Genomic DNA, 144,179 nt, shown 5'->3' with positions numbered 1-144,179 from the left:
CAGAGCGGAACACGGAAACAAGGACAGGGAAACAGGCACAGGGAGAGAGGCAGGGACAGAGGGAGAGGAGAGGGAAGAGGGAGAGGAAAGAGGGAGAGAAAAGAGGGAGAGGAAAGAGGGAGAGGAAAGAGGCAGAGGGAGAGAGGGAGAGGGAGAGGGAAGAGGGAGAGGGAGAGAGGAAGAGGGAGAGGGAGAGAGGGAGAGGAAAGAGAGGGAGGGAGGGAGAGAGGGAGAGACAGATGGAGAGAGAGAGAGGGAGAGGGAAAGAGGTAGAGGGAGAGCGGAACAGGGAAAGAGGGACAGGGAGAGAGGGAGGGAGAGAGGGAGGAGAGGAAGCAGGGAGAAAAGAGAAAGAGCACACCATCTACATTTCTGTCAAATGACACCGGGGATCCTTACACAACCAGGAGAAAATAGCACAGGGAGGCTCTTTCTCAGCTGGAACTGGAACTGCAGACGGGGCCAAACACCACCAGGCTGGCCACACTTGTCCAGCCGCCGCTCCAGCCCCGTCAGCCGTGATTCCAGTCACCAGGGCTCTGAGTGTCTGCTCCAGGGAGCTGGGGTTCACCCTCTCACCCGGGAGGCCGGGCCAAGACAGCAGGGCCCTGGGCTGGACACATAGGGGGAAAAGCATCCCCACAGGACAGCTTGTGCGAGCAGATTCAGCTGCCAGATTCTAGAGGCCCGGGACCACCCTGTGGCCCTTGAAACCCAGGAGCCACGAGGGTCTTGCATCGTGATTCCTGTCCGTTGGACTGTCAAGTTTATGTAGGGAATCTTGGAAACAGTGGTAACAAGGCTGAACTGGAATGAGATTTAGGCTATTATGGACCACTCTGAAGTGTGTGGGTTGCTAAAAACCCTCCCGGCTTCGCTCTTGTTGAATGTGAAGATCCCCGAGATGCAGCCGATGCTGTCCGAGAACTACATGGGAGAACCCTATGTGGCCGCCGAGTAAGAGTGGACCTGTCGAATGGGGAGAATGGGGAAAAGAGAAGTCGAAATCGTGACCGCCTCCTTCTTGGGGTCGTCGCCCTCGAGATGATTATCGGAGGAGGAGTCCTCCACCTCGCCACACATCTCCAAGATGGAGAGCCTTCTCCGTCAGCCAGAGCAGGTCCCTGTCTAGATATAGAAGAGAGAGATCACTGTACCAGGAGAGAAATCACAAGCCGTCCCGATCTTTCTCTAGGTCTCCTAGCCAATCTAGGTCAAATAAATGAAAGGAAATAGAAGACCACTTTGCAAGAGGAGTGGTGTACAGGCAATAACTTCATTTGGCAGGAGTATGTACAGAAAATTCAAGTTTTGTTTGAGACTTCCGAAGCTTGGTGCCCTTTTTAAATGTTTTAGTTGTTCACATTTGTTTGTCTCTTGGGACAGTGACACATAAAGGTGTCAATCTCTCTGGTTTGAAATGGGTCGTATGAGGCATGTAATATGAAGAATTGTTACCTTACAATGTTCCCTTAAGCAAAATTGAATTTGCTTTGAATTTTTGGTCTTGCCTAGACTGATAATAAAACTCTAACTCCTGCCCACCTAAAGTGTGATGTTTACTATTATGGAAACAACACTGGCAAACATTGAAAAGACTTTCTGTAGCTGGGATATGGTATGCAGCTGTAGTTAAGCAAGCAGTCTTTAAAAGGTGCTGTGAATACAAGCCAGCAGGTAAAAATGAAAGCCGCACCCTTACCCTAGATTAGAGGTTTAAAAATTCCACTAGTCTTCACACTGGACAAGAGGTTGTCCAGGGAGTTTAGAATCTAAGAAGTTTCAAGGAAGTTAGTTTACCTTTGAGTTAGGTCATAAGTCCCCTCTGTGATTGCTGTACATGAATACATAGCTCTTTGTAATATTTTTTGGAAATTTGAGATTATCAAGATACCAATGTCCTGCCAGATTAAGAGTATATTGTAGAGCTGAACTTTGAGTTACTGTGCAATTTTTTTTTTCATGCTGTCATTTGTAATATGTTTTGTGAGAATCCTTGGGATTAAAGTTTTGGTTGCAAAAGAAAAAAAGAAAAGAAAAGAATCCGCCTGCCAATGCAGGGGACACAGGTTCAAGCCCTGGTCCGGGAAGATCCCAGGTGCCGCAGATCAGCTAAGCCCGTGGGCCACAACTCCTGAGCCTGCGCTCTAGATCCTGGGAGCCAGAACTACTGAGCCCCCGTGCCACAACTACAGAAGCCCGCACGCAACGAAGACCCAATGCAGAAAAAAAAAACAAAAAGACGATACTGACCAGGTGATCAAGGGTAAAATCGTTTGTCATAAGTCCCGTTGATGGTGTGTATCCTTGATGTGACCTGAGGAGAATGGCATTTTTATCTCTGTCTGGATCTTCCCCATAACTCCAGACCAACCATAAGAAAAACATCAGAAAACAAACAGACAAACAAATTGAGGGACAAAATACCTGACCAGTCCTCCTCAAAACTTTCAAGGTATCAAAACCCAGGGACGTCTGAGAAATGTCACAGCCCAGAGGAGACTGGGACAGAAAAAGGATGTTAGGGGAAAACTAGGGAAATTGTAATCAAGTGTGGACTTTAGTTAATAACAATGTCTCCATCTTGGTTCCTTAGTTGGATAAACATGTCGTACTAACGTACTAACGTGTTGGAAATAGGGGTACTGGGTCAGGGTCCATGGCACTCTGTACACTCTGTACAGATCTTTGCAACTTTTTTGTAACTCTAAGCTATTCTAAAATTAAGCGAGTACTGAACAGAGATAAGAATGTTATTTCCCTGATTTGAACATGCCTGAGTTTCTTTTCACGGTCACATTTTTGCTATCTGGATGTGTCTTGGAATCAGTAGCAAAGGAGAGTTGCCAGCCCCTGGGAAGATGTGGGTGGTTTGCAGGTGGCTTGCTCTGGAGCTGAAGACCACGGTGGGAAGTCTGCAGCCTCGGGCTGCACTTAGAACCATGGGAGGGGATGGGCCAGCTCAGTTAGGGATGGAACCTATAAATAAAACTTTTTTCTTTTCCATTATGGCTTATCACAGGATATTGAATATAGTTCCCTGTGCTAGACAGTAGGACGTTGTAGTTTATCCATCCTATATTTAATAGTTTGCATCTGCTAACCCCAAACTCCCAATCCAACCCTCCCTCACTCTTTCTCCCCCTTGGCAACCACAAGTCTGTTCTCTATGTCTGCGAGTCTGTTTTTGTTTCGTAGACAAGTTCATTTGTGTCGTATTTTAGATTTCACATATAAGTGAGATCATATGATATTTGTCTTTCTCTTCTGACTTTCTTCACTTAGTATGATCATCTCTAGGTCCATCCACATTGCTGCAAATAGCATTATTTCATTCTTTTTATGGCTGAATAATATTCCATTGTATATATGTACCACATCTTCTTTATCCATTCATCCATCAGTGGACATTTAGGTAGCTTCCATGTCTTGGCTATTGTAAATAGTGCTGCAATGAACATTGGGGTGCATGTATCTTTTCTTTCTTTCTTTCTTCTTTCTTTCTTTCTTCCTTTCTTCCTTTCTTTCTCTCTCTTTCTTTCTTTCTCTCTCTCTCTTTCTCTCTTTCTTTCTTTTTTCTTTCTTTCTTCTTTTATTGTCACACGGCATGTGAGATCTTAGTTCCCTGACCAGAGATGGAACCCATGCCCCCTGCACTGGAAGCATGGAGTCTTAACCACTGGACCACCAGGGAAATCCCAGGGGTGTATGTATAGTTTTGAATTAGAGTTTTCTCCGGATCTATGCCCAGGAGTGGAATTGCGGGACCCTATGGCAGCTGTATCTGTTCCTGCACGTCTCACATCAACCACCTGCACTCCAATCCTTGCTCTCAACGTCACCTTCGGGGAACCCAACCTGCGACAGGGACCTTGACAAGAAGAAATGGCTCAGGGAAAAGCTACCTGCACAGGGAGGAGATAGAGGCCATCGCCCCTGGGGTGCAGCGGGGGGAGTGGGCACAGAGATTTGTCATTTCACCCCCAATACTCATCTCAGCCCTCCTGGCTGCCCCACTCTAGGTCACCTCGGGATACAGAGGTGACCCGGTTAGAGCCCCTGCCTGTGCAGGAAGCTGGGGGCACCAGCGGGTCTGAATCACATTAGTGCAGGGCCTCCCCCTCGGCACTGGGGTTATTCGGGGCGGGTCATCCTCTGCTGAGGGCCCCTCCTGGGCACTGTGTGGGGTTTAGCAGCATCCCTGGCCACACCCATTTGATTCCAGGGGCCCCTCCCCCCCAGTTGTGACAACCACAGATTTTCCCCACACATCACAGAAGAACTGGGTGAGGCGGGGGCAGGATGGCCCTGGGCGAGGACAGCTGTGTTGAAGCAACCAGCCTGGCCCAGGGCAAGGTCTGCCCAAATCCCGTCAGCGCCTGCATTTAGAACTGCCCCTTTCCTCTCCCACCTCCCCTGCCCTGCAGTGGTCTCCGAGACATCATCCCCATGTAATAAATCACACCTTCTCAGTTTACTGTTTGCTGCCCTCGTTAGAACGTGAGCTCTTTGAGGACAGGGATGCTGTTATGTCCCCAGCACCTAGAAGAGTGTCTGCTGTGTAGTAGATGCTTCATAAATACTTGCTGAATAAAGGAGTTGAATAAAGGGATGAGTGGATGAATGAATGAAGGTTACAATGGAAGGAGGGGGGAGATTCCCTTTCTAGCTCTCGTGGGGTTGGGAGATCAAGTGAAAGATCCATCCTAAATAGGCTGACCAGCCTTCTGGGGTTCCCCTGAACTGAGGGTTTCCCCAGAGTTCCAGCGCTCAAACCTGAGCGGTCCTGGGCAAACTGGGGGCGGGTGTTGGTCACCCTATCTAAACACAGTAACAATTCCAGCTGAAATAGCAATGGCCAATGACCTCTACGGTCTTATTGACCATGCACAGTTCTTTACCTGGCGGGGAAGGGTGGGCCGGGATTGGAATTCTGGTGATCCAGGGCGGGTGAGGGTACACCCTGGGCTTGTGTAGGGGAGTCCAGGAAGGTTCTGGAGGAAGTGACAGTGACACAGGAGGGAGGGAGGAGTCTAAGGAAGAACGTCCCACATGACAACGTGTGCCAATGGCCCTGGGCCCAAGGTCACACCTGACCAGGGCTTGCTTTTTTTTTTTTCTAATTTACTTTTTCCCACATGGATATGCAATTGTCCTAATGCCATTTATTGAAAACTCCTTAATTTCCCCCACTTTCTGTCATATCAAGTTCTCATATATCTGTTTCCGGACCTTTATTCTATACCATAGAGCTATACGTCCCATCCTTGCACCACTAGGGCTGTTTCATCACTATAACTTTATTTTTTATTCATTTATTTTTTTTGGCCGTGCCGTGCGGCATGTGGGATCTTATTTCCCTGACCAGGGATCGAACCCGCGCCCCCTGCAGTGGAAGCTCAGAGTCTTAATCACTGGACCTCCAGGGAAGTCCCCAGGGCTTGCTTTGACATCCATCGAATGGTGGCAGGTGGGCACGGGGAGCAGCTGTCTGTGAGCCATCCTGTGTAGAAATGCAGGGTGGAGGGGAGGACAGATGGAGCGGGAGGGGAAGAAGCGGAGGAGGGAGGGAGGGAGGGAGGGAGGGAGGGAGGGCGGGCGAGAGACAGAGAGTTTCCGGAGACAGTAGCTCTGGCCGTGTCCTAGGGCATGAAAGCTGAAAATAGCTCCTAGTGCCGGGAGCCTTGGAGCCGGAGCCTGGGAGCCAGGGTGACTGGCTCTCCTCCCTGGTGTGTGTGTGTTGCGGGGGGGGGGGGGGGGTGGCTCTGGGCTTCTCAGGCTGGGAGTGGGGTGCACAGAGCAGGGACGGAGCAGGGACCCTTCTCTCTGGGACCTCGTGGGCCATCCTCAGCTCACAAAGCTGAGCCACTCCTGGCCCTACGAGTGGGGGGCTTCTCCTCCCTGTCCCCTGGATCACACCCCCTCACACACAACTTCCCCGTGTGTGTTCCCAGCAACCAAGAGAATCTGTTTTTAAAAGATTTGGGGGAGGGGGGTAAACATACAAACAAGAGCAGAATGGATACTTTTTCAGAATGTGAATGGCTCTGTGTAAGCCCACCCCCAGGGTAACCACAGTCCTGACCTCTAACACCCTTGACGAGTCAGACTTGGTCTGGGCTTGCGGACCCACGGAAGCTTCCTCATCCCCTCCTTCAGATCCCGTCTCTCCCTCGGCGTCTTTGTGAGAAGCACCTGGGGAAGTGGGACTGCTAGGCTGTACTGCTGCTAGAACTCCACCTGGGCTCCACCAGGCTCCAGCCCCCTGCCCTGTGCACCTCTCTGACCCTGAGGCACCTCAACTGGTAGGAGCCGCATCACCTTCCCTCCTGGGACTTGTGACACTTAAGGCAGACACCGAAAGGACAAGCCTTTGGCTCCCTGGCTGGCAAAGAGCAGGTACTCAATTGTCATAAGTGTCCGTATCAGTGAGGGTTCTCCAGACGAACAGAATCCATAGGGTGTGTGTGTGTATATACACACACATGTACATATGTACACGCATACAAAAATATACAGCTGTGTATATATGCAGTATGCATACACACATATACACATATAGTATATACAATACACACATACATATATACACACATATAAAATGCATAGTTTGTATATATACAGTATGTATACACACATATACACATAATATATACAATACACACAGACATATACACTATACATACACACATATAAAATGCATAGTTTGTATATATACAGTATGTACACATACGTATAACACATGCAATATACACACCTAGGTACATATATATCATACATATATACACACATACAAAGATATTTAGGTGTGTATATAGACAGTATACATACATACACATATAATATATGCAATACATACACATACATACATATAGACACACATATACACCTACATATAAAAGCATATAGCATAAAATTACATATGTACTGTATACATAAATTCATCATATATATACATACATATATCATATATATAAGATATAGACACATACATATATACAATGTAGACACACACATACACACCTATATGTAAATATGCACATGTACATACACATATAAATACATACGCAAGTGTGTATATAATAGTATATACATATATACATATAATACCTAGAAACATATACACATACAGGTATACAACATATATACACACCTATATATAAATATACACTGTATACATACATACATACAGTGTACATATACTGTATATATACACACACCCATATATCCATATATGGGTGTGTGTATATATACAGCATGTTCACATTTATAATATGTATACTATATATATACACATACATACATGTATACAATATATACACACAAATATATAGGCTTGTATGTATACTGTATATAGTACTTACACATATACTACAAACGCACGCACATATAAACATATGTGTATACATATATATAACATGTATACACACATATACAAATTAATAGGCTTGTATATATTCAGTATTTTTACATATATAGTTTTGTTTTAAGGAGTTGACTCATGTGACCGTGAGGCAGGCAAGTCAGGGCAGGACTCTGGGCTGGAGACACAGGGAAGAGCTGATGTCCCAAGGCCATTGGAGGAACAGTTCCCTCTTTCTACGGAACCTCATTTTTCTCTCCAGTCCTTCAACTGATGGACGAGGCCCACCCACGCCGCGGCATTGACAATCCCCTTTACGCAAAGTGGACCAATTTCAGTGTTCATCTCTTCTGAAAAATACCTTCCTGGCCATATCTGGAATAGTGTTTGTGGTTGCCGGGGCCCCACGCAGTGCGCACATGAGGTTAACCATCCCCGTGGCGATGATGACACTTTATTTTCTCCCTTGACCATTGTCACTACTATTCCAATTAAAATGGCAGCGCCATGAGGGCAGGGCATTTCCTTTTTTGCCAGTACTGAGCGTCCAGGGTCTGGTGCCTAGCATAGGCTAAATACACGGCATTTTTGTGAACAGAAGCCGGGATTCCGGCTGTCATATTTAATGAGGAATTATAGTCTTATTATTGGGGCGGGGTGTGTCACGGTACGTCAAGGGCGGGAGTCGAACCCGCCACCCCAGGCCCCGAGGGGGTCTCCCCGGGTCCCCACTTCGGGCCGGTGGGGGTGGCCGGGGGCAGCCGAAGACGTGCGTGCGTGCGTGAGGGGGCGAGTCCCCGGGGCGGGCGGCGCTCGCGCCGCGAGTGAGTGGTTCAGCCCTGCCCCGGCTCACTGTGCTCGCCTCACACCGGCCCGAGTTGGCGGCAGCGCTGGAGGCCCCGGGCCGGTGACCACAAAGAGGGAGCCGGGGGCCGGACGGGAGCGCGGCGGCGGCGGCTGAGGCCGAGGCCCAGGCCAGGCCCCCTCCCCTCAGCCTCCCTCCCGCCTGCCCGCCTGCCCCGCCCGCCTGCCCCGCCCCCGCCGGCGGCGCCCCGCCTCTCCCCCAACCGCCAGACTAGCCTGGTGCGGGGGCTTTGCGCGAAGACATGGGGGAGAAGTTGGAGCTGAGGCTGGAGTCGCCCGTGGGGGCCGAGCCCGCCGTCTACCCGTGGCCGCTGCCAGTCTACGTGAGTGCCGCCCGTCCCCTCTTCCTGGACCCCCGCCCCTCTTCCCCCACGGCGCGCGCTGAGCCCACTGAGAAACGGAGCGACTCGAGTCGCCAGACCCTCTTTGGAGCCCCCCTTCCCGCCCCGCCGTGGTTCTCCGCGGCCGTTTCCAGCCCCCGCGCGCAGGGTGGGCAGAGGGGAGCCGGGGCCGGCCGGGGGCGCAGACTCGGCCGCGGGGACCCCGCGCTTCCGAGGGGCGCCCGAGCCGGGCTGCCGTTGGCTCTGTAGGGCTGGGGACCCGGGTCCCCCCGGGCCTGGACTGCCGGCGGGCTTGCCCTTCCGTACTTTATGATCTGACACGTCGGGTTTCTTTTTCCTGACCCGCTTTACCAGACTTTACCTGACCAGCTTTACCAGCGTCCCCTGATAATGTGTTAGATATTCAAGTTTTAGGGCCCGGTCCCAGCCCTATGGAATCAGCAACTCTGGTGGGGCTCAGTGATCTCTGTTATAACAGGCTCTCCAGATGATTTTTTTTTATATATATATTTTTTATTTTTATTATTTATTTATTTATTTATTTATGGCTGTGTTGGGTCTTCATTTCTGTGCGAGGGCTTTCTCTAGTTGCGGCAAGTGGGGGCCACTCTTCATCGCGGTGCGCGGGCCTCTCACTCTCGCAGCCTCTCTTGTTGCGGAGCACAGGCTCCAGATAAGCAGGCTCAGCAATTGTGGCTCACGGGCCCAGTTGCTCCGCGGCATGTGGGATCTTCCCAGACCAGGGCTCGAACCCGTGTCCCCTGCATTGGCAGGCAGATTCTCAACCATTGCGCCACCAGGGAAGCCCTCCAGATGATTTTTATTCACCTTAAAGTTTGAAAATATCTGCATTGTCAGCTGGCCAAAGCGTCCACCAGCAGGTGAAGGGGAGTGGCGCCTGGAAAAGATAGGGACTGGCCAAGGCAAGTACAGCAGCATTTGCCGTGGTAGTAATGGAGAATGCCTTTTCTCCACTGGTTGGCACAGACTAGTATCTGGGAGCAGTGACAGGGTTATTTAGGATGCTTTACATTTCAATGTAGAGTGACCGCTGTCCTGGTTTGCCAGGGACTTCCCCTGTGTGAGCACTTAAAATCGCATCCTGGCAAACCCCTTAGCCCTGGGTTTGAAAAACTTAGGGAATAACATGAAATTTAGGGGAAACATGATCTAGGTTTTGGGCAAGTCACAAGTGCTAATTAAAGCTAAGCAAGTATGGACAACATCTAGCCTTCTTTACCCCTTTGCGGGGAGGTAAATCTGATTGGGTGAAAGGACTTACTGTTAAGAGATCTTTGTAGAAACATCCCCTTCTGCTTAGTCCGCTGGTTCTCAGTTCTGGCTAGACATTGGCATCGTCTGAGGAGATTTAAAATGATTTTATTGGTCTAGGATGACCAGCCGTCGGTGTGAGGGTTTTTAAAAAGTGCTTCAGATGATTCTAATGTGCAGCCAAATTTAGGTGCCACTGCTTAAGCTTTTGAACCGCTGCTACATATTTTCACCTCATCTTCCTATGAGAATATCCAACTGTAGTTGAGGTTTGTTTTTTTTCTTTTTCTTTTTTTCACTGTCTTATTATAAGATTTACTGTCTTAAATAAGATTGAATGTACAGAAAATCCTGCTAGTCCATCTGGTGTAGCTGGATACCCAGAATAATATCGTTAAGATATGTACCATTTAAGTATTGTGACTGGCCTTTTTTAAATTAACATATGCATTAAATTAGTATTGATAGTATAGATCTCTTTCGAAGTTGTCATGTTGGGGAGCTATACCTCTAATCTGCTGCCATTGCTAAATATCTGGACACCTCTTATTAGGAATTGCTTTTAAAAATCTTTAGGGATTAAAACCAAGATTGCTGTATTATTTGTACTGGGACCACAAAGACCTCACAAAGTTCCCCCGCTGTACCTTCTACCCCCATCTCTAACCCTTGGCAACTTCTAATCTGTTCTCCATCTCCACGGTTTTGTTATTTTAAGAATAATATGTAAACATAATCATGAATTACTTGATCTTCGGAGATTGGCTTTTTAAAATTTTTCCCTCGGCATCATTCCCTTGAAGTTCATTTCAATTTTTGCATATGTTACTAATTTGTTCCTTTTTGTTGCTCCGTAGTATTCTGTCATAAGATTTTATCACAATTTGTTGCAACATTCACCCATTGAAAGACATTTGGGTAGTTGCCAGTTTTTGGCTATTATAAATAAAACTGCTATGAACATTTATGTGTAAGTTTCTGTGGGAACTTCATTAAGTTTTTGTTTCTTTTGGATAAATGCTCAAGAGTACAATTACTGCATTGTAGGGTGAATCTACTTTTAGGATTAAAAGAGACTGTCAGGCTGTTTCTCAGAGTGGCTAAACCATTTTATTTTCCCACCAGTGATGTGATATAATTTTTCTACGTACTCGCCAGCATTTGATGTTGTCACTATACTTTAATTTTAGTTATTCTCTGATATCTCATTATGGTCTTAATTTGCATTTCCCTAATGGCTAAAGATGTTGAACATCTTTTCATGTGCTTCTTTGCCATGTGTATATTCTCTTCCATGAAATGTCTGTTCCTGTCTTCTGCCTATTTTCTAGTTGGATTTTTTTAAGTTGTTTGGAGAGTTCTTTGTATATTATAGATACAAGTCATTTGTCTCATATGGGATTTTCAAATATGTTTTCCCACTGTGTAATTTGAGTTTTCATCCACTTAAAAGGATCTTCTATGAAGCATATTTAACTCATTTTGATGAGATCCAGTTTATCAGTTTTTGCTTTTGTTGATCGTACTTTCGGTGTCAAGTCTAAGAATTATTCACCCAGTTCTAGATGCCAAAGATTTTCTATTTTTTTTTCTAAAAATGTCCTGCTTTTACATTTAAGATTATGATCCACTTTGATTTAATTTTTGTGTAAGGTGTGTAAGGTTTAGGTTAAGGTTCGTTTTTTGTTTGTTTGTTTTTGTCGAGGGATGTCCAACTGTTTCAGTACCATTTTTTGAAAAGTCTATTCTTCCTTGATAGCTTTTGCACTGCTGTCAAAAACAAGTTAAATGTATTTATGTCAGTCTATTTCTGGGTTCTCTGTTCCATTCCATTGATCTATGTATCTACCCTCCATCATTACTGCAAAATCTTGAAATTGGGTAGATTAATTCCTCCCATTTTAATCTTCCTTTACAAATTGTTTTAGCTATTCTTCAGCCTCTTCTTACCATATAAATCTTAGAAGAAGCTTGTCTATATCCGCAAAAACCTTGAGGGCATTTTAAGAGTAATTGTGTTAAGCCTCTTAACTTGGGGAGAATTGACATGTTTATTATGTTGTGTTTTCTAATCCATGAACAAGGTATGTCTCCCTATTTGTTTGGGACTTTAAAAATTTTCTTCATCAGCATTTTGTAATTTTCAGTATAGAGGTCCTATAAATGTCTTATTGGGCTTATATTTAAGTATTTATTTAGGTCAGTTGTAAATGGCGTCACATTTTTATTTAAGCTTCTACACTTTGTTATATATAATTTGATAAAATTGTGTTGGTCTTGTACTCTAAGACATTTACAAACTAATATTATTTCTCAAGCTTTTTGTGGATTCCTTGGTATTTTCTCCATTTAGATTATCATCTCATCTTCAGATGTAGACAGTTTTACTTTTCCTTATTCAATATAATAGGATATATTACTATTCAACATTCAGTAGGATATATTCCTTCCTATTCAACATAGTAGGAATAGTCCTTTTATCTTTTAAATAAACTTTTTAAAAACTTAACTTTTAAATTTATGTATTTATTTATTTTTGCTTTATTTTCTTACTAGAACTTCCAGTAATACATTTAATAAAAGTGGTGAGAGTAGATATCGGTGCCTTGTTTCTGATCTTACAGAGAAAGCATTCAGTCTTTCACAGTTAAATATAATGTCGGTATAGGTTGTTTGTAGATCATCTTTATGAGTTTCAGTATGTTCCTTTTCTATTCCTAGTTTGCTTGGAGTTTTCTTTCTTCTTTTTTTAAAATCATGAATGGGATTGGATTTTGTGAAATGCTTTCTCTGCATTAATGGATAGGATCACATGACTTTTCCCCCTTAATCTATTGGATATGGTGGATTACATTGTTTGATTTTCAAATATTTAACCAACTTTGCATAACTGGAATAAATACCACTTGGTCATGGTATATTATTCTTTTTATATATTTCTGGATTTAATTTGCTAATATTTGGCTGAGGATTTTTACAGCCAATTTCATAAAAAATATTGGTCTGTAGTTTTCTTCTTTCTATACTATCCCTGTCTGGTTTTGGTATCAAGGTAATACTGGCTTCATAAAATTAATCAGGAACTGTTCCCTCTACTTCTGTTTCTTATCAAGTCATGTAAAATTGGTGTTAATTCTTTAAGTCTTGGGTAAAAGTGAAACATCTAAGCCTGAGTATTTCTTTTGGGAGTTTTCAAATGAAAAATCAGTGTTTCTAGTGGTTACAGGAAAATTGAGATTATCTATTTCATCTTGGCTGAGTTTTGGTAGTTTTGGGTGTGAAAGTATTGGTCCATTTCATCTACATTTTTGAATTTATAGTGTAGACTTGTTCATAATAACTTGTCCCTTATTAACCTGCAGGATATGTCATGGTATCCCTGGTTGCATTTCTGATATCTGTGATTTGTGCCATCTCTCTTTTGATCTTTATCAGTCTTGCTACATCTTTATTGATTAGATTGTTTATTTCAAAGAACCAGCCTTTTGTTTCATTGATTTTCCCCCCCTATTTTCCTGTTTTCAGTTTCATGGATTTTTGTTTCATCTTTATTATTTCCTTCTTTCTGCTTGTTTAGTGTTTTTTCCTCTTCCGTTTTTACTATTATAATATAGAAAATTAGATTATTGCTTTGAAATATTTTCTTTCCCAATTTAGTGCTATAAACTTCCCTTTCAGCATTGCTTTCACTTCATTCCACAAACTTTGATCTGTTATATCTCCATTTTCTTTTATTCTATGCATTTAAAATTTTTTCCTTGACTTTTTACCCATGAGTTATTTGGAATTGTGATGTTTAGTTTTCATGTGATTGAAGATTTTCCTGTTGTCTTTCTGTTATTGATTTCTAGTCTGATTCCATTATGGCTAGAGAACATACTCTCTCTGATTTTAATTCTTTTAAATCTGCTAATGTTTTTTTATCACCCAGTATATGGTATATGAGTGAATGTTCCATGGACACTTGAATATGTATTCTGCTTTTATTGAGTGTGTTCTTTAAATGTCAGTTATATCCTGTTGATTGATGATGTTTTCAGTTCTTCCATATCCTTGCTGATTTTTCTCTCTGGTAGTTCTATAAATTGCTGTGTTGAAGTCTCAAATAATAATTGTGGATTTAAAATTTTCTCCTTTTCCCTTTTTCAGTGTTGGCTTCATGTGTTTTGAAGTTCTGTTGTTTGGTGCACACACATTTAGTATCACTAGGTCATCTAGGTGGATTATTCCTGTTATCTTTATGTAATGATCCTCTTTGCCCCTAATAATTTCCTTTGCTCTGAAATCTACTTTATCTTATATTAAGATAGCCATTCCTGCTTTTTCTGATTAATGTTCATATGATATCTCTTTTTCATCCTTTTACTTTGAACTACCTATATCATGATGTTTAAAGTAAGCTTCTTATAGACAGTATATAGTTGGATCATGCTTGTGATTTTTTCATCTACTCTTCCAATCTCTGTCTTTGACTTGGTTATTTAGATCATTTACAGTTAATGTAATTATTGCTATGTTAAAGATTAGGTCTACCATTTTATTTTTTGTTTAGTCTTTTACCTTAGTTTCTCAATCCTGTGTTTCTCTTATTTTGCCTTCTTGTGGGTTACTTAAACATTTTTTAATAAGTCCATTTTAATCTAATTTACTTATAATCATTTGTGTATACTGTTTGTATAGTTTTCTTAGTGGTTGCTTTTGGCATTACACTATACATATGTAACTTATCATAGCCTACTGGAATCAGTGTTTTATTACGTCAAGTGACGTTTCAAAATTTTACTTCCATTTAGGTCTCTTAATACTCCCCAGTTTTAAAGTATGATTTTCTGTAGTATTTCCTTTATATACATTGAGAACCACATCAGATGGTGTCATAATTTTTGCTTTGACCATCATATAGAATTTAAGAAACTCATGAGGCTAATGATAGTCTCTTATATTTACCCCATTTGTTTTCACCCATTCCATTGTTCCCCTTTTCTTTCTGAAGTTCCCAGTCTTCTGTTATTGTTTTTTAATGTTTTCATAACAGTAGGTGATATCTGGGCTTTCCAGTGCCATTGGATATGAGTTTCAGGAAACACTGAGCCTGGCTCACTTAATGCTACTGAGTTGGAGGGTTTGTATATGTTGGGCCTGTTGGCACAGCAGATGCTAGCAGATTAGACTAATGTTGATGGGACTAGTGCCACAGGAGGATGCATTCCCATTCAGGCTATGCTGCTGCTACAGTAGATCCAATCCCCCTCTACCCCGAGTGTGGGGCAGTGACCTGCTGCTGTCACTGCTTCTTTATTAGGCTGCTTTTGCCTCAGGTGTGTGGTGGGATCCCTTGGAAGCTGCTGCTGCTGTCAATCACAAGGTTAAATTCATTTTAGAAATACTTCAATATAAATATATAGCCTGGCTCTTTAGGACCCCCGTATTTGTTTTTTATTGCTTTCATACGAATTACCACAAATTTAGTGACTCAAAACAATGTAAATTTATTACCTTACAAGCCTGACATTGGTCTCAATTGAGTAAAGTAAAAGTGTTGGCAGGATCGACAGATAAATGGATAAAGATGTGGCACATATATACAATGGAATATTACTCAGCCATAAAAAGAAATGAAACTGAATTACTTGTAGTGAGGTGGATTGACCTAGGGACTGTCATACAGAGTGAAGTAAGTCAGAAAGAGAAAAACAAATACCGTATGCTAACACATATATATGGAATCTAAAAAAAAAGAAAAAATGGTTATGAAGAACCTAGGGGCAGGACAGGAATAAAGACTCAGCCATAGAGAATGGACTTGAGGACACAGGGAGGGGGAAGGGTAATCTGGGATGAAGTGAGAGAGTGGCATGGACATATATACACTACCAAATGTAAAATAGATAGCTAGTGGGAAGCAGCCACAAAGCACAGGGAGATCAACTCTGTGCTTTGTGTCCGCCTAGAGGGGTGGGATAGGGAAGGGAGGGTGGTAGGGAGATGCAAGAGGGAGGAGATATGGGGATATAGGCATATGTATAGCTGATTCACTTTGTTATGAAGCAGAAACTAACACACCATTGTAAAGCAATTATACTCCAATAAAGATGGTTAAAAAAAAAAAAAGTGTTGGCAGAGCTACATTCTTTTCTGGAGGCTCTTAGGGGTGTTTCTGTTCCCTGGACTTTATCAGCTTCCAGCGGTCACTTGTAGTCCTTGACTCAGAGTCCCCTTTCTCCACCTACAAAACCCAAAATGTTGCATCTCTCTGATTCTGCTTCTATTAGGACATCTCTCTCTTTCTCTTTCTACAGTTGGGAATGGTTTTCTGCTTTTACGGACTCATGCAATTAGATTTGTTCCATGAGGTAATCCAGGATAATCTTTCTCTCTCAAGGTCTATAACTTCAGTCATATCTGCAAAGTCCTCTTTACCATGTAAGGTAACATATTAATAGGTTCTAGGGATTAGGGTGAGGGCATTTTTAGGAGCCATTATGCTGCCTACCACACCCTTAACAAGTGACCTTGAGAAAATTACTGAGATTTTTAAAGCCTTACTTTCCTCAAACAAAATGGAAAGAAAGATATCTAGTTAATATCATGAAAGTGAAACAGTATATATGAAATCAACTAATTCAAAAAGTAAGATTTCTTCTTTTTCTTTATGATTTACATGATTCTCAGAGTTCAGGTACTTGAAGAGTTACTTTTTTTTAAACAGAACTAAGGCATTTCAGGGTTCAGGTGCTGTAAGATTGTCTGAATTATCTGAGTAACAATTAGCTAAGCACAGGTGTAAAGCATTTGATTTACTCCCTGGTGTTCTTTATCTTCTCATCCCACTAAATCCATATCCCTTGTCTAGCTCCAGCCAGTAGAGTCAGAGCTTGTTTTACTGTTTAACTAAGGTTCAATTTAAATTCTCTCTACATCTCCAGATTCTCAGCCCTGGTTGCATATTACAATCACCTGGGAAGATTTCAAAAACTACTGATGCCATATTTCCACCTATCATGGATATTTGAGGAGGGACCTGGAATGAAATGCTCTAGCTTATGGTTTGTGGAGCCAAATCATAGTCTACACTGAGCCAAATCATTTGCGATATCACCTCTAAAAAGGAGTTTATCTGTGGTGACTAATGCTCTTCCTTTGTCAGTATGCTTGATTTGTCCCTCTTTGGGGGAAAAAAAGAGGGGGAAAAAACCCCCAGCAGTTTGGCTCCCTGAATTACAACCTGATGCTGTGGAATTAGTGTTGGCTCAGAGCGCACATCTTCGAATACCCATTCTCTCTCCTGCTCCCTTGCATGAACTTATATCCTTGGGCAGTTTTTCATCCACCACCCTCTTTTGCTTCTAATCTTAGCAAGTAAAGTCTCCCCTTAATGAAACAGCATTTCATGAGACTTGCTGGGAGCATAGGTCTGTTCCAGACCTATCATATGTTAGCTAAAGCAGATATAAGTGATGTGTTTTTGGCATTCATCCTTGTGGGTTGGAGAGAGAAGACAGAGTTTTATCCTTTTAGGTGTCATCTGACTGGGCAAATGGGCTCTTTCCCTCTGCTGCCTACCATGTAAAAAACTGAGGGTGTTACCTCTAGAAGGTATCTTCTAGGTATCAAAATAGTTCAGATAAGTCAAATTTCTCAGTAAAAGATGACAAAACTATGGCTTAGGTGGTTAATTTTACATGTCAATTTGTCTGGGCCACCATGCCCAGTTACTTGGTCAAATATTATTCTGGATATTTCTGTGATGGTGTTTTTGTGTTTTTTTAAATTTTGATTTTTATTTATTTACTTATTTATGTTTTTGGCTGCGTTGGGTCTTTGTTGCTGCACGTGGGCTTTCTCTATTTGCAGCAAGCGAGGGCTACTCTTTGTTGCGGTGCGCAGGCTTTTCATTGCAGTGGCTTCTCTTGTTGCGGAGCATGGGCTCTAGGTGCATGGGCTCAGTAGCTGTGGTGCACGGCCTTAGTTGCTCCACGGCATGTGGGATCTTCCCAGACCAGGGCTCGAACCCATGTCCCCTGTATTAGCAGGCAGACTCTCAACCACTGCGCTACCAGGGAAGCCCAGGTTACTTTTGAACTGCAATCCCCACACTTGTAAAATGACATTAAAAACCACTCTTTCTGTGGGTTCTTAGAATTAATTAAGCAGGTTATGTGTGTAAAGTATCCTGGCACTTGAATGAGTTGTCAGAACCAAGGGCTGCTGGAGACGATGCTTATGCCCTAGGTAATCTCCCCTTCTACTGGGCGGCAAGTAAACACAAGCACAGTAGTCAGTGCTCTGGAAGAAGTGAGTTCTGGTGCTGCAGAGCACAGAATCTTTTTTTTTTTAATTTAATTTTTATTTTATATTGGAGTATACTTGATTTACAATATTGTGTTAGTTTTAGGTGTACAGCAAAGTTATTTAGTTATACATATATCCATTCTTTTTCAGATTCTTTTCCCGTGCAGGTTATTGCAGGATATGGAGTAGAGTTCCCTGTGCTATGCATTAGGTCCTTGTTGATTACCTATTTTATATATAGTCGTGTGTATATGTTAATCCCAAACTCCTAATTTATCCCTCCCCCCCCCTTCCCCTTTGCAGAGCACAGAATCTTGGAAGGGAGAGTTCAGGCTTCTTGGAGGAGGTGCCATCCTTTCTAAGGATATGTAGAAGCTCCTGGGGTAGCAGGAGGGAACAGTGTGTGTCAAAGTTTGAGAAATGTAAGAAAATGTGGCAAAACTAAGGTACACGAGTGGAACTCAGGTTTTGGGAAAGAAATGAGAGTTGATACTGGGAACCTACTGGGGCCAAACAGAAAAGGGCCTTCTTTGTCCTGTCAGAAGTTTGGATGTTTATCCTGAAGGCTGTGGGAAACGCTAAACAACAGTGAGATGGACTTCTGGTTTAGAGACTCACTCGGACCTCCATGTGGAAAGCACTTGATTGGGTGCAGGGTGAATTGTAATCTAAGGGTCCCACTTAAGTTGTAAAAGGTTGGACTGGATTTTGGAGATCCGAGAGGGAATGGGTGGGGCCTGGTGACCAGTTAGAAAAGGGAGGGCAGCAAGCGTGGGTGACAGTTTACAGCTGCATCTTTTTGTGAGATACAGAGCACAGTAGGAAGGGATTGGGGCTGGGGAGAGGATCTTACTTCATCTTCAGTGCTTTCGAGGGACCTGGTAGACAGGTCTGGGCCCAAGGTACAGATCTGGGCTTTTTGGGAGGACAGGTGTTTGAAGGCACGGGAGAGAGACTTAGGTTACCCACAAGAAGATCCAAAGAATCATAGGTCTGAGAGCTTCTTAAGTGGGTATATTGAGGATGCTTATAAGCTGAAAGAAAGTAGCCAGCAGAGGAAGGGTGTGAAGATCTAGGAGAGGAAATGATTGTTCATTTGTTTTCAAAAAGCTGACTACTTATTGTGTGCCTGGCCCTTTTCTAGGATCTGGGGTTCACACCATGTGTTATCTCTTCTGCAAGGACAGTTCAACTCATCCCCTGGTGAAGAGAAGTCAGATTATTCTTTGCATCCCATTCAGGTGTAGGAACTGTTCTGTCCCTCTGAAGGGACTTTACTTAACCAGAGTAATAAGTTAGAAATCAAAAGAAATTAGAGTTGGAAGGGACCTTAAAGGCCACTGTACTTAATGTTGCCTAATATTTTACCTTGATTGTAAGAAAAATTTATTGCAGAGCCCATTCTCTTCAGAGTTCCTTCACTGAACTTTCTTTATGTTTTTCATCCAGTGGGTCTAGCTTGTAGATTTTGGCCTCCTCCTAAATTTGCTTCTTCATCCACATTACATTTTGCCCGGACTATGGCAGAAGCTCCTGGGTGGTTTCGCGGCCCCTGGACTCAGTTCCTCTAAGTTCATCTGCCTACTCGGGTTGAGTGATCTTCTAACATGAAAAGATACGCCTAAAATAATGCTGCTAATGACTTGCCCACACAGAGTTAGTGCATACTAGCCGCCCAGCGTGTGCTCTGCCCAGAGGCCTGTAGTCTGAACTGTGCTCGGCCAAGCCTCCTGGGGCTCTTTGGCCCTGAGGAAGGGGAGCTTTTTGGGATCACTCCCTTTATCTAATCGGTCCTTCAGCAGCGGGGCGCCTTTTTCTAACCAGCGGAGGCACCCTTACTTAGCCAGTGGTAGCCCCAGTCCTCATCACCTGTGGGATACAAGCCATGCTGTCTCCCAGGCTTGCTTCCGCCAACATCTCTATTTTTTGTCCCTTCTCACACTTGGACCCCTGGCCTTTAGTCATCCCCACCTGCAGTATTTACAGTGCCCAGCAGGTGTCAGGCTTGAGTGTCTTTGCACAGGTGCTCCCTGTGCAGTTACTGCACCTCCTACTCCACCTCTGCAGAGCCTCATCTTTCTCGATTGTACTTCAGGGTTATCATGAAGCCGTCACTTAGATATAACTTTTTGCCTCCATAGGAACCTCTGTGCATAAAGGGTATGGTTCTTTATCTCATGTGATTGAAATTTTGAGTTTATACATGTCCCTCCTTAATGAGGCTTTAAGGGCAGGAGTCGTTTCTAATCCTTAGCACAGAGCAGATGCTTTTTTTTCTTTTTAGATGCTTTTTAATGATGATAAAATGTACGGTTTAAATCACTCATTTTACAATAATTTTGCTTTAGGTTGTGACAGAAATAAAGTTTCCAGAAGTTGTGTTCCTGCAAAAAGAAATAAAGATGTGACCTTCCAGTTGTGTAAAGCTCATGAATGCTGTGTAAGTGCGTCGGGTGCAGTAAGGAACCTGGAGCTAAATGGGCTAGTTCTGAGAGAGAGAGACTTAACTATGTTAACAAAGGTAAGCCTTCATTGTGTCCTGCCAACATTTGATAGTTGCTTTTGGGGCAAACTAAACAGGTAAAATTTTAAACTGTTCCTCCCCATTAAAGGGATTGAATAAATAGGCCACTTTGGTGCACCGGTGTCTTGCGAATTGTCCAATTGGAGATGGAGGTTTAGAAAGTGAGTTTCAGTCTCATTTAAGTCTCTTCCCATCAGACTGGTCTCGTGATTTCCTACACACCATGTTACTTCCTGTCTACCTTTTCTTGGTGTTGTTCATGCCTGGATTGTCTCCTGTACCTGCTCAAACCTTGGTCCATTCTCATTTGTACCATGGAAGTTTGTCATGCTGGATGCTGTCAGAACTAATTTTACTTAAGTTTGTGTTAAGCCGCAAAGCACACATTTTGTATATTTTCTGTTTTTTGTGTTTGTTTATATTTTTATGGTTTCTCTTCAAGAAATATTATGAGAAGGGAAATAGGAAGATGTAAAGAGCAAAAAAGTCATCATTCTCTTTAAATTGTTAGAACATGTATCTGCAATCATAATTATAATGCACTGTGGTATGTGTTAAAATAGGAAATATATGTAATGTCCCGTAGGAGCAGCAAAGTCAGTGGTGTTAGTGGGGGTGTGTCATGGAAGTAATCACAAAGCAGGTGACTGTTGGTTGGGGTCCTGAAACATTAGTGTGTGTTCCCTGTGTCCAGTAGTGGTCTGGAGGGGTCAGGAAGCCTGCCTTTCAATTTGAGGGAACAGAGGCTTTGAGGTCCTCTCTTTTATTGCTCCAGTATACTGCATAGCAGCTAATAAAATACTGGGTTTATAGTTGACATTTAAATCGCTGATTGATCATCAAGATTGGGATGTATCATTGGAGATGAAAATAGGAAGAGTCTTATGCTTTTTAGGTTTTTCTTTTTTTTCCTATGTCTCAGAAGGCTCTTTGACGGGAGACTTTTTATTCTCCCATACAATTCCATGAATACTTTTACCCTGGCACTTATTTTAATGGCATTCTCAATTTATAAATGTCTTTGAAACACATATTGTAAACTATTTGAGGGTAATGACCATGGCCATTGGTGGCACATCTTAAATGTGCATCGTGTTAATTTTTGAGTGTCATGTGGTCTACCATCAGTGCTTCCCTCTTTCACCCAGTTTTCTTCCTCATTTCCTTCTCCAAATTTGTCTCATTTTTCTACTTTCCCTTTTGCTTCTCTGTTCTTGCTTTCTCTTTCCCATTGCATCTGTCATTCTTCTTCTCCTTCTCCTTCTGACTTCATTATGGCCAACCGAAGCCTTTTCTAGTATGTTCTCTATCTTCCTTGCCTCTTTATTGCCATCCACAAACTCTTACAGAATATTCTTGGTTGACTCCCTTACTTCCTAGCATACCCATGTACTTCATGATCACTTTAGAACATTGAAAAGGGTTGGAATTTTTAAAAATAGGTAATTATAATCAGTCTTCTTTCACCTCTAGTATAAGACTCTTCTTCCTCAATCTGACCATTCTCAAATCTAGAAGTACTCCAGCTCATTGGTCCTCCTTACCCCCATGTTTAGGCCAAAGAACTTGTGAAACCTTAGCCCTGTTTAATACTTGAATTTATCAAAACATAAGAGAGCTAATTCTGCCTAAGGGCACCAAAGAAGAATAAAGATGCCACAGATAAACGTTTAGTCCAGATTTATAATGGACTCTAAGTGCCTGGTTGAGTGCTAACCATTAACTCACTTGAACAACAGGGAGCTCATGACAGAAACTAACATGTTAGTTGTATAGACACTTCACCATTCCTCAATGTAGCCGATAAACTGCATCCAGTTAGCTTAAATAACATGAATGATGAATTTCCCTGTGTATATAAATTGGGAGTTTGTAAAGTTATCTTTTTCCCTTTGTACAACTACTGACTACCACCTCGCTTGGTCACGGCAATAGAAAATGATGACTAAGAAACACATTGTCTCTGGGCTTCCCTGGTGGCGCAGTGGTTGAGAATCTGCCTGCTAATGCAGGGGACACGGGTTCAAGCCCTGGTCTGGGAAGATCCCACATGCCGCGGAGCAACTGGGCCCGTGAGCCACAACTACTGAGCCTGCGCGTCTGGAGCCTGTGCTCCACAACAAGAGAGGCCGCGATAGTGAGAGGCCCGCGCACCGCGATGAAGAGTGGCCCCCACTTGCCACAACTAGAGAAAGCCCTCGCACAGAAACGAAGACCCAACGCAGCCAAAAATAAATAAATTAATTAATTAAAAAAAAACAAAAAAACCCCACATTGTCTCAATATCAGTGGACATAATGTCCTAGTATTCTACAAAAATCTCTAAATTCTTAATCTAAGAGATATATCTGCAAATATCTTATATCCTTATCCTTTGTTAATATAAATATCCAATCTATGAACGTCTCAGTTTCCTTACTTAGAATATGAGGTGGATAGATTTGCTAATATCTAGGGACCTTTCCAATTTTAATATTCCCTGGTTATAAGGGCTGAGCCAAATACAGTGGCTCCTTAATCATTAACCTCGCTCATGATGAAAGTTATCAGCAAGATCTACATGTAAGAGATCAAATATTCATATCCATATATATTGTAGCACATTGACTTTTACAAAACTCAAAGTAACACAACATAGTTACATTCATAGACTTAAGGTCACTGTGGTATACTTTACAATTTTTCTTTTCCCTAGGAAGGAAATGTAGATCCCTGGGAAGGGATTTCTTTCTCTGCCTTTTAGTAATGTAAGCCTTTTATTATCTCTTGGATCCTAAAAATGGGTAGGGTTTTGGCAGGTGGAGCTTAGGAGAGACCCATCAGGTGGCAGGGACAACATGAGAAAGGGCAGAAGGAAGAATGGATTTTGAGAAGGACCTGATATCTTACATGATGAGAGCAGCGTTTCACAATCTCTGTCCTGCAGAACACTGGTTTTAGATGATGTTGATGTAGTTACAAGACAGAAGCATTTGGGAAGAGCCGTACTCTACATCCCGACATGAAATTCAAGTTTCACTTTGTTACATTACATACTCTGAAAAGTTTTGGAGGAAGGAATTGATTTCATTTTTTTAATTCAGTCTTACTCACAGTTACTTGAGAAACCTATATTCAGCTGATGGGACTGTATTTTGTGAAAGGCTAATCGGAGAAATGCTGAGATGGAGCTTAAGATATTTCTGTGTTGGGACAGGCATGTGATTATTTTTCTTATAATTCTTTACTGTTTGTCCTAACAATTGTTACTTTGCAGGATTTTTTTTTTTTTTTTACATCTTTATTGGAGTATAATTGCTTTACAGTGTTGTGTTAGTTTCTGCTGTATAACAAAGTGAATCAGCTATATGTATACATATATCCCCAGGTTTCAGTTTTAAGCCTTCTGTTTTTACCTGAGTCATTGGGCCTCTTAGAAAGCTCAACAATTCTGGGGTCTTCATCTCTTATGTAGTTTCCAGAAGCTCCTGGCACTTACCACTATTTCCTCTTGATTCTTTTCCTCCGACTTCAAACTTCTTACGATTATGAGCTGATTGTTTTCTCAGCCTCTAGTGTCAAAACCAGCTACCTCGCTCATCTTCATTGTCTCAGTTACAAGGTGCAATATTTCGCACGTTTATATGTGTCAAAATATAAGTCAGGGATTGATACATAGCATATGCTTAATAACAATTGTATTTCCTTTTTTTCTTTGTTCAAAGGTATCCAAACACTGGCCAAGTTCTTAAATTGAAAGTAGAGGGATCTAATTTATTCAGCTCATCCAACCATCAATATTGAATATTTGTCTTTTTTCTTACACATATTTCTTGTATTCCAGTCGTGACATTCTAGAGCACAGTGAGCACATGTATAACTTATTACTGCATTACTACCTTGGCTATTCCTTGACCAAAATTTACTTCTTACAACTGACAGCCTAATTAACCTACTAGAGTCTTTTTTTAATGTACGCATACAAACAATAAACACCAGTTGCATTGCTAATAACTGAATTTTTACATCTCTATGCACCCATGTATCCAACACCAGGTCAAGATATTATAAAATATTTCTAACACCCTACAAGGTTCTCTGTTACTTCTTTCTGTTCCATACTCCCCCAGGGCAACACCCAAGCTGACCTCTATCACCATATATGACATACATGGAATCACACAGTGTGTATTCTTTGGTATCTGGCCTTTGGTTACATATCATTATATCAGTAGTTTATTCTTTTATTATGTTTTCCTGATTTTTTAAACCTAGACATTCATACAGTGTCAAAGTACCACTGATTTCTTAATATTATTATGCTGACCTCCATCTTCAGAGGCTTTCCACAGTCTTCCATCTGTCTTTCCACCTACTTTCTCTTCCGTCTAATTATGTTTCATTTAACCAACCTCATTCAGCCTTTCCCCCATATTCCCCAACACGTAGCACTCCTGTGTTCAGCCAGTTTTGTTCGCTATTCCATAAGCCCTCTGTGCCATTGCTGACACTGTGCCTGTTCCCTGCCCGGAAGGCCTGTTCCCTACCCTCTATATACTTGTTCAAGACTTAGTTTAAATGCTGCCTGTTCTAAGAAGTCTTCTCACAAGAAGCCAGTGCTTTTTGGAATCCTTCTTTAATGAAATCCCATAGCAAGTGTCATCTGTCCTCCCTGATCTGGTAATTAATTATCCATTGTTCCTATCATATAGTGTTTGTTTTTCTTATGTGCTGTTATTATTTATTGAAGCAGATTATAGTGACTTGAACCAGGAACTGGGTCATTTTCCTCTTCATTTTAGTGCAAGTTTCTGTGATATGAAGTTAAACTCCTTTTCCCTCACTTCCCATTCACCCTCAGCACTTGTTAAACATAAAGTACAAGTGAAACTTATTGGTTAACAGGTTTTTGTGGTCCTTGGTTCTGGTCCCTAGGTCTAAGCTGCACTTCTGTAGTGCTAATTTGACTGATTTCTTATTGTCACATAACTCAGGAATTAACTAAATCATTACAAATTTAGATACATATAAGATATTATAAGAAAACCAGTGGATGTCACAAGTTGAGGCCTGGGGGAGAGTGTTGTATGAGTCCTAGTTTGGTGGGGCTCACACTGCATGATCGCGCCCTCCAGTATTCCATTGTCAGTAAGAAAGAGGTATGCAAATATATGCTTAATATTTAACAGTGTTGATAAAAAAGAGAGGAGAGAAAGGGATGACAGGTACTTTGAGGGCTTTTTGGAATTCATGAACAATTATGATTGGATGGGGAAAAAGAAAAACCGAGGGCTAACCTCCCTCAAGTGAGCTCAGGAAAGAGAGAAGGGCTCATCTGGTATGCAGGCAGAGAGGTTTGACCTACAGAATCTTAGAAAACCTCAACAATCTGAGCAGTGATGGCAAGAGGCAAACTAAAGGGATAACAAAAGTCTGCAAAAGTCTCACACAAAGAGCTTTGGCATTGTGTTCATCATCTAGCTAATCCTAACATGCAGACATTTATGAGAGTAAAGTCAGGTCTTTGCCAGAGTGGGTTCCTTATTTGGACAACTGGGTCAAATGAAGAAAGGCAAATGTAGGCTGCCAGAGTAAATAAGGAGAGGAAAAACAAAACGAACGAGACCTATCATTCATCAGTGGTTTCCCCCCAATATTCTTAGCCTCCACCTTATCTCCATCTTACTGGTAACACAGGAACTCGACTGAACAATCAGGTAAAAGGTCTCTACAGAAACTGAGGTAATATAGAAAGTAAGAAAATAAAACATAAAATTGTAAATTTTCTTCCTAGGGGTAATTGAGATGATAGTTGAATAATAACATAAGATCAGGTGAAGTCTAAAGACATTTTAGAAAAGCTGGATAAAGTAAGAAAACGTCTGTTCACTGGCATCTGAATGTTAGAGAGACACCAAGACATGTGGGTCAAGTTCTGGAGAGAAGGGAAACACAGACGCAAGCCTGACTTTGGTGCAGCTTTTCTCCTTGGGGCATTTGCTGATTCAAATCTTACAGCCTAGGAGCTGAAAAGCCAAGGAGTTCAAAAGACTCTAACCACAGAAGCCAAACGGCAAGAGCTCAAGCTAAAGGCAACAACTAATGGAATGACAAGCTAAGTGTATCTTTAGTCTCACAGGGCTGTGGAAACCATTACATTTTTTTTTTCTACCACGAACATTTATTTCTGTTAAAGCAGATTATACATTCTCATCAGTACAAATATATATAACTTACATTTGATTGTAAGGCCAACGTTCAAAAGTAAAAATGAGATGGGATCTCATGTTGTTACCAGAGGTCAAGTGGCTGCAACTGGCAAATGGAATGTTCTGCTCACCGCGAGGGAGAGGGATGGACACACACACGCACACGCAGTGCTAATAAAACTAGAACCTCCATCCCCACAAAACTCGTGGGAACAAAACTTACTTAAAGGACAAAGCAAAACCCACCAAGACCTACATGACAAACCAACACAGTAACCTGTGTTCCTGTCTATGGATATTATGTCATTGTCACCTTAGTGTTAAAACAAAGTAAAGGATTAACGTAAGGAAACTGCAGCAATATATAGAAGAAAATACATATTCTCTATTTAGATTGATTCCATTAAAATAATGACATTAGAATTTCTTTATAGGTTTAAAACCAGGACAATACTGCTCGCTCTTTATTTAAAACTACAACCTAGTTGACTATATTGGTCATAAGCATGATTGTTGTTGCAATGTGCTACTTACAGTAAATGATACCAAGTAAGCTAGGGATCCCGTCTGCAACTTCCAGCCCTTCCTCTTTTTACTTCAATAGGCATAATGATAAATCAATCTTATGTACAATTTCTTACAGCTAACCCTTTACCTTTGGCAAGATTACTTACAACTCATACAACTTTTTAATAGTGAGAACTATTTAAAATATTCTAAATGCATAAAAATAAAGATTTTGGCTTTTTGGTATATATTTATAATATTTATTCTTACTCAAAATGGAAGCTCAACTTTACCCCTAAAATATAGCTCTGCTGGGCGGCTCCTGATGTGCCCTCCTGGGAATTCTGGCAGCACAGCCTGCCTCTTGTCCCCAGCCCAAGCACAGGCCACCCTGTTTTTGATCTTTAAGACAGGCCAGTACTGAGAGAGGAGGCAGGTGAATGGCCTGAAAAACAAAGGGAGATCGTTTTGCTTCCCGTTGTGTTTTATATTCCAGTAAATGTGCTTTGAATACAGGTTCCTGTTCAGATACTTCTGCCTCTCTGTTGCCAGAGATTTGTGAGGGGCTGAGGGAGGAAGAGGGGGGCAGAGGGTAACATTTCCTTAACTTCTTTAGTCTAACTGCAAGACAGCTCTTCTCTAGGAATGGTTTTCTCCACTTTTTTCAATCAATCACCCCTTCAGCACTCTATGCCTGGACATGCTCCTGGGGACCCTTGGGATTAGTGAAAAGCGTACTGGTTGGGAACACAAAGTCCCCTTTGCTCCTTTGACCTCCACCCTCCGCCCTTGCCTAAGTACAGACAAAATACGTAAACCATAAGGACTGCTTAAAGTTCAATTTCAAAAGTCTTCTGTAAGTCACTGGAGAAAGGGTTGGTGGGGGAGGGGTTAGTACGCTGCTTGGACTTGCTTTCTAATGCGGCCCACTGGGCTTCGAAAGGATCCACTGGGCAGGTGCCTGCAGGAACCTCTGTGTGCTTGTCTCCTGAGGCCAACCTGCCATCGTCTACACCATTGAAAGCTGCAGAACCGTTGAGGTGCTGAGCAGGAGGCTTAAAGAAGGGGCTGGTAGTAGCACTGCTTGTCTCGTACTGAGGGAATGTCTGCTGCTTGACCAGGTTGGGAGACTGATGGGGTTGGGTAGCCTGAGGGTGGCCTGCAGTGCCAAACACATTGGCAGCCATCTGGGAGGGAGTGATGCCCACCACAGGCACATTAGGGGCTGGATAGGTCATCCCGTTAGCCACAGGATAGGACTGGGCAGGGACAAAGGCTGGCTGCAGGGGTGGGACCACACCCACTGGCACAGGCTGAGAGGTGAGGAATGCATTTCCTTGGAAAGGTGGCGCTGGCTGGGAGATGGCACTGGGTGGAGGAGGTTGGAGAACTGGCTGCAGAGGTGCAGCTGAGGCCTGGGGCTGCTGAGCCCGGACGCACTTGGACACCTCTTCCAACCAGCGGTCGGCCTCAGAGGGAGTGCGTCTGTGACCAGCCTGGAAGAGACCTGGAGAGACAGCACGAGAAGATTGACCCCACTCGGTCCCCGAATGTGTGGCTGCAATTCCCTTGTTAGCAGCATCAGGGGCATAGGCCCAAGGGTTGGTTTCCCGCACAGGCATTGCTACGGGTGCTAGAGCAGTATGGGCTGGCTTAGCAGCAAGCACATGGAAGGCTGAGTCAGTGCCATTAGCTTGAAAGGCAGGAGACTGGTGCCACCACTGCCACTGGTTTGGTCATTGGGGCGGATGAGAAGGGATCCTCGGAGGGTGTGCTGAAGGCATTGGTGACCTGTGAGCACAGGAGCTGATACTCTCCGCTTCCCCTTCTGCCTCTGGCACTGCATTTTTCATGGGGAAATCAGTCTTCCTCTGCAGAGTGGAAGGCAGCTCGTTGATGCGCAGGGATAGTTGGCGTTTAAAGGGTGACATCTTCTGGCTAAGACCAGGAAATCCTCGGAAAGAGCCTTGGCGAGCAAGTTGTTCAATTGGTGCGTGCCGGCGTGGGATGGCGTGAGGATTGTTCATCTCCAGAGAGGCAGTAGCATCTGAAGTGGGAGAGGTGGGAGAGGATGGGGATGGGGCAGTGTTGCCAGGGGCCGCTGATGAACCAACAACTGTCTTATCTGTTTCAGCTTTCTTAGCATCTTGGATTTGTTTCATAATCTCCTCTCTTTCTGCTAGCTCAGTGGCTGTCGTGACACGGAATGATCCTTCTCTTGTGAAAGTGGTCCGACTGGCATCGAAAGTAGCAGTCACTCCACATTCCTTCTCCCGCTTCTGCTTACATTCTAAACAGGCTGCAAAAGCACAGCCCACTGCGTGGCTCAGCCTTTCACCCGTGTCCTTGACAGCCATGAAGCAGTGACAGATCCAGCACCGAGCTGTGCCATCACGACATATGTAAGAGAAGGCCCTATCAAAGTTCCTATCTGGGGCACAGAAAGAAACTTTTTCTATTGTCTGGTCAACTATGAGGTCCTTAGTTTTTTCATCCACAACTCTGAGTCCATCTGCCGATACCCACAGGACTGCCGTAACTGCTTTCTTTCCAGTTTTTCCAAAGAAGCCTTTGAAGAACTTCCTTTCAGCTTTCAATCTTTTTACAGCATCTTCACAGATGTGCATTCCTCTTGATTCATCAACTTCTACATGCCCAAGGTACTTAACTGGGAAGCTACATTTTCCAGTACGAACTCCTTCTTCATCTGTCTGCCACTGATGTGGATGACTGGCCTCTGGAACATAAACATCTTTCTTTCTCCTAAAACTTTGCCGTAGTTTATTCATTTTAATTTTTACAAGCTGGCTCTGAATCTTGACTGTGCCCTTTACAAGCTGTGTGACTTTGGACAAGTTTCGTAACTTCACCAAGCCTCAGTTTCCTCATCCTCCGATTCAAATCCAGCGTCACAGGGTTCATTGGAGTCTTTTCTTCCTTATATCTAAAACTCCCTTCTCCAACAATGAAAAACCTGGCTCCCATTTTCCTCAATACACTCATTCATTTGTTGAGTCCTGTCCTCAGTGAGGTGTCTGAGGATGGCTGGCCCACCAATATTTCAATCTATGGATGTGAATCAAAATCTTGGGTTGCAACAGCAGCTGCACTGGCCTTCTTCCCTGGAAGTTGTTTAAGCCCCAAATCTGCCGCTGCCCCCGGCCAACTCCAGTGCCACTGCCTCTACCTCGGGCGCCAGTAGCCCACCATTACATTTAAAGCCTAACAAATACATGGGTAGTTGGGAATAGGGAGAATCCAAACGCTCATATGGTAATCCCAAAGGGCAACACCCGTAGAGGAAGGACAAGACAGAAATAGAGCAACCTTCACACAGACTGAAAAACAGCTTTGAATGAGCTCAAACTGAGAATGGACTAAGGTTTCCAGTCCCTATAGTAACTGTCTGCCATGGGCAAAAGGAAATCTTTTCAAGAGAACGATAACAACATCCAGAATGTGGAGGTATCTTTATAGTTTCCTAAAATAAGTTAAGCCCGATTTTAATATAAAAAATAATTGGACATACCAGGAAAAAGACTAAATGATCAAAAGCTCAAAAAATAAAAAAACAGAACAAGAAAGAAAGAAAGAAAGAAGACAATATAAATAGACACAGGAGGACAAGAGTTACCAGGCGTTGGTTAAAAAAAAACAAAACAACTATGATTAAAAGAAGAAAATATACACATGGCAAATAAGCATATGAAAAGATGCTACACATTCCATGTCATCAGGGAATTTTAAATTAGAACAATAATGAGATAGCACTACACACCTATTCAAATGGCTAAAATAAAAAAACTGAAATACCAAAGTTGGTGATGATGAGGAACAACTGGACTTCTCATTTGTTGCTAGCAGGATACTTGGCAGTTTCTTACAGAACTAAACATTTACCATACAGTGATCTAGTAATCATGCTCTTTGGTATTTACCCATAGGAACTGAAAAGTTATGTCCACATAAAAACCTGCACATGGATGTTTATAACAGTTTCTTTCATAATTGCCAAAACTTGAAATCAACCAAGATGTTTTTCAATAGGTGAATGGATAAACAAACTATGGTATATCCGTACAAAGGAATAGCATTCAGCACTAAAAAGAAAAGGCTATGAAGCCATGAAAAGACATGGAAGAAGCTTAAATGCATATTGCTAAGTGAAAAAAAGCCTGTCTGCAAAGGCTACGTGCATATTATATGATTGCTATATGAAATTTAGGAAAAGGCAAAAGTGTGGAGACAATCAAAAGATCAGTGGTTGCCAGAGGTTGTGGGGAGGGAGAAAAGGATGGGTGAAGCCCGGAATTTTAAAGGCAGACAAACTCCTGTGTATGGTTCTGTAATGGTGGATACAGGTTATTGCACATTTGTCAAAAATCATGTAATGTACAAAACAAAGAGTGAAGTGTAAAGTAAAGCATGGACATTAGTTAGTAATAATGTATCAATATTGGTTCATTAACTATAACAAATATGCTAATGTAAGATGTTAATAATAGGGGAAACTGGGTTGAGAGGTAAGGAAGTATGAGAACTCTGTCCTTTCTGCTTAATTTTTCTGTAAACCAGAAACAGCTCCAAAATAGTCTATTAATTTAAAAAACAAATCTAGACCTGCATACAAAACTTGCACTTAAATCCAACCACAACAGCATTATTCATAAGAGCCCCAAAGTGGAAATAACCCAAATGGCCATTTACTGTGAATGATCAATGAAACACAGTAATATCCACACCATGGAATATTATTCAGCCATAAAAAGAAATCAAGTACTGATACATGCTACAACATAGATGAACCTTGAAAACATGCTAAGTAATTGTATGATTCCATTTGTATGCAATGTCCAGACTAGGCAAATCTGTAGAGACAAAGTATATTAGTGGCTGCCTAGGGTTTGGAGAAGTGGGGGAGTGAGTGACTTATAGTAGATTATTTTTTTGGGGGGGGGGTGGATGAAAGTTTTACAATTGATTGTGGTGGTAGATGCATAACACATTAAATTGTACACTTTAAATAATATGGAAAGTAAATTATATCTCAATGAAACTATTATTTTAAATTATGATTTTACAGAAATTCAGTCCTTAACTCTATTATGTGTCTATTTATCTATCTATCTACCTATCTGTCTATCTATCTGTGTATCTCTCTCTCTATCTGTCTATCTATCTATCTATCTCTCTATCTCTCTGTCTGAATGTCTATCTATCTGTCTGTCTGTCTATCTATCTGTGTATCTATCTATCTCTCTATCTGTCTATCTATCTTATCTATGTATATCTCTCTCTCTGCCTATCTCTCTCTCTCTATCTCTCTATCTCTCTATCTGTCTATATCTATCTATCTATCTCTCTGTTTATCTATCTATGTATCTATCTGTCTATCTATCTCTCTATCTATCTATCATCTATCTATCTATGTATCTATCTATATCTACCTGTCTACCCATCTATCCTTATGTATAGAACAGTAACAATGGCTTATAAGTCACTTCCCTACATTATTTTATCCTTCCAAAACTCTTGAGAGGTCAATAGGCCATAGGAAAAGCACTGAGTTCACTGAAACACTTGAAGGTTGAATTAACTGTTTGTGATCACGCAATCAGTAAATGGTGATGCAGGGAATTCCACACACATCTTCTCTGTCCTCCTTTCCTCCTTCCCTCCCTCCTAGTTGCTGACTCTATTCCAGCCACATTATTTACTAATTCTTCCCTGAGGACACTGGTATCCTTCCTCTGGGCCTTGCAGAGGTTATTCCTATGATCTGGAATGCTTTTCCCTCAGATGTCTGACTCATCTGCCTCCCTCTAGACTGTTCAAATTCCACCTTCCCAGTAAGACTTATCCTGTCTACCGTTTAAGTTGAAAGCCTTGCTTCTCTCTTGCCCACAATCTCACCTCACCATATACTGCTTAATCTCCATAGCATTTATTCCTGGCGAACCTACCAGATAATGTACATGGGTTTCTGTTCTCCCCTCCAACTGGAAGATAGGCTGCACAGACTCAGGAATTTTGCCATTATTAAACCTAGTGGAGGCCCAGCAGAACTCTAGGGTCAGCCAGAACTGGGCACAATTATAACTCTTGTGATTTGATATTTTAGTGGGTTAGCTCAGAGCCAAGCCAGTTATTAAAGAGGATCTTTTCTGCTATTTTAAGCAGCATGGTACATTTGAGGTCAACTTAAATTTTCAATAATTACAGAGCAGGTATGAACTCTTCCTTTGTTTCTCCAGACACATGAACCTGGATGTCAAATCCATCCTCTCTGGGTGTAGTGGGAATGTATGAAGATGACTGGCCTAAGTCTCAATTGAATAAAAAGATGCCCCAAAAGACATTTCAACATTTTCGAAAAGTTCAATCATAAAGTGTGGTTCCTTATCACACATCAGGGATTATCTAGCCTCCAGTGTGGTTTTTTTTTTTTGCAGTAAAAATGTGTCATTTTATATTTTAAATTTGCATTATGAAAATAAGTCTGTACACGAAGTAATACATATTTAATGAATATGAATCATGTAAATTTGGTCATGCTATTTAAAGTTGTCTTTGGCTTTGAAGTATTTTTAAATTCATAGAAAATATTGAACTTCTAATAAAATAAATAAAACATTTTAATAATTGATATTAATAATCAACTTCAAAATTTCTTTGTCTGCATTTTCTGTTCAATTTTAAAAGAGAAGTCACTTTCAGTAGTGTTCCAAAGTGAGTGAGTGCACCTTCTATGATGTGAAAAAAGATCCGATTGCCATTAGCTGTTCTTAAGTGTTGAACATAACTGAGAGAAATTGTAACAAGACACTCTCTGTCACTGGCAGGAAATCCATCTCCGTCCTTTGCGGGGGCAGTCCCGAGCTCATGTTTTAACGGACGCGAATGCAAACCGTGGTTCTCACGTGACTTTCTGAAGAGCCCCCGCAGCAGGCCCAGGTACCTTGAGTGGACTAAGTCTCACTTTATGGCAATGGCATCAGATGGTGGCTACAGAAGGTTGCCGACGTCCCTGTGTGGTCTGACAGGCTCTGCAGACCGGGGGACGAAAGGACCAAGGAACTCTGACCGCCCTCAGGAATCCCAAGTGACCGGAGGGACACCGCGTCAGGGCCCCAGGCAGTGTCGCCCACTGTTCCGGAGGTGGGCGGAGGCTCCGCAGCTTCATTTCGTCCAGTCCCTTGCAGTATTTAAAATTGTTGTCAAGATGCTGCATTAACTCAGGCAAGTCTACAAAGGCGTCCCAAGCAGCAAACATGTCTGTGATGAAATAGTCAATGAAAGAGATTTGGGATTTGGGGATGCTGCAGGTATTTCTGTCAAAAACTGGCATCACCACAGGCAAGTCCTGTCGCTTCTCTTCATCAGTCTGAGAAAAACATTCTTCTGAGATACGTGCGGCCCACTCAATGCACTGCTCCAGGGGTCGGCAGGGATTGGACACATCAGCACACTTAATCAGTCAGGGTGAGTCACCCCAACTCTCCCTCCTGTAGACCTTAGTTCCTCCTGATTGTCACTCGTTACACTGAAAACAGATTTCAGGAGTCAGCACATGCAGCCATAATGTGTGCCTAATTCCACATCCCAGTCACTGGGACACAAAATTTTGGTGTCTTAAGTCTGGCTCCCACATCACCACTCACATAAGTCAGTTCTTCCTCTACAGCTGAGTCAGTGAGTAAAGACACATAAACAGAAGTAGATTAATACGAACAAGGTTTTACTGACATATATATATATGTACATAAAGCTGGGAAAGAGAAAGGCCCATTGAGGCAAATGCATAGGGGGAGAGGAAGCATCTGAAAACAGCAGTGGGCATCCTGCCAGTTCCAAGTCTAGGGAAAACTTGGGTCCGCCAAGTTAACAGTCAAGCCAGGGATGGCACAGTGGATGATACAGGCAGCTCTCTTCCATTCTCCTAACTGGAGCTTCTCAAGTCTGGTGTAGTTCTGAAGTGGGCTCATATGCTCCTCACCCTCCAGCACACACACACACACACACGTGCGTGCACACACACACACACTCTTGCACACCCCTGAGGTGTGGTCCTCCGGCTTGCTGTAGGAAGAGAGGAGGTTAAGTTTCACTTCAAGGGGCTGAGCCGCTTTCCAGTGAGGCAAAGTCCATTCATGGTGACACACAGTTTGCAGAATAAGATCTACTCTTCATTTGTTGAGTTTCTTCATAGAAGAAAGGAATTCGCTGGTGGCTCCTATGAAGCCCTGGGCAGGTTATGAGGCTGCCAGACTCCTATGAGCACAGGCACAGCTGCCCTGACCAGGAGCCTGCAAACACAATGCTGGCTCGTCTAAGTCAGAGGGGTGTCCTGACTTGGGGACCCCAATGTTCTTACTGAGAGTGGAGGTTCCTCTCTAAATGTGGATGGTGCTATCCCCCATGGCACCACCTGGGTTTTGACCAGGGGGGGCCTCAGGTGCTTTGTATGAATGTGGCACCAGAAGTGTATCCAGTCACAGCAGGTGTGATGCTGTCCCCCATGCCCTCCCCCCCCCCCGTTCTCTGCACAGATGGGTTCCAAGTCTGATGGCAGTTATTGACACAGGGCCTCCCAGCACCGGTGAGATGTTGTGCCCTCCATCCGCACCACCTGTGTGTTGGCCAGGTGGGTCCCAGTTGTAAGCGGGAATACCAGGTCCTCCAATCATGGGCATGATGTTGTTCCCTCCTAGACGAGCACCACCTAGATTGTGGGCAGGTGGGCCCCTTGTGCTTGGAAATAAGGTAGAACTAGAAGTGTGTTGAAACCCACGGGTGATAACCACACTTGCAACTCCAACAGATGTGGTGTGCTTTGTTAGAAGGTAGAAACTGACATGTCCCTTGACACAGATTTCTTCTCCTTGGTGATGGAACTTTTAAATGTAGACTTTCTACGTCCAGATGGGCCCTGTGTGCAGTGACGGAAAGTGGAAACACTAGGGCCTCCCATCGTGGGGATGGTGTTGTCCCCTGCCATCACCGTACCACCTGTATTCAGCCCAGGTAGGCCCCAGGTATTTGGATTTAAGGTGGAATCAGGTATGTTCCCAAATGCTGGGATGGTGCCTGCCCCTCCTACTGCAGCAGCCTTGCCGTGGTCAGGTAGATGGCAGGTTGTCTGGCCCAAAGTAGGAACAGAAGCGGTGCTGGGTGCCCCACTTAGTCCTGCCCCAAAGTTAAGTGGTCTGGATGCCTCTGAGTGAGTGAGGCCTGGGGCTGACACACCGACTCCAAGGCTCCCACCGGCCGTAGGGGCTGCAGGTCCCATGAATAGTGGGCCCGGTGTGGTGTCGGCAAAGAGCGAGCTACTGTCCCCAGTACTGGGCATCCTGGTGGCAAGTCCAAAGCCAGTAGCAATGGACACAGCCCTGGGGAGAATGCCTGGCTTGTCGCCAAAGGCCGGCTGCGTGTTGCTGGTGGTGGCGAATAGGGAAGCTGGCAAAGCTGACTGCATGATGCTGACTCGCGGTGGCTAGGCTGCAGGGGCGACTAGGACTTTATCTTGTGCAGAAGCTGCTGGGTTTCCCAATAGAAAATTATCGTTAGGCCTCTGCCCATCGTTGGCCCCCAATGTGGCCTGAGATGGGAGACCTGGGTCCAAGGAAGCTTGAAGTGTTGGTCTATCTGTTGGCTGGTCTTGCAGGTAAATGAGTCGAGGCATGGGCTGAGGCATTGCTACCACTGGGTGGTGTGTTCCCAGAACTAGGAACAGCCCTGTGAAATGGCTGTTAGTTCTGCTTGGAGACAGGGGCAGACTGGAAAATGACAGCCTGGGAAGGAGGTGTGGTGTCCATAGGTACAGTGTCAGAGCTGCTGCCTGCTGAAGCATTGGTGACGGCCGAAGCCGTAAATGGGGGGCTGGGGAAAACAGGAGCCGAATGGAAAATGACAGCCTGGGAAGGAGATGTAGTGTCCATAGGTACAGTGTCAAAGAGCTGCTGCCTGCTGAAGCACCGATGACGGCCGAAGCCGTAAATGGGGGCTGGGGAAAACAGGACCTGAAGCCATAAATGGGGGTCTGGGGAAAACAGGAGCCGAAGCTGTAAATGGGGGTCTGGGGAAAACAGGACCTGAAGCCATAAATGGGGGGCTGGGGAAAACAGGAGCTGAAGCCGTAAATGGGCGGCTGGAGAAAACAGGAGCACCAGGGAGAGAGGCCCTCTGCTGCCCATCAGAGGTCCCAAATATGGGCTGAGGGTTGGTTTGGGGGCCAAAGGGATGGTTAAAAATTGGGGTTGTGCAGGGGACCATCGGCACAGGTGGGGTGATGGACACTGGTACCCCTGCAAGGTGCCTCTGCTCCACCCTGAAACCTGGGGGAGACCTAAAAATGACAGCTTGGGAAGGGGCAGCAGTGTCCATATAGACACTAGGCTGCAAGGTCAAACTTCCAGATGCCGTGACCATGCTGGTGGAAGGGACTGCCATAGAAGTCATGGGCTGCCCAGTTAAAATAGGGGGATCGATGGTAGGGGCTGGAAGAGGGGTAGGTAAGTATAAAGGAGGGGTAGAATCTACACAGATGGGTGTTGGGGGTTCTTTTTCATGGGACGGTGGCTGGACCTTCCTTATAGTCTTGGGGATCTTTTTCCAGCGACACTGAATGTTCTTCTCCAAGGTGCCTGGGTTTTTGGCAGCAGCTAAGCACGGAAGCTTAGGAGGGGGGGGCAGCTCACCTCGATCCCATGTCAGTGCCTCGTTCCCCGACGGGGGCGACCTCAGCCCTGGCAGTGGCAGAAAAAGCGGCAGGGGAATCTTCCGCTTGCAGGGCCTACTGCTGGTAGATAGCAGGGAAGAGGAGCTTCTTGTTGGGATGCGTGAAGACTTCACGCTGCAGCTCCTTCCCAGACATCAGTGAGCCTGGTGATTTGGGCTGGTGGTCTTCACCCAGCACTTCTTTTGTTGGCCTCTCCAGCAGCAGGGGGCAGCATGCGGTTGGGGCAGAGGACACCACGGCATGGGATGGGACCTTCACCTCCCTCTTCTCACCTCCTTCCCAGGCTGTCATTTTCCATTCTGCCCCTGTTTTCCCCAGCCCCCCTCTCCTCAGTGGGAGGTGACTGGATGGTACCGGCTTCCTGACGTTGACTCCCTGCTCAGGGCAGAAGGCAGGCGCTGGAGCAGCAGGGTGGTCCCGGTCAGATGTGGCAGCCTCCCAGGAGGGCAAAACCAGCGGGTGACAGCCCACCGGGGCCCCACGGCGGGGCCGGCGGGGCCGGCGGCGGTGGCGGAGCCAGGTACGAAATTTGCATAGTAAATTGCCCATGTAGGACCGGTGGTGCACCAAGCGATCCGAGAACAGAGTGTGAAACTGGGAGAGCTGCTCCTTAGCTTCACCTCTTCTCAAGGTCTAGCATGCACTGCACACTGGATGGCTCAGCCTGGCGCTTGTGACATGTCCATTTTACCTGTCACAGAGAAAGAGTGGGCGGGGCAGGGCGGGGGGCGCATGCAAGCCCAGCCCGTGGAGAAACCCCGGCCCAAGGGCAAAGGGCGGGGCCCCAGAGCCCGACCCCTTCTGGACTTTCTAGTGGCTGGGACTTCTCGCTGTGGGTGGCAGGTGTTTGGCACCGGATGGGCCACCATGCGGAGACTGTTGGGGACTGTGGAAGCCTTCTCCTCCAGAGCTCACCCTGCCTGGGCACCGGCTCTGCAGGCCCCTCAGCCCTGCGTATGTATCGGCCAGCCCTTCCCCCCCAAGGGGCCCAGGGGCCAGAGCCTGTTCAGAGCTGAGTGCAGGAGGCACCCAGAGCTTGCCAGGCTGTGGCCAGCCTCCTCCAGGGACCTCCTCAGCTTCTCTGCGAGGCCTGATGACGGGAGCACCTTCTCCAGGGCTGCCCAGCTGCCAGCATCACCATGAGCCAGGTGGCGAAGGTTTCTGAGCAGGGGATGCAGAGCCCTGACCCGACTGGATGCTGCACCCCACGATGTCCCTTCCTGGCAGATAGGTTCTTTCTTCACTTCTTTTTCGAAATTTGGTAAAACAACATTTAAACCTTCGACTGTTCTTCAGGTTATACAGATGGTAGTGGCTTAGCTAGGATTCGAAGCAAGCCTGTGTGATTCCAGAGCTCGTACTCTGGACTGTGGTGCCTCCTTATCATATATGCTTCATGTGTTGCTTTTTCTTTAAGTCCTTATGATACTTAGCCCTAAGTGCCATACCTGTCATGAACACATACACTGCCCTGTAGGAGGTCTTCTTTTGTTCAACGCATGAATTGGTCATCCACCACACTGGGTTCTAGTCTCAGAATATACAGGTCAGGGAGCACCAGTTGTCAGCATAGCAGCATCCCACATTTCTAATTGAGGCTTGCAGCCCAGATTTTCCCTTTGGTCTAGTTTGAAGGATCCAGATATGTAAAGATTATATTCTAGATAAATCATGGGCTATCCGGAAAGAAATTCACCAGTAAATTATTCCAGTTTCTCTGGCCTTCCTGGAGTATATCCAGTAAGGCATCTCATTCATGTCTGGAAAGCAAATATATCATTTATTGCAACTTCATCGTGGAGTGATGTATTGGTTTAAAGTACGGTCAACACAATTTGGTCATTGTGAGTATGCCAGCTGGGTCCACTGTTTACTACACATATGTAACTCTAGCGATTCTTATGCCCAAGAGAGGAGACATACTCTTGGGTGTCTAGGGCAAGGGAAACATGTGTTGTTATTCAGGAGCTGGAAGCTTCAGCATGACAGGAAAGAATTGAAAAATCTTGGTCTACACATCACTTTACCTTGTTTGAAACTTGTTTCTTTGGCTTGCTTCATTGGAGTGTTTTCTTTCTCCTGGGGCTGACATTGTGTGTTATGTATCACGCATGTGACATGTAGAAGTTTCAGAACCCAGAGTCATATAGATCAGTAAAAATTTATTTATATATTTTAGTTTAAAATCTATTGAAAATAACACTGGGCATAATTCATATATTCCAAAATTAGTTTGACCCTCTGCCCATGAGATTCTTTTTATGATATGTGACAGCTAATTTGGACTTCCATCCCCAATAAACTTTGAGGTTTGAGGACACAAAAGGTTTTGCTCAGACCTAAATTCTGTCTGAAAAAAAAGAGTAAATATTATAAGCCCTTTCTAACCTCTCCAGGAGCAGAAATGATTTACAGCTGTGGCATTGAACCATAATTCCTTGATCTCATTTGAGAAGAGTTCAGTAAGAAACAATGTCTTGATTTTTGTTTGTTTTGTTTGTTCCCTGTTTTCTTGTCTTGCTTACCAACAATCCATTGTAATTCATGAGTTAGGATGGCATCAGGCTGAGTGTTCCCTGGAGCTCATTCAATGAACTTTTTTTCCTAAAATGACGTTTGTCTCCTTGTTTTCAGCCCCTCTTCTTTCCTCTGCCCTTTATTATAACCAGAGCTCAGCAAAAGCTGACTGGCTTTGTGCAGACCCTACTTAGGGTAGTCTTTTCTTAATTATTTTATTCATGGCTCCTCCATTTCATTGTTTGCCTTCTCAAAATGTGTTGAAATGTTTCTGTGGTTGATGACTTCCACAGTGTCTTGGCTTTTATTGGTTGCTTAATTTTGGTATTTCTACAGTTTTATTTAAATATGGTTTCAGGAGGAACAGAAAGTAAATGTTTCCTAGACTGCCATCTTGAGCTGAAAATCCCTGTTGATTTTAGCATCCAGTGTTCCCATCGGAAAAAACCCAACCTTGGCATTAATAGATGTAACACTCAAGATTTCAGCTTTTCTTGAGCAATCACTAAGGATTTAATATGTGGTCATTTCTAATGGGAAAATACTAACGATCTCATGGAGTTGATTTGAGGATTAAATTAGATAATGAACATGAAAATGCTTTGTAAGGTTTAAAAATCTATAAAAATGTTTTGTTATTATTTGATTGTTTATGTTCTGTTCTGTTCATTCCACAGAATCATCTTGAGAACACATACTGATTTTTATGTACCTGGTATATATCTCAATTAGTTTGAAGAATTTCCCAGATACCTGTTAATATGTAGTTCTCCAATTCCAATCTTGCCACGTCCTGTACCAGTGACACAGCACATAGGAATTTTATTTCTCTTTCTTTCTCTGGGTTGTTCAGAACCCAACGAAAGAACAGTGGAATGGCATCAAAGAGATCAGGGTTCTTGACCCAGATTTACCATAAAATAACTGTGTCCTCCTGGGAAATTTATAGTTATTCTAGGCCCCTTTCCTTTTCTTTACTTTGACAGAGCTGCACTAGATGACCCCAAATAACACTGCACTCTTTCAGTCGCAGCTTAGATGTTATTGGTTTTCTGAAACAAATGAAGACAATGGCACATGAAGCTGTGCAACATCTCTGTAACTATGTTTTCTTAGAGTTGCCTCCATTTTACAGATGATAAGATGGCTGAGCACAGAAGTAGATGTTTTGACCAGAGGTTCCAGAGTAAATGGAACTAAACCACAAGTTTCCTTTTTTCCTGACACTCACTTAGCCAAAACATAGGCTTCTGAATATTAAGCTGTAAAGCATATTATCAGTATAGTTTAAAAGAAGCTGTTCTTCTAAGATTTCCAATTAATAGCAGGAGGTTTTGAAATTCTTAAAAGATCATCTAATTTTCTGAGATTTACAGCTCTATTTTCCTGTCAAGCAAGTTGTATTAGTGCCAGACAATCATCTGAGCTTCTAGATGCTTCTCTGAACCTCTTGAATTTTTCTTCTTGCTATCTGAAATTCATGCCAGATAAGCCTTTTTGTAGAGAGTATGTACAGACTTGTCTATTTTCATCTAAGAAAGCGATGCAGTGAGTCAGGATGGGGGTTAAGCCCTCATTCTCAGAGTGGTATTGAGCTCCTGGTGAAATATAATCATCATTTTCTCAGAATAGAAAAGCAGTTATCTCAAGTGTTTAATGCCATTAACTATTTATACATTTATGTATAATACATATATTTATTGTACCTACGAGGTGTGTTCTCTTTGGGAAGTACAAAGCTACTTGAGACATAGGTTGTTCATTTTTTTGTTTTCCCACAAATACTGTGAGCCTTTGAGCAGGAAGGTCTATATTTTACTAACATCTAGAACAAGCAGCTAACACGGTGTCTAAGATGTAGTCAATAAATATGAAATAGATAAATGAACACATTTTTAAGGAAGGGCCAGGACATGAACAAATAGAAAATTTTCATGTTCAGTCACAAAGCCACAACAGACATAAAAATGATACAGACAACAAGTGCTACGGTCATTCAAAGAAGGCATAGAATAGATACAACAAGGATCTCCTCTATGGCACAGGGAACTATACTCAGTATTTTGTAATAACTTATAAGGGAAAAGAATCTGAAAACGGAATCACTGTGCTGTACACCTGAAACTGACACGACATTGTAAATCAACTATACTTCAATTAAAAAACAAACAAACAGACAACAACAACAACAAAAAACCAAAGAGGTCGTAGAAGTTCTTATGAGATTCCATAAGAGAAGAGAAGCCAAATGAGGACAGGAGAGAAGGCTTTTGAATCAGTTCAGAGGAGAAGTCACAGAGGAACTAGTCTTTGACCTGAACTTGAGATTAAGATTAAGATGAATTAATCTTAATTAATTAAGATTGCAACACAGGGATATTACAGATGAAGGTAATCACATAAACTTACTATACTGAAACTTGCAGGTTATGAGTGTTGTTCAAGATCCCAACGCAAGTGCATTGTGGAATCAGAATTTTAAGTGAGGCCTAATGAACTAAAAACAAACACAAAAACAAGCCCTTCCTGTGATAACCACGTTGCCTTTGAAGTCGTTTTTTTGGTGGGTTGGTAGAAACTGGTTCCAGTGTTTTGCACAACTGTACAGTGTTTCTTGCAGGAATGACTAGTTCTGTCCCCCCGCGGCCCCCCACCCCCGAGTTGATCCTCCAAGTTTCCTTTAGAATGGACTTGCTAAAATGCAGACATGCAAGTATTCATGACGCCTGTGTCCAATCATTTCTCCTGCCATTGCCTACTTCACTTCTGGATTATATGAACAATTCACTGTCTTCATTTATGCTTTTCCCTCCTCCAAGAATTCCTTTCTCCCTATGGGGCACCTGGGAAACCCACTTCATTTTTCAAAACTCAATTTACATATTATGTCTTTTGTGCACTCTTCTTTTTAGTGTTGTGATCACACGCTCCTTTTTGCTACCCTTGCACTTCTGCATGCCTGATTGTTGCACTCGCTACACTGTATTGTGACTGTATTTTTTACATATCTCTGTGTTCTCCTGGGCAACATTCCTTGGGGCCAGGGACTACCTTTTTTCATCTATTGATGCTGCCTTAGCATGTTACTTGTTGTGAAGTAGTTTGTTATAAAAATGAGATTTGAATAAATTAAAAATTGTTATGTACATATTACTTATTATCATTTTACAGATATAACAGGAAAAAATATTAATGTTGGTGCTGAAAGTTCACTTCTAGTAAATGGTGGTGGTACTTGACTCTACTTATAATATTTTTCCCACTGTTTTATATCTTTCTACCTGATAGCTCTTCTTTATTTCCATCTATGTTTCTTTATTGCTAAACCAAGAAAAACAGGTATGAGGGTAGGGCTAGGCCATACTTGGCTGGAATAGTAAAGAAATTGTGTGGGGTTTTGGTGAGAAAATCCTGAAGCATACAGGTCTGCATCTTCCCTTTGAGGCATGTGGAGGGGTCTGCTTCTAAAGAGTTTTATTAGCAACTAATCAAGATGCTTTTGCACAAGGCTCCTGATTAGCTGTTGGTATACTAAGAGTGAATCAGAGTTAGCGTAGTTTCTGATTTCTTTTACATTGTCAATGTGGATGATCATTTTTTTACTGCTGGGGGTGGTGGTGGTGGGGAGTGAGGGAATGTTCCTTTCCTGCTCCTGGTGTTTCAGTGCCGTCAAGAGAGCTCTTGGGGTCATTTCAGCCCTGCTTCTTTACTGACTCTGCCCCAGGGTGATCAAGTGACTTATATAGAAAGCTTGAAAAGAATTAAGTGAGCATGCTTGCCTTGACTAATTCTGTTCTCTCCCTTGAGAGTGTGAGTGAGTGTCTTCTGTTTCTCTCATTCTGTGTATTAGGAGTTAGTAAATCTGCCCAATTCTGGGGTTCCGTTATGTGATCATTGCGTTCAAACTGGATTCTCAGGCCAGGGTTATCAACAGTAACAGGAATATTCGGCCCTCCATCTTTTCTCTTTTCTCTTATTTCCTAATTTATTCCAAACCAAATGGAATTAAGGCATTGTACTTGCTGGAAGGTAATTAAAAGACCCTAACATTTGGTGCATTACCTGGGAACACTGAGAAATAAAAAGAAAGGAGCAGACATTTTGGAGAGGAAAATGTCCATGTGGAAAATATTTTGGTACTGCCAAGGAAGGTAGTCTAGTGCCTTGGTCTTTAATGTATGGTGGGAAGTTGAGAGCGTTGACTGTTTGAAAATATTTAGGTTTGTGCAGTAAACTGCTGAAGCCTAGAAAAGGTTTAATGCATGCTGTATAAGTGTCCTCCGTGCTTGCTGGGAGACCAATAAACTTGGAGGCTTAACACAATAGAAATTTACTATCTCACAGTTGTAGAGGCCAGAAGTGTGATATCAAGGTGTCAGCAAGGCTGCTCTCCCTACAGATGCTCTAGGGGAGATTCTATCCCTGCCTCTTTCAGCTTCTGGTGGTTGCCAGCTTCCTTGGCTTGAGGCCACATCACTCAGTTTTTGTCTCTGTCTTCACATCACCCCCTTTCTGTGTCTGTATCTTCTCTTTTGTCTGTCTCAAATGTCCCTCTGCCCTTCTTGTATAATAAGGACAATTGTCATTCTATTTAGGACCAATCCAGATAATATAGGATGGAAATCCCATCTCAAGATCCTTAATGACATTTGCAAAACCTTTTTTTTCAAACGAGGTAACAGTCAAGGATTAGGACATGGATATATCCTTTTGGGGGCCACCATCCAACCCACTATACCAGCCGTAAGATACTTTGATTTTGGCTGATGGCTGCAGCTTATGGCGTGGGAGAGTGGCTGTTTCTTTAGAGCCACTTAAGTAAAAGTCTGACATAAAGAAAAGGGGCGTTAGGGAGTTGCAGGTGGCTGAGCAATACCTGGAGCAGGATGAATAAGGCACCTGGAGGGTCTTTAGTATACAGACACCTTTACCTGGCACTTGACTTGGGAGTGTGCAGGAGTTTACAGGGCAGGAAAGTCTCAGGCAGCCGTCCACCTTGCCTTACTCTTCAGGTACAGTTTTTCCCAAGCAGGCTTGACTGAGACAAAGACTCATTGTAAGGAAAACCTGTTTTGTAGAACTTGTCGGCATTGACACATATGGTCTACCGTAGGCTCAAGTGACTCCCTTTACATGTGGACCCAAGCTGACACTGGATTTGTCAGTTATGTTGGAGAAAGAAATGTTCTCTTAAAGGCAGCCGCCTTTGGTCTATGCAGTTCCATAGCAGGAGGCAGTGAAAATGGCCATGGCGGCATAGGACTGTCAAATCTACGCATCAGAACTGGAGGTGTAATGTCACTCGACAGAAGCCGTAATCAGTTCAGTACTGCAGTGTGAACCACAAGGTCATCAAGGAGGAAGGATAACTCAAGAGTCCAGTGTGACAGATGCTCAGGGCTGTGCGCTGCACATGGCAAATTCATAGTGACAAATCAACGTCAGGCTTCAAAGATTCCTCCTGGTTCGCAGTTCGCAGGTCAGAAATTTCAAATAAATGGCATAGACTAATGGACATCCTAGTGAGGCTAAAACGAAAGAGACTTTATCTTTCTCTCAAATGCCATTGAGTTTCTGCTATGTTCTTTGGTCAAATTCTGTACTGGATTCTGGGAACAAAAATGTGCCTAGTTTCACTCTTCTAGGAGTGGGGGATTGGCTTGCTTTTGAGATTGTTTTTAAGTTTTGGGGATAGTGCTGTAAAATCAAATTGTATCTTAGTAACTCTTTAGACTCTTTAAAAGCATGGTTCATGAGAGACTTGATAAACTGATAAAACAGCCAAGGCCCTAAGAGACCCATACCCGTGTCAGTGACAGAAGTCCAAGCTACAGATACTGAAGGAGCCCTCAGTCCCATTCAGGCAATTAAAGCCCTGTCACTGAGAATGAACCAAATGTACATTTGGGAGGATTGTTTATGGATATTTAGGACTTTGGATTTTTAACCCACAGTAACAAGGAAACTTGATTTCAAAATTGGGCTTTAATATTTTGGGACCTTAATTCATAAGAGCGTTTAATGTGTGCCCTTTTAATTTCTCTGTGAAGAATTTGATACTGGCAAAGGTGTACTTTCAAATTTGCAACATTTCTATGATTTCTGAATTGTATTACTGGATGCTTTTATGTATTTAACTTTAGTGTGTAATTTAACCTCATCAACTTTCTGTGGTTAGCTGTGCTGTGGATGGCTGGTAGAACAAAAAGTTGTTTCTGATCATTGGATATGAGTAGCCCTGGAGTTAATTTAAATTAATGCAATTTCTCACCCATATCAGAGACTTCTGGGATGAAACTCTAAGTCGTCCACCAGCAGTTCCCGGAGGCCACTCAAATGAGTAGCCCCATAAAAGTGTGAGCAGGACTGTCCTGATAAAGGTCTGTTCTTTTTCCTGAAGGGAGAGCGATAGTCTGTTAATTACAGGCTTAAAGGCATAGTTGAGTGGGTTAAGAGATTGAAAAAAACAGGGAAGCATTAGTGACAATTTCCCTTCTCGTTCCTAATGGTACCTCCATGTGAAGGGAATTTGATTAGTATAACTTTTAACCTCCCTGCTCTTATATTCACTGACACTGGCTGGGTGAGGTCACCTACTTGACTGGCAAAGTTAGGAAGAATAACTGGCCATGCTTTGCTAAGCTCTTCTTTCCTTCATCTTGGGAGTGAGTCTGGTGATAGACAAAAGTTCTCTGCTGCACTGTGGACATGCCCCTTTCACATGGGTTTGCCTGGAACCAACTTGCTGCAACAAAGTGTGTAAGTCTGGATAATTCTAGAATTCAGTTGACAGACTCACTTGGCTGTCTCATGAAGCCCCTTTTTCCAACATGGGCTCTAACAGTAAAAAGTGACATAATATGTGGGCTCCAGTGCAAAATGAAAATATAGTGCCTCTTGTTCAAACTGCAAAGAAAAAGTGTTGTTGAAAGTATTTGCACTGGGGTGCATAGTGTCCTCCCCAAATTCATGTTCACCTGGAACCTGTGAATGTGCCCAAGTAAATTCTTTTTTCAGATAGAATCGAGATAAGATGACATCATACTAGATTAGGGTGAGCCCTAAATGGGTTCTATGGGTTGTTCTCTCTTCTCTTTTTCATATATGTCATCTTTTTCAGCAGAAGTGTTTGGCTAATATTGGGAAGTAACACGAGTAAGAAAGGATATGATAAGATTCCTTGGACATTCTTGTTTCTTAAAAAACAACTGCTTTCTTTCTGTGTTAGAAGTAAGTTCAGATTCAAATGGAAAGCATGGCCTCCCGGAGCTGTTAACACCTTCATTTAGTCTTGGATGTGACCAGTAGCACAGAGTTCTGGTGGAACTCAGTAAGACTTCAAATGGGTACCAAATAAGCATGTCATGGAAAGCACAGCATAAGCAGGGTGAAAACTAGATGTGAATGGGGCAGCAGGAATGGTGGCAGACACACATATTGCACATGTCTCCTCTGCTCATGCGTATATTTTATTGTCCCATAAATTTTACTTACAAAACATAAGTTCAAAGATAAAATCATTAAGAATTTCAAGACAGCAATAGCAGAGCATGAAAGCAAGCAAGCGTGGGGCCCTTCTGAGCATGGTTCATGCGGGACTTGATCAACTGGTAAAAGAGCTAAGGCTCTGAGATACCCACACCATGTCAGTGACAGAAGTCCAAGCTAGAGATATTGAAGGAGCCCTCAGTGCCACTCAGGCACTGAAAGCCCTGTCACTGAGAATGAACCAAAATGTAAATTTAGGAGGATAATTTATGGACATTTAGGACTTTGGATTTTTAACCCACAATAACAAGAAAACTTCATTTCAAAAGAAAGTGTGAGGTCTTCAAGTTTGCTTTGGTTATTGAGGGTCCTTTGTGGTTACATGTCAATTTTGGAGTCGTTTCTTCTATTTCTGCAAAAATAGGGGATTTTGATAGGCATTGCATTAAATCTGTAGATAGCTTTGTGTAATATGGACATTTTAACAATAGTTCATGAACATGAGATGTCTTTCCATTTATTTATGTCTTCCTTAATTTCTTTCAGTAACACTGTAGTTTTCAGTGTACAAGTCTTTCATGTCTTTGGTTAAGCTTATTCCTAAGTATTTTATTCTTTTTGATGGTATTGTAAGTGGAATTGTTCTCCTAATTTCTTTTTCAGATTGTTCATTGTACATTGTACATTGTTCATCTGTACATTGTTAATGTACAGAAATGCAAGTGATGCGTGTATGTTGATGTCATATTCTGCAAACAAACTTTGCTAAGTTGGTTTATTCTAATAGATTTTTTGTTCTAATAAACGTTTTGTGAAATATTTAGCAGTTTCTACATCTTTTTCAATAGTTTCCCTTTCAGCCTAAGTGTATGCTTCAATCTAGGGGACATTTTGACCTCCATCTTAGGCTTTCATCTTATTTCTCAACTTATTCAGAATCTTAGTTGGTTAGTGTTCTCCTTATTGTTTGCCGCTTTGGAGAATCCAACAAAATGTTCTACTCAAGGTGAGACCTCTTTTCTCTTCCACCTCTGAACCTGAATATCACTTATTACTTACTTCATTCTCTTAGAACTTAGCATTCGAAGTTTCAATGGTGATCTTTCTTTTTTTTTTTTTTTAAATTTTATTTTATTTTTTTGGCTGTGTTGGGTCTTTGTTCCTGCGCGAGGGCTCTCTCTAGTTGCGGCAAGCAGGGGCCACTCTTCACTGCGGTGCGCGGGCCTCCCACTATCGCGGCCTCTCTTGTTGTGGAGCCCAGGCTCCAGACGTGCAGGCTCAGTAGTTGTGGCTCACGGGCTTAGCTGCTTCGCGGCATGTGGGATCTTCCCAGACCAGGGCTCGAACCCGTGTCCCCTGCATTGGCAGGCAGACTCTCAACCACTGCGCCACCAGGGAAGCCCCAATGGTGATCTTTCTTAAAGGAGGTCAATATGCTCACCGAATTCAAGACCTCTGGTGAGTTGTGTCAAGTGTGTAGGAATCATATTAACTTGTTGGCTGTTAGCACCCCTGGAAACATTTCTAAAGTGGCGTTTGAGCTTGATATTCAGGTTTATTGGACACCGCATTAAAGAGTTTAACAGAATAAGAGTAGGCTGGTCTTTCCTAAAGCAGAGTTTATCCAAGGGTGACCTTGTAGCCACCTGCATCAGGCTCATCCCCGTTGAGTCATTGAGTGCCCTCAACCCCCCTAAACTGTAAACTTCTTATAGACAAGAATTATGTTTTATAGCTCTTGTTCCCCTTCCCTATACCTAAACATGCCTGGAATAGAAGGTGCCTCTACGAACAGGTGTTGCTTTATTTTAAACTACATTAAGTACATCTATATGTTCATTTCCCTGTGGGAAAGGAGGCTACATTCCACAGGATTCAAATATCAAGCCTTTAAACTTCCTTGAACCCATAGATATATAAATAGTTGCATAACTATCCTCCCTCTATACAACTCTAAGATGATCATATCAAAGTATGGTCATTAATTGTTTTTCATTGCAAACAGATAATAAGCAAAGTGAAAGGAACTTCTTCCACCAAAGTAAAGGCCAAAGTTCAAAAAGTCAAATCAATATGGGATTTGTTACTATTCTAAATAGTAAAGAACACTGACAAGAAATATCGCAGTGCTGGTTGCTATTACCATCTTTTCATTTTCCATTACAGTTCTTTATATTATCTTCATGGGATTTCACTGAAGTTATCAAGGTTTTTTAATAGTCAAATTAAAAAACGAAATCCCTTGAAATGCCAATACAAAGAAAAATGAGTCAGAACATGAAAAAATGTTTTAGACAAGTTGACAACATATATTCTTTGCTCATTTCTCTTTTTGAGACAAGTTCCATCTTATTCACACCCACATGTACAATAGACTGAATAAAATACAACCCTATCACTCGATGGTGATAAAAAAAGGAAAGACAAGCTGGTTCCAGAAAATTCCTCTGTTCCTAGTGTCTTGTTGCATCTGGCAAAAAAGAGCACTTTGAAATATTCTCTAAAGTTTTGTATTTTATTTTATAATAATTTGCTTATTTATCTCAATGTAAATATTAAAAACGCATGAGAAATATTTTAACATTTGGCATTTGACTATTCCTATCTATTTCCTTAATGTTTCCTTTGCCTCGTATGATGATCTTTTGGGATAGACAGCACATACCACTCTCATACTCCCCAGACTCTACAGCCCCATATACGTGCAAAATAGCTTGTGGGGATGTGTTAATGTACACTTGGTTGAGGCAGGAAGGCTGTAGAATACATAGTTTTTACACCTCAACATTTTAAGCGTTTTTGGAAAGTAACCCTAGTTTGAGTGCAAGATCCATCAATTTATCAAATGCATTTCAGGTATACCTAGGTATGTCCAGTCAAATGGTAAGGCTATATTACTGGGAGACTATTTACATGAGCAAGTGAAAAGACATCAGTGAAAGAATATATTATAACCAAGAGTCAGATATAATACGTCAGTCAAATAGAATGTAGATCCCAGAAACATATCCACACATATAAGGACAATTGATTTTTCAACAGAGCTGCAAAGCCAATTTTGAGGAGAAAGGATAGTCTTCTTGACAAATGGTGCTGGAAGCATATAGCACACGGATATTGTGCATAGATAGCCATATGCAAAAGTATGACCTTTGATCCCTCCTTCACACCATATAAAGAATTAGCTAAATGTAGATCAAAACATAAATCTCTAAAACTTGGACAAAATCTTTTTGACCTTGGGTTAAGCAAAGATTTCCTAGAGATGACACCAAAAACAAGATCCATAAACAAAAAAATGTGATAAATTGGGTTTCATCTTTGGAAGCCATTATTAATAAAAGAAAAGCCACAGGTTGGAAGAAAATATTTACGAATTATATACCTGAAAAGACTTGTGTCTCTAACACGTATAGAACTCTCAAAACTCAGTAATTAGAAAAATTTTTTTTAATTAACAACATGGGTAAAAATATTTAAAAAGAGATCCTGCCAAGGAGGTGTACGGATGCAAATAAGCACATGAAGTTGCTCAATGTAATGAATCATTATCTAAATGAAAATGAAAGCCCCAGGAGATGCCACTACACACCTATTGAATGGCTAAAATTAGAAAAGTCCAAGCACACCAAGTATTGGTGAGGCAGTGTAGGAACTGGAAGTCTTTTACACTGCTAGTGGGAAGGAAAATGGTACAGTCACTTCAGTCAACAGTTTGGCTGTTTCTTTATAAGTTGAACATACACCTACCGTATGATCCAGCCTTTCTGCACCTAGATATTTATGCAAGAAAAATGAAAGCATATGTTCATACAAAGACTTGTACGTGGATCATCATAGCATGTTTATTTTTAATAGACAGAATTGTAACAACCTCGAGCACCCATCAACAGGCAAATGAATAAACATACCGTGGTATACTCATACAGTGAAACACTACTCAGCAAAACAGAGTGATAAACTATTGATACCCACAAAAATATGAGTTACTCTCAAAATAATTACATTGAGTGAAAGAAGCCAGATAAAAGAGTCCTCACTGTGTGAATCCATTTATATAAATTTCTAGAAAACTGCAAACACATCTCTAACAATAGAAAGCGTATCAGTGGTACTTGGGGATGTGGAGGGGTGGAATGTGAGGGAAAAAAAGGGGCTTTATGAATGAGGCATAAAAACACTTGCAAGTGATGGACATGTTCCTTTTCTTGATTGTGTTGGCAGTTCCACGGGTATATGCATATTTCAGAACTTAAATTGTGTTCTTTAAGTATGTGCAGTGTACAGTGTGTCCGTTCTATTTAACAGAGCCATTACAAAAAGGCTAAGAACAGACGTTTGTCTCAACAAATAAATGTAGCAAAGAACAGAAAAGTCAAGTACAGTATGATCTCTGTCAGTTGAATTTTCGTATAGTTTATTTCCCTCAAAAAATATATCCCAGTTCTTAAAAGAGATGGGACTCTTAATAAAAGGTAAAAAAAACCGGAAAAGCCATCAGCAGGGTGAGCTCCAGCTACTTTTCAATTGTGAGACACTAGGTGCACGGTGCAGACATGCTAGGATGTTTGTTCTTCCTGCCCAATATTTTAGAGAGGATATTAAACACCCCCGTTAAATGCCTGCAAGTGATGGCCAGAGTGGAGTTTGGAGAATGATGGCTGTCATCTTTAATATGGTTGTGCCTTTGTAAAGAGTCTCACTCAGAATTTCCAGGGTAATTTTGGAGTCAACTTTTTTTTGTTTTTTGGGTGATATATATGTCTAACTCACCTCAAGAATATATCCACGTAGACTTGAAGTTAGGGACCAGCTGGTGTAAATTTGTGTGGTTATCTCCTGACCTAACCTTTTAGCTTCTCTTTGTTCCTTGATTGTAGTTAAGCTTCATCTTGCCTCAGGGCCTTTGTATTTGCTGTTCCCATGTTTTGGAAATATTATTTCCAGAAAAATTGTCCATAAATGATTCCTTTCTATTCTTTGGCACTCATCTCTTAAAGATATTTTTTCCTTGATTGTCCTACTAGCCTAACTTAGTCCCAATTTATCAGATTACCTTACTTCTTTCACAGAATAATAATAAAAACAAATATTATCTTTGGTGTCTCTTTGTATTTAGGTGAACTTTTTCCCAAAGAACTCAAGCCCCACAGTGACAGAGGTTGTTACCTTTCTTTTCCCTTATTCTGTGTCTTAGAACTGTGTCTGGCATGTAGTAATCACTCGAGGCCTGTTGACTGTGTAAAGAATATGTGAGTAGATGAACAGATTTGGAGTTATTTGAGGTCGCTCTTAATGATGGCTGGTGTTGGTGATTAAATTAAAACTGTAGGTTTTAGAGTTGGAAGTGATCTTGCTGAGTCTCACAGCTACGGCAAAACTCTCCCTACTGTAGCATCCCTGACAGATGATCAAGTCTGAGCTTGAATAACTGTATATGAAAGACCCTACCCAGGGCAACCTCCTAGCTTTCTTCCAAGCAGGTCACAACCTTCCATGGGAGTTTGCTCCCTATTATTCAGCTGTAATTAGGAGAAAATGGTTCGATTTACCCAGAATCATCTTCTCTCAGTCTCCTTGTTCTAGTTCCTAGAGAATAGACAGGACAGAGTTTCCTCTAAATTACATCCTTTGGGTTTGCATTCCTGCTTGTAACAAAATAAGCACCGTGCTATGGCAAAATTCCCCTTGATTGTCTGCCACTTGTTGCTACCTTGCTTGTTAGTGTTTAGAAATAATTTGTCTTAATGTTCCACATTATAATTGATGGAGTACAGAAATAAAAGAGATCCCGGGGTTATGTCGGAAGCAATCAGACAGATATTTTAACTTACCCTTTTAATGTATTTAATGCTGACACTGTGAGGAATTGAGCAATATAGTCACCGCGTCATTGCCATTGCTGAAAAGATGTATTTATAGTGAAATTTATGGTAACTTTGAAAGCATTAGCTGATGGGGGAATTGTCAGCTACATCTTAGAGCTCTGAGCATTTCTCAAAAAGTTGTGATACAAAACACCTCTGCCTTTTCTTGTATTTCTGTTATGTTCAACTACTTCACAAAAAGCATTCTTCATATTCCTGAAATAATGATGGGCTTAGTTGAGATTCTTTTGGGTCCTAAGGGAACAACATATGTGCATAATAGTGTCGAGTTACACGGAGCCTGGATGTTTGGCTCCAGACTGAAAGCCCCATGGAGTCGTTTATTCACATCTGTTCACCAATGTGTATGAATGGGAGAAAACCAAAGTTCTGGTTTGTTCGATCAAGGGGAGCCACACTCCTTTTACTTTTGCTGTGACAAACAAGTAAAGAGGTGTAAAATATCTGAAAAGAGCCTCTTAGGGTTTGGTAGAACGCTTAAGTGGGATGTAGAGAATATACAACAAAAAGAAAAGCAAGTGAGTACTGCTGGCAAACTTTTTCAAGGACAGCTAACAAAATAATAATAGTAGTAACAACAATAGTAAGATTGATTTTAAAAGACTTAAGAGTGGCATGGATTCCTAAGCACTCTACCTGTATTAACTCCACGCCACAGCTCTGTAAAATGGGTGAGGTTATTAAGAGGGGGTTGTTTTTCAAAGAGGAAGTGAAACACAAAGAAGTAACACTCCTGAAGTCCCACCACTAATAAGTGGTGGAGCTGGGGAAAAAAGATCCAGGCAAATTAATTTCAGAGTTAGTGCTCTTAACCAGTAGGTTATGTCCCACAGGTAATATTTGCACATTTTGAAATCACTTTACAAATACTATTTTTACCCCTAAAGTACACAGGGAATACCCAGGGAAATTGGCATTATAATTATTTTTATATCTTTGCCAATAACCTGTTAACTTTTGGCAGTTCAGTATCCTTCCACAACTTCTTAAAAATTCAGCCTGGAATCCAAAACAATAAGGGCTAGTGAAAATAAATGTCTTGTAAATCCAGTTCAAGAGAGCAACTAAAAACTAAGGCCCCCCAAGGATGTAAAAGAGAAAGCAAAAGAAAAGAAGAGACAAGAAGCCCAAACCTTATGATAAAGCTGCATGTTGTTAGGTAAAGGGGCATTTAATTAATGCTTCTTTAATACCTTGTGCACAGAGGCATGGCTCTACAGAAGCCAAGGAGTCTCCCTTTCATCACTGATTCATGGTATGCTTCTGGCAGGGTCACTTCCTTCTTTGAGCCTCAAAGCTTTTCATCAAGACAGTGAGGGAATTGGAACAAGGTTAGCTCTCACAAGCCAGCTCTCATGTTCTCTCATGTTACCTGTGAGTCTAGGTAAGTGCCGAATGTCTTTAACATGACAGATTATATTTTTTCTTAACCATTTCTCTTCTCCTGATTTTTACGTAATTTCTAATACATAGTAGAATAGTAGAAAAGAAAAAATACCACACTGAAAAGTAACTGATACACTAACTTTCCATTCTCATTTCACTGCCAATTCAGCCAAAAGCCTTCTGTAGAATTCTGATGCAGACCATGAAAACACACTGTAAGTGTTCCAAAGTCTTTTCCGTATTTGGTAGTCCTGTGATTTCCATTGGCAGAACTATCTTGGACTGTCATCTGAAAATCTATCAAAAAGAAATTAAGTAATAGGAATTCATATCAATGATATTGGAGAAAGAAATCCTTGAACTTATCTTACTGTGTGAACCTTCATCCATGTGCAAAATCAACAAGAAAGGTTAAACTTTAAAGGCAACATATTCCCATGAATAGAAGGGAGAACATAACACAAATAATATACAATGCTAACATTATGTACATACACATACATACAAGTGGTCTTGAAATATATTCCCAGATATTAATTGGATTAAAGTTTGGGGCAATAAAGCATTTTTTCTCATAGAGAACATTATTCTTTAAGGCACATACAGACACACATATCTGCCCTGCTGTCCTCTCACAGTTTCAGTTGATTCCAGTCATGTCCCCAGTTCATTTCCGCATATACTTATTCTCGGATTAGTGATTTTTGAACAGGTGTTCATCTCTTTAGAAATACCTGTGCCATGACCGCAGAGTACTCAGATTTCTTTTTGGCATTTGGTGGCATATGATGGGGAAAGTGACGAGTTGTATGACAGGAGAGGTACAAGGTGAACCTTAGGGTAAGTAAGACTTTATGCGTAGTTCTTAATCCCAAAAGGAAAAGAGAAGGATAGCAGCGAAAGTCATTGGAATAAAGGACCTCTCAGATGAATCAGCATTAGGATAATTCATTGGTTACCGACTGTCCAGTCGTTTTAGGTTATAAAGTATTCCTGAGTGACTGCATCACTTTATGAAAGGATCTACCTAACTATAGCTTTCTTTTGCTGGAGTTAGTTTATATGGCAGTAATATGCATAGAGAATGGCAATTGTGAATTCCTGTCTTCCCCAAATTGAAGACACTCGTTAAGGTACAAGTTTCCCCAAGACTGCAAATGATTTATCCGTACTATACTGACTGAGACTGTGTCTTACCATTCTTGTTTGTTAAAGGAGATAACAAGGCTAACTTTGAGTAGAGTAATAGCAAGATACTTAGAAAATACTTTCAGGTTAAGTTTTGTATACAAAGTTCAGTGTTTACCCACCAAAAGGAAATCAGCTCATTTAGTATTGCAGGAAATGCCTTCATACTTTTTCATTGCCACTAAAGGAATTTAAAACACCTGTTGGATATATTCCCTCCTAGAATGCCATTTGTACACTTATTCCTAATAGGACCTATTATTTTAAATGCAAACTCATATTAGAAGGCTCAGAATTGATACTCAGTATTTTTAGTGATCACATGGTTTAGGGTTCTCAGATTTGGGCTCAGACTTGCATTTCAAGCATTGCAATCTGGGCTTGTTAAATGATTTCCTTGCAACCAGGAAAAATTGTTTATCTGAATCTAAAGTCCAATTAAAGAAATGTGATAGTGGTGATAGTGGTTGATGAAGCAGACTAGCATAGCAGCTCGGGCAATTATGGACAAGTTACATTTAACCTCTCTGTGCCTCAGTGTCTTCCTCTGAAACTGAGTTTCTTCATCAATGGTGATAAATACTGGTACCAATCTGACAGAGTTATTGTAAGAAATGAAGGAGTTCACAAATTTCCTAAAGGCTTAATGTTTGGCTTGTCATTACTAAATGCTGGTAATTATTAGTAAAACAATATCCCTCTATTATTTATTATATCAAAATAATAATGATAAGGGCCTGTTATTTTAGTAGTTCTATTTTTTGGTCATATAGTTTAGACTAACTCATATTGTTTAAATGTGAAAGCAAGAAGAAAAACAGTTTTGTTTTGTTTTTTTAACCTGGTCGAGGAACCCAAATCACCTAATTCAGAAATGTTTCTAACTTGGCATCTGCTTTGAATCTGTCACAGCCAGAGATAGTTTATTGTCTCAGAAAGTGACAGCCTTGTATTTGTGTAGCATAAAAAAGAAGATACATGCTAGATAAGATATAGACCCCTTATCATAGTCATGCCACATAGAGTGCAAAACTATTCCTGCTGGGTTCAAACATTGTGATCCAGAGCCTGCCATTGCCTATTATCAGGAGCAGGAAAGCGTAAGAACTGTATGTGTTTGCCCTTAAGTTGGTCTACAACACAGATACTGTCAATCAGCCTCTGATAGTACCCTCCCCGTGGACAACCTTCTGTGCTCTTTTGAGCATGCTCAGATGGAGTCTACCATCAGTGTGGTGGGAGTTCACTTGGCTTCAAGTGTGTCCACATTGAAGGGTGAAATTAACAAATACTAACCAAATTTGTGGCTGTTCAAACTAGGAAAATAGTTAAAGAATCAGGACATGAAGAATCAGGCAAATACTCATTTGGCGTCAACCCAATAAAAAAGCTTCTTGGTGAGAAAAATGTTGCCAAAGATGAAAGCCCAGGATAGTGCTACTTTAGCCTAACCACAGTGTCAAAGCAAATAACACACATACAGACAAACGCAAAAGGAAGCCCTCTTCACACTAATGCCCCAAAGTCCTTTATGGGTCTTCAAATTGAGCAGATTAGGTAGGTTGATGGTTCTCCTTTACGGACTGGGTCCACCTAACAAGACTGCTTACTAACAGAATATCTCTGTTTTGTCATTTAATAGACATCCCAAACTTAATATACCTTGCAATCAAATACACACAGAGTCACTCATGCTTTTCCTGTAGACTTTCCAAAACAGAAACGGGCAGCTCCATTCTTCCTGGTGCTCAGTTACAAAATGTGATTCATCTTTGACTTTTTTCTTTCTCTCTCCTTTCACATCCAATACAGAAGCAAAATGTGTCAGCCCTATCTTTGAGATAGAACCAGAATTTGACAATTTCTCGATTTTTCCACTATTACCACTCAGGATTAAGATTTCATTGTCTGTCATCTTAACTATTATCCCTCTGAAACGTGTCCTTAACACAGTGGCCGGAGAACCCTTTGAGAATCTCAGTCAGAAGAATTATGTGACTTCAGTGTCTTCCCCTTCATCATAGTTGAAGCTGAAGTTCTTAAAATGCTGGAAAGTTGCTACATGATTACCCTCCACATTATATATTTGATCTCATCTCCTCCACCTCTACTCCTTGCCCACTCTTTTCCAAACACCTTATACTCTTTAGTCCTTGATGTTCAACAAGTATAGTAGGCAGACATTTTCACTTGCTGTTCTCTTTACCTGAATTGCTGTTCTCTTTAGTATCTACAGTACTCATCCACTCACTTTTTTAGGTCTTTTCTCAAATATCACCGTCTCCATTATGAGGCCTTGCTTGGATTCCCTGTAATAACCTGCAGCCCCACTAATACACCCTACCTCCTTAGAAGCCTCCCTTCTGCTGTAGAATTTGTTGAATGAATGAATGGAGTGAGCTATATTTAATTTCCAAAAAAATAAACCAACCATAAACACTTGTTTTTTTGTTTGTTTTAAATTTATTTATTTAATTATTTTTGGCTGCGTTGGGTCTTCGTTACTGCGCGCGGGCTTTCTCTAGTTGCGGCGAGCGGGGGCCACTTCTCGTTGTGGTGTGCAGGTTTCTCATTGCGGTGGCTTCTCTTGTTGCAGAGCACGGGCTCTAGGCGCACGGGGTTCAGTAGTTGTGGCTCACGGGCTCTAGAGCGCAGGCTTAGTATTTGTGGCGCACAGGCTTAGTTGCTCCGCGGCATATGGGATCCTCCTGGACCAGGGCTCGAACCCGTGTCCCCTGCATTGGCAGGTGGATTCCCAACCACTGCGCCACCAGGGAAGCCCTAAACACTTGTTGAGAGACGGGTTCAAGGTATAAAGAATAAAAGAGGTGTAAATTCAGGACTTACCATTCACCATCCATTCCCTCAGGGTTCTGCTATGGCGTATCTTTGAATAAAAAGCACAATTTGATAAGACTAATTAATAGCTTAAATTCGTTAGAATCCCAAACCTTTTATAGTAGAAATGTGATAAAAATTGTGTCAGAGATTCTCAACAAAATGTTAGCAAATTGAAGCCAAAAAAGTATAAAAACAATTACATACCATGACCAAATGGGATTTGTGTCAGGTATGTAAGGCTGGTTCAACATTTGAAAATTAATTAATATAATCCATCCAAGACAAAAAAAGGAAAAAAAAAAACATATAAATACATGCGGAAGAAGCATTTGACAAAATCCAGTGTGTACTCATGAGAAAAACTCTCAGTAAACTAGGAATAGAGATGGACTTTATCAACTTGATAAATACGATCTACAAAAAAACCAATAGCTAACATCATACTTACTGGAGAGAAATTCAATGCTTTCCCACTAAGATTTAGCACAAGGCAAGGATGTCCTCCTTTATTATAACTTTTCAATATTGTGCTGCAAGTCCTTGCTAATGCAATAAGGCAAGAAAAGGAAATAAAAGTGTACAGATTGAGAAGGAAGACATAAAGCTGTCTTTGTTCACAGATGACATGATCATCTATGTAGAAAATCTTAAAGAGTTGACCCAAAACTCCTGTAACTAATAAGTGATTATAGCAAGGTTGCAGGATCCAAGGTTAATATACAAAAGGCAATTGCTTTCCTATATACCAATAATGAACAAGTGGAATAGGTTAAAAAAAAACCCACACTATTTACATTAGCACTGCCAAAAATGTAATACTTCAGTATAAATCTAATAAAATAAGTACAACCTCTATAGGAGGAAAACTACAAAACCGTGATGAATGAAGTCAAAGAATAACTAAATAAATGGAGAGATATTGCATGTTCATGAATAGGAAGACTCGGTATTATCAAAATGTCAGTTCTTTCTGACTTAATCTATAGAAATTCAGTGCAATCCCAATCAAAATCCCAGCAAGTTATTTTATGGATATTGGCAAACTGATTCTAAAGTCCATATGAAGAGGCAAGAGACCCAGAATAGCTGTCACCTCACTGAAGAAGGACAAAGTTGAAGGAATGACACTACCCAGCTTGAAGACTTATTATGAAGGTGCAGTAATCAAGACAGGGTGGTATTGGTGAAAGAACAAATAGATCAATGGAACAGAATAAAGAGCCCCAAAATAGACCCACATAAATACAGTCAACTGATCTTTGGCAAAAGAACAAAGGCAATACAACGGAGCAAAGATAGTCTTTTCATCAAATAGTGCAGAAACAACTGGATGTTCATAGTAAAAAAAAAAAAAAAAAAAAAAAATCTAGACACAGACTTTATATCCTTCATAAAAATTAACCCAAAATGAACCACAGACCTAAATGTAAAACACAAAACTGTAAAACTCCCAGAAGATAACATAGGAGAAAACCTAGATGACCTTGGGTATGGCAATGACTTTTAAAATATAACACCAAAGGCACAATCCATGAAAGAAAGAATTGATAAGCTAGACTTCATTAAAATAGAAAATTTCTGCTCTGTGAAAATCACTATCAAGATAATGAAAAGAAAAGCCACAGAGTGGGAGAAAACATTTGTAAAAGACGCATCTTGTTAGGATAAAGTGGCAACTTGCAAGCTTCTTACATGTGCAACTGGTGTAATTTATTTTGGTATGTAGTGTGAGGTACAGACTTTAGTTTTCAATGGGTGTGTAGTTTTCTAGGCATCAATTTTAAAGATTATACCTTGACTTTATCACAATCAAACTTCCCAGACATACTTAGAACTATTTGTGGATATTCTTTTCTGTTTAATTTGTATATGTGTTCATTCATGTACTAATGCTACAATGTTTGAATTGTAGTGGCTTTATAGTTAAGTTATATAGCTGCCTGCTAATTAACAGATACTCAACTTCTAATAAAGTTTATGACTTGTACCTGAATGCCTCCAGATTATGTTCTTCATTCAGACTCTTTACTATTCACTCAATATAAATTCAGAGCTGATATACATTAAAAACTGAACTAAAGTGGCTAACATGTTTTAGTTTTCATCTATATTCCTAGATTTAAAATATGAGAAAGTAATAGAATGCAACATTTTTAAAAACCTCTAATGACTCACATTTTCTATCTCTAATTAAAACAGAATACCCTGTGGAATATCTTTGCATCATTTACCCGGTTTCATTAATTCTGGCTGCTGAAGTTAATTTAAATTCACTCTGGTAAAATGAGAGCTCAGTATAAGCTTTTAGGATACTCATTGAGACAAATAGTCATCTGCTAGGTGGTAAACAGTAAACAGTCTTGTTTATTGCAAATAATCTTAGCCAATAAATGTTATTTATGCTCCATTTAAGAATAAAGATGTTGTCCTTCCCTGCAGCAGCCATGACGAAAGGCAGAGTTGTCGAAAGGTCGCAAACGGGGGCACTCCATACGACCCCTCCGGGGGACAAGGTAGCGGGGCCGCGGGGTCCCTCGGCGCCAGGCAGCGGAGACCACCTGAAGGAGAAAGCCTGTGCAGAAGCTGGGTCAGCAAGAATGTCGCTTCTTATATTGGTGTCCATTTTCTTATCTGCAGCTTTTGTTATGTTTTTGGTATATAAAAATTTTCCTCAGCTTAGTGAGTAAGTATACTGAAAGAAACGGAAAATGTCTAGACATTTATAGAGATGAACGTGCATTGAAAGTTCAACTAATTTAAGGAACAGAACTGGCATAATAATTGTATGTCAGCTCTCATGGCTTGTAGCAAGTTCATATTGACACTGTAATTTAAATACTTCTTTCCAAATATGTCTCTTGATTTTCTATGCAAGGTTCTCCTAGCACTGCTTCTCTAATTAAGGCATCTTTCTAATGACTATGTTGAAAAACATAGCCACATTAATAAATTTATTGCATATTATTATTTAAAAAAAAAAAGAATAAAGATGTTAATCTGAGATCACAAAACGATCTTTTTGTTAAAGCTAAAAGCAATTCTGCTTTAATTAGTTGCAAATGCAAATATTACCCAACTTCTTTCTCCTTCTTTGATAGTTGTATAGAAATAAAACTAAATATAAGAATGTAAGCCAAACCCACTACAAATGAAACTGCACTACAGGCCCAGTATCTTCAGTGATTTCTTGATGATTTCTATGCTCAAACCTTCATTCTATCCTCTTTTCCTAAACAGAATTTTTTTTTTTTTTTTTTTGGTTTTGAGTAACTTTTATTACACAAGGGATTCATATTCTTTATAGAGAAATCATGTAATCAAATAATCCAAAAATAGATTAAAAAGCAGCCATAATTCCACCTCTCAGATATATTATCACTGTATCTATTTTATAGTATAGCTTTCATATATATATTTTTAACATTTTTATTGGAGTATAATTGCTTTACAATGTTGTGTTAGTCTCTGCTGTATAACAGTGCTTCAGCTGTACGTATATATATATCTCCATATCCCCTCCTTTTTGCGTCTCCCTCCCGCCCTCCCTATCCCACCCCTCTAGGTGGTCACAAAGCACCGAGCTGATCTCCCTGTGCTATTTGGCTGCTTCCCACTAGCTATCTATTTTACATTTGGTAGGGTATATATGTCCATGCCACTCTCTCACTTCGTCCCAGCTTACCCTTCCCCCTCCCCATGTCCCTAAACAGAATTTTAAGAAGTTAGCCAAGATAAAATGAGAAACTGATTTAGACTTAGGTCCCAAATTTACAGCTTCAATGATTTAGGAAAATTCCTTGACAGCTATACTGAGCCTCAGTTTTCACATTTGTAAAAGGGTGAGGATTAAAAAAACTGATACTTCTGGAAATGCCTGTCATTCTGATTGGATATTTTTAAAATGTTAACTGAAATTTAAATGTATAAATTATAAAAAGAAGATGACAAAAAGGCCTATTATCATTTTATTACCCAGATAAACCCTGGTGGTCCACTGATAGGAGAAGGGGCTTCTCTAAGTAGTTTTCTTCATCCTGATTTCTGGACACTCCCTTCTTTAATCTGCTTTTGGAGGCAGCGGGTGACATTTTGGCAAGTTTTATTCAATTTCTTTATGCCTTGATTTTAGGAAAGAAGAATAGTAGCTGTGCTGAGCTCTGCCAGGTCAGATAGAATTTTGGGGTATTCTCTTTCTCTCTCTTGTAGACAGCCACTGTCATTTGGTAAGCCATAAGCCTTCCTTTGCTTTGACTGTGGTTAGTGTGTTTGCTGGATTTCTAAAATATATTTTTAGTGTTTACTTGTTTAGATTGAAAAGATTGGGCTATATTTTTAAAAGTTTATCCCTTCATTTTGGAAGGCCTTTTAAGTTGTGATATTGCATGCAAGAGAGCTAACGGAATTCTGGACTCCATATTTTGTTTTTACCTTTTTATTTTTTTTTCTCAGACTTTGAACCAACAATGGCTAAGAATGAAAGGAACTCAGACCCAAATATTTTTTTCCCTTGTAAAGCACAGAGAATATGGGAAAAAATGAAATTGGGAAATTGTTTTGCTCCTCTTCCTCCTCCTTTTTGGTCAGTTACCTTAGTGGTCCACCTCACTTTGTATTTCTAGCCTGGCTTCAGAAAGACCTGAATTTGATGAACTACACACTGTTGGAGTAGTAGATTGCTAGAAGGAACCAAGATCCAGACAACCTTAAATGGCGGCTTCATGGAATATATTCAAGAAGGATGGTCCAGCCAATTTCCTCACTTCCATTGTGAAAGGAGTTCCCTGTTCCTAAGAAAATGGACCTATGTCTGACTGACACAGAAGATGGAGATTTATCCCAGTGCATTTATATATGTATATATATTAAAATTATATTTATATATATATAATGCCTAATGGAAATATCTCAGATGGTCTATTTTGTGTTTTTCTTTAATTTTACTTATAAAATTGTGACCATATTTTAACTCAAAAGAGGAGAACCTTAAAAATTAATTAAAAAGACATTCTCAGTAGTCTAAGGTTCAGAGTGACTTGGCAGAGAAAATTGCTGAATGGTTAGATAACAGTGCTGGTATACTTGGCTATTGTAACACTTTACATTTGAGTTTCTCTTCCTTGAAATTACAAGAACTATATGACTCAAGAGAAAGATTGATAATTAGGAATATTCTGCTTGCTTTTTGTATAGCCTATCGAAGAACATTTTTATTTTTTGATTTATTTATTTATTTATCTATTTATTTATGGCTGTGTTGGGTCTTCGTTTCTGTGCGAGGGCTTTCTCTAGTTGTGGCAAGTGGGGGCCACTCTTCATCGCGGTGCACGGGCCTCTCATTATCGCGGCCTCTCTTGTTGCGGAGCACAGGCTCCAGACGCGCAGGCTCAGTAATTGTGGCTCACGGGCCTAGTTGCTCCGCGGCATGTGGGATCTTCCCAGACCAGGGCTCGAACCCGTGTCCCCTGCATTGGCAGGCAGATTCTCAACCACTGCGCCACCAGGGAAGCCCCTGAAGAACATTTTGATTAATTATTTGGAGGTCATAGGAAGGAACCTTCATGATCTAAGTTTTGAACAGGTAGTGTTGCAACACAAAGCTATGACTTAAAAAGGAAATTAGAAATGACTTATTTCTTTTGGCATCTCAATCCAGATATCTGTCAGTAAAATGAGTCACTTTTCAGTCAAATGGGTGGTCAGCAATATAATTTTTTATTGGGAAGCTGAAAGACACCATTGCCAAACAGAGCATCTGCAGTGTTAACATTTATATTTGAGCATCTTTCGTTTTCCCAAGGGGTGCAGATGAGAAGAAGGAAGGCAGAGAAATGCACTTGAATAAAGCTTTTCAAGATGGATAGAACAGAGAGCATTCCCAGAGGCAGGTCAAGTTCAACCCAAGAACAACTCTCTCAGTGCTTTCACAACTAGTTAAAATACAAGACCAGTAGTAACTCAGCTCTCAAATCAGTGCTGAAATTAAGCAGAAGGTTGTTAGTATTGATACGGTTAACATACATCAAATAGGATTACTGAATTTTCTGAATCCAAAAGTTCTCCACAGTGTTGACATTTCCTTACTGAACTCCCAGGATTGTTTGGTTTCAAAGGCTGTTGGGCTCAAGACGCATTTTATTTTAAATAATCCTTCATGAAAAGTTCAGCTTTCAGTCTAATATGATTGAAACCCAGCTTGAGTGTGTTTTATAATGCACTGAACTGGAAAGACTATGGGCATTGAATTATTCAAAACATGGTAGGCAAAGGAGTGATATGCGGGGAGGAGGTGATCAAAGAAATCAGTGAGACTTGATATGTCTTGTTATCTCATTTTATTTACCTTTTAGAACTCTTCCAAATATTAGAGGAAAGAAATCAATATCAATTTTCACCTGTCACGTTCCACACTTCAATTATTAATGAATGTCAAATTTGACCACAGTTTTCTGTACCACCTGCTCTGCAATAATATTTCTGAGCCTTTATTAAAAATGCAAAATTGTCATTGAATTTCCAAATATGATTCTGCAGTGGTTAATTCAGCTTGTTTTATTAATAAGTTCTGATGAGTAATACTAATTTAATACGCCTGCATGTAAGGTTAAAGTGTAAATTATTCCTGCCGAAGGTGATGAGATATGACTGCGACGTGGTGGTAGGGCACTCACCTTCCTGAACGAACCCTGCGAGCACACAGTTCTTGGGAGAAACCAGTACTTCATATCGTAGCAAATCTGATATTATTTTGCATGTCTCCTGTAGCAGTGGAATGCACACACACATACACACACACACACACACACACACACACACATGATCATGGGTGAAAAGACACACATGTGCACCTTAGCTGCTTACATTAATTTCTGAATATAGTTGTCTGGAAAGAAAAAGCTTTACTGATGATTTGTATTTTTATAGTTTATTATTTTATCCATACTAAAACACTTCATGAAATCACTTCCTGTTTTGTTGTCCATGGAATCCTTTCAATTTTGAGATGCTAAATAGAAATCGAAATAATGATTATAGTCCTTGGCCATGAAAGACTAAGTTACAGAGAACCCGGTGACTGGAGGTCAGAGCTGCCACGGAATTATTCCCTGCTCCAGAGACCATTAGAATATCACTGTGTACCCACTTAAGGATAGAATGCTGCTGTTGAGAAACTAGCTATCTTTTATTTATACTAAAAGGAGAGAACAGTAGGGGACCTTGGCTGCGTGAGTGTATGAGACTTTCTCTGTTTTGTACAATAAGCCAAAAACTATACATGAAATAGCCTCGGGCCTTTTGTCTTTTGTACCCAGCTCTTTCCTGTATTGCTCCTGATCAATTACACTTAAATCAACAAGAGTTGCTTGAACATTTTGACAGTTATGTTCCCCATACCCTGAAGCATTTTTAAAGGGTTACTGAGATAAAGCTATTTCCAAAAATACTCCCTCCAAATTTTTTCAGGGTGGCATCAATGAAAGTAACTTAGAGGAAAAAAACTCCACCTTGAGTTCCTGGCCTACCACTCTAAGGCCAGGCAAGCATAAACCTTCATAGCAAAACCTAAGTTTGCTCCCAGTTGAGAATTTGGTTTCCATGGTCTTATATAAAAAGTATATGGAGACTTTAATTCCCTATAAGCCCTTTCCAAAGAGTGACTACAGTTCATCATTCGTAAGAGATGATGAAAATTACAATTTTGTTGAATAGGTGGAATATATATTATATATAATATATATATTTATTTTTAATATATATATAAAATATATAAAGTTACTATTCAGAGTCCTAAAACATGGATTTTTCTTACTTACCAAGAATGAACAGTAACTTGATCTCTAAACACAATAAAGCACCTGGTCATAGCAGAATCATAACAAATATTTGATATCAGAATGAATTCACTGTTCAGGTGTAAAGAGGGAATACCTTCAGTTTTCCTCCTTCTTGTACCCCATTACTGCATCCTGGACAGAGGGGATTTTCTTGATTTTAATCTAAAGGAGAAATGTTCACTTTTGTTAAGATGGAAATTGACAACCTCAGTAGGCAGAGGCACTGTTTTTATTTGGCTGAATTCATGTTTCTAGAGATAATTCAAGGTGTAATAGGGTTTTCTCTGCCACTCCAAAATCTGAAAATGATAAGCATCTCACCAGAGTTTCAGGACGGCCCATTACCTATTCTGTGGAAAGGATATTCAAAATACCGTGCTTCATCAATGTCTTCTTTGACTTATTCATCAATGGACAACTACTGAGTTAAGACAGTGTCTTATCCTTGCTTCAAAAAAATAAAAAAACCCCACAAACACAAAAAAACTGTTAACGATGAAAACTTATTATGCCAGGCCTTAGTATGGCCTGACGTGAAAATTTAGTTTCAGAGGCTTTTGTGAACATACCAAGGAAAGAGGACCTAGGTGTATCTTATTCCCACAGGCCGCCAATAAATATTTGCTAAACGAAGAAAAAATTAATATATAGTATAGGAGAGAACCTGACAGATCCTTAACATTATTGAGTGATAGCAATGCCCAAACTCATCTGTGATCAAACACTATGAAGTATCCTCCTAAGGATAAACTGATTACAAATAAGAAGTGAAAATTCAATTATGGAGATACTTTCAGTTTCAGCTCTGATATGCAAAAAGCTTGGAAGTTGTCACTGTATCTTGTCCTTACAAGATAATGCTGTACAAAATGAAAATCAGACGTGATTAATAAAACATGTAACTACGAAAGAATTTTAAAATTGTAATTATGTATGTGTATATATGTGTCTCTGAAAAATCTGTGTCAAAGAAAACTGAGGCTATCAGTAGAAACTCATTTAACTTCTATCTCTTCTTACCTTTATTTCCTCACAAACTTACCAGTATCCATCCAACTCGAAGGATACAAGTGATTTTTATATACTGTGCAAGGTTTTTTTCTAATTCATATGTCCATGTTTCCCCAGTTCTCTAAATTATTATCTACATCTTCAGGATCTCCTTTATCAGTTCCTTCATTTCAACATATAAGATATAAGTCCTTCTCATTCTAAAAAATTCTTTTTTGCTAATTATTTTCTCTTTTCATCCAAACTCCTTCAGAGCAGCCTACTCCCACTGTCTTCACTAGCCCCGCCTGGCCCCCACAGGCAGCCCTACACCCTCAATTTATTGCAATCTGGCTTTCTTGTCCACCACTTCACTGAACTGCTCTAAGGTCACTGGGGACCTAACTGCCCAAATCCAATGGACACTTACATTCTCTGAAGGATGACACTGTCATCTACTTCCTCCTTCTTGAAACTCTATCACCTCTCTCCTTCCCAGAATTCTTTCTCTGCTTATTACTTAAACGTTGTCAGTACTCACAATTCTCTGAAATCTCATCCATTTTCATGATTTTAATGACTGCTAAGTGCTGATGACATTCAAATTTTTATCTTTCCATGTCTTCACGTGCATGTCCAGTTATCTACCAGTTTGTCTCCTGAATTCTACAGGTGCTTTAAAATTCAACATGTCCAGAACTAAAGTCTTTTCCCCAATTCAGTTCTTTATCCCCTATTTCCAAACTCAATGATACCACCACCCAACCTTAGTCACACAGATGGGGGTTCAGCCTCCGCCCCCTACTTCTTCCTTACTTCCCAAGATCAAGTTTTGCTTGTAATTTCCTAAATAAAATTAGAACTTATTTCCTTCCTTCATCTATACCTTATTTCAGACCCCTTTCTATTACCTGGTCTAGAAGTTACCAAATTGCTGTTTGGTGAAACCAGTTGTTAGACACTTCTATTAAAAAAGAACTCTAGAGTCAAATAGCTTTGAGGATGGCTGTGTACCATACACCTGCTGTGCCGATCCAGAATGAACATTAGCCTACAGCAGCCCCGAGAAGCTGTACAGTAAAGAAACCTGATTACCTTTACTTAAGCTAGGTTCTCCCTTCTGCCAGCCTATAAACCTTTCAGTAGGGACAGGAGAGGAGGTGGCAGCGTGAAAGTCCCACTCGAAAATAAAAAACACTGCTCCTCAGAAGAGTGGGGCATAATTGTCTCCAGGCTTCTTCAAATTCCTCATCCATACTGACGTCAGTGGTCTAAAATGCCACCTGAACTTGTCCTTTCCATTCTTCGCTATTTTCTGAGGAAACCGGCTCCATGCACATGGATGGCTAAGACCCGCTCTCCTCCTCCTCGCTGCCTCCTTTAGGGGGCGCTTGCCACTGCCTGGTGACACTGCACTGATGCTCCAGAGCCTGTGCCTGTGGCTCCTTAACACACCCCTCGCACACTCACGGCTCTGGACTTCCGCTGTCCTCTCTGCCTTGAGTGTCCTTGCCCTTCACCGGCTGACTCACCAGTTTTTCACGAGTCCTTTAAGACTTAGCTTAGGGACTGCCTCTTTCGATGACTTTTCTTTGCCTCATAGCTCCCCCTCTTCTTCCACAAACACTGACGAAACGCCCTGAATATGCCCGTCACAGCATGTCACGCGCAGGACGAGACATCTGCTGTGCGTCTTCCCCTCTCACTCCACTGCTAAAGGGCCGACGCTACATCTTGCTCATTGTTTCGCTCCTCTAACACTCAATCCATGACTAACGAACTAACTAGTACTCTAGTAGTCCTCTTGGTAACAATCAGGCAGGAACTTCTAGAAGAAATCTGACACTCTAGCTTTTCTCTGATCTCACCTTTCAGTCTGATTGAACTAAAGACTTATCTGTGCATGTTTTACCAGGGAGACATAATTTAATCCAGAGATGTGTCATCACATACTCTTACATACTCTGCCGTTTAAAAATTCTGCTCAGATGGGGGAAGGAGACAGGTGTGCTTTCTGACAGCCCCACTGTTTTGCACTTCTACTGCTCACTGCTCACTGGCTGCTCTCTCGGTGCCTTCCTTAAACCCTTCTTCTCTTAACAAGGAAACAGGATAACAAAGTAATTAAGAGCCTGGGTTCTGCCTATCTGTGAAACAGAAACATAACCAAGGACGTAGAGAATAGACTGGTGGTTGCCAAGGGGGAGGGGGTGGGAGAGGGTTGGATTGGGAGTTTAGGATTAGCAGATGCAAACTGGTGTATATACAGGATGGATAAACAAAAAGGTCCTACATGGGACTTCCCTGGTGGTGCAGTGGTTAAGAATATGCTGGCCAATGCAGGGGACACGGGTTCGAGCCCTGGTCTGGGAAGATCCCACATGCCGCGGAGCAACTAAGCCCGTGCGCCACAACTACTGAGCCTGTGCTCTAGAGCCTGCGAGTCACAACTACTGAAGCCCGTGTGCCACAACTACTGAAGTCCATGCACCTAGAGCCCATGCTCCGCAACAAGAGAAGCCACCACAATGAGAAGCCCGTGCACCGCAAAGAAGAGTAGCCCCCGCTCACCGCAACTAGAGAAAGCCCGCGTGTGGCAACGAAGACCCAATGCAGCCAAAAATAAAAAATTAAATAAATACATTTATTTAAAAAAGTGGATGTATTTAAAGAAAACCAAAAAGGTCCTACTGTATAGCACAGGGAACTATATTCAATATCCTGTGATAAACCATAATGGAAAAGAGTATGAAAAAGAATGTATATAAATGTATAACTGAGTCACTTTCCTGTACAGCAGTAATTAACACTGTAATTCTACTATACGTCAATAAAAAATAAAATTTAAAACAACTGCCATAAAAATAATCACATAAGGGGGACTTCCCTGGTGGTCCAGCGGTTAAGACTTCGCCTTCCAATGGAGGGGGTGAGGGTTCGATCCCTGGTCGGGGAGCTAAGATCCCACATGCCTTGCAGCCAAAAAACCAAAACATAAAACAGAAGCAATACTGTAACAAATTCAATAAAGACTTTAAAAATAGTCGACATCAAAAAAAATCTTTAAAAAACAATCACATAAATCAGAAACAAATGAAACATAATAAAGTCCATACATTAAAAAAAAAGAGCATGGGCTCTGGTCACATCCCAGCTTACCACTTACTTATAGCTGTGTAATTCTGGGTAACTCACATAATGTCTCCTCAGACTCCTCATCTATAAAATGGGGATGGTAATAGTTCCCTACCTCATAGTGTTGCTGTAATCCATAAACACAGTTAAGTGCCTTGGTAAATGTTTGATGCTCTCTGGTTATTGTGAATTAAAATATGTCAATGGCTTCTGGCCATATGATTCATAATAGTTTGACATTTAACCAAATGGTAAAACTATTCCATTTATCATTCCCATCTCTTTTTACCCCTTACCCTGTTGTGTTGTTTATGTTTTCTCCCACCACAGAGTGTTAGTTCCAGGAGAGTAAAGGCTTTATTTTGTTCACTGTTGAAAGCAATAGCACCCAGAAAAGTACGGTACATATGAAGCCCTCAGTAAACACTAGCTGAATGAATGGTGCAAACTCTCACAAGGAAAAATACACCAAAACTTTCATTATAATAAAAAAGTATAGATAAATCTTTCTCTAATGGCTTCCAGTCAAGTATTTTAAAACACCATATGCTATAATAAAAACATAAGTAATTTATTAAAATTTGAAGGCAAAAACATAATTTTAAAAGATTTTAAAAGATTTAGACCTATGTTAGGTGTGACGGAGTATGGATGCCTTCTTGAAATTCACAATCAGATCCAAGAGTATCACTTTCAGAATGTTCTAGTAGATTGAGTTTACTTTTAGTTGTCTTTGATGAAACAGTCACTATTCTACTCTCTTTCTTAACAAAAATGTGTTTTTTCGAAGACTCACTTCTAATTGGTTCATTAAGCAAAGAATTATTTTGCCCAATTCCTTTGCTTTTCTGCTTTACAGGTGAGTCAGAGCAGGAATGCAGGTCCTTCCCAGGTTGTTTCTTAGCAGAGTATTTTTTGGTATATTCACCTGCTTTGCTCATTTTCTCTGAAGAAGACCTGCTATTTCTAGATAATTCCTCTTCTTTTCTTTGACTTCCAGTTCCAGAAATGACGTCTGCTGAAGGAGAACATGTTCTAGCAATGAAATCTTCAAAAGGCTCCTGCCGCTGCTCTGTGACTGGGACCCCCAGGTTGTCTTTGGAAGTTTCTAAGGCCTCCTGAGTAGAGACTGGGACATGGAAGGAGTCGAGAGGCAAAGGAATCCCAGCATCACCTGTAATTTTCTGAAACTGGAGGGAAAGACAAAAGACAAGACAAAAATTCAGTGATGAACAAAGCCAACCATTAAAAAGTAGAGTTCAAAACTTCAATGTTATTCTGTGATCTTATTATTAACACAGTAATTGATTATTCAGAAGATTTCAGAGCCAGTTTTTTTCTAATTCTATCTTGCCAAGTGATTCTCAACTTAACCTAGCTATATCCAAGGCTATGTCTGCTACATTTTCAGACTTTGGTGATTGGGGTAGCTATTACCCATTTCCTTTCCCTCACTAAAAATGAAACCCTACTCTGTAAGAAAATTAATTTCTTTTCTATCCTCCAGGCACATGTAAACAGTATATAGTTTGTGACCAGACTGTGTTCTCAAGCTGTCAGTTCCCAAGACCAGTCTGAGATTGGCTGAGGTGGGCGAAGGGGGCTCCAAGTAAGGCTAGAGGAAAAGCTGACAGGTTTCCCCTCCCATTCCCATGACCAGGTGAGTCATTATAATATCTTACATATTAGCTATGTCAAGATTACTTATTTTAAAAATTCTATCAGTACGTGTACCTTCATTAGTGTTCCTTCATTGTAAGCTGACTGCATACAAATAGAAACCTAGATAAAATATGAATAGAATAGACATTTATACAATTTAAAATTTGGAATATTTTCTGTAATGTTTTCTTTCTTCATTAAGGAGAGTTTGCTTTAACTCATAAATTTTCTAAAGAACTTCCAGTTTTCTTATGTACAACAATACAGTATCATGAAATGGGCCCACATTTACTGATCTCAGATTTGGAGAGGACTCCACAGTCTTCTAGCTCCCGAACATGTGAACTATTAGAGACTGACCATTATTATTTTCTCTCTGACTTGGTCATTTCCTTTTTGCTAATCACTCTTAGAATCATTAAGTGCTGTCCTGTCCACTTACTTGGAGATTTTGCGTTTGTACTGGGGCACTCTGTTTTGATTCTGATTTTTCTTCTTCAAGTGCCTTCTTTTCTTCTTTAGGTGGACTGCTAACAGTAGAATTCATCTGGGGACGACCTAGTAAATGAAAATCTGACTGATCTATAGCAGCCATTGTGGCCAGCTGCCCAAGCCTGGACCAGAGGAGGAAAGGAGAAAAGACAAAGGTTATTATAATCACATAAGAGCAGTTTAGATTTCCCCAGACCTACAATCATGAAATACTTCTAAAATCTTAAAAGCCAACATCCTACTCCAGACTACAAGCCTCTCTCTCCCCCAAATTCTCAGCCCTTTCCAGATTCATCCTCTAGGAGACATCCCACTGTCTCACTAGCAGCTTCAACAAGTACCACGCACCTCGTCCACTGTCTGTCACACCTCCATTCCCACACTTCTTTACCACCTTTCTCCAGTTTCCAAGAATGTGTTTGTTCCTTCCTTCCCAACACCAATTCATTCACTGACAAAACACCACTCCATCAACTATCAATCTCTACTTCCCTCTTTCAGCAAAATTGCTCCCGGTTGAGAACCACTGACCTATATCTTCCCTGAAGATTAATAATAATTTTTATGTCTAAGACAAAAATAACTTTAATTCAAACTTATCAAACAAGCAAAATAAATGAAAGATAGGAAAATTCTTATCCATTCCAGAATATTTTCAATGAAAACTGCCTTCAATTTAGTCTTTACAAAAAACTATACCTACTAATTACTCTGTCTACAGGTTACTCTTTTATAATGGGCTCCCCACTCTACCAAAGCAGGCTCCCCTATTTGCATTTCTTAAAAAATTTAATTCCTCATTTTAAAACGTCAACTATATTACCTATAATTACACTAAATTTGGCTAAATATGGCCACGTAAGTGATGAAAATTGCTCCAGTTCCTCAGCAAACTACCATTATAGTTGCAAAGAGAAGAACGCCATGAAGAGAAATGAACGAACCCAGCATCTTTAAGGAGATCCAAGAAAGCATGGAACTTCTGAAAAGAATTCTCAGTGCTGCCCAAAACACCTTCATCATCCAGGATCATGCTTGTCAATGAGTGGGCATGAAGGCCTTCAGACAAAGAGAAATTTATATTTCTTAACTGGGCATTTTCATGTTCCAGCTATAAAAGAAGACTGAAAATGTCTGACATGATTTTTTCTCATTGTCATCAAAAGTAGTCTTGTCTAGTTTCAAGGAACAAAACTAAAACACTCAAAATGTAATTAATCTGTAATTAACCTAACTCTCCACCAGTAAAGACAGAGACCATATCACACAATAACCAAAACCCCCAGGCACCCAACAAAGTTTCCTATATAACACTTGGGTGGTATATCAATAAACCAAAGTTATCGTTTTATTAATGATATTTCACAAAAGATCACATTTCTAACTGGTTAAATTCATAATGGAGCCTCATTCCACATTAGAAAATTACCTGCTTTAAGTTTCCCTTAAATTAGAAAGTGAATTATAGAATCTGATTTGAACAAAACATATTACAACTCTGCTGAATGTTAAGAATTAACTTTAGTGAGCAAAATATCTAATGCTTACGTTTAAAAGTCCTAAATCGTACCCAACCCAATTTATTAAATGTACGATCACCAATATTTTCTTTGGCTTCTTGAAAATATTCACTCCCGTGCACTCTTCCCCTTCCGCTCATCACCTATGCACTTAAAACCCCCTATAAGCTCAACTCTAGTATTTCTCAGAAAGGCTGTTATGTTCATGAGGCCCCTTTTGCCTTATATAAGCAGGTGCTCCACATTTATTGAATAAGTGTCCACCAATCCAATGGATGCACTTTGAAAAATTCCTCCCTACGTTCAACCTATGATAAAGTATATTTAGATGGAACTTTTTAGATTATGCCCTGCTTTCATGCACATTACCTAATGTAATTCTGATAGTATATATTTTTATCTTGCATTGCATTCGTACAAGTTCTCCAATATCTTAAATTTATTTAAATGATTCACTTTCCTAATTCATTGCCAGGAGAGTCTCATCATGTCTTTTATGCTACTGTATATACAGTATATGCACAAAAAGTGCTTTCTTGAATCAAAGAATCATGAACAGAAAATAAGCTAGTGTCATATGAAAGCACACACACACACACACACACACACACAAAATGAGATTTTCACATTTTTAAAAACATGCTTTCTGGAATATAGATCATATGATCACTAAATACCAGTAAATGCAAAAGTCCATATGATACAACCAATTTGCAACATATTACAGTTTTAAAGTTTACAAACTGTGTATATGGCTTAAAATCAAATCAAAATAAAACGAAAACACTCTCAAAAGTATAAGAAATTGTTTGCCTCATTGACTCATTTATCAGCCTTAAGTCTTATTACTCTTTCCTCCTTTAACTGCTTTAGGCACTCCTCCAGTTTTTCCTAAACAAACAGAGTAAATATTATAACTAATTCGTAGTATAATATCCAAAAGCCTTTCCAGCTATAGGACTCATCAGGATTTAGGGGCAGAGCCAGAAGTGAACTCAGGTTTTAGTCTGCTACTGGTAATATCATACCATGCTAGTGAAATGAATTATCAAAATCTATCAAATTAGCATAGTAAAGATTTATTTAACTTCCACTTTTTCCAACATAAATTTGTGGCAGCCCACCATAAAAGGCATATGCGTATGACATAGCAAGTCAGAAATAAATAGTTAAGACCAAGAAAGAAAACTTCTATTTTTATTTGTGGGTCTCTTTGTAGTAGGAAGTCCTATTAATGAACATGCTTAACATACCTGAATTGCATAATTGCAGATTCAAAAGCATTCTTTTAAAAAGTAATCACTTTTAAAGCAAGTTACAGTCAAGCACTGTTCCTGGAGTTCCCTGGGCATTAAATAATCTAATCATCAAAACCCTAAGAGGGGGCTTCCCTGGTGGCGCAGTGGTTAAGAATCCGCCTGCCAGTGCAGGGGACACGGGTTCGAGCCCTGGTCCGGGAAGATCCCACGTGCCGCGGAGCAACCAAGCCCGTGCGCCACGACTACTGAGCCTACGCTCTAGAGCCTCCGTGTCACAACCACTGAAGCCTGCGCGCCTAGAGCCCGTGCTCCGCAACAAGAGAAACCACCGCAATGAGAAGCCCGCACACCACTACGAAGAGTAGCCCCCGCTCGACGCAACTAGAGAAAGCCCGTGAGCAGTATCAAACACCCAGCGCAGCCAAAAATAAATAAATAAAATTAATTTATTAAAAAAAAAACCCTACGAGGAAAGAACAATCACTAACTCCATGTTATTTTACAGATGAGGGAAACAGAGGCAGAGAAGTAGAGTACAGCAGCACAGCCGAGGTGACACCACTAGGTAGCAGAGCCACACTGTGGACTCAGGAAGCTGGGTGCCATTCCTGTTCACGGAGGCGGTAGTCTTCCCATTCACCAAGGTCAATCAAATAAAATGAACACTGATAAACTCTCTTAGGAGTTTTAGGAACTAAGACACTTCGGTCCTTGAAGTGGGGACACTGCTTGCAATAGGCAGAATTCTAACAGAGCCCCTAAGACTCCTACTTACTGAAGTACACAAACCTTCCACTTATCCAATCAAACCCTAAATCTGGGTGCTGTAGTGAAGGGATTTTGCAGACGGAATTAAGATTCACAATCAGTTGATTTTTTAAGATAGGGAGATTATTCTAGGTGGATGTGACCTACTCAGGCACCCCATGAAAAGGACTTGAACTCTTCCTGAATTGAAGTACAAAAGGGACAAGAGGGAGACTCTCCATTGCTGGCTCTGAAGAAGTCCAATGCTGCGGCAGGGAAGGCAAGCGAGAGGCCTCTAGGAGCTGAGACCGTCCCCCGACTGACAGCCAGCAAGGAAATGGGGACCTCTGTCCTGCAACTGCAGAATCTGAATTATGCCGACAAGCCGAAGAAGCTTGGAGGCATTCTTTCCCAGAGCCTCTGGATGCTAACACGGCCAGACTGACATCTTGATTTCAGCTCTGTGACCCACACAAACTATGGTGAACATCCAACATTTGGGGCTCAATGTTTACACTTAAATTCACGTGCTTTAACACTCTCAGGAGGGAACCCACATGTTCCAGTGTGTATCTGAGCAGGAAACCCAGTCACGCTGTGCCTGGACTTCTGACCTGCAGAACTGTGAGCTAGTCAAATAGGTATTGTTTTCAGTCAGTGAGAATGTAGTAAAAGCATTAATATTCTACTCAACCTCCAGGTTCGTGGACAAAATAAATGATTGTCATTGTTTTGGGCCACTGTTTCGGGGTGGTTTCTTATGCAGCGATAAACAATCAGAATACCTATACTTATGAAAACAGTAAGGTATATTTATACATTTTAACTGCTTTGAACAATCACTTAAAGAATGAGGAACTCTATCATATGCCGTCATTGGGAGAGGAACTGGCATCACTTTCTGGAGAGTAGCTTTTGGTACCTAACAACAATCCTACACCAGGAGTTTACCCTAAGGAAATCAAAGATGTGGGCAAAGATTTATCTACCAACACGATGTCATAAGATTGTTTATAACCAAACCCTAGAAGAAAGCTAAGAGCCTCCAAATTGGGATTGGTTTCAATAAAAATAGCTCACCGTATGAAGGAATGCGCTGTGAAGCCACTAAGAAAAGAATGACAAGAGGTCTCAACCAGAGTTTATGAATGGGCTTCAGGAGTTCTACATTCAAAATATATCTGTGCGTTTCTCCTGGGAGATGATGCATAAGCTTAATCAAATTCTCTGATGTAGAAGAGTATTTAGTGACATGGCAAAATATTTTTGATACTTTTTTAAGACAAAAGAGCAGATTAGGTGTGTGTACATGCAGAGGTGGCTTTTATTTCCTTCAATAAGTTGTTCACTGTTTTCAAAGATTTGCTCAATGAACATATATTTTTATATTCAGAACATGTTTAAAAAATTGAGAGTCTGAGAACTTCAAATTCTTTAATGTTTCATTACTAAAGCCAGTCAAGTTTTCAATGGGGAAAAAGGGAAAAAAATTGCAAAATTCCTCTACTTTTAATATACTGGTTTAATCAATCTTCTAAAACTGATTTCAAAGAAATTCTAAACAAATAAGCAAACAAACAAAAAACCCTCACCACAATCAGAGGAAAGTAGACTAAAATTCCTGACTGGTTCTAAATAGCACATCAAAGTGCAATTACATGAAATAGTTTCTCCCTCTAATGGAGGGAATTAGAACACAGTGTGAAATTTTTGTGAAAAAGTGTACCCTCCTCCTACAAAGTATTAATAATTCATGTCCCTTACATGGAAATATGGAACCAAAAAAGTTAGAAAGTAAAATTGCTTGATATTCTATTACTTAAGTAAGACTAATGATAAGGCTTTGGAATAATTTTCCTTCCTGTCATCTGCTCTCCTTCCTCCCTTCTGTACACTGGCTAGGGTGATTTTTCTGGGACAAAGCTCCCATCGTATTGGATATCAAATTTTATGTTCAACTTTTCTCCATTTAACATTGAAATCAATCATTTCTCATATAATCAGGGGATTCATAACCTTGATTTTTTTTTGTGGGCTACAAAATGTTCCACTGAGTGGGTTTACTGGTTAACCATTTTACACATTTAAATTCTTTCCAACTTTTCAATATTATAAGACAAAATAACCGTTTTTATGCATGAAGGCTTTTTTCCATATTGAGAATAACATTCTTACAATAAATCCATAAAAATGAGTTTGAGATCAAAGCAAATGAATATTTTTAAGGCTCTGAGGTACCTATCTCCAAACTTCTTTCCAAAAGATTTCTGAGATTTTATACTGCCATCAGCGATGTATCACTTGGTATATAACCTCTACTATAACTGTTGGCTTACTTCCTCACCTAGAGTGCAAGTTATTTGAAGATAGGGGGTGTATTTTATTAAGTGTTTATCCCCAGCACCTGTGCCTAGCACAACGTAGACAGTCAATAAATAATTGCTTAATAAGGAAAATCCCTGCCAATACAAGATGTACGTGTGTGAAAGACAGACTGTGTTTTTCTCTAACTGGATAGATGAAAACTTGTCATCTTCTTTAATGTGCAATTTTTTTGCTTATAATTAGTAATTAAATTTCTCTTTTATATTATATTGTAAAAATTCAGATTCTCTGAGGCAAATGGGCCTGGCACTACCCATTAGCTATATAACCTTGGACAAGTTCTATAACTCTAGGCCTCAACTTCCTCATCTATAAAATGGAGATAAGCTCCCATATCACAGAGCTCTTGTGAGGATTACATGATTTAAAACACATATAAAATTAGAAGACTGCTTGGTACACAGCATATGTTCAATTAATGCTGAATGAATGAACATGTGAACGCAAGCAGTAGTGAAGGGCTTAAAATGAAATAGTCTCATCCCACTCCCACATCCAGCACTCAAGAAGCGACCGATTCTGTACGCAGGTTTTTAATTGTAAAATACGATATGTGTACTGAGAAGTGCACAGGACAAAACTGTCAATGTGACAAATAAAAAGAGAATACTTACATAACCACTACTCGAATCTGAAAGTATTGATACTTGTCAGCATCTCAAAAACCCCCCATATCGTTTTCTCATCACAAGCTCCTTCCCTCTTCCCGGTTAAACACCATCCTCATTTCTCGACAATCATTTCCTTTAACCTGCATGCATCCTTAACAAAAGAGTTTAGTTTTGTCAACATCTAACTTTATGTAGAGGATCATAGTATATGAAGTCTTTTCTATCTTATTTCTTTCACTCAACATTGGTTTAAAAGATTCATCCACATTGCAGCCTGTAGCTCTAGTTCATTCAATTTTATTGCTTGATTGTTTTCCCACTGTATGAATACACATAATTTATTTAATTTTTGACTCTTAATGGACATTTGGGTTGTTTTCAGTTTGTGCTAATGCAAATCATGGACAGGAATCCTGCTGTACCGGTTATTCTGGTGCATTTACACAGGGCAGGGGCGAGGGCTGCTGGGTCACAGGCTATTTATATACCTTCAGTTGATGGAGAGTGCTAAATGCTTTCCAAAGTAGTTGTGTCGATTTATACTCCAGTATAAGCAGGGTAGAAGATTCCCATAGTACTCCAGGTCTACAATACCTGATACTACCAGACTTTATTTATGTATTTGTCAATCTGATTGGCATGTAGTTTCATTGGTTTTGACTCACTTTTCTCTTATTACTTAATGAAGTCGTACACTTTTCTGTGTTCACTGGCTGTTTGGATTTCCTTTTTTATGAGGTTTATGTCAACTATTGTTATTTTTTATTCTTATTTTTTAAATTATTATTTATTTATTTTTGGCTGTGTTGGGTCTTCGTTGCTGCGTGCAGGCTTTCTCTAGTTGCGGCGAGCGGGGGCTACGCTTCATTGCAGTGGCTTCTCTTGTGGAGCACAGGATCTAGGCGCGCGGGCTTCAGTAGCTGTGGCATGTGGGCTCAGTAGTTGTGGCTCACAGGCTCTAGAGCGCAGGCTCCGTAGTTGTGGCGCACGGGCTTCGTTGCTCCGCGGCATGTGGGATCTTCCTGGACCAGGGCTCGAACCCATGTCCCCTGCCTTGGCAGGCAGATTCTTAACCACCAGGGAGGTCCAACTATTGTTATTTTGAATTCTTCTCCATTTCCAAGTAATACTCTTACATGACTATTTTCTGACTAAATTTGAGGCATTATCTGTTGACTTTCTGATTTACTAAGTAAGGGTTTAGTTCCTTTACACTCTTTCCTATGTCCACACTGCTCAGTAAAGTTATGTCATCATTAGTTATTCCACTGCTCATGATCTCTTTGACTTGTAGTGATATACTTAAAAACCTACATTGTTGATCCACTATAAACTCTCTCAGCGTCACGCTTTGTAAAATGAGGACATTCAAACCATCTTCCCTTTTTTCTACCTCCTGTCTATCTTCCAAACCTAGCTTTTATGTTGTCAAAGTTGAAATTTATATTCTGTTCTATGTGCAGTTAAGTCTTCTGTTATTTGAGAGTCAGTAGGGAGTAAGGTTTAAGAGAACAGGCAGAGAGCCTAAACTCAAAGCCTCGATCCAACCCTAAATTCGGTACAGCCTGGGCAAGTTCCTTCCCTGTCTTAGCATCCTTTTCTCAAAAGTGGGAATGATATTAGCACCAACCTCATAAGGCTATTCAGAGGATTAAATGAGTTAATATATGCAAAAACACTTAGAGCCTAATATATACTAAGTACATACTAGTACACAATACATTTCAGTACATACCAAGTTAATACTAATACATACTAAGTATAGTTTAGGTTAGTTATTTGTTATTACATGCAAGTTGACAATAAAAGCTGCAAACCAAGACAGTATTGCCATTATTACAATTAAATTAATATTGCCCACTGCAGATGTACTGTGTCTCTGTGTATAGACTACACCTCGTTCCATACTGTGTCAGTGTCACTGCCCTTGTGCAGGGTGACCACATACCCCAAGCCGCCGTGGGCTGTTCCAGTTTATACCTGTTGTCCTGATGTTACAGCATTAGAGCGCCTCCTTACACTATTGAAGTGTAAGGAGTTTGGACAAGTTCTGGTTTGGACAACAAATTAGATAGGTGGTCATTACCCCTGTGTGTCACTGAAAACGGGGACATCTATAGTGTCAAGTTTAAGTGGATTCTTCTCTTCCTCACCAATAGTAGGTTAAAAATCAACCATAGTTTAGTTTGCTTCATGTTTATGTCAGTATAGCCTTTTCTCCTCTGGAGTTCAAGTTCCTTCTCCTCTTCCTCTCCCTCCTCCCTTCCAACAGTGCCTAATACCTAGTAAGTACAATATGCCTCAAGGTGTTTCTAAGCTCTCAATCACACAATCAATAGAAGCCTCTCCAATCTAGACTAGCTGCTCTCTGCACTGAATCCCCTATTACCTTCCTTCTTGGTTTATTGCCTCATTTTGCTGGATTATTTCTATAAATAGCTTAAGGTGTAGCACAGGAGGTAAATTTTTCAAATTTCTTTGTGTACAAAATATCTCATTCAGCCTCCACTTATGACTGATAGTTTGGCTGGATACAAAACCCTAGGGTGAAAATTATGTGCTGGAAAAATTTGGAGGTATCTTTCTCATGCCTTCCAGCATCCATGGTGCTGATGACAAGTATGATAAAGTCAGATTTTAACTTTTTTTTTTTAGGTGACCAGTATTTTTCTCTCTGGAATGGATGTATCCTCTCAGTATTTTATTCTATTTTAATTTATTTTTTCAGTATTTTAATGTTTCACAATGAAGGGTGCCTAGGTATGAGTCTATTCTTGTTCATCTTGCTCAAAACTTGAGTAACTATTTTCAATCTGAGGCCTGATGTCTACTTTCAGCTGTGGGGAATTTTGTTGCCCTTTGACAGCTTCCCTCCATTTTTTGTCTGGGTCTGGAGTTTCTTTTTTTTTTTTTTTTAAACATCTTTATTGAAGTATAATTGCTTTACAATGGTGTGTTAGCTTCTGCTTTATAACAAAGTAAATCAGTTATACATATACATATGTTCCCATATCTCTTCCCTCTTGCAAGGGTCTGGAGTTTCTAATGGTAACATGTTGGATCTCCCAGATGCAGCCTCTCTAACATATTGCTATCACATTTTCCATTGTGTCGTTCTTTTTTATATACTGAGAAATTTTTTAAATTCCTACTGAATTTATTTCAGCAACCATATTTTCATTTCCAAGACACCTCTCTTGCTTTCTGACCATTCTCTTTTTAATTAACACCCTAGTCTTATTTTATAGTTGCTAGCTCTTTTTAAACCTCTCTCAGGATACTAATTAGGGTTTTTTCTTAAATTATTTTGTTCCCTAAATTGTCCCCGGTCCTACCAGGATATGTTTTCACTCTTTTTCCCCCTCTCTCACGTCGTAAGCTTTACTCAACTATCAGGCAAATGACAGTTATTTTCTATTTAAGAATGAGCGCAGAAAGCTCCCTGAAGTCAACGATTGATTGGCTTCTTATGCAGGAAGAAGTGGGGAGTGACTGTAATAGGATCCCCCCCAAACACTCTTTTCTAGGGTGTAAAAACTCACACTAGCTGCCCTAGTTCTCCCCAGTTTCACTGTTTTCAAAATTAAAATCATCTCATTTCAGGAGCGTGAGGGCGGGGCTGGGAGTCCACTCCTCCAAACACAACCCTTCAATGAGCTCCCCTATTTCAGTCACACTTTTAACTAACTCCACCCTCTCTCCTACATGCGCATCAAAGCATGAAGCTACTTCTGCAGGTGGGGTCAGAATCCTCCTCAGTTGCAGGTGGTCCCTGTGCATATTCTAGGTGATGCTTTTCCTCTGTTCTACTGCTTCAGTTTCACACTCTTCCACGTGTCTTCCGTCTTTCAAAACTATGTTGAAATCTCTTGACTGTTGTTGGCTTATGTACTTAAACACTTTGATACCATCCTTGTAGTGTCTTGTCAAAACGGAGAAGAGCTGCAAGGGTTCTCAGTGCATTCTGAATCTGCTATTCTGTGGTCCCAGTGTTTAAAGTTCTTGGTCTTCCCCAGTCTATCACTGCTTTTAGAAATACAATCTCCTGTTCTACTCATGAAGGAAATGAATACAACACATCTAAAATGACAAGGAATGCGGGTTAGATGCTCTAGGGTCTTGTCGTACTCTGCAATTTACTAAGAAACCACTTATGTGCTACAAATTGTAGGTGCTCATTTATAAAACGAAAGAGGGTAACTCTACATGAACTATAGATTTCTCCTACTGTAACATTTCATAATTTTCTAAGTTTTCTTAAAATTTCTCTATATTATCATTAATTTTAATTAAAAAAATAAAAATCTAACTTTCTCTTTTGAAAATCAAAGAGTAATTACCATAGTCCTACAATAATGGGATAATTAGTTCTGAAACCTGTCAAGTTTCATGTTTCATATGAAAAGAGAATCATATTAAATAATTTTTAAAAATTAAACATGGACTTTGTAGCACAAAGACAAGGTTCCCCCAAATGGTATTCCCTTATTTACTAGAAATGTTCAGCTCTGCATTAAAGTTGAAATAAAACAAATATATTATTTTTGAGGTACAAAAGTTTCTTATGAAAATCAGTTTTTCTTTTCTGTCCATACAAACAAAAGTACGGAATCACATTAGATGTCAGGTTTATTAGGGAATATAATGTAGCTTCTTGAGGTTTTTTATTTTAGGAAAGGAGAATATTAACATCAAAACTTTTTTCAACTTTACTTTTATTTAAAATGAGGCCATATTTTCCTCTTATAAAAAGAGAGTTCAACTAGAACTGTCAATTTTCTCATTTGTAAAACAAGAGCACTGAATCAGCTGACTATATTCATTCAGAACTCAATTTCTTTATCTTATGATCACTAAGGTTCTCCCTAAATCGAATAGCCTAAGGTTCTAAGGAAAGGAAACTATATTACTAATGACATGTTTTGATTTTTATTTCTTAGAGTTCAAATGTCCACCATTCACCTTGGTCTAAGCTTAAGGAACCATTCAAGGGGATACAATGCAGATGGGAGGAGAAAACAGAACCCTCACTCAAGCTGTGCAGTGTTGCAATCAGGCTTCCATTTGAAAAATAATCTTCTCTATAGCTTTAAAGTGATAACTTTGTACCTGCAATGCTTCTTGTTTCAAACTGATTTTCTCTGGCTCTTCCTGAACACTTTCTGAGGAATCTTCGACCTCTTCGATTTCTGAGGAGGAAGGACTCTCTACTGTCACAGTCACAGGAAATTCTGATGGACCTGAGTGTCACAAGAAGAAGATAGGAAACCACAGAGTTGTTAAACTGAAGTGCAAAGAAAGAAGACAAGATTGTATAAAAGATAACACACACACACACAAAAAATAAATAAAAAAAAATTTAAAAAAAGATAACACAAGCCAGATACCAAATATCCAAATATTAGAGGACATTTAACAAAAGTGATCTGACGTATCATTATTTATAAATGTCTCTCACTGTTCCTTAGTCTAAAACAGGCAATGACTAAGTAAAAGTACAGTAATTTATTTTTGCTATGTTACTGTACAGACCTCTGTTGTACATGGTTAGGATTAGTAATGGGAATTGCCCATATTATTTTATTAAGTTTCTTTCACAGAAGCCAAGTGAAGAGCCAAGATAAACATTTTTTCTCAGATCAACTTTATACTGCAAATGAAAAATTTATTCTTTACCATCAGACGAAAACAGTCTGGAAGAAAATGTAGTTTTTCGGAGGAAAATACATCGGTAAAGGGACTGATGAATAATCAGAAAGTCAACATATCTAAGCTGTGAATAACAGACGTTAGAATTTTAAAAAATAAATCACATATACATACACAACTAAAACTGACCCATCAAAAATTTCATCTTCTCATCAACCTTAAGCCAAAACTAGGGTAACAGTAATACAATTCTCCTGTCAAGCTTCACTGCCACTGCAATGTTGTTCCATAGGACATTTCCAAACATTTAAAAACTGACCTGGCCACAACCCCATAAAGGTCTACAGATCATACAGAAGTGTGCTGGGATTATATAACTACGCAGAAGACAAGTCACTAGCACATCATTTTCACAACAAGCAGCAAACCTGCAGCATAGGAAACTCCCAACAGGAGAACGAGGCGCACACCCCTCCCTCTGGGCATGCAAGGGCAGGACTGACACCCAAGGTGCTCTTCTCTCAATCTCAGCAGTGGTGCCTTTCACAGAGCAACTATGCAGTCTCCCAAGACCACTGGGAAGGAGAATCTGATACTGACAGTATTAGCTTGCCATGAGGCCATAAGTGAGGGAATGTGTGTGGCCTTGGTGAGAGAGCAGAGGTTTGGGAGATGTTGCTTTGTATTGGCTTTCAGATCAGGAATTTGTACATATAGCCTGCAAACAACATTTCTTGAAAACATATGAACATTCTTGAGTATGACAGCTCCACGTGAGGGGTCAGAAATGGCAGTCAAGTTCGTTTCACTGGGTAACAGCTGATTTGCGGACTGGAGAACAGGCTTCCTTGTTTACAGACATAACCACAAGGCTGCCAGTTGTGTGCGAAATCCACACAACTATACGGTTGCATTGGGAGAGCGACCAGACAAGTTTTACATGGATTTATTTCAGAGAGGGAAATGCTTCTTGTAAGGCTCTGTCAGTTTAAAAAGCAAAAAGAATGACCACCCACCTTTCCCAATTCAACCCCTACATATCATAAATATGATAGCTACATACCTGCACCTGACTACATACATCACGAGTCTGATGAATGGAAAACCCCTAAAAAGATATCAACAAAACGAAGTTAGATCTTGATGTAAATACATCACCAGTTAAATCCAGTTAATACAACTATTTAGTATTATGTACAGTATCCATACAGAATTGTGTATAAAAATAAATAAGCTCAAAAGAAGGACCTGGAGGCCTCTGCTACAGAGAAAACTGAACAGAATTCAGCCGACTGGCTTGGTGATAACTCTCTGAACTGCTGAGAGGCCCCTTCAGTTCCTATGTTCAGGATGGTTGAGATTTCGGTCTCACTTCTTTAAATGGTGATATTAATCGTTCTCTAATTTACCACTCTGTGTGATGAGGATGGACCTGAGATTAAGTGTCTCACCAAGAAGATAGGAAACCACAGAGTTGTTAAACTCAAGTGCAAAGACTGGGGATTCAACACTATAGTTTATGCAACAGCAATTCACATTACCATTTGCAAAAAATTAGTTGGTTGTCCAATAGGGATTATAAACATCCATTTAACATGAGCTACTGAACAGATACTTTACACAGTAACTCCTTCAAGTACTATTTAAAATCAATTCTCTTTGTTTTCTTAAGCAATTGTTAACCCCCAATTTCGTGAATACTACCAAGTAAGTCACGTGAAAATCATCTAGAGCAATCTATTTCACTTAACAAGCCTAAAGCTATAATTCAACCATTTTATTTACTGTTCTATGACAAAAATTACTATGAACAGCTATCCCCTGGATAAGTAATCAGCTAAAGCTAGTTTGACTCACTAAATCTGATTTACTGAGTTAATAAGCCAGTTGATTTAGAATAGGTCTAATGCAGATTTCTCATCCATTCTGCATTAAACTACTTCCCATGCCTAAAATGTCTTTTTTCCCATTCGTACATATCCAAATTCCTACTTCTGTGCTGTAGGGCTTGGCTCAACTACACCTGCCTTTAGTGAAACTTTTCTCACCTGCACAATTGGAGATAATTTTAGTCTCCTCATGACTGCCACGGGGTTACCTCTGTTGTGACACTTGAGAAACAACTTGAAACTCCCAATTACTTTTTGTTTTTCTTCCTTAGAGGGCTCATTAGGCAGAAGCCATGTGTGAGTTATCTTTTTTCCTCTATAGAAAGCACCAGAGACCGCCCACGTAATGGAAGTTCCAAAATAAAGAATTCTGAATGACTGAAAAAGACAGGGAATGCAAACACATTACCTGTTGCTTTTTGCACGTTCTGCAGTACGCCACGGCAGGAAACCAGACACACCAGGTTCAGGACCATAACATTCTTTACCAGCAGAGTGTTTCCTTCCATTACTTACAGGTTTCTTTGTGGCCAATCCTATGTTTGACAAAGCACGAAACAAGGAATCAAGATGCACCAAAGGTCTACAGAGCAACTCTCAAACGTGTACAGTTTGAAAGGAATCAAACAGGCACTGGACAATGATGCCAAGGCCATTAAAAAAAGGATCGTTTTGTAAAAAGGTTTTACATAAGCCAGCATTTTTTACAAATATAAGTTCTCTACAGTAACAAGTTATTTTAACTAAAACAAAAGTATTGAGATGTGCAGAAATGGAAAAATAAATTTTTAAAAAATCCCAAAGTATGATCCATTTTATGTATCATGCAGAAACACTCAAGTTTATTGAATCTTAGAACACCTTTGGCATTTCTGAATCTCAAGGATAGTGAAACACAGGTACACCCATGACTTCTGCCAAACAGAATCTTCAGAATTAGACCAAAATTTCAATTTAAGATGAATTTTTCTATGTAAAAACAATAAAAGTTATAAGACTGCAAGTTGCTGGGTGGTAGGTGAGTCAATGTTACTCTCCTATAAGCCTGTCAACCTTCACTGCTCCTTTGATTTCATATAGAAAACACACAAAAAAACAAATGAAACCCACTGGATAAGAGAGTGAAATGTGGAGACTTATCCTATATTTCAGTAGGAAAGAGGCAAGTATCTTTATATGAAATATTTGGTTGCAAAAACTAGACCTACGTGTTAATATTTTATTTAGAACAAGCCATATATTAAAATTCACATTTAAATATTTAATTTGAATTTACTGAAAACAAACATCATAGGTTAAAATGGTTATATTTATCCTTCAAATCTATTATATTTCATGTTATTTTATTTATTTATTTTAATAGATCTTTATTGCAGTATAATTGCTTCACAATTCTGCGTTAGTTTCTGTTGCACAACAAAGCGAATCAGCCATATGCATACACATGTCCCCATATCCCCTCCCTCTTGAGCCTCCCTCCCACCCTCCCTATCCCACCCCTCTAGGTCATCGCAAAGCACCGAGCTGATCTCCCTGTGCTATGCTGCTGCTTTCTACATTTTAGCAGCATTAGGATGGAGTGTAAAATAGTGTATGTGGTAATATAGGATAAATATTTCATAGAGTGTAGCTTATTGATAATCACCACATGATCCTGTGTGATTTAACATGCCTCTTAAAAATATATAGGAGCTCAGTTCATTTTGTGCTTTTTTATTTTGTTTTTTAACTTAATTACCCTCCAAAAAAAATGTCTGTATGCATGTGGTTTGTATGTGTATACCCTTCCTTTACTTTCAGAAACTAATGCAAATACATTTGTATTAAAATTTTTTTTAATTACACTTTTCGTGTTAGGAGATAAAAAAAAATTTCTAATAAAAGTTCCCATCTTTTTTAGGCATACATAACTACAATATAAATGTGACACAATTCACACCATTATCTTACCCCTATACTCACCTGGATCTAAGTATATACCCAGCTATTGATTTGGCTTACCTCTATGTCTCCAAATAACTGAGGCAAATACAAAAAATAGCCCAAGAACGTAGGTGTAGCTCTGCCCGGGAGGGTCGCCATGGGCCGGGCCGGGCTCGGTTGCGGCATGCTGCAGCTCGGGCTGGGACAGCCTTCGAAAATTCCGGGGCGCAGAGAAACTGAACTCTAAGATTTTAGACAAACATAAGAGAACTGATTGGCTGAAAGGGAGACAAGGAAACAGTGACTTTGGATTCCCTCCAGCAACATTTGTCAGACCACCTGAATAAGCATTCTGCACAAACCAGACAAAACAAAACACACAGGATTTTAAACTCAAGTACTTTTGGAAATACAGAATGTTATGCCATTCTTTTCCTGGTGGTTCAAGGTCCATTAAAGTTGCCTACAGTGGATGAAAGGCTCTTGGTGCTCCAGCCAGGCATCAGGGCTGTGCCTCTGAGGTGGGAGAGCCAACTTCAGGACACTGGTCCACAAGAGACCTCCCAGCTCCACGTAATACCAAACGGCGAAAATCTCTCAGAGATCTTCATCTCAACATCAAGACCCAGCTTCACTCAACGACCAGCAAGCGACAGTGCTGGACACCCTATGCCAAACAACTAGCAAGACAGGAACACAGCCCCATCCATTAACAGAGAGGCTGCCTAAAATCATAATAAGGCCACAGACACCCCAAAACACACCACCAGACGTGGACGTGCCCACCAGAAAGACAAGATCCAACCTCATCCACCAGAACACAGGCACCAGTCCCCTCCACCAGGAAGCCTACACAACCCACTGAACCAACCTTAGCCACTGGGGACAGATACCAAAAACAACGGGAACTATGAACCTGCAGCCTGTGAAAAGGAGACCCCAAACACAGTAAGACAAGCAAAATGAGAAGACTAAAAAACACACAGCAGGTGAAGGAGCAGGGTCAAAACACACCAGACCTAACAAATGAAGAGGAAATAGGCAGTCTACCTGAAAAAGAATTCAGAATAATGATAGTAAAGATGATCCAAAATCTTGGAAATAGAATAGACAAAATGCAAGAAACATTTAACAAGGACATAGAAGAACTAAAGAGGAACCAAGCAATGATGAAAAACACAGTAAATGAAATTAAAAATACTCTAGACGGGATCAATAGCAGAATAACTGAGGCAGAAGAACGGATAAGTGCCCTGGAAGATAAAATAGTGGAAATAACTACTGCAGACCAGAATAAAGAAAAAAGAATGAAAAGAACTGAGGACAGTCTCAGAGACCTCTGGGACAACATTAAACGCACCAACATTCGAATCATAGGGGTCCCAGAAGAAGAAGAGAAAAAGAAAGGGACTGAGAAAATATTTGAAGAGATTATAGTTGAAAACTTCCCTAATATGGGAAAGGAAATAGTTAATCAAGTCCTGGAAGCACAGAGAGTCCCATACAGGATAAATCCAAGGAGAAACATGCCAAGACACATATTAATCAAACTATCAAAAATTAAATATAAAGAAAACATATTAAAAGCAGCAAGGGAAAAACAACAAATAACACACAAGGGAATCCCCATAAGGTTAACAACTGATCTTTCAGCAGAAACTCTGCAAGCCAGAAGGGAGTGGCAGGATATACTTAAAGTGTTGAAGGAGAAAAACCTACAACCAAGGTTACTCTACCCAGCAAGGATCTCATTCAGATTTGATGGAGAAATTAAAACCTTTACAGACAAGCAAAAGCTGAGAGAGTTCAGCACCACCAAACCAGCTTTACAACAAATGCTAAAGGAACTTCTCTAGGCAAGAAACACAAGAGAACGAAAACACCTACAATAACAAACCCAAAACATTTAAGAAAATGGGAATAGGAACATACATATCGATAATTACCTTAAATGTAAATGGATTACATGCTCCCACCAAAAGACACAGACTGGCTGAATGGATACAAAAACAAGACCCATATATATGCTGTCTACAAGAGACCCACTTCAGACCTAGGGACACATACAGACTGAAAGTGAGGGGATGGAAAAAGATATTCCATGCAAATGGAAATCAAAAGAAAGCTGGAGTAGCAATTCTCATATCAGACAAAATAGACTTTAAAATAAAGACTATTACAATAGACAAAGAAGGACAGTATATAATGATCAAGGGATCACTCCAAGAGGAAGGTATAACAATTGTAAATATTTATGCACCCAACATAGGAGCACCTCAATACATAAGGCAAATACTAACAGCCATAAAAGGGGAAATCGACAGTAACACAATCATAGTAGGGGACTTTAACACCCCACTTTCACCAATGGACAGATCATCCAAAATGAAAATAAATAAGGAAACACAAGCTTTAAATGATACTTTAAACAAGATGGACTTAATTGATATTTATAGGACATTCCACCCAAAAACAACAGAAAACACATTTTTCTCAAGTGCTCATGGAACATTCTCTAGGATAGATCATATCTTGGGACACAAATCAAGCCTTGGTAAATTTAAAAAAATTGAAATCGTATCAAGTATCTTTTCTGACCACAACGCTATGAGACTAGATATCAATTACAGGAAAAGATCTGTAAAAAATACAAACACATGGAGGCTACACAATACACTACTTAATAACGAAGTGATCACTGAAGAAATCAAAGGGGAAATCAAAAAATACCTAGAGACAAATGACAATGAAAACACGACGATCCAAAACCTATGGGATGCAGCAAAAGCAGTTCTAAGAGGGAAGTTTATAGCAATACAAGCCTACATCAAGAAACAGGAAACATCTCGAATAAACAACCTAACCTTGCACCTAAAGCAATTAGAGAAAGAAGAACAAAAAAACCCCAAAGCTAGCAGAAGGAAAGAAATCATAAAGATCAGATCAGAAATAAATGAAAAAGAAATGAAGGAAACAATAGCAAAAATCAATGAAACTAAAAGCTGGTTCTTTGAGAAGATAAACAAAATTGATAAACCATTAGCCAGACTCATCAAGAGAAAAACGGAGAAGACTCAAATCAATAGAATTAGAAATGAAAAAGGAGAAGTAACCACTGACACTGCAGAAATACAAACGATGATGAGAGATTACTACAAGCAACTCTATGCCAATAAAATGGACAACCCGGAAGAAATGGACAGATTCTTAGAAAAGCACAACCTGCCAAGACTGAACCAGGAAGAAATAGAAAATATGAACAGACCAATCACAAGCACTGAAATTGAAACTGTGATTAAAAATCTTCCAACACACAAAAGCCCAGGACCAGATGGCGTCACAGGCGAATTCTATCAAACATTTAGAGAAGAGCTAACACCTATCCTTCTCAAACTGTTCCAAAATATTGCAGAGGGAGGAACACTTCCAAACTCATTCTACGAGGCCACCATCACCCTGATACCAAAACCAGACAAAGATGTCACAAAGAAAGAAAACTACAGGCCAATATCACTGATGAACATAGATGCAAAAATCCTCAACAAAATACTAGCAAACAGAATCCAACAGCACATTAAAAGAATTATACAACATGATCAAGTGGGGTTTATTCCAGGAATGCAAGGATTCTTCAATATACGCAAATCAATCAACGTGATACATCATATTAACAAATTGAAGGAGAAAAACCATATGATCATCTCAACAGATGCAGAGAAAGCTTTCGACAAAATTCAACACCCATTTATGATAAAAGCCCTGCAGAAAGTAGGCATAGAGGGAACTTTCCTCAACATAATAAAGGCCAAATATGACAAACCCACAGCCAACATTGTCCTCAATGGTGAAAAACTGAAACCATTTCCACTAAGATCAGGAACAAGACAAGGTTGCCCACTCTCACCACTATTATTCAACATAGTTTTGGAAGTGTTAGCCACAGCAATCAGAGAAGAAAAAGAAATAAAAGGAATCCAAATCGGAAAAGAAGAAGTAAAGCTGTCACTGTTTGCAGATGACATGATACTATACATAGAGAATCCTAAAGATGCTACCAGAAAACTACTAGAGCTAATCAATGAATTTGGTAAAGTAGCAGGATACAAAATTAATGCACAGAAATCTCTTGCATTCCTATATACTAATGATGAAAACTCTGAAAGTGAAATTAAGAAAACACTCCCGTTTACCATTGCAACAAAAAGAATAAAATATCTAGGAATAAACCTACCTAAGGAGACAAAAGACCTGTATGCAGAAAATTATAGGACACTGATGAAAGAAATTAAAGATGATACAAATAGATGGAGAGATATACCATGTTCTTGGATTGGAAGAATCAACATTGTGAAAATGACTCTGCTACCCAAAGCAATCTAGAGATTCAATGCAATCCCTATCAAACTACCACTGGCATTTTTCACAGAACTAGAACAAAAAATTTCACAATTTTTATGGAAACACAAAAGACCCCGAATAGCCAAAGCAATCTTGAGAACGAAAAATGGAGCTGGAGGAATCAGGCTCCCTGACTTCAGACTATATTACAAAGCTACAGTAATCAAGACAGTTTGGTACTGGCACAAAAACAGAAATATAGATCAATGGAACAGGATAGAAAGCCCAGAGATAAACCCACGCACATATGGTCACCTTATCTTTGATAAAGGAGGCAAGCATATACAGTGGAGAAAAGACAGCCTCTTCAATAAGTGGTGCTGGGAAAATTGGACAGGTACATGTTAGAACACTCCCTGACACCATACACAAAAATAAACTCAAAATGGATTAAAGACCTAAGTGTAAGGCCAGACACTATCAAACTCTTAGAGGAAAACATAGGCAGAACACTCTATGACATAAATCACAGCAAGATCCTTTTTGACCCACCTCCTAGAGAAATGGAAATAAAAACAAAAATAAACAAATGGGACCTAATGAAACTTAAAAGCTTTTGCACAGCAAAGGAAACCATAAACAAGACCAAAAGACAACCCTCAGAATGGGAGAAAATATTTGCAAATGAAGCAACTGACAAAGGATTAATCTCCAAGATTTACAAGCAGCTCATGCAGCTCAATAACAAAAAAACAAACAACCCAATCCAAAAATGGGCAGAAGACCTAAATAGACATTTCTCCAAAGAAGATATACAGATTGCCAACAGACACATGAAAGAATGCTCAACATCATTAATCATTAGAGAAATGCAAATCAAAACTACAATGAGGTATCATCTCACACCGGTCAGAATGGCCATCATCAAAAAATCTAGAAACAATAAATGCTGGAGAGGGTGTGGAGAAAAGGGAACACTCTTGCACTGTTGGTGGGAATGTAAATTGATACAGCCACTATGGAGAACAGTATGGAGGTTCCTTAAAAAACTAAAAATAGAACTACCATACGACCCAGCAATCCCACTACTGGGCATATACCCTGAGAAAACCATAATTCAGAAAGAGTCATGTACCAAAATAGTCATTGCAGCTCTGTTTACAATAGCCAGGACATGGAAGCAACCTAGGTGTCCATCATCGGATGAATGGATAAAGAAGATGTGGCACATATATACAATGGAATATTACTCAGCCATAAAAAGAAATGAAATGGAGGTATTTGTAATGAGGTGGATGGAGTTAGAGTCTGTCATACAGAGTGAAGTAAGTCAGAAAGAGAAAAAGAAATACAGTATGCTAACACATATATATGGAATCTAAGAAAAAGAAAAAAAAAAGGTCATGAAGAACCTAGAGGCAAGACGGGAATAAAGACACAGACCTACTAGAGAATGGACTTGAGGATATGGGGAGGGGGAGGGGTGAGATGTGACAGGGTGAGAGAGTGGCATGGACATATATACACTACCAAATGTAAAATAGATAGCTAGTGGGAAGCAGCCGCATAGCACAGGGAGATCAGCTCGGTGCTTTGTGACCACCTAGAGGGGTGGGATAGGGAGGGTGGGAGGGAGGGAGATGCAAGAGGGAAGAGATATGGGAACATATGTATATGTATAACTGACTCACTTTGTTATAAAGCAGAAACTAACACACCATTGTAAAGCAATTATACTTCAATAAAGATGTTTAAAAAAAAGAAAAATAGCCCAAGAAATAAAATTACTCTTAAAATACCTCAATGAGCTTGTATACTTCAGTTACATTTCCACTTTGTTTAATCACGCTAAATAAAAAAAAATTTTTTTAATTGTATTCTCATTCCATGATGCCGTATTATATACCACCAGGTACTAATATTACAGAATTCCTAATATGTTTTACATATACATGTTTTATTTATATATATTTCCATTTCTAATATTATAGCAAAAGGCAACTTAGCTATTTTAAGAATGCTTTACATATCATATAAATTTTTAATAACAATATGTAATTAGTGTGATACCACAAATCTTAACTTCTTTGTATGTACTATTTGATTATTAATATATCACTGTCTTGAAATAACTATTGGCAGACAAATCATAAGCTTTTTTTTTGACTTCATAAACACTCTTAACAACTTCTATTTAATACACTATTGTCCAAGCAAGTTGATTAATGGAGAATCAAAAACATACATCTTTAAGTAGAAAAAGAAAAGTTGTATTTATGAAGATGTTTACAATAGTTTATTTTAGGTTATTTCCAATTTTTCACCAATTTAAAAAATGGACCAACTCAATGAAACCTTCTGAATCCAATGTTAAAAAGTATAACTATGAATCATAAAATTGAAATTTAGTATGAAAAGATAAGAATGGCAAATTATATTGAAGCGATGTGGAATTATGTTTATAGACAACAGGAAGAGAAAATAAAAATGTAACAATGGGAGGAACCAAGATGGCGGAGTAGAAGGACGTGCTCTCACTCCCTCTGCGAGAACACCGGAATCACAACTAGCTGCTGGACGGTATTTGACAGGAAGACACTGGAACACACCAAAAAGGATACCCCGCATCCAAAGACAAAGGAGAAACCAGAATGAGACGGTAGGAGGGGCGCAATCAGAGTAAAATCAAATCCCATAACTGGTGGGTGGGTGACTCACAGACTGGCGAACACTTATACTACAGAAGTCCACCCACTGGAGTGAAGGTTCTGAGCCCCACGTCGGGCTTCCCAACCTGGGGGTCCAGCAACGGGAGGAGGAATTCATAGAGAATCAGACTTTGAAGCCTAGTGGGAATAGATTGTGGGACTTCGACGGGACTGGGGGAAACAGAGACCCCACTCTTGGAGGGCACACACAAAATAGTGTGCACATTGGGACCCAGGGGAAGGAGCGGTAACCCCGGGGGAGACTGGACCAGACCCACCTGCTAGTGTTGGAGGGTCTCCTGCAGAGGCAGGGGGTGGCTCTGTTTCACCGTGGGGATGGTGATGCTGGCAGCGGAAGTTCTGGGAAGTACTCCTTGGCGTGAGCCCTCACAGAGTCTGTTATTAGCCCCACCAAAGAGCCCAGGTAGGCTCCAGTGTTGGGTTGCCTCAGGCAAAACAACCAACAGGGAGGGAACCCAGCCCCACCCATCAACAGTCAAGTGGATTAAAGTTTTACTGAGCTCTGACCACCACAGCAACAGTCAGCTCTACCCACCACCAGAGCCCCCCATCAAGCCTCTTAGATAGCCTCATCCACTAGAGGGCAGACAGCAGAAGCAAGAAAAACTATAATCCTGCAGCCTGTGGAACAAAAACCACATTCACAGAAAGACAGACAAGATGAAAAGGCAGAGGGCTATATACCAGATGAAGGAACAAGATAAAACCCCAGAAAAACAACTAAATGAAGTGGAGATAGGCAACCTTCCAGAAAAAGAATTCAGAATAATGATAGTGAAGATGATCCAGGACCTCGGAATAAGAATGGAGGCAAAGATCGAGAAGATGCAAGAAATGATTAACAAAGACCTAGAAGAATTAAAGAACAAACAAACAGAGATGACCAATACAGTAACTGAAATGAAAACTACACTAGAAGGAATCAATAGCAGAATAACGGAGGCAGAAGAACGGATAAGTGACCTGGAAGACAGAATGGTGGAATTCACTGCTGCGGAACAGACTAAAGAAAAAAGAATGAAAAGAAATGAAGACAGCCTAAGAGACCTCTGGGACAACATTAAACGCAACAACATTCGCATTATAGGGGTCCCAGAAGGAGAAGAGAGAGAGAAAGGACCAGAGAAAATATGTGAAGAGGTTATAGTCGAAAACTTCCCTAACATGGGAAAGGAAATAGCCACCCAAGTCCAGGAAGCACAGCAAGTCCCATACAGGATAAACCCAAGGAGAAACACGCCGAGACACATAGTGATCAAATTGGCAAAAATTAAAGACCAAGAAAAATTATTGAAAGCAGCAAGGGAAAAACGACAAATAACATACAAGGGAACTCCCGTAAGGTTAACAGCTGATTTCTCAGAAGAAACTCTACAAGCCAGAAGGGAGTGGCATGATATACTTAAACTGATGAAAGGGAAGAACTTACAACCAAGATTACTCTACCCGGCAAGGATCTCATTTAGATTGGATGGAGAAATCAAAAGCTTTACAGACAAGCAAAAGCTAAGAGAATTCAGCACCACCAAACCAGCTCTACAACAAATGCTAAAGGAACTTCTCTAAGTGGGAAACACAAGAGAAGAAAAGGACCTACAAAAACAAACCCAAAACAATTAAGAAAATGGTCACAGGAACATACATATCAATAATTACCTTAAACGTGAATGGATTAAATGCTCCAACCAAAAGACACAGGCTTGCTGAATGGATACAAAGACAAGACCCATATATATGCTGTCTACAAGAGACCCACTTCAGACCTAGGGACACATACAGACTGAAAGTGAGGGGATGGAAAAAGATATTCCATGCAAATGGAAATCAAAAGAAAGCTGGAGTAGCTATACTCATATCAGATAAAATAGACGTTTAAATAAAGAATGTTACAAGAGACAAGGAAGGACACTACATAATGATCAAGGGATCAATCCAAGAAGAAGATATAACAATTATAAATATATATGCACCCAACATAGGGGCACCTCAATACATAAGGCAACTGCTTACAGCTATAAAAGAGGAAATCGACAGTAACACAATAATAGTGGGGGACTTTAACACCTCACTTACACCAATGGACAGATCATCCAAAATGAAAATAAATAAGGAAACAGAAGCTTTAAATGACACAATAGACCAGATAGATTTAATTGATATTTATAGGACATTCCATCCAAAAACAGCAGATTACACTTTCTTCTCAAGTGCACACGGAACATTCTCCAGGATAGATCACATCGTGGGTCACAAATCAAGCCTCAGTAAATTTAAGAAAATTGAAATCATATCAAGCATCTTTTCTGACCACAACGCTATGAGATGAGAAATCAATTACAGGGAAAAAAACGTAAAAAACACAAACACATGGAGGATAAACAATACGTTACTAAATAACCAAGAGATCACTGAAGAAATCAAAGAGGAAATCAAAAAATACCTAGAGACAAATGACAATGAACACACGACGATCCAAAACCTATGGGATGCAGCAAAAGCAGTTCTAAGAGGGAAGTTTACAGCTATACAAGCCTATCTAAAGAAACAAGAAAAATCTCAAGGAAAGAATCTAACCTTACACCTAAAGGAACTAGAGAAAGAAGAACAAACAAAACCCAAAGTTAGCAAAAGGAAAGAAATCATAAAGATCAGAGCAGAAATAAATGAAATAGAAACAAAGAAAACAATAGCAAAGATCAATAAAATTAAAAGCTGGTTCTTTGAGAAGATAAACAAAATTGATAAGCCATTAGCCAGACTCATCAAGAAAAAGAGGGAGAGGACTCAAATCAATACAATTAGAAGTGAACAAGAAGAAGTTACAACAGACACCGCAGAAATACAAAACATTCTAAGAGACTATGACAAGCAACTCTATGCCAATAAAATGGACAACCTGGAAGAAATGGACAAATTCTTAGAAAGGTATAACCTTCCAAGACTGAACCAGGAAGAAACAGAAAATATGAACAGACCAATCACAAGGAATGAAATTGAAACTGTGATTAAACATCTTCCAACAAACAAAAGTCCAGGACCAGATGGCTTCACAGGTGAATTCTATCAAACATTTAGAGGAGAGCTAACACCCATCCTTCTCAAACTCTTCCAAAAAACGGCAGAGGAAGGAACACTCCCAAACTCATTCTATGAGGCCACCAGCACCCTGATACCAAAACCAGACAAAGATACTACAAAAAAAGAAAATTACAGACCAATATCACTGATGAATATAGATGCAAAAATCCTCAACAAAATACTAGCAAACAGAATCCAACAACACATTAAAAGGATCATACACCATGATCAAGTGGGATTTATCCCAGGGATGCAAGGATTTTTCAATATACGCAAATCAATCAATGGGATATACTATACTAACAAACTGAAGGATAAAAACCATATGATCATCTCAATAGATGCAGAAAAAGCTTTTGACAAAATTCAACACCCATTTATGATAAAAACTCTCCAGAAAGTGGGCATAGAGGGAACCTACCTGAACATAAGAAAGGCCATATATGACAAACCCATGGCAAACATCATTCTCAATGGTGAAAAACTGGAAGCATTTCCTCTAAGATCAGGAACGAGACAAGGATGTCCACTCTCACCACTATTATTCAACATAGTTTTGGAAGTGTTAGCCACAGCAATCAGAGAAGAAAAAGAAATAAAAGGAATACAAATTGGAAAAGAAGAAGTAAAACTGTCACTGTTTGCAGATGACATGATATTATACATAGGGAATCCTAAAGATGCCACCAGAAAACTACTAGAGCTAATCAATGAATTTGGTAAAGTTGCAGGATACAAAATTAATGCACAGAAATCTCTTGCATTCCTATACACTAATGATGAAAAATCTGAGAGAGCAATTATGGAAACACTCCCATTTACCATTGCAACAAAAAGAATAAAATACCTAGGAATAAACCTACCTAGGGAGACAAAAGACCTGTATGCAGAAAACTATAAGACACTGATGAAAGAAATTAAAGACGATACCAATAGGTGGAGAGATATACCATATTCTTGGATTGGAAGAATCAATATCGTGAAAATGACTATACTACCCAAAGCAATCTACAGATTCAATGCAATCCCTATCAAATTACCAATGGCATTTTATACAGAACTAGAACAAATCATCTTAAAATTTGTATGGAGACACAAAAGACCCCGAATAGCCAAAGCAGTCTTGAGGGAAAAAAACGGAGCTGGAGGAATCAGACTCCCTGACTTCAGACTATACTACAAAGCTACAGTAATCAAGACAATATGGTACTGGCACAAAAACAGAAACATAGATCAATGGAACAAGATAGAAAGCCCAGAGATAAACCCACGCATCTATGGTCAACTAATCTATGACAAAGGAGACAAAGATATACAATGGAGAAAAGACAGTCTCTTCAATAAGTGGTGCTGGGAAAACTGGACAGCTACATGTAAAAGAAGAAATTAGAACACTCCCTAACACCATGCACAAAAATAAACTCAAAATGGATTCGAGACCTAAATGTAAGACCGGACACTATAAAACTCTTAGAGGGAAACATAGGCAGAACACTCTTTGACATAAATCACAGCAAGATCTTTTCTGATCCACCTCCTAGAGTAATGGAAATAAAAACAAAAATAAACAAATGGGACCTAATGAAACTTCAAAGCTTTTGCACAGCAAAGGAAACCATAAACAAGACGAAAAGACAACCCTCAGAATGGGAGAAAATATTTGCAAACGAATCAACAGACAAAGGATTAATCTCCAAAATATATAAACAGCTCATTCAGCTCAATATTAAAGAAACAAACAACCCAATCCAAAAATGGGCAGAAGACCTAAAAAGACATTTCTCCAAAGAAGACATACAGATGGCCAAGAAGCACATGAAAAGCTGCTCAACATCACTACTTATTAGAGAAATGCAAATCAAAACTACAATGAGGTATCACCTCACATGAGTTAGAATGGGCATCATCAGAAAAACTACAAACAACAAATGCTGGAGAGGGTGTGCAGAAAAGGGAACCCTCTTGCACTGTTGGTGGGAATGTAAATTGACACAGCCACTATGGAGAACAGTATGGAGGTTCCTTAAAAAACTAAAAATAGAATTACCATATGATCCAGCAATCCCACTACTGGGCATATACCCAGAGAAAACCATAATTCAAAAAGACACACGCACCCCAATGTTCATTGCAGCACTATTTACAATAGCCAGGTCATGGAAGCAACCTAAATGCCCATCGACAGACGAATGGATAAAGAAGATGTGGTACATATATACAATGGAATATTACTCAGCCATAAAAAGGAATGAAATTGAGTCATTTGTTGAGACGTGGATGGATCTAGAGACTGTCATACAGAGTGAAGTAAGTCAGAAAGAGAAAAACAAATATCGTATATTAACGCATGTATGTGGAACCTAGAAAAATGGTACAGATGAACCGGGTTGCAGGGCAGAAGTTGAGACACAGATGCAGAGAACAAACGTATGGACACCAAGGGGGGAAAACCACGGTTGGGTGGGGATGGTGGTGTGCTGAATTGGGCGATTGGGATTGACATGTATACACTGATGTGTATAAAATTGATGACTGATAAAAAAACGAAAAGAATTTAAAAAAAAAGAAAGCCTGTGGGTGAGATTTTAATTTTTTAAAGTAATATTTATATTACATTAATTTATTTAAAAATACATTGATGTCCTCATCAAAAGGAAAAAATTTTTCTTTTTCTTTAATTTTTATATCTACATATGATGATGGATGTTCACTAAACTTATTGTGATAATCATTTCACGATGTATGTAAATCAAATCATTATGCTGTACACTTTGAACTTATACAGTGCTGTATGTCAATTATATCTCAATAAAACTGAAAAGAGGGCTTCCCTGGTGGCGCAGTGGTTGAGAATCTGCCTGCCAATGCAGGGGACACGGGTTAGAGCCCTGGTCTGGGAAGATCCCACATGCCGCGGAGCAACTGGGCCCGTGAGCCACAATTACTGAGCCTGCGCTTCTGGAGCCCGTGCTCCGTGACAAGAGAGGCCGCGATAATGAGAGGCCCAGGCACCGCGATGAAGAGTGGCCCCCACTTGCCGCAACTAGAGAAAGCCCTCGCACAGAAACGAAGACCCAACACAGCCAAAAATAAATAAATAAACCCAAAGTTTAAAAAAAAAAAAAACTGAAAAGAAAAAAGTAACCGTACTATTGATGGTTATAAATAAATATGGAAAAATAATCAATTTTTCTAGTCTTTCCTATAAAATTTATGGAAAAGTTTAAACGTAGAATGCCTAGCAGGACCATCATATAACTGGTGCCCTCTACATAACCGGTTTAAATATTTTGGAAAACAATTTGATTATTTTTATTAAAAGCCAAAAAATGCCTTTACCTTCCTATTCAATAATCTCATTTTGAGAATTATTCATAAAAGGTATTAATCATAAAACACGGAAAGAAAATGCACAAAGCCTTGTACACACAAAGCTTGAAGCAAACTGAATGTTCAGTATTGTTTGCTGGGACTTCCCTGGTGGTCCCGTGGTTAAGAATCCACCTTCCAATGCAGGGGACGTGGGTTCGATCCCTGGTCGGGGAACTAAGATCCCACACGCAGCAGGGCTACTAAGTCTGCATGCCGCAACTACTGAGGCTGCGCGCTCTGGAACCCGTGTGCCACACTAGAGAGAAGCCCATGCGCTGCAAAGAAAGATCTCGCGTGCCGCAACTAAAACCCAACGCAGCCAAAAACAAATAAATAAAATAAATAAATAAATAGAATGGTTTCTGTTAAAAAAAAAAAAAAGATGGAGCAGTTTGTGTCACGGCTGCAGTCTGGTCATCAGGCAGTCAGCTTTTTTTTTTTTTAATAATATTGTTTGCTCATTCATTTACTCATTCAGCATTTTCCCCCCCAAGTGCCTACTAGGTTCCAAGCACTAGGGGTAAAACAGGGAAAAAAAGAAAGTCCCTTCCCTCACAGAACTTATATTTCTGTGGGGGAGATAGAAAATAAATAAAGAAGCGTAGTACATCCATGTATATAAATACACATGTATAGCATGTTAGATGGAGAAAACTAAAACAGCGAGGGGGCCAGGGAGTACGGAGAGGAGCAGGGATGGCTTCAGGGTGGTGACATCGGGGACTTGAAGGAAGTGAGGAATCAAGCCTGGAAGCTCTGTGGCAGAAGACTGTGCCCCTCAGAAGGGGCAGGTCTTGACGTGGGAGCATGCTCGGCATGACTGAAGGACAGCAAGTAGGTCAGTGCAGCTGGGGCAGCCTGAGCTAGCAGGCAAGGGCAGAGCTGGAGAGGACCAAATCTCTTAGAGGAGTTACAGGCCATGAGAAGAAACTGGGTTTTACTCTGAGTGAGACTGGAGGGTTTTGAGCAAGAAGGTGACATAATTATGATCTAGCTTTTAAAAGGATGGTGGGGGAGAAAGTGGAGAGCAGTCAGGAAACTACTGAAATAATACAGGCAAGAAACGATGGTGGGTTGGGTCAGCATGGTGATGACAGGGGTGATGAAAGCGGTTGGATTCTGGACAGAATCTGAAGGCAGATCTGACAGGATTAATTAACTACAGTGTAATTGAATGTGATGTGTAAGACAGAGGAATTAAGGAGGACGCCAACATTTGGTCTGAGTAACAGGAAGGATGGAGCTGCCACCTACTGAGATGGGGAACATGTGGGAAGAGCAGGTTTGGGGGTAGAAATTAGAAGTGTGTTCTTGAATGTGTAAGATTTTAGATGCCCTTTATTTAAAAAAATTTTTTTTTCCTTTATGGTTTGTTATAGGATATTGAATATAGTTCCCTGTGCTATACAGTTGGACTTTGTTGTTTATCTATTTTATATATAGTAGTGTGTATCTGCTAATCCCAAACTCCCAATCCATCCCTCCCCCAACCCCCTCCCTCTTGACAACCACAAGTCTGTTCTCTAAGTCTGTGAGTCTGTTTCTGTTCTGTAGATAAATTCATTTGTGTCATATTTTAGATTCCACATATAAGTGATATCATATAGTATTTGTCTTTCTCTGTCTGACTTACTTCACTTAGTATGATAACCTCTCGGTCCATTGATGTTGCTGAAATGGCATTATTTCAATCTTTTTTACAGCTGAACAGTATTCCAGGTATATATGTACCACATCAGATGCCATTTAGACAGCTGTAGCAGCAAGCTGGTGCCTCGCCCATCCGTGCCCCTCACATGGACCACATCAGTGCACTTAGGACTGCCTGACCACCCAAAGCCAGCACCTCCATTGCTTAGCCAGAGGGCTTTCTCAAACTAAGACAATCTTGAAGAACACAACACAACACACAGAGTGGTGGTTTCCTCCCTAAAAAGAGAAAGGCGCAGGGGCAGAAATTCTGTTTCCTTGCCTCCTGCTTTCTGCCTTTGAATGCCTTTGTTTGAGAATGTGGTGATTGGTGGTGGTGTAATCATGAGGGAAAGTCCAAGGGAACTGAAGTGAGGCCAAACCCTGGCATTGTAGAAATGAGCAAATTTTAGCAGCCGCCTATCTTCAGGGTGCCTGCTGTGTGAGCAGAACAAACCCTTCTTATTTAAGCCACTGTAAGTCAGGTCTTCTCTTACTGACAGTTGATTCACTGCTTAGTAATAACACTAGTTAACTTTATCAAGGACTTACTATATACTTAGTAAATGTTTACTAGTCTAAGCACTTTACATGTATTTCCCCATTTAATCCTTATAATACCTTTACAATTATTATCTCCAGTTTAGATAAGGAAATTGGGCCTGGGTAGGTTAAGCCAGAATATGAACCCAGGCAGTCAGATTCCAGAGCCCTTGCCCCTGAGACTCTGCTATACTGCCTTCTAGTATTTGTGGTTATATAATTTGACATAAAACTATAACTATAAACCTTACTGTGGTAAATTATTTTTCACCTACACATAAATATGGACATTAATCAGGTATAAAAAACTTCAAATATAAGAGGTAAAGTTAGATAATATTGTGTATGGTGAAATAATGATTAAAAAACTATTCTCATACTCCTCTCTGCAATTTTGGAGTTAAAATGCTGTAAGAGATACTTAACACTTAATACGTAAGTTTAGTTATCTTCTCATTATACAAATAAAATAGGTAATAAAGGGGGAATCCCAAACTACTATACCAGCCAGTATGCCTCCACGTACAAGTATCCCAAACCAGAAGTGACCAGAAGTGGATGACGTCAGGTGGAATTTGGGAATAGGAGAAAGGTACAGGGGAACATAATGTTGACCTCATATTTCCCCACTCCTGTTTATAACAGAAATTCTCTAAAGAATTGCTAATACTCACAACTTGTACTTCCACCCATCCCACTCTCTCTTGAACCAATTAATCAAACTTTCAACTCAACCACCTGAATAAACTGCTCTTGTCATGGTCCCCAGTGATGCTGTGTGGCTGAACCGCACTGAATCCATTTTGTCAGCCCCGTCTTAGGCCCACAGTCCTACCCCTCCCCTTTTTGCATGACTGAGCTATAGCCCACTCACAGGAATGCACCCAAGTCATGTAAGTTTCCTATCAACTTTTACCCTTGCCTCCATCTGATATGAAACCTGGAAGACTGCCTTTTGCTGACACAGATGGTTAATGATCGTGAGACCCCCAGGGGGAAGAAAAACCCTGGGTTCCTATCAGTGCGGACATGCTTCCCACTTGGTAGTCAGATTCTGTTTTTAGCTTTGGCCCCTTTAAGTCCCCCTGTACCCCTTTTGTTGGCACAGACTGCAGCTGTGTATGCCTCTGGATCCTCATCTGCAGGATTATTTTCCTTTGAAGTATCATTTAGATTTTCCTTTAATGAAGATCAATTGGCAATAAACCATGTGCTTTTGTTTACTTGAAAATGTCTTTATTTTGTCCTTGATCTTATAAATTAGTGTTACTGGGTACACAATTGTGAGATGACAGTTATTGTCTCTCAGCACTTGGAGAGATTATTCTGTCTTCCAGTTCCCCTTGTGTGTTCATAAGTTTGTCGTCAGTCAATTACTGTTCCTTTGTAAGTAAGCTGATATTTATTTGTCTCATGTTATGGGTTGAATTGTATTCCTCAGAAAGATAGGTTAAAGCCCTAATCCCCAGTGCCTAAGAACGTGACCTTATTTTGAAAGAGCGTCATTGTGGACACCATTAGTTAAGATAAGGCCGTACTGGAGAAGGGTGGGCCCTTAATCCAATATAACTGGGTGCCTTATCAGAAGAGGAAGAGAGACACAGACACTCAAAAGGGGAATGCCATGTAATGGGGAGGCAGGCACTGAAGCGCTGCAGATGCAAGCTAAGGAATGCCAAGGACTGCCGCAAATCACCAGAAACTAGGGAGGGGAGGGAAGGGTTCTCCCCTCTCCTTCACAGGGACCAAGGCCCTGCTGACAACCTGGAGTTTGGACTTCCAGCCTCTAGAACTGTGAGACTATATAAATTCCTGTGATGTTAAGCCATTCAGTTTCTGGCACTTTGTTACAGCAGACCTGGGAAACTAATGCAACTGACTTTAAGATGTGTTGCCTTTTATGTTCTCGGTTTCACTACACTGTATCTAGATTGGATTTCTTTTTACTGGTCCTGTTCTTAGTGATTCCTCATCTATAGATTTATGTCTTTTATTGGTTTGGAAAGTCCTCACCCATTATATGAACCCATTATATGAACAGATGCTTACCTCCTTTCTCTAGATTCTCCTTAAGGGACTCTAAGTAGATTTAAAGTAGGAGACTGCCTTTTCTATCCTCCCTGTCTTTATTTATTTGTTTATACATTTATTTATTTCATTTATTTATTTTTGGCTGCATTGGGTCTTCGTTGCTGCGCATGGGTTTTCTCTAGTTGTGGCGAGCAGGGGCTACTCTTTGTTGCGGTGCGCGGGCTTCTCATTGTGGTGGCTTCTCTTGCTGCAGAGCACAGGCTATAGGCACGTGGGCTTCAGTAGTTGTGGCACGCGGGCTCAGTAGTTGTGGCTCGCAGGCTCAGTAGTTGTGGCTCACGGCCTTAGTTGCTCCTCGCCATGTGGGATCTTCCTGGACCAGGGCTGGAACCCGTGTCCCCTACATTGGCAGGCAGGTTCTTAACCACTGCGCCACCAGGGCAGTCCCTATTCAGTTTTTAAATATCAGTTAATTGTTTTAGAAGTTTGTGGCAGATTGATAGTCGTCTCTCAATAGTCATTTTCTCCTTATTTTAGTAATATAACTTCTTAATTTTAACTGGGTACATGACCATCCACAATAAAGAAGTCTATATTTCCAATTTGCCCTTCAGCAAGGAATGACCATGAACTAAGCTCTTACCATGGGATATAAAAGGAAGTGGTGTGCACAATTTTTTAGGAAGTTTTCTTAAAGGGAAAGGCATGTCTTTTTCCTTCCCTTTTTTCTTCCTTTCCTCTACTCCATGGAAGGAGTATACTTTCCCGCACCATTATGTTGGACCTGGCTGTGTGACTTGCTTTGGTTAATGAAGTGTGAGCACACAGGACACGTGACACACCTGAGCAGAGCCTTCAAGTGATTCTGTGGCTTAGCTTCTTGTATGCTTGTTTTCCATCATGAGGAAAATACAACCCAGGTGACTACTGCTCCTTTAGTCTGGTTCCTTGAATGGGAGACGTGTGGAACTGATTCGTACCTCGAGCACAGCACAGCAGCTGACTGCCCCTCCCTCCAGCTGTCAAATCCCAACTAACTTAGAAATAAATATTTGCTGTTTATAAGCCACTGAGTCTTTGAGGGCAATTCCTTTACTTTCTTGCAGGTCAGCAATTTGTTAAAAATTATTATTATTTTTTAATTTATTCATGATTTAGTTTCCACTGTCCAGCTATTACGAATAATGCTGCTATAATATTCATATACAAAAGTGTGTGGATATTTTAAATTCTTTTAGGTATATAGCTAGGAGTAGAATCGCTGGGTCTTATGGTAACTCTATATTTAACATTTCAAGGAACTGTCAGACTGTTTTACAAAGTGACTACACCATTTTACATTTCCACCAGGTGTGTATGAGGGTTCTGATTTCTCTAAATCCTCACTAACAGTTACACTCTTTTTGATTATGGCCATCCTAGTGGGTGTGGTTTCTCACTGTGGTTTTGATTTGCATTTCCCTAATGACTGATGATGTTGAGCATCTTTTCATGTACTTATTGGCTATTTATATATCTTCTTTGGAGAAGTATCTATTCAAATCCTGTACCCATTTTTTAATGGGTTGTCTTTTTATTGTTGAGTTGTAAGAATTATTTACCTATTCTGGATATAATATCAGATATGTGGTTGCAAATTTTTTTCCCATTCTGTGTATCGTCTTCTCACTTTACTGGTGGTGTCTGAATTAGTCTACTAGGGCTGCCATAACAAAATACCACAGACTGTATATGACCTCATTTAACCATAACCAGCTCTTTAAAAGCCCTGTCTCCAAATATAGTCACATTGTGGGGTAGGACTTCCACACATAAATTTTGGGAGAACGCAGCTCAGTCCAAAACATTCTGCCCTCTGGATACCCAAAATTCTTGTCCTTCTCACAGGTAAACACATTCACCCACATCCCAAAGTCTTAACCCATTCCAGCATCAACTCTAAGTGCAGAGTCTCACCTGAATATCATCAGGTATGGTTGAGACTTGAGATGTGATTCACTCGAAGGCAAAATTCCTTGCCAGCTGTGAGCCTGCGACATCAGACAAGTTATGTGGTTCCAAAATACACTGGTGAGACAGGCATAGAGAGATATTCTATTCTAAAAGAGAGAAATCAGGAAGAAGAAAGGGAAATGGGTCCAAAGCAAGTACAAAACCCAGCAAGGCACATTTCATTAGATTTTAAGGCTCAAGAGTAATCCTTTTGGGCTCAATGCTCTGCCCTCCAGGTCCACTGGGGTGGCAACATCATCCCCTTGGCCCTGGGTGGTAGCTCCACCCCCTCAGCCCTGGGCATCAGCTTTATTCCCGAGGCACTGGTTGGTAGCAGGCTCCACTGAAACCAAGGAGACAGCTTGCCCCCCAGACCTGTACTCTCTGGGCTGATGGCTGGAGTAGCAGCCCTGTTGATCTCTGAATCACTTTTGGTGTCATTTCTCACTTTTCTTGAAGGGTGATGTGAATTGGCAGCCAGATAGCTCTATTGTCCTGTCCTGTAGACTCCCAGAAGTCTGACAGTATTCCTCCATTTTGTTGTCTCTATGCCCCTTAGTCCAGACTGGCAGTGTTTCTACTGGTATAATCTTATTTCTATTCCTGGTTACTTATGAGATGACTGATTAAATCCATGAGTTGCACCCATGACCTCTTTATCAAATGACTGTCCAGCTACACCCTGGATGTATTCTCCAGAACATACGTCTTCTTTTTTCGTAATATGGATAGTAATTGGGTTCTACACCTAATTCCAACATGTGAGGAGTTGGGGTGGTTTCCCAACATCACCAAGGAGCAAGTCTCTGGGTACCAGCTGGGTGTCCTGCATCTCAGCTCAATTTTGACACTACCTACCCAGAGACAGCATCAGGTTCTGCAGGTTAAGTGCTCAGTCCCACAAGACTGCTGTACACCCCTCTTGCCCTCTCAGGATGCCAGGTGCAAGCCAGGTTGTTACCTGTGCTTCTGACCATCTGGCCACAAACTGGAGGTTCCAACAATCTCTCCCAACTCAGGATGCCAATTGAAAGCCCAGGTTGTGAACTGTACTTCTGACTGATGGCTATAAGTCAAAGGTTCTTATGACCCCCTTCTTGGGTTTGATTAATTTCCCAGAGTGGCTCATAGAATTTAGAGAAACATTTTTACATACTGGACGACTGGTTTGTTATAAAAGGATATTATAAAAGGAAGAGCCAGATGGAAGAGATGCATAGGGCAAGGTATGGGCAAAGGGCGCAGAGCTTCCACGCCCTCTCCTGGTGTGTCACTCTCCCCACTTATCCAGGTGTTCACCAACCGGAAGCTCTCTGAGCCTTGCCCTTTTGAGTGTTGTGGAGTCTTCATTACATAGACATGATTGATCAAATCACTGGTCATTGGCAACTGATTCAACCTCTAGCCTCTCTTCCCTCACTGGAGGTCAGGGGGTGGGACTGAAAGTTCCAATCCTGTGTTCATGGTTGGGTTCTTTGCTGACCAGCCCCCATACTTAGGGCTTTCCAAAAGTCACCTCATTAACATAAATCCTGTTGTGGTAGAAAGGGGCTTGTTACAAATAACGAGACATCCATTTTACCTATATGACTCTGAAAGTGATTTCAGGAACTGAGGAGTAGAGACCAAACATTATGACAGAGAAGTTCCCATTGGTCTTATCCCTCAGGAAATTCCAAGGGTTTTCGGAGCTGTGAGTCAAGAACCTTGGATGAAGACCAAATATGAGATATATTTTGGTCACCTGAATGACCAAATATATATATATTTTTTTTAATTGAAGTATAGTTGATGTATTGTATGATATGTACATGTTAGTTTCAGGTGTACAACACAGTGATTTGACATTTAAACATACTACAAAATGCTCACCAGTATATACTTCTTGCAAGTTACAATATTGCAGATAGGCTAAGAATTTTCCAAATCTTTAGGTTCTGGTTCCTTTCTGCTTAACAACTCCTTTAATTTATCTCTCACCTCCTGCATACTATAAGCAGTAAGAAGAAATCAGGCCGCACCACCAACACTTTGCTTAGAAATCTCTGCAGCTAAATATCACAGTTTATCACTTTTAATTTCTACCTTCCACAGAACACTAGGAAACAGTTTGGCCAAGTTCTCTGCCACTTTATAGTAAGGGTCACCTTTCCTCCAGTTTCCAGTAACACGCTCCTCCTTTCTGAGATCTCACTACAGTCACCTTTTAACGTTTACATTTCTACCAAGAGTCTCTCTTCAAGGCAATCTAGGCTTTTCCTAACATGCACCTCAAAAATCTTCCCCTCCACTCATTACCCACTTCCAAAGCCCCTTCCACATTTTTAAGGTATTTGTTACAGTAGTACCCCACTTCTCAGTACCAAAATCTGTATTAGTCTGGTGAGGCTGCCGTAACAAAATATCACAGACTGGGTGGGCAGCATAAACAACAGAAATTTATTTCACACATTTCTGGAGGCTGGACATCCAAGATCAAGGTGTTGGCAGGTTTGGTTGGCTTGCAAATGGCCATCTGCCTTCCTCCAACCCCTGGCAACCACCCTTCTGCTTTCTGTCTCTATGAATTTTACTATTCTAGGTACCTCATATAAATGAAATCATACAATATACAGTCCTTTTGTGATTGGGTTATTTCATTTGGCATAATGTCTTCAAGGCTCACCATACTTTTTAAAGCTGAATATACAAAAGTTTTGTATATTCGATTTTGATGGAGTCCAATTTTAAAATTTTGTCACTTACGGTTTTGGCTTCAGAGCTAAGAAACTATTGCCGAATCCAAGGTCATGAAGGTTTACACCTGTTTTTTTCTAAGAGTATTATAGTTTTAGCATTCATATTTAGGTCTATGATCCATTTTGAATTAATTTTTTTTAAATTTAATTAATTAATTAATTTTGGCTGCGTTGGGTCTTCACTGCTGCGTGCGGGCTTTCTCTAGTTGCGGTGAGCGGGGGTACTCTTCGTTGCGGTGCGTGGGCTTCTCAATGCGGTGGCTTCTCTTGTTGCAGAGCACGGGCTCTAGGCACGCGGGCTTCAGTAGTTGTGGCACGCAGGCTCAGTAGTTGTGGCTCATGGGCTCTAGAGCGCAGGCTCAATAGTTGTGGCACACGGGCTTAGTTGCTCCGTGGCATGTGGGATCTTCCTGGACCATGGGTTGAACCCATGTCCCCTGCCTTGGCAGGCGGATTCTTAACCACTGCACCACCAGGGAAGTTCCTTTAATTAGTTTTTGCGTTTGTAGGGGTAGGGGTCCAATTTCATTCTTTTGCATGTGGTTATACAACTGTCCCAGCACCCTTTGTTGAAAAGACTATTAGTTTCCCAGTGAATCAACTGTCCATAAATGTGTGGGTGATTTCTGAAGTCTCAATTCTTTTCCATGATATATACGTCTATCATTATTCTGGTACAACACACTATCTTGATTATTGTAGTTTTGTAGTCAGTTTTGAAAGCAGGAAGAATGAGTGTTTTAACTTTTTTTTTTTTTTTAAGATTCTTTTGGCTATTCTGAGTCCCTTGCATTGCCATGTGAATTTTAGAATCTGCTTGTCAATTCCTAGAAATAAAAAAAGGCAGCTGGGATTTTTGATAGGATTGCATAGAATGTGCAGAACAAATGGAGAAGTACTGCTTATTTTAACGATATTAAGTCTTCTATTATTTCTTGATGACGATTTAGCTTAATTATAAACCCTGTACCTCGTGTCTTCCTATCCTCTCAGTAAGCCTAATAATTCCTTGCTCCTCCACTGGTCACTTTTCCTACTTCTAACAGTACACTTTAGCAACCACTTCTTATTCTGCCAACTACACACATCGTCTCTTGAGTGCTTTTCCCTTTACCTCTACCTTTCCTATGTTTCACATCTTAAAGTGCCAGCTGTATTTTTACCTTTATGTTGTCAACATTGGTATAATTTATAAACTATGCTTTAACTACAGCAAGATTATAATTTATTAACAGGTTTGGTCTAAAAGTTGAACACCAGAAACCAGCATTTTCTAAGCTTTTTATCATAGTAATTATTCAGTTGAATTCTCTCCCAGAACTCCTATCCTTCCATCCGAATCTAGCCTAGCTCTTGGGACTTCCCTTTACTACTGAATTAGATCTAGTGAATCCTGGATAGTGATGCTGTCAGAAACCTCATTTCTACCTCATCTTTAAATTTTGAAAAAAAGCCTATGTGGGAGTTTGACTTTATGAGTCTCTGCATATCTGAAAATGTTTTCATTTTGCTCTCTTAATGATAATTCAGCTGGGAATAGAGTTTTTTTTTAATAAAAAAATTCTTAGAATTTGAAGTTCAAGAAATATTTCCCTCAGAAACTTGAAGGTCATCGTTATCTTCTCATATCTAGTGTTGCTGGTAAGAATTCTAATTGCAGTGTGAGTCTTACTCTTTTACGGGTCACTTTGTTTTTTTTAATTTATTATTTATTTATTTATTTTTGGCTGCGTCGGGTCTTAGTTGCGGCACTCGGGATCTTTCCTTTAGGTGTGTGGGCTTTTTTCTGTGGTGCGCGGGCTTCCAGTTGTGGTGTGCAGGTTTTCTCTCTCTGGTTGTGGTGCATGGGTTCCAGAGCGCGTGGGCTCTGTAGTTTGTGGCATGTGGGCTCTAGCTGAGGCACACTGGCTTAGTTGCTCCACACCATGTGGGATCTTAGTTCCCCGACCAGGGATTGAACCTGCGTCCCCTGCATTGGAAGGCAGATTCCTTACCACTGGACCACCAGGGAGGTCCCTATGGGTCACATTTTTCCTTTGGAAATTCAGGATTTTCTCTTTAGAGTTTTAACATTTCACAAAGTTGTTTTTGCTCTCCACTAATGGACATTTTCAGCTCTGGGAAATTTTGTTCCATTATTTTTGGGGTAATTTTCCATCTTTTATTTACTCTCTTTTCTCTTTCTCTTGTAATATTAGTCCTGTTGGATTGACTCTTTATTTTTCTTATATTTTCTCTTGCAATTTCCATCTCTTTGCGTATTTCTTCTATTCTCCTTAAAATTGCACGGACTTTACCTTTCAACACTTCCAGTGAATTTATAATTTTGGCATTTTCCTATTTCTAATTTCAAGACTTACTTTTTGTTCTTGGGTTGCTACTTATCTGAGTACATTATCCTTGTTTCATAGCTGTAATAAAAGTTTGTGAGCATATTTTTAAGTTCTCTGAAGTTTCTTTTTCCTCTGTGGTCACATTTTCTCCTTATCCTCTCCCTCCCTTCCCCAGCCCCAAGTTGGAGACTTCCCTTAAACACCTAACAGTCCCTGGTTGTCCGTTCACATTTAAGATGAAGTAGTTGGATGCTGATGACGCATCTCTAGAACTTGGGAGGGTCTTGCCAACTTGCACAACTTCACTCTAGGGTGAGTGGGTAGGAAACTGGCTATTGTGCCAGAATAAAGAATGTTTTACTCTTAGTCATTAAATGCTCCCCAGAGATGATGAAAAAGCTTGACTTTTAGCCTGGGATAAATGCCTAGCTATTGTATCTGAGGTATAGGGAGGGTTCTGCTGTTCTACATAGAGACCTTTATTTAGTGTCCTTGTTTTCAGCCCTGCTTCTCACTCTTGCTCTGTCTTGTCAGTGTCTCCAAATTTCAATTTCTCTAAATCACTTCTGGCAGGTAGGCCTCCTTCTTCACCTACAGTACCCCCCCCCACGCCTATTCCACATTATGGTTTCTTCCATTTTGTTTAATCAGACCTCACTCACTTTCTGTGTGTAAAATTAGAAAAAAAAAAAAAAAAAAAACAACTCTTGGTGGCTCCCTTCCCATTTTCTGTTTTGTACGGGTTTGTATCATTTTTCATTCCTTTATTAGCATTTTAATGGGGTTCCAGGAAGAAGAGGCAACGAATGCATGCACTCAGCCAGTTTTAATTAAAAAAAAAAAAATCCTAAGTGTAGGTTTAAAAAAAGATATGTGGGGCAGAGTAGGAAATAAGAAAAAAGAACAGTGGAATGACAAAAAAGAAACCAAAAAAATTTCTGAGTCTGTGATATTGACAGTACTCCCGTGCATGAATAACAAGGCTTAGCACCTCACACTCTTCAGATCCCCACATTTCAGGGATGGGAGAGATCTGAGACATCTCGTTCACACCCCCTTTTACAGTTACGAAAAGCAGGACCCAGGAGTAATGGGACTTTCCCAAGGTCACACACGTAGACACCGGCAGAATGGAAACCAGAAAGATAAGATGAGTCCACTTTGCTTTCCCTTCATCTCACCACACCGCTGGGGAGCAGCAGAACGAGTGGATCAGCAGTCAGATAAGAAGGATCGTGAGAAACAGTCAAAGGAAGCTGGCTTATTCCTGAGTGAAGTCGTGTGCCCGAGAAAATGAAACACTTTAGGATGCTTAATTTGGCAGGACCCAGCGTCCCCCGGCAGCGGTCCTGACAGCGGCGGCCGCGTGCGGACCCTACGGAAGGGGGCGACTGTAAAGCAGGCCGGGGGACGCTGGGCGGGATGGGGATGAGGTGACGAATGAAGGGACGAGAACCCCGACGAGGGACGGGAGAGTGACAGTGGGGCCACGAGGGCGTGGACGCTGGCGGTGACTCAACTGCTCTCAGGGGCGTTTAGAGTTACTGATAAAACAATCGCCAGCCGAGAATAAACACGATTCAAATCACTCTTACTTTCTTAGTGCAGCGATAGCTTACCTACGGCCTTACATTAACGGTGCGTGGCTCCGACAAGGAAACCCGTCTGCGCTTCGGTACCAGAAACTGGGGAGCCCGACGCCGGGCCAGCTGCCGCCCGCGAGGACCGGGACGGCCGTCCGCGCCGCCCTCCCTCCCTCCCCGGCCGCCGAGGCGAACCGCGGACAGGCCGCTGGCGGGGTCTCCCGGGCCGTGCGGGCAGCCCGAGGGCCTCCGGGCGGGAAGCCCACCTGTCCGCGGGCGCCAGGCTCCTCGGAGCGGCCCGCCCCGGGCTCTGCGTGACTGGCCCCCTGAAGCAGCGGCGGAGGCGGCGGCCCACTGTTTGCGCCGCACCGCCTCCTACAGCAAGCGGGAGGGGACAGACGCCGCCCGCCCGGCGCCTGCCGTGTGCGCGTGTGCGCCCGCGCCGGCCAGCAGCCCAGAGCCCCCGCCTGCCAGCCCCCGAAAAATGCCCGAGGCCCGCGCGCGCCCGAGTCGCACTCCCGGGAGGCTGGCGTCGGCCCGGGGCGGGGCTGGGGAATCGCGCAGGGGGCGGGGCGCGGTGACGTCGGTCGCCCGGGCCGAGCTGTGGCTGTGGTGGCGGCGGCGGCGACGGCGCCCGGGCAGCAGCGGCAGCGGCAGCCCTGAGCAGGGTGAGACGGCCGCGGTGGCGGCAGCTCGGGGTCGGGCGGCGCCTGGAGCTTCCCGCCCGTCGCTGGCGCTAGGCCCCTCGGCTCTCCTCCGCCCGCTCCTCCTCACGGCCCTGGCTGGGTCCCGGCAGCGCGCCCCCGGGGAGGGCGGAGCCGTAGGTGAGGCTGGCGGGCGTGGGGCTGGGGGCTAGCGGGCGGGGGCTCTGGGTTAGAGCAAGTGACTTTAATCCAGGTCTCTTTAGCTCAAGAGCACAGAGGAGAGTGTGAGGAAAGGGTGAGGCCACAAGGAATTGTTCACTGGGTAAATTTTCCCCAAACCTCCCTAACTGGGAGAAATTGACCACTGGATTATGTGCCTTGAAGGAAAGCAAAAATGTTGAAAGCAAAGAGTGTGGAGCTTGTTTAGAAAGCAAGCTCTATCATTTGGTCACCTTCTGATAATAGCATTGGCTGAGACCTGACCATTTACAATGAAGGCACTTCTGTAGGTAATAAGTTCCAGGAGGGCCAGGACTGAGTATGTCTGTTTCAGCATTTAGCATGGTGTAGCATCTTAGAGCCCGGTACATTATTGGCATATAGTAGACTTAAAAATGAATATTTGCGGATTGTCTGAATGAGTGGATGTGTGTGATTCATATCCTATTTGCAGGTCCTATGCCCTACAGTGGGTTTTCAGTGTCAGATTGTGAAAGTATTTATGCCGGGGATTGGCATTGTTCCCTATCTAATAGATAAAGATTACACATCAAAGGACTTGACACTGACATCCCAAAAGCCTCATAGGAATTACTTAACAAAAAAATAAAATTGGATTCTGTATAATTTCTAATTTATAAGCTGGCCAGAACAGTGATATTTCAGCCAGTCCTCTGGTAGTTCCAATGATGTCCCCATGATCACCCAGGCATAATCAGAATGGCTTTAGGATTTGGGAGCCAAAATGTTCCTCAGTATTTACTGCTTTGCTAGTCCATTTAAGAAAATGGACTATTGAAAAAATAGCTTCAGACACAATATGGCATTTTATGATTTAGCACGAAATCTGCGAAATATAGAGGTAATCTGAAGCCTGCAATGGTAAAGTTCCCTCTGCTATTGAAGTTATTGTCTTTAAACAATGATTCTACATCAGTAATGCTATATCTATATCTATATCTATATCTATATATATATATATTTATGATATTCAGGTTAATTTCCTCTTCTCTCTAAGCAAGTAATTGGTTGGTTGGTATGAGAGATGGTGTGGCTTCCAAAGGTGAAAAGTATTATTTTGTTGTAATTTCCGGCTACCTAAGGATGGGAGAGGCCCAGGACACTGCAGTCAGTATATTATGTGGAGCAGGTTATAGTGTGGTTTATTTATGAACTTTTACATGTTTATTTTCTATGCAAGTTTGTGTGCTCCTTTCTGAGTTTTGGTAGATAAGTGTTTTGTAACTTTGGAATACTTGGAGTTATATATATATATATTTTAACGTAGTAGTTAAAGCCGTGGAGAGTGTACTAGTCTACGTAGGTTCAAATTCTGGCTTTACCCTATGACTTCCCTGTGGCTTCCTCTGCTCACCTATTAAAAAGGAGTATAATAAGACTGCTGTGGTGAGTTATATACTAAATGCTATTTAAGCATTTGCTGTAACGATTATGTATACTCGAAGGCAAGGAACTTGCCCCTTGATCGTCTCTGTATTCCTAGTGCTTAAGAATTCCTAGTGCTTTTCTAGTGCATTGTCTTAGGACAGAGATAGCTCAGTATAGTTCTTCTCACTATAAAGTACTGTTACGTTGAAAGTGTTTGCTTGTGTACTAATGATCTATGACATATCTGCTGAGGACAAGGAAAGGAATAGTTTTAAAACTGCAATGGATAACAAAAGATTGTATGATGTAATGCCTTTATTATGTAATGATAAAACTAACAAATGATCATGGTAGAAAATTTGAAAAACTCCTAGACAAAATAGAGATCAACCAAATTTGCAGTAACTTTCAGAGTGTAGAGTTGTCCATGAATATTAGTGCTTTCACATTTTCCAGGACTTCAAGTAGACTCTGCTTCTTAAGAGTCTATTCATGAGATTTTATTTTAATGATGTTTTCATCATGGGGGGACACACACACAGAAATCTGTTAAAAAGAAAAAAAAAAAAGAAAGACATGTAAATCACTGATGTTTCAGATAGCCACATGAAATAAAGTGAGAAAGGTCAACAAGCTGAAAGAATGTGGAGTAGCATCTCCTTAATCGCTTACATAATTCTGATAATTACCTCTTTGTGGATCAAGTAATTAATGGGGAATCTAATTCAAGAAAAATGTATGAACTTCAAGCCTTCTTGAAGCCAAGTATTTCTTTCCACAAAAGGTTACTTTCCACGGCCATGCTTCCTTATCACCTGACAGGGAAAGAGTATTGTATGGCAAAGGATCTTCCCGAAGGAGGGTGCTTCCCACACTGATTGTCATAAATGACTTCGGAATTACTGTTGCTGTATTACCAAAATCTTAAACTAGGATATTTTTGACAGATGCGGTCCTTAGTTAATTTTTAGAGCTACAAACTGTCAGATGGCTCTGAAATAACAATTGTCTGGCTATTCTTCAGGGTGATCACAATACGGTAATGACCTTGAGGTATCACTAAAAAGCAGGAAGGTGTGAGTCTTCCTTTGGTTCCAGAGTGAAATGCGAGTTGGAGTTGAAGTTGGAAAAGAGGCCGACAACCAAGTGATAGAGAAGGAAATGTGAGGTCATTAGTGAAAAACCAGGTTTAAGTTAAGGTGAAAAGGCATGAGGAAATGGTCAACCGTTACAGTATTACAAAGATCATCACGAAGCATATCCATGAATGTGGTTTGTATTGCAATCTGCTGAAAAAGAGAGAAATATCCTGGCCTGGCCTGGCCTTCATGAAGATTATATTTTATTGATTCTGATGATAGATTATTGTTGAAGAGGGCCTCCTATAAATTATAACCATGCGAAGGCAGCAAGATAATTTTTTTTTCTTTATGTATGTGTTTCTCATTCCTACTCACTTCTCTCTTAGGGGAAGAGAAAATCACAAAAAAACAAAAATGTCAAATCTCAGCTATTCATTTGCAAAATAATTTTTTCCCCAAATTTGAATGGAGGCAATAGGTTAACCGTTAAGATTTGTAAGGCTCAAAAAGCTAGATTTTTACAAAGTGTAGCCAAATTTTATTCCATAAATAATAGCTTTGGAAAGAATATGGGACGATGCAAAGTTGGAAAAAGCTGGTTTTTCTTTCGTAAATGACTTCACTGTGTTGGGAGAAGAGGCAGAGAAGAAATCAAAGTAATTAAACATGGGGTGAGTTTTTCTGATAGGGGACTCTAGTGCTTTAAAATAGACTACATAATCCTAGGGATAATCTGAGGGTAGAACAGACCAATGCCTTATTTCCAATCTGGTACCCTGGAAGAAAACAGTGTATTTCCTTTGAGGTCTTGAGAGGTTTTTCTTCTGCTTTGTTTTGTTTTGGGTTCATTTTGTAGTCAACCTTATTAAGGTATCATTTGCATACAATAAACTGCAGACATTTTTAGCTAACAGTTCAGTGACTTTTAATTAATGTATACATTTGTATAACTACCACCCCCATAAAGATAGATAACAATTCTAAAACCCGAGAAAGTTTCCTCCTAGGCTTTTGCAAAAGTATCCCCATCTCCCACCCCAAAGCAACCACTGATCTGTTTTTTATCTTTAGAGATGAATTTTGCCCAGTTTAGAATTTCGTGTCAGTTGAATAATACCGTAGGTGCCCTTTTGATCTGGCTTCACTTGCTCAGCATATGGTTTTTGAGATTCATTCATGTTGGGATGTTTTAAACCAGGACTTTAGCCTGGGTGGCTGATTGTGTCTGAAGGCACCTATAGGTACATCTGAGTCTCTGGCATTGTCACTGTCTGTTCTTGGCTCAGTATTTTCAACTTTACTAAGAAGAAGCACAAGGTTGAAGTAAGGAAGATCATTGTCAGTATACTGGAGGTGAAGTGGGTTCTGTTATAGAATATTCTCAGCATAAATTGACCTGCTTGGAATCATTGTGTTGATAATCGACAAGGATACTCTTCCTCCAAAAACCTTGATACTATAAAACTTCTAAAGGACGCTGTCCTAGGACTCTTTTAGTCTTAATTTTTTGGGAAACATTTCTGGAAAATTCAAATGCTCACAACCTGAAAGAAGCAATTATTCACCTGAAGGCTAACTCTGCTAAAGTTGAGTTGTCTGACCTTTACATGCTGATAGAACCCAAATAGCCTTGCAAAACAATGCTCTCTTATTGGATATAAGCATATAGACTACTTAAGATGGATGTGTATATGCAGTAAAGTAAAAAAAACAAAGAATCTTTGAGTTTCCCTTGCAGGTTTTTAAAATTTTTTCATTTAAGTTTCTATAGCATATGCTAATAGTTTAGGGTAACCTCAGGTTAGTTTTAGGTCCACTCTTTACATAAATGTTGAAGTACTCCATACCCACCTTTTTTCTACCTTCCTTCTCTTCTTCCATCTTTCCTTTCTAACTTCTTATAATCCATTATACTTAATCCTGCATTTGTTGAGGTGGCAATTAGTGTAGGAAAATTGAAAGCAGTGTGAAATTTTGCTGTTCAGAATGCATGTTGACCAAATTCTATATTGAGAAAAGGTCTGAATTTACCCACAGGAACCCTTTCTCAGCGTCTTTGAATAAAGGCCATAGAAACTGGGCTATAATATCCTGACAGGTATGTAGAATTCATAGCAATAGCCCTCAAAGAGCTTACCTAGCGTAGATGCATATGAATGCATTTAATGATTGCTTTACTGGCAGCAGTGCCAACATACACAGTCTATTTTGTTTTATATCATTATCATTACCTGCTGTTTACCGCTGTATACATTGCTAATGGTGTGGTTTCTATGGCTTGTGAATTTCACGGCCAAATAATATGTAATTTATTGCACACTTTAGTGTAGAGGATGGAGACTCCATAAATTTTCGTGTGCTCTTTGCCCCTTTGGAATGTATTACACTGAGATCAGGCAAAGTAATAAATTTACTTCAAATGTGTGTGATAGCTAAACATCAATTAGGACTGATGGGCAATATTTCTTCTTCCAGCAACATAACAGTTTTTAAAGACTAAGCCATTGAACGTGGAGTTACTGAACATGGGACTCAGTTCACTGGGATCCCTTCTTAGAAAAATAAAGGAAAACTTGAATTGGATATGTGTGGCTTATTCAAGTAGTAACTAATCAGCTACATCTTCGTGAACTTAATTTGTCACAGTCGTTTGGTATTTTATTACCTCTCTTCCCCTTCTTCCCCTGACTCTCATGAGAATGGATTATGAGTATCTTAAAACATACTAGGTCGTCTTCCATCCCTGTTAATCTAACTACAAAAGCACACTTTCCTTATCCAATGTAACTTACTGTCTTTTAGCGTAGCTGTGGTTTTAATTCTCTACAGAATTAAAACCAGCAAGAGAAACATTTTCAAGGAGCCACCACATTGTAGAGCTTTAGAAAGAAGACTTTAGAATTAAGGGCAAGTATATCATTTTATAGCTAAAGCACCTGAGGCCTAAAGTAGGAAGGTAACCATCGAGGTCAGGGAAAGGGGTTGAAGATCAGGTTTCAAGCTGAGAAGGAGTCTACAGGGACTCAATCTGAGCAGTTCAAAAACAAAGGAGACCACGAATGTTCTGGGAAGGCTGGCATCTGGCCTCAAGTGTGGGATTTCAGACAGGGAGTGGGCCCGGGGGGAACTGAGCTTCTGCAGTAGGCAGAGAAGTCCACCTCATCTCCAGAAAGTGCCACTGACGTCAGGGAGTTGAGGGGAAAGAGCAATGAATTCCAGTCCACCTGAGAAAGCAGGCCAATCTGATTAACTCTGAATTTAGGCTTATTTCAGATACTTCTTGAGAAAGAACTTGGACAAGCGCAAGTCCCGTGCAGCCTCTTTAAATCCATGCCCAGTATTTTCTGGTGGAGCTGCTTAAACCCTCCAAGTGACTCCAGTGTTTTAATTTCTCTCTATATTTAATTCTGACAGTTCTATGATTGATTATTTAATGGGCAAATAAGTAGGATCACAAAAGAGTGTGAATGTATTTTACAGGATGAGGATGGGCGGAGTGGAGCAGTCTGGAATAGGACACCAGTAAAAAGGGATCTGGGTAAATAAGAACGTCTATTAGAAATGGAGAGGAATTCGCAAGGAAATTAGTGCCTGACACCACGCCCTTCTCTCTGCATGTTTAGAAGCTAGTTTCTAATTTTCTTTTCATAGGAGATGTCCCTGTGATGAATTGTCTTTTACCTCCACACTGTTTATCACATGGACATATTGTGAAGTTTGTGTGAGAGAAAGCAAGGATTAGAATTTGTCTTGCAAGCAGCTATAAACACTTCCTGGAACAATCTAGGGTAGAAGGAAAAGGAAAGGAAGGTGGAAACAAAGGAGAAAGACAGCTAATGATGCTGGAGTCTCTCGCTGGGATTTGTGGTATCGCTTTTTGAAACTAAGTACAGAAAGTCAGAACTTGACTGATTGTTTCTTGGTCACGGTTTGTTTTCATTTTTGTTTTTTTCTTGCTGTCTCATCAGTTATTCCAGCCAGTGCTATGTCATTTTCAGTTTCAGTAAGCATGCCTGTCTTGTTTCCATTCGCATTATTCATGCAAATGTTGATTGAACTGATAACCCCGAGTTATCAAGGAAATATTAGATACACCAGTGGATACATTTCTTAATTTTAGAAAAAAATTACCGAGTGAAGGTTAAAATAACTCCTCTTAAATTTGTCATTTAAAAAAAACTTCTCCTAACATACGATACCTCATTGCCTAATAGTGCCAGATAAATGAAGAATTCCTATGTATTCATGAATGCAGGCTAGTCTGTATATTTTTTGGCAGGTATGACCGTCACCGAGGGTAACGGCCTAGTTTGCTGGCCGTGTCCTGTCTCCTAAGAAAGTTGTAGTTTCTGTTGTCTTTCAGTTGGTCCATTGGATATCAGAAGTGAATTTATAAAACTATACTTACCTTTACACTTACTTTGTTTTGTTTTGTTTTACTTGAAAGATAGTTGATTGACAATGTTGTGTTTCAGGTGTACAGCCAAGTGATTCAGATATATATATTTCTTTTTCAGATCCTTTTCCATTATAGGTTATTACAAGGTATTGAATATAGTTGCCTGCGCTACAGAGTAGGACCTCGTAGTTTTATCTATTTTATATATAGTATACACTTACTTTGTGTGATCCAGGCTGGTCAGACCACATGATTATTTTCACTTCTGATATAATTTTTCAGGTCCAACCTCAAATCTTTGATAAGAAGATATTTTAAAATAAGTTTAGCATGTGTGTGCTCTAAATCCAACAGTAGTTATTAGAGATATGGTTTTGCACTAGGTATTCCTCTCTTTTTTGTTCTTGGCCAACCAATTGAAAATTAGCTTTTATTTTCTGGTTGGTTTGCTAGATGTTTATGACTATAATAAAAGTCTTAAATTTTGTCTCATATCTTAAAACACAATCTGAATTAGCAGTGGATATTGTGCTATACATAGGGGCTGTGATATAAATATAGTTTCCAACTTCAAAAACATATAACCTAGAAGGGAACACACACAGACACATATGCAGCAATTATGGCAACTGCATTTGTTTACTAAGTGAAATAGTACTGAGATGGATAAAGTGCTAGCAAGCCTTGAACAGCCAAATTAGCTTCAAAAATAGATGTGGACTTCTTTAAAAATATGTTTAACATTTTTCCAGCTACATGTAGAATATAACTTAGCATAAAAACGGTATGGGTTTTTTTTAAGTAATTTAGCATTTTGACATCCTCATAATGAAATTAAATCCAGAAGGAGGTTTCTCTCCATGATCTCTTGAAATGGTCCTTGATGATCCACAATATTTCCCATCATCACAAACGTGGTACCAAGGGCAGGAAACTCCAACATTATTAAAGTTTCATAAAGCAAAGTCAATTTTAAGAATAGAATGTCTCCAGACTGATAAAGGTCTTGACAGATAATTTCAAGGGAAGCATAAATTATTTTCTGTTTGTCAGAGGGCAAAAATATTTAGGTTGAGTTAATGAGTGGTAGAGTTTTTGAGTGGAGAGTGTCCTTAAAATATTATGTAGATCTGTACTGTCAACAGATGCTAGCCACGTGGCATTATTTATATTTAAACAAATTTAAAAATAAGATTAAAAATTCAGTTCCTCAGTTGCATTTGCCATATTTCAAAGATGTTTATTAGCTCCATGTAGCTATTGAATATTGCATTGCATGGTCCAGATATAGAATGTTTCCATTATCACTGAAAAGTCTATTGAGCAATACTAAAATTATACCCAGATATTCACAGAGAAGGCAACCAAGTCTCAAGGAAATAATATAACTTCCCCAAGGTCACACAGCTTTTTTTTTAAAGAAAAACAAAATGACACAAAGGAAATAGTAACAGAGGCATTAAAGAAACCCAGTAAGTTTCTGGAGCAGTCAAAGTAGGGTTTAAAAGTGCATACTTAACTGTTAGCAGGGTTGAAGCTCTTGATGGTTGGTAAGATCTACCTGCCTGAATTTGGACATGAGCATTTTATGCAATGAATTAAAAGCAAAAAATCATTTCAGCGAATGGCTGCCAGCTCCATATTTTTAGCCACTGCTGTGCTTCCAGATTATGTTTATCACTTTCATATACAGGGCACCACTGTGAAATGTGATGGTTTATCTGACCCCAGAGAAATCAAGAAATCTTGTGGGGGTTATGGCTATATTTGAAAAGGTTGATTTTTAAATGCATCATGCAGACTGGCCCTGTTTTAAAAGGGATTCCTGCCATCAAATAACCAAAATGTAAACTCTCTTCTCACCTTGCAAAAGTCAAAGATACTCCCTGCATTTTTATTATTTCGTTGAAATCCAAATATTATTTTTCCATTCTCTAACTTGTTTTCCTCACAGTGTGATCAACTGTTGCCAAGGAAGGAAGGGTTAGATTTATCAATCAAAGTTTGCTAAAGGCCCCCTAGGTAATTGAACCCTCAGGAGAAACAATCGTCATGTATTCTTTTTCTGTTGTTTCAATATCTTCGTAAAGAGTCATTTCAATAAGTTTGGTTCTGTAGCAGAGGTTCTGTGAAGTGCTTATGTTCCTCAGAGGTCCAGAAAGCCTGCAAGTCTGTGGGTAAAGATGGGTAAAGAGAGAGAGGGAAGGAGGCTAGAGAGAGGCTCAGTGCTGAGATAAGGACTGAATAATCAAGGGGACGAGCACTGTGAAGTCATGTGGTCACCTCTCCCTCTAGAAATAAACATTGCCCTCAGTAAGCCTCCTCCTGCCCCAGAAGAGCATTAGGAAGGTCTGGAGAGGGGGAGTATTGGCAGAAATGGAAAAAGCAGGTTGAAGGGATTAGCCTGGAGCAGAGAGACCAAGAAACGCAAGCCAGTAGATGGAAGGCAGACTTTTCATGGAAGTCTCCAAGCCCAAGTCAAGTTCTGGGACCACCAAGTACAAGTCAAAGAGTGCTCATTTAACCCCTTTGGGCCCCCACGCGAGTGGAGGAAGACTGGACAGAGAGGGAGAAGGGGCCATTGAAGGTACAGTATTTACTATGGGATTTAACTCCTGAAAGGCCTCCCAGTAGCTTCAGATCTGCTCAAGAATCCTTTCATGTCCTGCTGGTCCGCAGTGAGTGGCTCACAGCTTCAAGGCCTCCTCTGCCAGATGGAGAACTATTTCAAACATCCTGCCTCTATTTTGTACTGTAGCAATGCAGACAGGAAACCTGACCCCATTTTCAGGTTCTAAAGAGAAATTTGAAGTACCTGAAAGACTGAGGAACATGGTGGCTTTTATTTAAGATGTGGAGATAGAGAGCACATACCTGGACTTGGGCCTGCAGCAGCACCAAATTGCACCAAGGGTTCCCTTTATTTTCTCTCCCGTCTGTGTTTCTTCTCCTTTTCCCTCGGCTGGATTAGCCACGGGGACTCCAAGTTCTTCATTCTGTGGTCCTGGTACCAAGATTCTCCTGCGAATTACAAAGTTATTCACCTTCTACATCGAGCACTTCTTATTTTTTCCCCAGCAACGTAAGTCATCCTTAAGAGGAGTCAGGGTGCTAGCTCTTAAATATATTTTAGTCATCCCTTTGTACATTAAATGCTCTTTCTTGGAGACTGCTCCTGACATGGTGTTCACCGTGCTCTCAGCTGGCCTCCTGAAGTTCTGCCCTGCCTTCCCCACCAGGTACAGTTCAGGAGCTGCCTACCTCAGGGTGATAGGTTATCTTCTAGTTGCTTTATTCCTTTCCCTTTTACATTTAGAGAATATAATTTGAATACATAAACTTCTCTGTGACCACAGCTTTATTTGCGACCCACAGGTTTTGTTATGGCATATTTTCATTATCATTCAATTAATAAAATTCTGATTCCCATTGCGACTTTATCTTTGACCTACATAATGATCAGAAGTATGTTTTTAATATCCAACTATTTGGTAAAATATTGGTTATATATTTTTTAATTTCTTGCTTATTCGGAGTCTTGTTTTATAACCAGCATATAGTCAGTTTTATAAATGTGCCACGTGCACCTAAAAATTTCTGCGTAATATATATATTCCATCATTGTTGGTGCAGGGTTTTATGTAAATTTAGGCCAGAGTTTTTAATGATGCTATTCAGATCTTCTATAATCTGCTGATTTGTTGTTGTGGTTCTATGTTACTGATCTAGGTAATTTAGATTTTTCTATTTCGACTTAGTTTTTTGGAATTTCCCTTCATATATTGCATTGAAGTTTAGATTTATAATATACTCCTTGTAAAGTAACACTGGATTTTATTATCCTGCCTTATCGCCAGTGATAATTTTTGCTTTCAAATCTATGTTAACATTAAAAAATCTTCTTCAATTGTATTTATTGTTGTTATGACATAATTTTTGAATCCTTTAATTTTCAATCTGACTCTTGTCTCTTGTAAGTGGCATAGAATTAGGTTTTTTGTTTGTTTCAATAATCCTTGTCCTTTAATTTGAGTATTTACAGTTAATGTATTTTCTTATAGACCGTTTACTCCTTGTTTACTATTTGTCCCACCTTGTTATGTTCCTTTTGCTCTTCTTTCTTCCCTTTAGATTTCTTCAAATTCCATTTTCCCTTTTATTAGCTGGTTATTTTTACATAAGTAGCAGTTACACATGTACCATGACTTATTAGCTCTTTTACTGCTTCTCAAGCAATGCTGAGATGTTAAATTTCTTTGACTACTTTTTCCTCTTCCATTTGTTTTAATGCATTCTAATTTTTGATATATTTTATTATTACTCTTTTGTGCAGTTAGATTTTATTTAGGTTTATCCACTTATTTATCCTTTCTGTTATACATAATTCTTTATAAAGTCCTTATTTTTATCTGTGATAACCTTCCTTCTGCCTGCGGGTCTCCCTTTATAATTTAATTCAGTCGGTTCTGATGAGAACATATTTTCTAAATTTTGTTTGTCTGCAAATTTCCTTACTTCATCTTTCCTTCCAAAGAACATTTTCTCTGCCTCTAGAATTCCCAATGGGCAGTTCTTTTCTTTAGCACTTAAAAATGTTATTCCATTATTTTCTAGTATCCAATCAGTTTCGTTGAGAAGTAAGCTGTAATCTTAATCCTATTGTTCCTTTGAAAGGAATCTCTCTCTTTTTCCTGGGCTGCTTTTAAGATGTCATGTTTTTCTTTGTTATTCATGAATTGTACTGTGGTGATCTTAGGTGTGGTTTTCTTTGTATTTATTCTTGTTGCATTTTTTAGTGCTTATTGAATTTATGGCTCCATATATTCTTTTTGGTTTTAGAGAACTCTCAGCTGTTATTTCTGAAGTATGGTTTTCATCCCAATCTCTCTCTCCTTTTTTCTTTGGACTCCAGTTTACACATATGATAAAAATGTTTACTGTGGCCCATATGTCTCAAATGCACTTTTGTGTACTTTTTATTCTTTTCATTTCCCATGCTTTAGTCTTAACATTTTTACTACTCTGTCTTCCAGTTCACTTACCTCTCTTTACCTGTGTCCAATCCACTACCGAGTTTTAAATTTCGTATGCTTTTTAATTCTATCAGTTCAACTTCAATCAGTTTCTAGTTTCTAGTTGTCAAGTTAAATTCTCCACCTTGTCATCTATTTTCTTGAACTTGACAATATTTACCAATATATGTATGAACTTTAATGTTTAGGTCATCTGTGATTCTGATTCTGTTTTGTTTTTTATTCTAATTCTCCTTTTCTTGGTAGTCTTGGTGGTTCTTCAGTGAATACCAGACTTGGGATAGGACAAGTTGTAGAGAATCTGAATGACATTACAGTTGCCCTTTGAACAACCTGGGTTTGAACTGCACAGATCCACTTATATATGGATTTTTTTTCAATAAGTAATACAGTACTACATGATCTGTGGTTGGTTGAATCCTCAGATTCAGAACCACAGATAAGAAGGGCCGACCATAAAGTTATATGTGGATTTTTGACTGCACAGGGAGTCAGCGTCTCTAACCCCCACATTGTTCAAGGGTCAACTGTATTTTCTTGAGGAGAGAATTTCCTATTCTTAGGTAGGAAGCAGAGGGGAAGATCACCTCAGTCACTGGACCAACTTCATACTCATTTTCCTTCTTTATAAGGTTCAATGTAGATGTTGCATCAACCTTCCTAACACACAGATGCACACACACACACACACACACATATGTAGAGACTTTCAATGTCCTAATTCATATCATTAGTTTTTTTTTTTAATTTTTAAAAACATTTTATTATAGAAAAAAAACAATAAAATATAAACAAAAATAGCAGTATAATGAACTCTTCTGTATCCATCATCCAGGTTCAACTCATAGTTAATCTTTTTTTTTTTTTTATTTCTGAGATATACATTTTAAAGTAATAACTAGAATTATGACTTATAACATTATACCAGAACATATAAGATTTTTAGAAATTTCATGTAATGTCTGAAACATTTATATTAACATATTTCCATACAAATAACCCAATGAAAGTTTAGTATTGTTTTGTTTGTTTGTTTTTATACTGCAGGTTCTTTTTAGTCATCAATTTTATACATTTCAGTGTATACATGTCAATCCCAATCACCCAATTCGGCGCACCACCATCCCCACCCCACCGCAGTTTTCCCCCCGTGGTGTCCATACGTCTGTTCTCCACATCTGTGTCTCAACTTCTGCCCTGCAAACCGGCTCATCTGTACCATTTTTCTAGGTTCCACATACATGCGTTAATATACGATATTTGTTTTTCTCTCTCTGACTTACTTCACTCTGTATGACAGTCTCTAGATCTATCCACGTCTCAGCAAATGACTCAATTTCGTTCCTTTTTGTGGCTGAGTAATATTCCATTGTATATATGTACCACAACTTCTTTAACCATTCATCTGTCGATGGGCATTTAGGTTGCTTCCATGACCTGGCTATTGTAAATAGTGCTGCAATGAACATTGGGGTGCATGTGTCTTTTTGAATTATGGTTTTCTCTGGGTATACGCCCAGTAGTGGGATTGCTGGATCATACGGTAAATCTATTTTTAGTTTTGTAAGGAACCTCCATACTGTTCTCCATAGTGGCTGTATCAATTTACATTCCCACCAACAGTGCAAGAGGGTTCCCTTTTCTCCACACCCTCTCCAGCATTTGTTGTTTGTAGATTTTCTGATGATGCCCATTCTAACTGGTGTGAGGTGGTAACTCATTGTAGTTTTGATTTGCATTTCTCTAATAATTAGTGATGTTGAGCATCTTTTCATGTGCTTCTTGGCCATCTGTATGTCTTCTTTGGAGAAATGTCAATTTAGGTCTTCTGCCCATTTTTGGATTGGGTTGTTTGTTTCTTTAATATTGAGCTGAATGAGCTGTTTATATATTTTGGAGATTAATCCTTTGTCCGTTGATTCGTTTGCGAATATTTTCTCCCATTCTAAGGGTTGTCTTTTAGTCTTGTTTATGGTTTCCTTTGCTGTGCAAAAGCTTTGACGTTTCATTAGGTCCCATTTGTGTATTTTTGTTTTTATTTCCATTACTCTAGGAGGTGGATCAAAAAAGGTCTTGCTGTGATTTATGTCAAAGAGTGTTCTTCCTATGTTTTCCTCTAAGAGTTTTATAGAGTCCGGTCTTACATTTAGGTCTCGAATCCATTTTGAGTTTATTTTTGTGTCTGGTGTTAGGGAGTGTTCTAATTTCATTCTTTTACATGTAGCTATCCAGTTTTCCCAGCACCACTTATTGAAGAGACTTGTGTTTTCTCCATTGTCTATCTTTGCCTCCTTTGTCATAGATTAGTTGACCATAGGTGCGTGGGTTTATCTCTGGGCTTTCTATCTTGTTCCATTGATCGATGTTTCTGTTTTTGTGCCAGTACCATATTGTCTTGATTACTGTTGCTTTGTAGTATAGTCTGAAGTCAGGGAGTCTGATTCCTCCAGCTTCGTTTTTTTCCCTCAAGACTGCTTTGGCTATTCGGGGTCTTTTGTGTCTCCATACAAATTTTAAGATGATTTGTTCTAGCTCCGTAAAAAATGCCATTGGTAATTTGATAGGGATTGCATTGAATCTGTAGATTGCATTGGGTAGTATAGTCATTTTCACAATGTTGATTCTTCCAATCCAAGAACATAGTATATCTCTCCATCTGTTGGTATCATCTTTAATTTCTTTCATCAGTGTCGTATAGTTTTCTGCATACAGGTCTTTTGTCTCCGTAGGTAGGTTTATTCCTAGGTATTTTATTCTTTTTGTTGCAGTGGTAAATGGGAGTGTTTCCATAATTTCTCTTTCAGATTTTTCATCATTAGTGTATAGGAATGCAAGAGATTTCTGTGCATTAATTTTGTATCCTGCAACTTTACCAAATTCATTGATTAGCTCTAGTAGTTTTCTGGTGGCATTTTGAGGATTCTCTATGTATAGTATCATGTCATCTGCAAACAGTGACAGTTTTACTTCTTCTTTTCCAACTTGTATTCCTTTCATTTCTTTTTTTTTCTCTGATTGCCATGGCTAGGACTTCCAAAACTATGTTGAATAATAGTGGTGAGAGTGCACATCCTTGTCTCGTTCCTGATCTTAAGAGGAAATGCTTTCAGTTTTTCACCATTGAGAATGATGTTTGCTGTGGGTTTGTTGTACATGGCCTTTATTATGTTGAGGTACGTTCCCTCTATGCCCACTTTCTGGAGAATTTTTATCATAAATGGGTGTTGAATTTCGTCAAAAGCTTTTTCTGCCTCTATTGAGATGATCACATGGTTTTTATTCTTCAATTTGTTAATATGGTGTATCCCATTGATTGATTTGCGTATATTGAAGAATCCTTGCATCCCTGGGATAAATCCCACTTGATCGTGGTGTATGGTCCTTTTAATGTGTTGTTGGATTCTGTTTGCTAGTATTTTGTTGAGGATTTTTGCATCTATATTCATCAGTGATATTGGTTGGTAATTTTCTTTTTTTGTAGTATCTTTGGTTTGGGGATCAGGTGATGGTGGCCTCATAGAATGAGTTTGGGAGCGTTCCTTCCTCTGCCGTTTTTTGGAAGAGTTTGAGAAGGATGGGTGTTAGCTCTTCTCTAAATGTTTGATAGAATTCACCTGTGAAGCCATCTGGTCCTGAACTTTTGTTTGTTGGAAGATTTTTAATCACAGTTTCAATTTCATTCCTTGTGATTGGTCTCTTCATATTTTTTGTTTCTTCCTGGTTCAGTCTTGGAAGGTTATACCTTTTCTAAGAATTTGTCCATTTCTTCCAGGTTGTCCATTTTATTGGCATAGAGTTGCTCATAGTAGTCTCTTAGGATGCTTTGGATTTCTGCAGTGTCTGTTGTAACTTCTCCTTTTTCATTTCTAATTTTATTGATTTGAGTCCTCTCCCTCTTTTTCTTGATGAGTCTGGCTAATGGTTTATCAATTTTGTTTATCTTCTCAAAGAACCAGCTTTTAGTTTTATTGATCTTTGCTATTGTTTTCTTTGTTTCTATTTCACTTATGTCTGCTCTGATCTTTATGATTTCTTTCCTTCTGCTAACTTTGGGTTTTGTTTGTTCTTCTTTCTCTAGTTCCTTTAGGTGTAAGGTTAGATTGTTTACTTGAGATGTTTCTTGTTTCTTGAGGTAGGCTTGTATAGCTATAAACTTCCCTCTTAGAACTGCTTTTGCTGCATCCCGTAGCTTTTGGATCGTCGTGTGTTCATTGTCATTTGTCTCTAGGTATTTTTTGATTTCCTCTTTGATTTCTTCAGTGATCTCTTGGATTTTTAGTAACGTATTGTTTAGCCTCCATGTGTTTGTGTTTTTTACGTTTTTTTCCCTGTAATTGATTTCTAATCTCATAGCGTTGTGGTCAGAAAAGATGCTTGATATGATTTCAATTTTCTTAACTTTACTGAGGCTTGATTTGTGACCCAAGATGTGATCTGTCCTGGAGAGTGTTCCGTGTGCACTTGAGAAGAAAGTGTAATCTGCAGTTTTTGGATGGAATCTTCTATGAATATCAATTATATCTGTCTGGTGTATTGCCTCATTTAGAGCTTCTGTTTCCTTATTTATTTTCATTTTGGATGATCTGTCCATTGGTGTAAGTGAGGTGTTAAAGTCCCCCACTATTATTGTGTTACTGTCGATTTTCTCTGTTATAGCTGTTAGCAATTGCCTTATGTATTGAGGTGCTTCTATGTTGGGTGCATATATATTTATAATTGTTATATCTTCTTCTTGGATTGATCCCTTGATCATTATGTAGTGTCCTTCTTTGTCTCTTGTAACATTCTTTACTTTTTTAATTTTTTTATTTTTTTAATTATTAGCACCTTTAGTTATTATTTATTTATTATTATTATTTTTTGGCTGTGTTGGGTCTTCGTTTCTGTGTGAGGGCTTCCTCTAGTTGCGGCAAGCGGGGGCCACTCTTCATTGCGGTGCACGGGCCTCTCACTATCGTGGCCTCTCTTGTTGCGGAGCACAGGCTCCAGACGCACAGGCTCCAGACGCGCAGGCTCAGTAGTTGTGGCTCACGGGCCTAGTTGCTCCGCGGCATGTGGGATCTTCCCAGACCAGGGCTTGAACCCGTGTCCCCTGCATTAGCAGGCAGATTCTCAACCACTGCGCCACCATGGAAGCACCATTCTTTATTTTAAAGTCTATTTTATGTGATATGGGTATAGCTACTCCAGCTTTCTTTTGATTTCCATTTGCATGGAATATTTTTTTCCATCCCCTCACTCTCAGTCTGTATGTGTCCCTAGGTCTGAAGTGGGTCTCTTGTAGACAGCATATTTGTGTGTCTTGTGTTTGTATCCATTCAGCAAGCCTGTGTCTTTTGGTTGGAGCATTTAATCCATTCACGTTTAAGGTAATTATCGATATGTGTGTTCCTATGACCGTTTTCTTAATTGTTTTGGGTTTGTTTTTGTAGGTCCTTTTCTTCTCTTGTGTTTCCCACTTAGAGAAGTTCCTTTAGCATTTGTTGTAGAGCTGGTTTGGTGGTGCTGAATTCTCTTAGCTTTTGCTTGTCTGTAAAACTTTTGATTTCTCCATCGAATCTGAATGAGATCCTTGCCGGGTAGAGTAATCTTGGTTGTAGGTTCTTCCCTTTCATCAGTTTAAGTATATCATGCCACTCCCTTCTGGCTTGTAGAGTTTCTTCTGAGAAATCAGCTGTTAACCTTATGGGAGTTCCCTTGTATGTTTTTTGTCGTTTTTCCCTCGCTGCTTTCAATAATTTTTCTTTGTCTTTAATTTTTGACAATTTGATTACTATGTGTCTCGGCGTGTTTCTCCTTGGGTTTATCCTGTATGGGACTCACTGCGCTTCCTGGACTTGGGTGGCTATTTCCTTTCCCACGTTAGGGAAGTTTTCGACTATAATCTCTTCAAATATTTTCTCTGGTCCTTTCTCTCCCTCTTCTCCTTCTGGAACCCCTATAATGCGAATGTTGTTGCATGTAATGTTGTCCCAGAGGTCTCTTAGGCTGTCTACATTTCTTTTCATTCTTTTTTCTTTAGTGTGTTCCGCAGCAGTGAATTCCACCATTCTGTCTTCCAGGTCACTTATCCGTTCTTCTGCCTCAGTTATTCTGCTATTGATTCCTTCTAGTGTAGTTTTCATTTCAGTTATTGTATTGTTCATCTCTGTTTGTTTGTTCTTTAATTCTTCTAGGTCTTTGTTAAACATTTCTTGCATCTTCTCGATCTTTGCCTCCATTCCTTTTCCGAGGTCCTGGATCATCTTCACTATCATTATTCTGAATTCTTTTTCTGGAAGGTTGCCTATCTCCACTTCTTTGAGTTGTTTTTCTCGGGTTTTATCTTGTTCCTTCATCTGGTACATAGCCCTCTGCCTTTTCATCTTGTCTATCTTTCTGTGAATGTGGTTTTTGTTCCACAGGCTGCAAGATTGTGGTTCTTCTTGCTTCCGCCTTTTTAAGACTGTTGATACACAATGCCAAATTACCATCCAGAAATGCTATGCCAATTTGTAGTCCACCCCAACAGTGGATGTGAAGCCTGCTTCACACAAACACTGGCTTGTAGCACTTTTAAAAAAGTGTAAAACTACAAAAATGAGTACCTTTCCCTTTTTCATGCAAGTGGGATTACTCCAAATTTCATAACTTTTTTCAGTTAATTTAGCAAGTCTGTAAATTTGCATCTACTGCATCATTTTTTGTGACTGTTCAGTGTTCCATTATATGAATATGCCACAGTACACATAGTTTATCCATTCTTGTATATAAGCTATGTCCAGTTTTTCAGTTCCAAATAGTACTCCGATATGTATCCTTACCTATATCTCTATTTCTTTTGGTTAAATACTTAGAAAGAGAGTTGTTGGGTCAAAAGGGTATACACATTTTAAAGGCTTGGCTTAATCTGATAGGAGAATAACCACATTTTGTTTTATTTTGTATTCCTTTGATTTACTGGTGGGTTTACTGGCTGTTTGTATTAATTTGGCTAGTTGGTTAATTATACCCTGTGTCCATTCTTCTGTAGTGAGAGGTTGTAACGGTTGTATCCTATCCTGTCAGATCCAAATGTCTGACTTTCTATTTCTGTGTGTCATGGGGTGTTGAAAGACTCCAGTTATTTTAATGTGATGCTCCACACAACACTTAAAAAAATGACTCATGATAGTTGCCTTGCATGTAATATTTTTTAATACCTGCGCTTTTGTGATGATCCCTTTTGTTTAAGTGAGTAGGTTGTTCAGCCCCAGAACTACTAGAATTCATGATCATTTGTTCTAGTTTTTGTCTGACCTTTTACTGAGAGAGTTCTTGACCATCATACTTTCATGATAGGTTTTTAGTATGTACTGTGTCTTCACACATTCTTTGAATTTGTTATTATTTGTATCCTCCTAGACTTGTCTTTTTTGCTCTAAATCTAACAGTTATTACATTTCTTCTCTTTCGTTTTCCCCTTTTAACTAGTTTGAAGTGTGATTTGAAGCTCAAGATCATGATCAAAAGAATGCAGTGCCTTTCTCAGCTCCACCAGTTTTTGCTTCTGAGGTTTACATGCCACTGCTGCCCTTGCTAATTATGAACTGAGATTCATTTTGTGATGTTTTTTTCTCATAGGTTATATACAGTTATTCTTCAGTTCTGTAATTGTAGAATATGTTGGACGATTCATTGGTACTGAAGGCAGGGTTATCATTGCACATCCAAAAAGTGCTTTTTTTTTGTTTTGTTTTGTTTTTGTTTTTTGCTTTATTGTAGTATAATTGCTTTACAATGGTGTGTTAGTTTCTGCTTTGTAACATAGTGAATCAGCTCTACATTTACATATATCCCCATATCTCCTCCCTCTTGCGTTTCCCTCCCAGCCTCCCTATCCCACCCCTCTAGGTGGTCACAAAGCACCGAGCTGATCTCCCTGTGCTGTGCTGCTGCTTCTCACTAGCTGTTGTACATTTGGTAGTGTTTATATGTCCATGCCACTCTCTCACTTTGTCCCAGCTTACCCTTCCCCCTCCCCATGTCCTTAAGTCCATTCTCTACATCTGCGTCTTTCTTCCTGTCCTGCCCCTAGGTTCTTCATAACCATTTTTTTTTTTTAATTCCGTATATATCTGTTAGCATATGGTATTTCTTTTTCTCTTTCTGACTTACTTCACTCTGTATGACAGACTCTAGGTCCATCCACCTGACTACAAATAACTCAATTTCGTTTCTTTTTATGGCTGAGTAATATTCCATTGTATATATGTGCCACATCTTCTTTATCCATTCATCTGTCGATGGACACTGAGGTTGCTTCCATGTCCTGGCTATTGTAAATAGAGCTGCAATGAACATTCCAAGAAGAGGTTTTTAAATTGGATTATGCATTATGTGTGTGCGTATACGTTTCTGTTTTTTTCCATACCCAAAATTACAAACCTGCTGTGGCTGGTCTTGTGCAGGACTCTTCCACACGTGAGAAAATGAGAGTTGTCTATATGTTAAATCTGTATAGACTTTGCAAGTGACCTTTTGTCTTTCATCGAAAGCACTTGACCTGCAGCAGTGTGGCCTCACCAGTGAAAGAGCAAAGGCTTTACTAAAGGCCCTTGAAAGCAACAGAACTCTGGTCGTTTTGGATATAAGAAAAAAATCCACTTGTTGGTATGTGGTCACTTTTTTTTTTAAATTGATTAACACATAGCAAAACAAAAAGAGTTTGTTCACGTATTGACAGTTTTTAAAACTTAATGTGTTTCACTTTCCTCATCGTATACAGTTGGCCCTTGAACAGCTTGGGGGTTAGGGGTGCCGCCCCCCACGCAGTTGAAAATCTGGGTATAAGTTTATAGTCAGTGGTTCCGCATCTGTGGATTCAACCAACCTTGGCTCGTGTAGGACGATAGTACATATTTATTGAAAAATATCCGTGTGTCAATGGACCCGCGAGGTTCAAACTCATGTTGTTCAAGTGTCAACTGTACTTTTCTAATGTTGCACTTCCCTTATGTTTTTAGCAGATAATGTACTAATTAAAGTGAGTTATACCTTTAAATTGTTCTTATCTCTACTCTGAATAGAGGTGAACCTGGATACTAAGCCTGCTTCCACCAAGAGCATTATTTCCTTGTTGTGCAACCTCTGAATTCTTGCAAGGAGTACTTTATTCATTTGTCAGTTTCACAAGTAATTTTTTTAATAGCTTCTGTGTGCCAGATACGGGTCAGGCACTAGGGATGAAGCAGTGAACCAGACAGACAAAAGTCTTGCCCTCGTGGAGCTTACATTCTAGTGAAGGGGTTCAGATAGAAATGAGTAAACAGATAAGTAATATAATTTTAGACAGTAGGAAGTACAAAAATATCTTAATGTAAGGAGAGTGAGGGGGAGCAGGTAGGACTCCATTGGATAGGTTTGTTAGGGGACAGCTTCACTGGAGAAGTGGCATTTGAATGGAGACCTGAATGAAGAGAGGAGCAAGCCATGGAAGATGTGGGGTAAGCACATTCCAGGACAAGGAGGCAATGAGTATGCAGGCATGTAGGTGGGTGGAGTATTTAAGGAAAAGCAAGGAGGCCAACATGGTCAGAGTACTGAGTGAAGAAGAGTGTGGTATGACATGAGGTCAAGGAGCTAGCCAGGGGACTGATCTTGTAAAGTCCTGAAGGCCAGAATAAAGATTTGGATTATTCTAAATGAGTAGAGGGTTTTGAACTGGAAAAAGGCATGATCCAGATAGTATCTCAATAAGATGACCTGGTATAGAGAATAGACTTGGGGGATAAAGAAGAGAAACAGGGAGACCAGTTAGGAGACTATCACAGTGGTCCAAATAAGAGATGTTTATGGCTTAGCTTAGGTTGGAAGTTTGGAGCAAGTGAAAAGTGGTTGAATTCAGGTTGTGTTTTGAGGGTGTAGCTAACAGGGCTTGCTGATAGATTAGATGTGGGGTATGAAGGAAATAGTAACAAGGAGACAAGTCGTTGATGATTATGTGTGCAACTGGGTGGTATCACTTAGAAAAAGGGGGCTGATGGGAGGAGCAGCTTTTGAGGGAATATCAGGACTTTGGTTTGTTACCTTAGATGCCCTTTAGGTATCTAAGTGTCTGGACAGTGCTCAGACTGTACTTTCTATCCAAAGGTATCCAAAGCCACTTTAGATGCAAAATGTTTAAAGTTGACCTTTGCTGCTGCCAAAATAGTAGCCACTGGGGGCAGTCTGCAAGATGGCATCTTAGGTTTTTTTTTAACGTGATGATCCATTTATTTATTTATTTATTTATTTATTTATTTATTTATTTATTTATGGCTGTGTTGGGTCTTCGCTTCTGTGCGAGGGCCTTCTCTAGTTACGGCAAGTGGGGGCCACTCTTCATCGCAGTGCGCTGGCCTCTCACTATCGCGGCCTCTCACTATCGCGGCCTCTCTTGTTGCGGAGCACAAGCTCCAGACGCGCAGGCTCAGCAATTGTGGCTCACGGGCCCAGCTGCTCCGCGGCATGTGGGATCCTCCCAGACCAGGGCTCGAACCCGTGTCCCGTGCATTGGCAGGCAGACTCTCAACCACTGCGCCACCAGGGAAGCCCCGCATCTTAGGTTTTTGAGGAAGAAATTAGAATACTTAAAGGGGGAAATAAGTGTATAATTATGTAATGTAGATTTCATATTTAATTTTATGGGAAAAGCAATAATTAGTTGGCTTTTGGTTTTAAATGGAAATAGCCACTCACTGGGAAATAATTATTCTAATTTCAATTTATTTTACTTTAGATCATTCTGTGATGAAAGCAGTTATCAAAAAAGTTCTCCAGATGGAAGGAGTGCCAAGTCAGAGGTATATAACATGTTGTAGTTCTCTCGGAAGAATTTCTCTTTAATGGCTTGTTTTTCTTTCTTTCTTAAAAGAAAATTATCAAGGTACTTTCTGCCATCTTAAAACTTAAGTTTTTAGTGAAATGAAATGGCTTTTCTGTTTTTGAAAATGTTGTGTGATGCCTTAATTTAGGGTCCCAGAAATGCAGATTGAAAACCTTTTATTAACTTAAAGTATCTTAATTTCCAATGAAGATCAAACCCTCCAAAATTACCTGTAACTTAAATGGCATATTTATCATTTCTGTCTCAGTACCAGTGGATAACTTCTCCATCGGTGAAGGAACCATCCAAAACTGCTAGACAGAAGAAGAGAACTATAATTTTGGGAAGTGGTCGAAAAGGAAAAGCTACTATTAGAATTGGTTAACTCTTTCTTGTTTTTAATGCTACTAGAACTTATACCCCTTATGTTTTCCGATGTGCTAAAATTAAAACAGCCAGTATTAACCACATGCATATTAGGAGGCGCATATTAGGAGTCGCCAAGTGTGTCGGGTGCAGTGGACAGCTGAGGCACGTTTAGCCCAAAGGAAAGTTCCAGCGCATTGCAGAGAGCAGACGAAATACCCGGTGAAAATTCACTGTTGCTAAGGGTTGAAACGAATCAATAATTCTTCCTGTTTCTCAGGGTGTTCTGTTTGGCTGTTAATGAAATGTATTTCCAAGGAATGCAAGCATGTGGCTGAAAAGGCCTGCGGTGCCTGGGGGTCACAGTGAGACCCTCCCATCTCGCCCCCCTTGGCCATCCTGTGCTCTGGGAGCAGAGCTCTCAGCTACAAGTGAAACATAGTAGCTTCCATATCCGGATTCTAAGATTTTCTAAATCCCTTTAAAGGCCCCCTTCTCTGAGTGGTGCTTGACCTGCTGGTGTTTGGGGCAGGAGGGTGGGCTGGGTGGAGGATCTGAGCGCCATCCTGAGGGAATGGCTTTGGAGGCCTGTGTGAGCCTGAGACCGGGGGGCCCAGTGCCCGTGTCCGAGGGGAGGCTAGCGCTGACTCCAGCCGTGCCGAACCAGACGTCGCCCTCCTTCCCGACAAGCCAGCAAAGCCTGTCGCTCACATTCCTGGCTGTGCTGCTTACACGTGCCCTCTGGGAAGGCCAGCCTGGCAGAGCTGTTCCTGCCCTTTGGGCTGCTGGTAACTGAGTACCTAGCCTGGGTGCTGGAGGGGAGGATCCATAGATGGTGGAGGCCCAGTGCCTGCCCAGGGTGCTGCCCCTCTGCTGAGGGACGCTTGCCCAGCTGGTTAGACCTGTTCGCACCCAACTGCCCACAGTCAGCACCCAGGCTAGGAACAGCAGCCTCCCCATTTCCTCGATGTTTTCTAGTTTTGTTCCTTTCTTCTTTTCGCTGCCTTCCTCCCCAAAGAGGCAAGATACTAATCTTCAAGAACCAAATCAGGCCATGATTTTCCAGCTAAACTCATGACAGTTCCGCACTTCTGAATGACTGGGTACAAACATTTGCAAGGATGAGCTCTTGGGTGAGGCGCCAGCCAACTTTTCTAGCTTCATCTCTCTTGCTCGTGTGTGGGCACCCCCTGCTGCCCCAGATGCCTTGACTCCTCCATTTTCGTATATTCCTCCTCAGAATGCTGCCACCACCCCATCCTGGCCTTTGGGAATGTTAACTGGCTGTTCCCCACAGCATCCTGTCACCCTGGTCCACTCTTGTTAACCTCTGTATGCCCTTCTATGAAATCTTGTCAGGTCCAACTGGAGGAAGACCACCTATAGGTCAATTAGCTTGGGAAGGAACCCAACTGTGTGACCTGCTTCCCCTTTCCCAGTGTCTTTAAAATAACGTTAAAAAAAAAAAGAGAGAAAATGTTGTTCTAGAGCTCCTATACCATCTCTTAGCACCATCAGAAAACCATCCCCCAAAAGGGGGACCTCATTCATATGGAAAATAACTTCTTAACGTGTAGGCATTACCTTAGGGTATTCTAGACACTGGGGGAGGGAAAAACCATTGTATTTTTTTCTAACATTCGTGTTAAACTTCTTTCCAAAGTTCTTTAAACTGTGGTATTCTTACAGGTAGACAATGTTGCTGAACAAGCGTTTGTTTCTTCCCTTTTTCTTCCCCCAGGCTCAAAGATTTGGAAAGAGATAGTTTAACAGAAAAGGTAAGGTAATCTCCACCTTAACAAAATTTATGATCAAATGTGACCATTTGACAGACACTATGTAGTTCCTAAAAACAAATTTAAGTGGAATTGGCTCTCTTTTCCCTGAAGTTGAGGATAACGTGAATGTTTTTGTCTAACGTGCTGGACTAATAGGCTATTATTGGTTAGCTTTTGGTAACTCATCGAGTTTCCCAGTCTGGGTTCCGTACCATCAAGTCTGGATTATAATTTGTCCTGGTCACACTGTTTTTCAAAATCAGGTTTGTTCTAGTATGCTATTATGTGTCTGTTTCACGTTTAATCTTTCAATTTTTCACCACTCTGGAGATGGTGTGATATGATCTTAACGAAAACAACAGGAACATGTCTTGTGAATATGTAGTTTTCTTTTTGGCCGACTCAGCATTGCCTGCCATTCAGTCATTGTTATGTGACCAGGCAGTGTAACTATTTGTGTATTAGTCCATTGGTTTATAGCTTGGGAATGTGGAGACTTCTAAACCTATATCCTTCCCTTAGGAATGCGTGAAGGAGAAATGGAATCTCTTGCCTGAATTTCTGCAGACAGAAATAAAGAATCAGTTATGTGACTTGGAAACCAAATTACATAAAGAAAAATTATCAGAGGTTAAGTCGTCAGCATCCCAGCGGCTAGAAAACGTTTCCTCCCGTGTAACTTGTCTGTGACCAGGGAGGCAGGATAATCCCACCTCTCCCTGTTACCTGATAGTTATAAAGGAAGTGCATGTGTTTCCTTATTCTCTCATGGCCTCTTGTTTACATTCACTGCTACTTAAATTATCGTTTCCTGCTGTAGGAGGGCTACCTGGCTAAAGTCAAATCCCTTTTAAATACAGATTTGTCCTTGGAGAACGGAGCTCATGCTTTCAGTCGGGAAGTGAATGGATGTCTAGAAAACGGGAGCCAGACAAGCGGTGAGGAGCGCAGAGTGGAAATAACAGAGAAAAAGAAGTCCCCCAAACCTGTTTCCAAACTTTGCATGCCCAGGAGAAGCAAGTCCGATGGAGAAACAAAATGTAAGAGCACTTGACTCATTTGACCTCGTTGGAGTCTGGTACCGCCTAAGGGGAGGACAGACTTGGTGCCATAGGGTCTGTCTGTTCCCCCCACACACAACCCCTCCACCGGCAGTACTTGCTTTTTGTGTATCTTTTTTTTTATTTTTTGGGCGGTGGGGGTTGGGGGCTGGCTGTGTTGCTCGGCTTGTACGATCTTAGTTCTCCAACCAGGGATCGAACCCGGGCCCTCGGCAGTGAGAGTGCCGAGTCTTAACCACTGGACCGCCGTGGAATTCCCTCTTGTGTATACTTCTAACTAGCTTAGATATATACTTTAAATTTTTGTCTTCGACCAAGTTATAGAGCATTAGATCCCCAAATGTGGTTGAATTTATGAGGTATAAGAAAACAGGAGCTGCTGATATTTATGACTTGTAAGTTACATGCCTGTTTAAGCTAAACATTTATTCTTAGACTCCTTCCCCGCTTGTAGTCAGAGTAACTCTTGTGGAATTTTTAAAAATAAGAGCCTGGGACTTGAGCTCAGGTCAGGTGCTTGGCCACTTCATCGTTTGACGAAATAAGCAGAGGCCCTGTTTCCTTGTCCGTCTCAGGGTTGGGCCCTTCATAGGAGAGCTTGTGTTAAAATGGCCTAGCAAACTGGCAGGTGCTAATTTGATGACTTTATGAAGACAGTGGTTGCTTAGAATAAGAAGAGAAGGATACTTAATCCTCAGAACCTGGTCTCTGCACCAGCTTGCTAATGCTGAAGAACTGTACCTTGGCTGTGAACTCTTTATTCATAGTGGCTTTTTTGTTTCTTTTCTGTAAGCAGCTGAAGTCTCATGTAGCCCCAGGATTACAAGGCAAACTACCAGGCAGACCACCATCACATCTCATTTCACAAGGGGGTCAGTATATAATGAGTGGACAGCCCCCATTTTAGGGGCGAACTGTTTCTGGTAAAACACATATAGAATTAGTAGGATGTAACTTAGTAATTCGGACTTCCACATTGCTTAGGTTTTCCTTTTGATATTCTGTTTTTAGACATTCATGAACAGCATTTCTGAAGACCTCATCCATTTTTGCTCTTAGCATAGGAAACTTCAAATGTACATACACAAAATACCAAGGATAGTAAAATGAACCCCTGTGTACCTATCACCCAGTATCAACAGTTAACAGCTCCTGGCTGTTGTTTCATCTATACCCCCATATGCTCCAAGTGAAAATTATTCCAAATGGATTACAACTCCCTCCACACCCATGTCCCTCCAGTTGGATTACTTTGAAACAAACCGGACATGTCATCTTATCCACAAATACGATATTTCTAGATGACAAGGTCTCTTTCTCTGACAAGTTTTTTATTCATATTTCGCTATAATTGCTAACATCTAGCAAACAGTCTTTTGAAGAAGACAAAACATGCCTTATAAAGTGTAACAGTTCCTTACTAACAAATATATAGCAGTGTTCATACCTCCCCTTGTGTAACAGAG

General features: G+C 40.4%; 1 protein-coding gene, 2 long non-coding RNA genes and 1 pseudogene across 9 annotated transcripts; 2 read left to right on the top strand and 2 right to left on the bottom strand.

Moving 5' to 3' along the window:
• Positions 1 to 27,590: 27,590 nt before the first annotated feature.
• On the bottom strand, positions 27,591 to 30,235 carry LOC133091083 (protein numb homolog; annotated as a pseudogene).
• A 4,483-nt stretch (positions 30,236 to 34,718) lies between these two features.
• On the top strand, positions 34,719 to 72,970 carry LOC133091087 (uncharacterized). Its single transcript, XR_009700854.1, has 3 exons — positions 34,719 to 34,833; positions 72,355 to 72,606; positions 72,862 to 72,970. It is a non-coding gene; the product is annotated as an uncharacterized LOC133091087 (long non-coding RNA).
• LOC133091084 (centrosomal protein of 78 kDa-like) lies at positions 71,876 to 116,328 on the bottom strand. Of its 7 annotated transcripts, XM_061189944.1 has the most exons (9): positions 115,954 to 116,328; positions 109,228 to 109,370; positions 89,570 to 89,734; positions 87,978 to 88,104; positions 86,743 to 86,787; positions 85,140 to 85,270; positions 74,453 to 74,567; positions 73,459 to 73,630; positions 71,876 to 72,544 (listed from the first exon to the last, which is right to left on the bottom strand). In XM_061189944.1, the coding sequence occupies exons 5-9, from the start codon at positions 86,760 to 86,762 to the stop codon at positions 71,981 to 71,983; spliced, it is 1,002 nt and encodes a 333-aa protein (XP_061045927.1). In that variant the 5' UTR covers positions 86,763 to 86,787; positions 87,978 to 88,104; positions 89,570 to 89,734; positions 109,228 to 109,370; positions 115,954 to 116,328; the 3' UTR covers positions 71,876 to 71,980. The 7 variants fall into 7 exon arrangements, with proteins under 7 accessions (XP_061045927.1, XP_061045929.1, XP_061045928.1 ...); XM_061189946.1 differs by lacking the exon at positions 89,570 to 89,734; XM_061189945.1 differs by lacking the exon at positions 109,228 to 109,370.
• Positions 116,329 to 116,522: 194 nt separating this feature from the next.
• On the top strand, positions 116,523 to 142,599 carry LOC133091086 (uncharacterized). The gene is made up of 5 exons (XR_009700853.1): positions 116,523 to 116,741; positions 137,200 to 137,314; positions 139,422 to 139,485; positions 141,616 to 141,652; positions 142,513 to 142,599. It is a non-coding gene; the product is annotated as an uncharacterized LOC133091086 (long non-coding RNA).
• The last annotated feature ends 1,580 nt before the right edge of the window (positions 142,600 to 144,179 follow it).

Source organism: Eubalaena glacialis, chromosome 4 (assembly GCF_028564815.1).
Source record: "Eubalaena glacialis isolate mEubGla1 chromosome 4, mEubGla1.1.hap2.+ XY, whole genome shotgun sequence".
Lineage (NCBI taxonomy): Eukaryota > Metazoa > Chordata > Mammalia > Artiodactyla > Balaenidae > Eubalaena > Eubalaena glacialis.
Note: the sequence above shows the minus strand (reverse complement) of the source record. Positions and strands in the feature narration are given on the sequence as shown.

What these genes read in the sequence shown, in the direction of transcription:
- LOC133091084 (XM_061189944.1), bottom strand. Translation starts at nt 86,762, where the DNA reads ATGTATGTAGTCAGGTGCAG. An exon ending in ATGTATGTAGTCAGGTGCAG is followed by an intron (nt 85,271 to 86,742) that starts GTATGTAGCTAT and finishes TGTGACACTCAG; the next exon opens with GTCCATCAGAATTTCCTGTG. An exon ending in GATCTCCTTAAAGATGCTGG is followed by an intron (nt 73,631 to 74,452) that starts GTTCGTTCATTT and finishes CCTCTGGTCCAG; the next exon opens with GCTTGGGCAGCTGGCCACAA.